This window comes from Chroicocephalus ridibundus, chromosome 1 (assembly GCF_963924245.1).
Source record: "Chroicocephalus ridibundus chromosome 1, bChrRid1.1, whole genome shotgun sequence".
NCBI classification, from domain to species: domain Eukaryota; kingdom Metazoa; phylum Chordata; class Aves; order Charadriiformes; family Laridae; genus Chroicocephalus; species Chroicocephalus ridibundus.
The window spans coordinates 196,268,992-196,413,170 of NC_086284.1; the positions used below are offsets into that span (position 1 = coordinate 196,268,992).

Here is a 144,179-nt window from a genome sequence, read left to right on the forward strand (position 1 = left end):
TGACCTGACGAGTGTTTGGGTAAAATTCTGCCCTTATCTTCAGATGCCCTCAGTTTCTCATTAGTTAAAAGCCCACTCATTAGGAAGAGCACATTCCTGGGACAAACACATTAGCTGTTGTAAATTGTTCCGCCAAAGTTTTCTGCTGTTCACTGATTTTATAGAGGTAAGTGCCATGTTATTTACTCAATTAATAATCAGTAAAGACAAAGTTTTCACTTCTGCTTATAGTCTACCAGTTAGGAAGGCTTTCGGTGTTATTTTCTGTAGCGTGTCAGTTCTGGACTATATTTTATTTCTTTTTTTTTTCTGTCAAATAGCCATTTGGTGCTTTACACCCAGCAATTTTAAATTAGAAAGTTGACCTTGAAACACTGTGAATAAAATTCACATTTGAAAAACAAAAGCAATGTTTTGATGTTAAAGGTATTTCGGTATTTGATTAATTAATTCAATACTTAAATGCACTGGGCTGTGCATGCAACACTACTCACCTAGAAAGCAGCTGATCATATGTTGGTCATGTATTTGATCCGATATGAAAAATAAAAGAATACTTCTTTCATTAGAAGGAAAACTTTCAGGGTAATCGTTTCAAGACAACTCACAGTAAGGCAGCCCATCACCTACAAACAGTGTGTTTTAAAATAATCTCAAGAGGAGCCCAAAAGGGGATGCAGTTAGTTGTTTGACAGTGAGTTCTCTTTATTAATGATTTGTGTTCATATATTGTGCTGGGCATTCGTAGAGCTAGAGATATTTATAATTCATTTATTTGAGACAATGTACGTTGCAGACAATCTGTGTATTGGCATGCAAATAAAGTCTGAAGTTAATTTCACCTCAAATGCTGTATGCATATTTTCCAAATTGTCCTGAGTTTCTGTTCGGCAAAGTGTAATATTTCCTTTTGTGTTATCCAAAGAATAGGAATTATTTACTGCAAGCAGAGATTTACAGTGGAAATACACAACTGTTTTAAGCATTTGCCAACATATTAGTTTTTTTAGCTGACTAAAGGACACATTTTTCCTCTCACAAGATTATAAATGCTTAATAACTCCATTAGTTCAACTGGAATATTTCCAGATTTACACCCCTCAATTAATTTCAATTGAATTTTCTTGAATTACACCATCTGAAAGCAGAATTTATCTTTGAGAGAGCTGAAGTTAATTTAGCTTACAGCATTTTCTCAGGAATAAGCCAAGGCCTGATTGTAGGAATTCTCCGTGTTATCAATTCAACTTAATTTTCTCTTTTATAAGTGCCTCTAATACCAATAAACCTTTCAGAAAATGAATGTGTGAATTAAGCAGATGGTGTGAAAGAAGCTAAACAATTTTAAATGCTTCACAACAATGTAAACTCCTGTATTATTTATTGTACAGTATTACTCATTCATACATTCTTATAAGCTATTAAAATTACGTGCTAGAAGGAAGGATGTATTCTGTTAGTGCCAATTAATGTTTGTGATCTTCATTTAAAAGTATCTTGTAATAAACTGAAAGGAAAATCTATAAAACAGTAAGAACTTCTTTTCAGAATACTGTTGGTAGGCACTTCTATTTTCCCCCATCAAGGGCCAGAGCCAGAAGAACAGTGTACTAAACGTTGCTGAGGACATTAGTCTTAATTATTTGGGGAATTAAGGCTTTAAGAGCTCTGACAATCAATATGGCTCCTTTAAGAAGGCAAAAAAATACAATTTATTTTTTCCCCTTTATTCTTTGTGTATGAAGAAGAAATAGATATTATAGTTGCATATAAATGTTTATGCCTTTAACATAAACTTTACAACTTTAAATAGGAAAAGTATTTTTTCTAAAATATGTTTGTCTCTGTTTTATAATGTAATAGAAACAGACAGAATGGAATTGAAAATAACAATACATCAAGCTTTTCCATAAAAAAATTAGATCAGTGCTTCATATATTAGATGCAATCTAAATTCACGTATTAGGTATGTAAAATGGTATAATACTTTATATTTTATATAGTTTCATCCACTCAAAAAATACTTCTTTTACTTTACAGCAATTGAAAAATTGTTTGTGGCACATATTTTTTTAATCTCCCTCTACCGCACAGACAGAATTAAACCATATTACTTTGTCTTTCCCTGGTATTCAAAGTGTCACCAATAATCTGAAGTGATTCAAAATGACAGGACAGTCTTTTAACTAAAACAGTACCGGGAACCGTGACCTGTATCTTAATTTTCTCCCTGTCACTGATTTGCTAGTAAATGACTGAAAAGTTCCAGTATCCCAACAGGGAATGTTTTTCCATCCAGCAGGAAGTTAAGAAATAATATTTGAAAAATATTTGAGGTCCCTGTGCTAAAGGCTGTGGGGCAGTGAGGTAGATGAGCCAGGAGGGATGGTGTCCTGGTTCCGGTGGGGATAGGGTTAATTTTCCCTGGTATTCCATGCCATGTGAGCCACGCCCACCCTGAGCTGCCGGGGGAGGGGGCAGGAAGTTGCTGCTTAAAAGCGGGCTGGGGCCTCCCGGGTCTGGCCGGTCGGCGAGCGGAGCGGCGGGGAGCGGTGGTTCCATAATCGCGTTTGTATATTCCCCTATCCGTGTTGTTATTGTTGTTGTTTGCCTGTTCCCTTTGCTGTTCTGTTAAACTGCCTTTGTCCCAACCCAAGAGTCTTGCCTTTTCTTACGATCCTTCCTGTATTAGGAAGGCACGTGCGAGCGGCACGTGGTTCTTTGTTGCCATCTGAGGCTAAACCACGACAGATGGAAATACCCGGCCGGGGAAGTCTCCACGCGCGTGTCCCTGCTTGTGTGTGAGCACGAAGCAAGGAGAAGCTCACCCCAGGGCCCAAGTCTTAATTTCATGGGCAAAAGAGCACTTTTGATGGCAAAGCCTAGCGGAATGGGTGCAGTTGGCTGCAGGCTACACTGAGGGTCTGGCGTTGGTACCAGGGAGCTGGGATAGCCCAACCTTTCTGCCCTTCGCTAACCTGCGCCATCATTTCTCACTTTTAAACACAGCTACAAGGTCTGTCATTCTGCAAATGAAAAGTCAAACTGGAAATGAAAAGTTGCGAGTCTCCTGGCTTTACTGAGGTTTATACCGGGGTGGAAGTAGTTTAAGGAGGGATTTGTACCTCTATGAAACCAGTCCTACGGGCAAGGCAGGCGTGAAATGGCATCGTCACTTCTAGCACCGAGTAGCCCTCTGTCTTGCTGGTACTAATGCGATGACTTGGCGTAGGAAACAAGGTGTGTAAAGATGCGAGAGTCTGGCCTCTAATGGCTACCTGACAAAGACGTACAGGTAGACCAGGATAGAGCAGGACACATGAAGTACTAAAATGTTTATTTTTAACAGAAGAGAAGAATTATGGCTTCCATGGGAAGAATATCTTTTCGATACTAATTCTTTTTTCTTTCATTCCCATGCTTCCTTGCAGTCTTTTCGCTCAATTTAAGGCATGACACGAGCTGCACATAGCAGAAACAATAAAGCTAAACAGGAAATGCCTAAGCAGATCTCTGGCCCAAATATGACTTACTGTAAAACTGTGATATGCACACAAGAATGTCCTCTGGCATTTTCCACTTGCTTTACAGTGAATAATCCACAGTTTACAAAAATGTCAGCCGTGGTAACATAGGCCTGAATCCCCATCTCTGATTTTCTTTTCACAGATTTTGCACAAAAATAAAGGCATGCTACTTCGTGCCTTGCAACTTGGTATCTCTGTTCAACTATTAGAAGTGAACTGTAATATGAATTGCAAAGGAAAAAGTCAATCGTATGTCCGTTTTTATACTTTATTGATCTGTAAGGAAGAATGCAAACAGTTTAGTGTTACTCTTCTGTTCCCCTTTTAACTTGGCATCTACTCTGAGAAGTATAGCTGGAGAATTAGGAAGACATGTGAGTCAAGAGACTGAAAACTGGTAGTTGTGAGGATACAGTGAATACTTAATCTCTATCATCTAATGCAGTTTTACATTTTAGGACCATAGAAATATTCAGGATAAATGGGCAGTCTGTGTCCCTCTTACCAATGCAAGCCATTTTTCACCAAAACCAGGAAAAGCAAGACTTTTTACATGACTTTGAAGCAGAAGAATAACAGCAGAGAGGGAGCAAGACAGAGAGAGGATGGACAAATTTGGTCTTTCCCTTGTTTGCTAAGAACGCAAAGAAATATATATACGTGTGTAGATAAACGCATGGTATCTTGTAACTGCATACTGTGTGCACATAAATCATACCTCATGGAGAATAATGGATCGATGCACAAGATTTTTCAAGTTATTTGCAAGGTACTTTTAAATGTGATTGCATGGTGGATAAATGTTTAAATACAGTTGAAACATCCATATTTCTCAGCCACAATGATAATTTCTACCCTAAATGTGGTCAGCCTATGTTCAAAAAAGGACGTTTCTTTCAGCTGCCAATTTTGCACATTCCTCGGGGGAATGCAAACAATCCAGTTACGTTAATTTCCTTTTTAAGTGCCATCATATTTAATTTCTTTTCCAAGCAAAATGCTTCCCAACTGATATGAGAACTACTAGTTAAAATGAATGTGTGTTTACAATGAAAGAATGTAGAGCACTACATTCAGCAGTTGCAAGACAGGAGTGTTGCATGCGAGAGGCTGAAGCAAGCTTGGTAAAGTGTTGTAAATCTAGTTGAGGCCACAAAGCATGACTCTCTTCTGTTGGAAAAATCGCCTTTCCTCTATGATTTAACTGTACCTCTTTGCTATTCTGGATTTTAAATTATGTCAGTCAGATCCTGGTTAATGAGGGAATCTGAAGTGGCTGTTACTGTAGGAACTCCAGATTACTATTTTTTTTCAAAGTGCGTTTCTGAATTCTGAAATAATTATGGAGTTCCATGAATGATGTGCAGCCTAACTCCTACTTCACAGGTAAAACTGCATGTCTATAACCACATGTTCTTACTTTCCTACTGCGCGTGACATTGCATATATTTCAACAAACGGAGAGTGAATTTTTCCCTTCCCTGTCTGAACTATAGGAGTGAGATAAGCCCAACTTAGTCAGAGGATACGGGCTTCCAGGTGTTACAATTGTGATGTGATTTAGTTTTTTAAGAACATCTTTATGAGATTTCAGAATGACTGAAATGTCAACCAAGCCATCATTTTTAATCCTACTTGAAATTAGGTCTAAATCTACATACTCTCTCTGCTTCACTGCCACTTCTGCTTAAAATCTCTTTCCCCTTATGTCATACTTTGCCATTATAGCTCTGAAGAAATTACACAGATTTCTTCAAAATGGGTACAAAAATGACATAGATATCCTGTAAATTTCTCAACTGACAGGTAAAGAATGATAATGAAATGAAGTCTCCAGAACATCAACTGTTAACCAAAGTATACAGTGAAATATTTTTAAGTTTTATTAAAAGCTTATTTGATTGAAGAACGATTCTTCTTATCTTGTCACCCATTGACATTAAACTGCATAGGTTGTCAAAACACCTAAAATGTCCCACTCTTGAAAGATAAATCTGGATAGTGAATGTGTCCATGCAAATGAGCTGTTTATCCAGAAGAGGTTATAAATCTTGGGCATCAAGAGCAATTAAACTCAGCAGAATATGAAAGCGGAATGGTATAGCTAAATGTATAGGTTATACTTCCTTGAAAGTCAGTGCAAAGTCAGCATAGGGATGAATATAAAAAGGAGAGGATGCATTTGCTGGCTATTATGAAGTTGCACTGGCTACTATATGACCAACATATGAATCATAACCTGAAGTGCCAGCTGTAACATCATGTGTTACGGTGCAAAGAACACCGGGAAAATCAATAAAAACCAGCAGAGAAGCAGAACTGGCCGTCTAGAGAACACCATTGGGCTGTATTGGAACACGTGGTGTGCAAATGGGTTTCTTTAGGGTGAGAGTCTATATTTTTACAAATTTTAAGCTGTTTATTTTGTAATCAAAGTGTGCAATTAAGTTGTCTAGTTCAGCTGTTATCAACTGGTTTGGAATGGAAATAGAGTGTAATTCTGACCAATAAACACAGTGGAAATAAAGATCAGACTAAGTTAACACCATTTGCTTGGGAAAAGCAAGTGGATTCTTTTGTTTCTTTTTGCAAAAAATGATGAAAGGAATATGTGGAAATGAACTCGCTTTTTCTATTCAAGAACTGGCAGATTTCACCACGCTTTTCAAAGGATATATTGAAATACAGCCATAGCCCTCTCCATCCTAAACTGTATAGCAGAAGCTGATGCACATAGAAAACTACGTGTTATTTTGTGCAGTGACGGCACGATCCAAAGTTTCCTGACTACAATAAATATAACTCATCAACTTCAATGGATTTGTGATCAGGCCTCGCTTCTTTCACTTATGAAGAATTCATTTTTGTTTTTAGAATATAGAGCAGAAACACTGAAAACAGATTCTGCTCTGAAAAAAACACTGTAGTGCCTCAGAAAGCTATGTGCATCTTTGGGAAGTTAAATTAACCATGATAATATGACACTGAATCAGAAAAACAGGAGAATTTGAACCAAGATTTATAATGAGCTTCAAGGAGGAATCGTTAGTGTCTATGCTCATTAAAAAAACTGGGATTAAAGCAGTCCAATTAGTGTCCATGCATGAGACTAAAAAGGCCATAGTCCAAAGGTATAGCAGAGGAAATTGTAATAAAAGATGGTTTGTTCTTGTTTAGAGGTTATTTTGTGCATTTGTGAAACAACAGATACTTTCTTTTCCCCTCCTTCAGAACTATAGGCTTACCTGTTTCTTTGAAAACTTGTTTCACTTGGCTTCAGATGGCCTTTTAAAGAAAAAGTAAGCATCTGTAGTTAAATTCCCATGTGCAAATAACATCAGAATTAATTGCAGATTGATGCAACTGGATTGGAACTTTTTCAAAGGACACTTCTTTGAATTATCTCCTCTTTAAAGAATTGTGTCTGTCGGAATGTCTTCTGTGCGTAATAGAAAGCAGCAGGAAAAGTGAGATGTTTGGCAGTGAGATGTTTACCCACCTGAAAGGTAGGCAAGATATCGAGGCACTTATCACCTCTTTTTCTAGGTTAACAGAAACAGCTGGGTGACTAATTCCATATGGCTTTAAATAAGGAATTTATCATAGCTTTGGGAAGTGCCCAGTATTCACTGAAGGACCCTGAATGACTGTCCTTGACCAGACCCCTAACTTCTAAACAGCTTGAACAGGATTAGACAGATGCCTGCCCTTTTTTGTGGGATGCAGCTTGCAGGCGCAGACATCTACATATCTACAGTTGAGCAAGGTGTCCAGGCTTCTTCACAACTTCAATGAAGATTTGGTAAATCCAGTTAAAAGACCCTCAAGAATTGTTCAGTGTGTCCTGAGATAAATATTTTCATTTTGTCACTCATAGTGTTTTTTACATGGTCCTGAGTGACCTCTAGGTGATCCAGCTTGAGCAGGGGTTTGGACCAGATGGCCTCCAGAGGTCCCTGCCAACCTCAACCATTCTGTGATTCTGTGATTTAAAGCTTTGCCAGGGACAGGGACAAGAATTGGCCAGGAACTAAAAATATAACATAGAATTATCCCTCACTATTATTTCCTGGCCTATCTCTGTTATGATTGATTGTCTGCAATGTTATAATGCCTAAGGCTGTCAGGTCTAGACAAGAACTGTACTGTATTAGTCATTAATACCTGACAAAATGATCTAATTATATGTACATAATAACACAAGGCTGAACAATATCAGCATTCGGATTGTGGGAACAGGCAGCTGGGATCTTTTCCCAGACCTTTTCTTACACAGAAATTCACTAAAGGTCTTTTCTTTCTCTCCTGGTGGTCCTCCCATTTCATCTGAGCTATCACTTTTTGAGAAAATCTTTGTTTATATTATGGGCCTGTTTTCAGGTAGCGCGAAGCAATCCAGTCCAAGTCATGAAAAAGCACCTACAAATGTGCTAAGTCAGTTTGCTGCATCAAAGGAGGAGAGGACAGTACTGTGATGCATTCAGCAGTTTGTATAAAACAGGAAGGAAAAAGGCATTTTTTGTGGCCTTTTCTTCGTTTGTTTGGGTTTTTTTCCACCCTATGACATTACTTAGATGATTATGCAGGACTCTGCAGGAAAACAGAGAAAAAGATATCAGTTGAATGCATAAGACTTCCTTCCAGCGGATCAGTGGAGGGAAAATAACCTGGCATCCTTTTCCAACAGGCGCGCTCGTACGTAGTGCAGAGTGGGTGCCCGGGGTGCCGGCAGCCCTGCGGCTCTGGCAGCTCCCAGAGTATTAGTAGTCCCCGAGCCGGTGTGACTGTCAGGGAAAACAGCATGCCCTGAAATGAAAAATTAATACCAGTAAGCGCCCACTTCTACAGACTAGGTCCCTTTTTCAAAGATACAGCATGCTTTTCCATATGGTTCAGATCCACTTAATGTAATTGATTTTCTTTAACATATTGATGTTTAATTTACTTTCACTATAATAAGTAGCTTAAACCATTAAGTTATGAATAGTATCACCCCTCCAGCCTGCAGACTGATTGTCACTCTTACATCTATTCATTTAGAAAATGAAAATTAAACTCAGGGGTAGATAACAATACACTTTTTTTTCAGATATGATGAAAATTGCAGCCTTCCTGAGTTCTCTTGATTAATCTGTGTGAGTTAGAAGTGTCCGCCTTTTGTTTAAATTATTTTTGCTATTGAGACCATTAGCGTATACATATAGTAAGGAAGGCCTAAGCCCCACTGTGGTGATGTTCTAGGCAGGTCAGACCGACTGTAGCAGAACAGGCTTGGAAGCTGAAATTTCAAATGAGCAGCACATTCTTTTTTATAGTATGTTTTAAGCTAATTTTTTGTAGACATTAGGGAGCAAGTAAGTGTTAAGGAGAGCTCTGAATCAACTGTGGGAGGTGTCTGGGTGAGAAGAAAAGCAAAAAAAAAAAAAAAGCTGAGCATCAGAACACACTTCCGGATGGTGAAGTCTATTAAAAAGTCTTTCAAAGCATTTGAAATTAGACTTAATTTTTACGAGATCACAGTTTTGCACTTTTCTTTTTTTTGCACTGGATATAAGCAAACTAAAAGACAGCTCTTTGTCATCCTCTCTGACTCCAGAGTGGCTACTGCCCTTGTAACACGTCTTCTCTCATTTTTGTTTTCAAGGACACATCATAACAATTTTCCAGAAAAAAAAATAAACCATGGATGTTTGGGTCAAATGGTTAGCAGTGACAGCGCTGCTTACTATGGTTGATGCTCAGCTGCCGAAGCCGGCACGGGCCCCTCTGGTTCTCCACAAGCCTTTCATGGTTGTTTGGAACGCGCCGACCGAGCAGTGCAGGCTGCGGTACAAGGTGGACCTGGATCTCAGTGTTTTTGACATTGCATCCAACACCAATGAGACTTTGAGCGGATCCAATGTGACAATCTTCTATCACACTCATTTGGGATACTATCCCTACTACTCAGATAACGGAGATCCTGTCAATGGAGGGGTGCCCCAGAACGAAAGTCTTATCAAACACCTTAATAAAGCAAAGTCTGACATTGACTATTGCATACCCATGAAGAAATTTCAGGGACTTGCAGTCATTGACTGGGAAAACTGGAGGCCCCAGTGGGATAGGAACTGGGGCAATAAAAGCATTTATAGAAACAAATCTCTTGAGATGGTTAGGAGACGGCATCCTCAGTGGTCAGAGGACAAAATTAGGAAAGTGGCTAAAGAGGAATTTGAAAATGCTGGCAAGAGTTTTATGAACAACACTATCCTTCTGGCTGAGCACATGAGACCAAACGGTTTGTGGGGTTACTATCTTTACCCAGACTGCTACAATTATGATTACAAAGAACACCCCCAAACATACACGGGGAAATGCCCAGCCATTGAGTCTTCCCGCAACGACCTCCTGCTTTGGCTGTGGAAGGAAAGCACTGCTCTTTACCCTTCTATATACCTGGATTACATACTGAAGTCAAGTCCAAATGCACTAAAATTTGTTCATTACCGGGTTAAGGAGGCAATACGTGTTGCCTCAATTGCTAGAAAAGACTACGTTTTGCCTGTGTTTGTTTACTCCAGACCATTTTATGCCTATACTTTTCATGTTTTAACAGAGGTAAGCAGACAGACTTCTTTAGAAATTTAGAGATTAGAAGCAGCTTCTTAGAAAAGATACTTTCTAGAAGTTTTTCCTTGTATAAAAGCACTTATGTATTTGTTTTTCATATTTAAGGCAGCCTCTCTAAAAGGAAGTACTGTAGTCACAGTACAGAACTCTACACCTTTCAAGAGTTAACACTGCGGTGTTTTGGTCTGCTTCTGTAGGATAACATTGTATATTTGTAATGAGGGTAATTTAGAAAGAAAGTACAAAGAAATAATTTCCTTAAGGAAGTAATTCATTCTGGTATTTTAATTCTTCAGGACAGCTTGTGAAATGAACTTGACAAATTTTCGTGAAGTTTAAAACTAATTAGTGTAGTGGAAAGATAAACTTTCATGAGAAAAGAGCCTCAGGGCTTTTTTGTTTCTTTATCTGAATGTAAATTTATTCAGTATAGAAATAAACCAGTCAAGTAAACTAGTCTGGCCTGCAGTTCCTAAGTCCTGCATGATGAGGATTGGCCACCTCGCTTTTCAGAAGTACAACACCTTCAAATATTTTCATGGTCCAACACTTAGTGCTAACATTGTGGAGTCCTTTTAATAAAGAAACCAAATTTTCGAGTAACGGAGTGTTCCTTCAACCAATGGTGAAGGGCAATAAACATATAGTGGCCACAACATTGATGGTAAAAATATACGCGTACAAATCCCAGATTTTCTGGATACGTAATGATGATTGTGGCTCTGACTTTGTTTATGCACATAATGGAGAGGCACGGATGCTTATTCATTTCTCTTGTAGTTGTCCCAAGTGCCGAAAGTTTTGCTTTGATCACTATCAGCTCCACGAGAGGGGAGGAAATCTGGGGCAGGGAGCTCATGGAAACAACCCCTCCGTGGCTAAGGGCATCTGGGGGTGCTCTCTCCCTTTGCTTTATGGAGGGCTGCAGGAGAGCTCCCTGCTGGTGCTGCCAGAGACAAATTCTTGACTCAAACCAGAACAGCAAAAGGGAGAGAAAGGGCAAGGGAAGAGGCAAGAAAAAGAGAAAGCAAACCACAGGCTGCACGTGGCTCCAGCCTGGAGCTGGAGCTGGGGAGATGTGGTGGAGCCCCGACAGCCTGGGAAGTGTTTCAGGCTGCCCCCAGGAAGCAAATGGTACACAGAAGCAATCATGAATTCGGTATGCCTCGTTTTTAGCAACCAGGGACTTTTTGGAGCTGTTTTCTGTGTGATATGGAAACTACAGGTCCCAGTTGGCTCAGAAATCATGGACAAGTAAGCAAGGCTGGGTCCCACTGAAGATGAGGAGCCACTGGGGTTGGTACAGGCAGGATTTCACCCAGAACACCTTCACTGAAGAATTCACGCTGTGAAATAAATGAGCATTCCTCAAATGCAGGCTGTAATAATACATTTTTATAATATAAATTAGTCCCTTTATCGATATAAAAATACCACAAATGTTCCCGAAAGCTATGAAAACTAACATGCTGTTACCATTTATGCACGAGTTCAAAATCTGTGGTGGTATAAAGTTACAGTTTTACCTTAAGCTATTTTCTCAGACGTACAGTGGTGAGTTGGAGTGATATTCTTCTTAAGTTATACTCTGTAACTCACTGGCCTATTTTTCAATTGCACATAGCCATTTACTTTTGGATGCTTTAAAGATCATTTTACAACTCTGCAGCCAGGGAAGATCCCTGCATAGCCAGAGAAACATCTTTGGGTTATGCTCTACTACATATTTTCTAACAAGGACAGTCCCCAGCTCTGCAGGCAGCCATGGGGACAGGGCATGACGTGTCTCCAGACTATACACATCATCTGTGCGAACAGCTTGGAGCTGCCAGGAACTTGCAGGGTTGCACTTAAGAAAACTTTAAATAAGAATGATGAGGAAAAGAATGTTCTTGTTTTCCTTCATAGCCCTGAAGCCACCAAGATATTTGAGATATGGGTTTGTGCGTTCAGATTTTAGACTAGACTGGAGCTTCTCATTTGACCCATGACATGTCCCTAAGTGATGCTCACAAACCTACAAAGCAAAGCATGAAACCTCTGAACTCCAGCAACGATGTGCATGAATGTCACAAGAAAAGGAGATAGTGTAGTACAATGACATCCAGGCTAAATGGCCATAGAAAAATTGGAATAGCAGGCTAATAGACAAGGACTGGTCTAGGAGAACTGCCGCCCTGCTCCATCAAGCTGTGCAAGAGCTGTGACATTCTGGTCCGACAGAAATAACTGCTGGCATATTCAAGCCTTGTGTGTAAGCCTTTCTGTACACAGTAGGAAAAATACAGTAAATATCACAGTGGAAGAAAATAGAAAGAATGCTCCTGAGTCAGAGTCACTGAGGGAGAGACACAGGTCTAGAAGACCTTCAGAAAGACGAAAGACCCAAATTCCAAATGGATGCTGTAGCTATATGTGCTCTACCCTTCACCCTGACTGCACCTGGAAGTCAGGTGAGTTGTGCATAAGGTATCTGAGAAATTCATCCTGCTTTTTTTCTTGGAAACAATTTACAAATTCTGAATTGGGATCCCAATCATTACGAAAGGTTTCTGTATTTGCTAGAAATGCGTATAAGCGGTTTGCCATCTGTAGGGTGTTTAGAAACTATCTGCTTTGACAATTCACTGCTAAGTGTGTGGGAGAGGGAAGTTACACAGGAGCATCTGTGCTTCCTGACTAGACGGCTAAGTCATTAATAAAGCAGGATGACAATTAACAAATCATGAAAAATGGATAACAATTTTCTTGTTCACGTACAGATAGTCAGTCTTCTCTGATGACCAGATGTACAGAGACCATTCCCTGCAACCATGCCAGGCTTGCGCTACCATTCCTGAATACGGAAAAATCATGTCTGTAACTAAGACTCTCAAAAATGTAAAGGAAAGATTACATATGTACTTTTTTTTCTTTCCTCAACATGTAACTAGAACTAGTTTCCTCTCAAGCTCCAAAACTGAAACAGCTTAGCTCGCCTCCTATTTTTTTAGTGTCTAATGCAGTGACCTGGCTAATCAAAATATGGAGAAGCACTGAAAGGAACTAGAGCCTCCTCCTCTCTGCCAAATCATCTGTCTGCTTGGAGACAGCCCGGTATAATGTCGTGGATCTTTGGTTGTGGCACACTGCCCCCAAAAGCTTGAACGAGGATGAGCATCAGCAGGGAAGCTGCTTTGTTGACTTGTTTATCACTTGAAGAAATACCAGAGGCCCAAGTGGCAGCTGACCCACAAAGCTGCCTCTCTCACGAATGGAGGAGGGTCTGATACAAGGAATAAAATAGGCACCTAGACAAATGCCAAGATGCTCATATTTAAAATTATATCTAAAATTTCTTAGTCTTGCATGCTTTCTTCCATATGAGGTACTTCTTACACTCCCGTGGCAGAGCTGTGCCAGTGAGCCCCCACTAATGCCAAGCTGTGCCGCGTGAGGAGCAGTGCTGGGTTCATTCCCAAAACCAGGACTGCCGTGTCTGAGGCTGCTGGTGGAGCTTGTGTTCCTCACTCAGGGCTTCAGGGAGGCACCTCCCTAACTCTGCTCCCAATTTGCCATTGTGAGAGGCACTTACCTTTTCTCGAAATACCCAAATGGGGGCTGAAGGTTTTATTTTTGAACCCTGTCTGTGGTCGGGGACGGTGGTGGTGGTGCCTCCCACTCTGTGTAACCGTACGGTGGTCAGAGCACCCAAATCTGGCGCAGGAGCTCTTGGCTCACTTCTCTTCCCAGCCTGTTCGGGATGAATCCAGCACCTTGTGTTAGATAGCAGGAAAGATGTGGGGAATCACCAGACCTAAAAGAACAAGTGTACGAGAGAGCACAAATAAGGGAGGGTAAAACCTCCTGTTCATAGGTTATTCAGGGAAGAGCCCTTCTGTGCTGATGGCTTTCGAGGTACTGAACATGAGTCAGTCATTCAGTAAACGACGTAACTATGCCTAGAAATGACAGTCAGAAACCTTACTTCTTTCCTTGCAGGCAAGTTACCGAATTATTAAGCTGCATTCATCATAAACTGTATTCAGGTTCCCACTTGTTTCTCTTGCTCTCCTTTGAACCTTCATTGAATTGATGCAAAGAAATGGCATCAAAAGGCAACAGAAAGAGAAATGGCACCCTCTAAACACTGTCTGTAGCCTCATGGTGAAGGTAACCCCCACTGGAGGGTTAGCTGGAGATGATGTGTCTTTTAAGCATGGGGGAAGAGACAAAAATTCAGCCCGTGTCTTTCCAATTCTCTTTCCCCCTTGGGGAGGACTCGGCACTTGACCTTTGTTTTAAAGAATACAAAAAGAGGAAACGCAAGGTGGAAGGAGTGTTTAAATGAAGTCCCATACTTTTTTTTTTGCAGTGAGCTGCTGTTTTTGCCAGCATCCAACACCTGTGAAAGTGCTGCAAGAGTCCTTTAAGCATCTCTAGGGAATACAACTTCCAATCAAATGCCAGATTTTGGCCTTAGCCTGAGAGAAGTGCTGAGTTTCTCAGTGTTGTCAAGGTAGTGGTATGAGGTGTGTGGGGAAGTGGAAGTGTAGGTGCCTCGGGAACTTCAGTTGTGACATTATCAGTGCCATTGGACTTCACACACCCGGAGGCATTAGGTGAACTTTAAGGGTCATGCTCTTAGTTTTGATTATTTTATATCCGTATGCATTAGACATGAAGTGCTGAAATCGCTTTGTGGAGCTGAATCTAAATGATTTCTAAAAGTAACAAAAGAGAGATGTAGAATATGAGGGAAAAAAGGCTGGATTTACAGACTTCTGGTCACCCTAACTCCTAAAGCATATTACTTACGAAATCTTTATTTTAGAGTTTTCTCAGGCCTTAGTTCATCCAGCAATGCTAAATATCTATTGATTATTTATTTTGGCTGTCTGAAAAGGTTTCGTTAATTTGTTAATGAGATCTAAACTGTGTTAGTGCTAAATCACTCAACCATCATGTGCTTAATGTAGAATCACAGTCCATCCTTTGTATATGGGAAATCTTCATAAAATGCTTTGCAGATGAGGAAAGCCTGGGAACACTCATTACCAAGAGGTCAGGCTGTATTTCACATTCTCTTAACATTTGATATTTTTTTCTCTTACGTACTTCTTTTTTTTACAGATAGATTAATTCCCATAAGGAAAAAAACCCCACCGTTTCCCACATGGAGGTAACACCTGCAGCCCACAGCACTACGCTTTTATAAATCTAGCACTGAACTGTACACTTTTAAGAATAATGACATTCTCTAAAAGACTACTTAGATGATCAGCAGCAACATGAACTCCAGGGGAGACCAGTTACACTTTCTATCACTCTGAACCCTACAGTAAGAGCCAGTAGGCAAGCTCTACTCTTTTAGACTTCTGCAAGTTTTCCTGCACTGTTTTGTCCCACCTTTAGTTCAGGTTCAAAGTCACTGCTCGCTCTCGCTTCTCTGAAGCTGCCTTCAAGTCTTCAGCAGGTTCTCCCTTTCCCAAGGCATTTTTTGTGCCTTCTTTTCTGTCTCTCAGGCCATAAATGTTTCAGGAATCGGGACTCCTTAAGTATGCATTTGCAAATCAACAGGCCTGCTTACACAGTGAAATAAATTATTTAGTAGTAATTAACAATAATCATATGGTTCTTCCACTTTGTCTTTTTGCATTCGAAGGTGCCACCACTATACTGTGATAATTTAGCTGGTATTTTGGATTGCTCTCTCCTAAAAAGAGGTGAAAAGATTGTATCAAAACCATCACTAACTTTTTGAAGGAATTTGCTGTTTCTTCATCAAATCAAGAAATATTATGTCATTATGAAAACTGATCAGGAATTACTGTCTAATCAATGATTGTAGAGAGAAATGGTTTTAGATGTAACAGATCATGCCTTGAAATTTGGGAGTGGAAGGTCTTTCCTCCATATTTTCCAAGATTTATTCGCATTTCTCCAGACGCAATATCCACGATATCAGGGAATGGCTTTAGACACTCGCAAGGTACGTCGCCGTGTTGTTGGCAAGGCACCAGTGACCCCTGCTCCACACACAGCCTATGCTCCGGTAGAACTGTGTTACGGCTGTCACTACAACTTGACTGCTTATTGGTGCAGCTCTAAAAGTGGACATGGTTAAACCGGTATGCAAATGTGTGGGGGTTTTTCCCCCATTTGTCACTACGTAGCACTGGGAGAGGATCATTTTTCAGAGATATGTTTCCTGGAACAATGGCATTCATGCTGGATGAGCTGGAATGGCAGCTGGAAGAGCAGCTCTGTAACTGTATTGGCATGGCTAAAGCAGCACAAGTCAGGCACCTGCCTGAAGCCTATCAACTGCAATTAGACACTGTAAGGGTGATTCAATGATGTGCCATCATACTTACCTTCACGTGCCAAAAATGGTACCTGTGTAGGTACGGTAATCATTCAAAGACTGGTAGATAAAATAGCTCATTCGATTCTTACTCCACCAGTTTGATTGGAGGACCCCTTGCGAATAAACTGTAATGATTTCATTATTTAGTAATCACACTCACGAATGCAAACCTTTGGAGAAACACAGAAGAGCTTTCTAAACTAAATAGTGATGTTATTGTGAAGAATTTACCACAGGACCGATGTTTTCCCTGGGGGAAAAAGAAAGGTGATGCCTATACCATAGTCCTTTTATATTTTTGCATCTTTGGTTCCTGATGTCTGGTTTTGGCCTTTTTCAGACAGATCTGGTCAATACCATCGGTGAAAGTGCAGCTTTGGGAGCAGCTGGAGTTGTTCTCTGGGGCAGCATGCAATACGCCAGCTCAAAGGTGGGTCATATCGGTTAATTAGTATTAAGGAATCACGTCAATACCTCTTCTCTGCCACCACACCCTCTGTAGCACCTATCTATCTTTATTGATGTCATCAGCCAGCGACTGAGGATGATGTCTCATTACTCCTTTCAGGTCTCATTAGTTCTATACTTTCTTTAGGCTGAGAAGTCCTATTGCTTCAGAGTGCATTGCTTTGGGAAGGTCATTTGTAGCATCACGGAATAATGAGTCCAGGTTAGAAGAAAGACACATTTTGAAGAAATAACATACAAATATGAGCACAGCCTGTTTTACAGTGTTCTACATTGTAGCTATGGGGATTTGTACAGATCCACAGAGCAGGAATGGAGTCGGGGGTGGGGGGGTGTATTTTCTCTGGTCACTAGTGTTGAAATGGAAAATAATGTTACCACATGAAAAGGCCTAGTCCTCCCAGGTTCTTCAGGCTTACACAAATAGTCTAATGTTGTATGTTGCTACCAGGCACCCAAATAGACAATATAGTAAAAGTTAATATTTTGCCAATCCTACCTATGGAAGTAAACTCACTTAAACCAATAGATTACTCCAGTAGGTAAATCCAGCAAGATTTATCTCAACAGGTTACTTTAGCCAAGAACAGTTTTGTACTAGCATCTCCTTAGATACAAGAAATTTGGAGGTAATTCTAGCTACCGATAAACATGTCATGGTCTTTTATTATCTACAGGAGAGCTGTGCAACTGTGAAAAGGTACATTGACGGACCCTTAGGACATTATGTCATTAATGTGACCTCAGCAGCCAAGCTGTGTAGCAAAGTCCTGTGTAAGAAGAATGGAAGATGTATCCGCAAAAACAGTGACTCTTCTGATTATCTCCATTTGTCACCTGCTAATTTTAAGATCCGAGCCCGTCACTCCGAGAGGGGCCCCAGGTTCCAGGTGACTGGTGAACCCAGCCTGGAGAGTATTGAAGCCATGAGGCAGAGATTCATGTGCCAGTGTTACCAGGGCTGGACAGGAATATTTTGTGAATTGCCTGACCAAAGGCTAATGGAGCGCTGGGTTCACATTGTCTTCAGTAGATCAAGAAAACAAAAGTTTTATGTCTTCCTCTTAGGAGCCATGCAGCTTCTTCTGTTTTATACTGCACACTAAAGTCTTCTGAGGCAGCACAAGGAAATAAGAAATGGTGCCACTATGACTTCTGCTCCTTAGCAAGTTTTTATTATGAAGGGAAAAGGCATTGTTGATTAAATAGTTTCATTCTGTTTTCTTCGTTTCCCACTCCTGGGATTGCTTCAGACATTAAACATTTTGAAAGCAGCCCTCTCTTTTTTACCAGCTCCTTTACTCTTAACTCATGTTTTACTCATACATTCAACAGATAAAGCTTCTCCTGCAACAGTGGAAGATTTCCTTGAGTAAAGTTGAATAAACCTGTACAAGGATTCATCCACGTAGCAGCTTAAAAAAGGACACAGAGCCTCTTTGTTTTGCGGCTGGATGATTTAACAGATGGTGATGAGGAGAGTTTTCATGTGGACCAGGGATCCCAAACTGTTCACTGCAGCTCTTGCTGAAGTCAAATGACACTTTCCGTGAGCAGCAGCACTGTGCTCAGACCCACACCCACTGCAGCTCACTGATCCCACCGCTTCTGTGGGACAATGTGAAGGGTATAGAGTTATACATCAGTGCACGCTTCAAAAAAATGCATATTCATATTTCAAGGCCTAATTTTATTCACGTTATTTCTAGACGTATCAGTATTTCCAGTGGTAGTTTGTGCCATCAGTTTCAAAGGTACTCTTTGACCTAAAATCTCAGAAATTGCCAGTCAATGGGTCAAATGTTCATTTTCCCATGGTACCAGCCAACCAGCACAGTGTATACATGTTTAGGTGAGTGAATCCTGAGCTCTGAGAGTGGTGCTGGCAGCTGGCACCCCCCAGTGCTCCTGTTTAGGCAGGTGATGGGAGAGTGCTTCTCTTCTTGCTCGGGGCTGTTCGGGTGCCCCCAGGCTGACCTGGATTGGGAAACCATCCAGGTCGAAAGTTCCCTTGTTGAAAAAAGATGCCTCTCCCTGATGATATTTTCTAAAGTCAGATTAATCCCTCTGTCTGACTCACATGGCGCTGCTCATGCAGCTGGGCCGGGGCTACGGAAGTGGGGAAAACCCATAGGGAAGTGGTTGCAAAGCCCGTAAGTTGAGTATTGCCACCCAAGACAATACATGGTGAGTAAGCAGCCTTGGTATGTAGTTGGCAGCATCGGTCCTGCCTCACCCAACCCATCCGTGTCAGGAGAGAGGCAGCACCTGGCAGCCTCTGCCCTCCTCCGTGCCTCCACGGGGGACAGGGGAGGCACATCGGTCCAAGGGTGGGGGGTACCACAGTGCCAGGGCACCTGCTGGGCTCCCCCAAAGCTGAGGGCTCCTTGCAGTGACCAGCCCAGACCTCGGTGCCTCACCAGATGCCAAGGGCAGGGCAGGTAAAGCTTGCCTGGAGTGGCCCAACTCAGCAACATGGGTATTTAACATGTTTTCTGAAGTCTTCTTTTGAGTCTTTAAGGTGAGAAAAGATGAGAAAGGCTCGCTGGCTGAACATAATCAGACCGGCATTTTTGTGTTCCATCAGCTTTTTCCAAATGCAGTCTTCTCTGCCAGGGTCAGTGGCTTTGTAAAAAGGGGAATGATATTGCTATTAAAAAAATGTGCTAACTGCCCTCAGAGAAAAAACCAACAGAGTGAAATCTCACACCAGTTTGGATTTGTAACACTGTGCACAAACACCCAAGTGTACATGTCTTCTGTTAAAACTCCTCGCTAAGATAAAAAAATGTTGCTTAAATTAAAAATTACCTCAGTTTTGCACTGAAAGCATTTGTTGCAGATAGTGAATTAAAATTGCACATCATGCATAATAAGAAGACGTATGAAAGTTTTTTGCCAAAGAAACTTTGATACGCTTAAGATGCTGTGGCAGCCACAACTGCTTTTTTGTTTACTTTTCGGGAAAAGTAATTTCCTGTCAATCCGGCCAGACTTGGAGAGTGGGAGTATTTGCAAACACAGGTTACTCTAAAAATAAGTTGGAAACGACAGTTCTGTACACTTCGAAGAACGATACTGGCTGGGAACAGTACAGCTTCTCAGAGACAAAAGTCCGATCCTTCAAAAAAACACAAGGAAAACAAATGACGTCACATACTGCTTAATGAGATTAAAGCCCCTGAATTGTTTTTATTCAGCAATGTCACCGCGTGCTTTCCACATAGCGTAGCACGCAGCAGCCAGGAGCGGTTAGAGGTCACACTAGACGAGAGGGGAGAGCTCTTTCAGTAGTTTCCCAAAGTAAGCGTGCGTTTCAGATTTAACTTTACTGCTTTTAATAGTTACAACATGCCAGGTCACCCCTTGTTTAATGTCACCAGAGTGATTCCAAGGCAGTATTTTTCCAATTGAATGAATGCATTGTTGAAGCTGCAGTAAGAAAACAAGGGGATGCGTGCGGGTGTTAATATACATACATATCTACACGTACCTGTGCACACGAAGGCGCGCGCGTGTGTGTATATTGCAGTACACGTGTCTGTACGTCTGACCCAGGGGCAGCGGAAGGCTTTCGAGGGGCGCGAGGCTCTGTTTTCTGCCTGGTGGGCAGGAGCTCGGAGGCAGCTGCGTAACCCTATAGCTTGGCACGTACGGCCGCTGCGGCCGCGCGGATTATGTCTGTTATGCAACCGCCTTTAGACAGGAAGCTAACAGCATCTAACAAGCTAAAAATAATCAGACTTCTGTAATTTCAAAGGACAATATTTAAAACTTCGCTCGTGCGGCTGCTCCTGTCTCAACAGTAAATGTGGGCTCTTCAGGCATTTTATTTATTTTTTGACTAGGATGATATTTTAACGCGCTGGCAGCTTGTTTTCTCAGAGGGAGTCAGAGCTCCTTTCTCATCTTTCCATTACAGCAACAACTCTCCTGGCTTTTATTTAAGGTGCTCTCCAATATCTGCAAGAAGCAAAGCAGCCCAGAGTATCAGTCCTGCTTTTTCTCCTCAGACAGCCAAGCAGCCTGACATTTGTGGGCAGCTTTTGGAAAAATGGTGTTTGTTTCCGTGCTAGTAATAACCTTCTCAGTCAATTAGACAGCAGATTATTAAGAGCATTTTTTATATTGCTCCTTCAGATGCTGTGTTTACAGGGCAGAACAAAAAGCATTTATATTTCACTTTACTGAAGTTGCTCCTTCCCTTGGCCGTGTGTCCGCTCACCCTGTATGTCCCATGGGAAGGAGGGAGGTATCCTATGGACAGCCTATGGCTCTGATGCCTCACTCCTCGCCTGCGATAAGGGCAGCAGGTCGTGTACACAGAGGGCAGCTGGGTTTTCTTAAGCTGACACTCACGTTCACTTCATGTTGTTACCCCTGCCGGCCATGTACGGCTGCTCGTGCCTCCCCTTATATGGAATGGAAGTGAGCTTCTATATGAGCATTTTAAAGCCCAGGGAATCCAGCTTTCCGTTTCTGCACAGGGTTCCCAATGGGGATGTTAAGACAGGCTTGTGCCAGGTATCCCCTCCCCTGCGCTGGGCTGCCTTGGCTCCAGGGGCGCGGGGAGAACCAACAAGTCCCCTACACGGGAGAGCACAGGCCCTGGTGGTGATGCTGACCTTCCTCCTGCCCCTCCTCACCCTCAGGGTGCTACAATGGGACCCAGGGATGGGGGAGCACTGCCCCCAGGGGAGACGCAACCAGCCTTGGAGGGGACAGGAGGCAGCCACTCCACTGGTCTATCAAAGGTACGTCTTCAAGCTTGGTGAAACTGAGTCATGAACAAAGATCCTGCAAAGTCCCTGAGTACCTGCAATGGTAGGTGATGCTGATTGCATGGGGTTAATTAACACAAGCATGAACTGAAGCCCTTCGGAAACTTTGTACTGCTCCACAGGCAAGTTCTCTTTTCTTAAGTCTCAGCATCAAACTTTATTTTGTGGAATTTGGGCAAATAACATTTTTGCTAAACCTAGAAGTAGGGAGGAAGAAGACAAGCTCTCCCTGGGCCTCTGTAGGAATTCAGGTACTGACGCACCTTGATTTAGGAGAGGCAGTGATGTGTAAGCACCGTTGTTGCATTCATATCTCAGCAGCGATACTCTGCTCTGGGTATATTTGGATTAAAATCCAATAATAAACAGACCTGATTGGAGTGAAGAAGCTAATCTGAGCGACAGAGTTACTTTATTTTTGACAGAAAGCACTTGATGTCTGATTTTCCACAATGCAATCTCCTATTTTAATTTGGTTGTGATTTCTCTGCTCCTAAAGGGTCACAACCCTCATCTCATGTAAGACGGTATATCTTTATTGATTTCCAGTAGCTGAAAAGCCGGCATGAAATATTAATGTTTGCTTTGTGCACCCTTGGATTTTTCCTTTTAGGCTGGCATTAGTCCATTAGTTCCCAGGACCCACCAGCTGCCGCAAGGACAGTCAGCAGCAGTTCCTGAAAAGATCCCCTCTGTGCTTCCAGGGAAGCAGCAGGCCATACAGCGGCTGACGAGAGCTACGTGGGGAGGCTGAGCTGGGACACGGCCACTGAGAGAGGCTCATTAGGTTTGTTCAAAATCTCCATCCATACACGAGGCTTACCGAGGTTTACATGACTCCTGGCTTTAAATAATTGCAATAATCCCTTACACTGACAACACTGAATTGTTGTATTTCCTCCAACAATAACATTTAGTTCTAAAGTAACGCTCAGCTGGTGGTGGTGGGAAATCAAATGCATTTTTTTGTTGTTGTGTTACAGCTATTCTGTAGGAGTAGGAAGAAAGGAATGTCACCCGAATCTGCTGGTGCTGGGTGCAAGCTGTGCTCGCCCCAGCGTGCGTGTGGGTGTTTGTTCTGCGCAGTGCGGGGGCACGATCTTATCCCAGGGCAAACACAGAGTGACTCTGCTGAACTCCCAGGAAAGTTAGTGGGAGGAGAGGCAACTCCTTCCTACTGCGCAGGGTTAACCTTTTGTTTAATTTCTGTGAGAAGGACACGCTCAGAACATCAACCGTCACGTATTTAGTTTTCAGTTAGGATTTACCATACAATTGAATCAGGAAAGTGGACAGAGAGGAAAGCTACTTCTTAAGAGGCTCAGTTCAATACCATTTACAGTGCAATGGGGAATAAGAGTAAATATACACTAAGCTGTTGACATTTGATCTTTTCTCTCAGTAACCTCAGAAATCTAGGAAAAAGCGGGTGGTAACGACATGGCATGAAGCCCATATCTGGTCCGTGCTGCATGGATGCACCATGTACGCAGGAGCTCCCTGGAGAGGGAAAGCCCAAGCAGATCTGGTGCCTTAAAATGGGCTCCCGGTTTTTTTCTAACGCAGCCTGAAGTCGGACAGATGGCTACGCTGTCTTGTGGTCCTCTGAGCACGTCTCCCAGATGCGTCTCTTTGCAGTGTGGGCATTTTGAACGGCAGATAAACGAGCAGCGTGGCAGGAAACATGGGAGTCAGTTTAAGTCAACTCCTGAACACAGCCTTCACGTTTTGAGGCTGACGTACCCGCAAAGGATGTGAATCGCCTTGCTTTGCACATAGTGTAATCCATATAATTTGTTTATTATGCCATCACACGAAGACAATATGACAACAATGCAGACCACACAGGCTATTTGGGGATTCAAGCCATTATGCTGATTCTATAGTATAAGCACTCAAAATATAGTTCCTAGTGCAAAGACTAGCCTCTTTGGAAAAGGGAGATACTGGAAAATATTTGGGCTTAAAACAGGAGGAAAATCATGGTATGGACCACTGAGAACCTTGCCAGGCTGCACATAGGCCAAAGAAGCTTTGTGATTATTTCAATGTATGCCCGAACATGACGCAGTCACTGGCATTCAGAGCATCAGGGAAGTACGAGCTAAGCATAAAGGCTGATTTTACAGATGTTTCAGTGAGCCGTTAACTCAATCCATCAAACTGTCTGCCTTTTTGCTAGGGCTAAGCATAAGTCTAATCTCCCAGGCTGGACAACTGTCAGGTGTAATTGTCTACAGATGAGAGGCAACTCTGAAGCACGGAGGAGAAGTAAATAGCATAAGGACACTTGAGCAATTTGCTTCATTTTCCACATTCAGGAGTTCAGAATGCAAGTGGTCTCGCGTACATAATGAAAAAGTCCACGATGGTGGCACAAGGAGCTGAGATGGTAGAGGCCAGATGACTGTCCTGATGAGCCCCATGCAGACGTGTAGCTCATCTGCTAAAATCTGCTCTCCTTCGTCCAGCAGTGCCAATCTTTCACCATAATACGTTAAATTTTACTAAAATATTGCTGTCGGTACCTTCCTCCCAACCTGCCATACGTGTGTTAAAATGCTGAATTTTAGCTTGTGATGCTTTATTCCACTTATTCCTTACAGGTGCTGCGGGAAATAGCTCTGCTGCAACAGATTAATACTTTAATTTGTAGCATTTTGAGGGTGCCCTAAATTTGAGGGTGCCCTGCCCTAAATTTGAAACACTATAAAATGCCCCTTGGCAGCTCATGCACTCCTAGCACCTTCATCAGGATCAGTGAAGCTCTGTATTAAAGGAGTTTGAATCTCAGCTATAATCAGCCATCAGTGTTACCGGGTCAGTCGGATAATTGTGAGGTGAGGTCCTGCTCCATTTTTATTATTCTTTATGCTGCATATTCCGTCCCTTGAATTCACTAACATGGCAGAGATACTCCGCTGAATCTTATCGAGGCAAATCACTAAAGGATGCCCTGGTCTAATAAGCCCCCACCCACATGAGGGAAGATGGAGGACCGCAGCGATGCATCCTCCCACACTGTCCTCCCTGAGGCTGCTGCAATCTCTGCAGCTCTCAGGGTCGCCCCCTCTGTCACCAGCCCCTGAGCGTGTTGCCTCCAAACCCAGATCCGGCACGGAGAGCAAGATTCGCTGCTGACAGCATGACTTCAACCGGGCAAACCTGGTTCCAGCCCATCAGACTTCTGAGTGCATCAGCTTTAGCTTTGCTGATAAAAAGTCAACAAAAGGATTATTCTGTAAAAATCCAGGGATTTTATTGGATCTCTGTGGGTGTGAAAATTCTCTTTTCAAAACCCATGCACGTCTTTGATAAGGGTATGTGGCGATCAACTTGCCCGTTGAGACAGTCTGGTTAAAGCCCATACAGGTTGTGCTACGTCAATATCATGTTGTTGTAATAATGTTAACTAGAAAGGAGAAAAGAGGATTGTCTTTATTGATCATTTGCCATTTTTATAATCCCTTACTATGAACAGTGCAACGTCACGGGAGAAAGATTTTTGTTACAAGATAAATGCCAAAGCTTGAAAGTACATTCCTCAGCTCTAGATTAATTGGGGAGAGGGATACAGGGTTGTATAATCTGATGAATGCTTAGTCTTTTTCTTATCATTTAGCCAGCTTTTTTTTTTCCAGCAGTATCCTACGATCTCATTCAAGTACTCTCTATATCTATTCAGTTCAGAACTCATTGATTTTGCTTAGTTTTAGAGCTGTTGGCTAATAAAGACATACAGTTTCTACTTTCTCTCTGTTGGGAATTGCTGCCCACTGTGGATTTTCACTGTCAGCTGGACACCAAGATGGGCAGCCTCCGTGTTGCTTCGGTTTATGGATTAAACTGTAATTAGCAGAAGGGGTGTAACTGGATACATTCATCCTGGGTTTTGTCAGCTATGACAGATACAAACGAAGGAAATACCTAGCAAAAAGAGGAAGGGAACTTTTCAACATGTTGTAATCTTGCACAACTAGAAGTAAATGTGAAAAGCCTGGATAAATGGAAAAATACTGATCAGAGCTTGGGCATAGGGCATCCCCTCTGCATGCTGCAAACGAGTGACTTCAGAGCCTGCCCTTAGCTGGAGCACATGTGTGCTTCTGTCATGGCTAAATGCATCAAATGGAATAAAATCGTGAGTGAACCTCAGTGATTCACCCTCACACCGAATATAAAATGGCAACTGTTTCCTCCTTAATAACAGAGTGAGTACAAATATCTTCCTGTGTTAAATCCCTGTTATGGTTTGAAGAACCCACAACAGTTTATTATAGTTTAGACAATTATTATATCACTCAATGACCCCTCTGTACCCGGGAAGAGGAATTGGGAAAAAATAAGGAAACCCAAGGGTGGAAATATAAACAGATTTAATAGAATAGTACTAAATAATTAACATTAATAATACTAAAGAACCAATATTGATCCCGATACCAATATAAAATACACGTGGATTATACTCAGCCTATTCTACCAGCAGGAAGCCGTGCACTCCCAGCAGGGGACAGCAAATGTGGGACACTGTGAGCGCTGTGGCTTTGGGAGGAAGGGAAGGGCTCAGGGGTCCGACACTGCGGCAAGGAGTTCTCAGGATCACAGCCATCAAGGAGGAAAAAAACTCCTCAGGAAACTTTCTGATTTATATTGAATGCGACGTTCATCGTATGAAATAATCCTGTTGGCCAGCTTGGGTCAAGTGCCAGGGTCTTGCCCTTCCTCATCCCCACACCTGGTGAGCTCAAAAACACCGAGACCTTGAAACCCACATATCACAGCTGGCTATAAAGTCAATATTTTCTCAAATTCAGACACTAGGGTCTTCTAAAAGTGCAGCTTTCCCTAGCATTAGCAGACACCTTACTGAAAAGTAAAATTACTGAAGGAGAAATTAATACTGTGTTGATCAAACCAGGACAGTCCCCCATGACAGGGAGATCTGTCTGGGGGCTACACTTCCGTGCAGCCTTCAATAACCTGTAGTGGTATTATTACTGTTATTGTTGTTATTATTATCATTATTATTGTTATTAGGAGCAGTAGCAGCAACAGCAGGAGCTTGAGGTTACTGTCTTTCCCATGTGTCATCTCTGAGGGCCTTAGGGCAGCAAATCATTACATCCAGCACGCAGTAAAGCATAGGGCTAATTACACTCCAGTCCTCCCCACTTCCCACCAGTGGGTAGACCCCAGGGAGAGCAGCCCCCTGCGAGCCACCTGGGTTGTGGCGCAGCCTGGCTGGGCAGCGCTGGCCCTGCCTGCCCCAGGGTTTGCGGGGCTCTGGGCGATGCCACGAGATGCCCCAGGGCATGGGTGGCCACCACGCAGGCTGCTGGTGCGTTGTGCCAAATGACACGGGTCCTGCCTGGGAAGCACTCCCTGGAGTACAACACCCGAGGGATGGGTCCAGCCCAGCTGGGGACACCTCCCGATCCCGTGACAGGCGTGGGAGGAGAGGGGCAGGATGGTGGTACAGCTCTCACAGGGGGAACTCAACATGCTGCAATTTAGAATCACAGGCTGCAATTTGAAAAAAAAAAAATAAAAAAAAAATTGTAGGGATTTGCTGCCCTCTGGCAGGATTTTCTTACAGCTCTGATTCTCTGTGAACTGCGAGAGCAGTGCTCAGCGACGGTGCTCCAGCACAGCAAGGCCTCTGTATTTCCCAGCTGGTTGTAGGCGAAGCAGAGGGAACTGCTGGGCACCACCGGCCTCCCTGCAGCCCTCCTGGAAAGCCCATGCTGATCCCAAGCAGGGGCTGGTAAAAGCTGTTGGGCTGGCAGGAGTCCCCTGTCCTTTCTCTCCATCGGTCTGGGGGAGATGGGGCAGCAAGCCTGGCTAAAGCTGGTCCTTTGGTTGGTTGTCTCCTCACAAGAGCAAGACCACCATCTTCCAGCTTTGGCTCTACGTCCTTCTAGCAAGAAACTTCAGTTTGGCCTCTGATGCTGACAAGCCCTGAGTGGCTTTGCTGAATTTGATTTATTGGTACGGTATACGCTTTCTCGGAGATACTCAGCAAATTGGGCTAATTTTCATTAACATCATTTTCCAAAAGGCCCATTAATGCTGATATGACACTTATGGATATATGGATAGTGGTTTTGAAAACCCGGGCCTCCTCTTCACTAAACACAAAGTGTTGTGTGTCTCATGGGGTGCGATTTCTCTGTTGAAACATTGAGTTCTGCAGTGTCTACACCTTACCGCATTGGTCCTGCAGACTGCCTGCCTGGTCCGCAGGAGGAACAGGCACATCTTGGACGCTTCAGAGCGCTCTGATGTCTCACGCTGTCAGATGGCTGTATTCTAAAAGCATCCATGGCTTACTAAAAGTACCTAGGCTGGCTATCTTGAATGTTGATATTTTTGCTGTGGGTACCTGAAATTAGGTTATGCCCGTCATAACCTAAAATAGCAAAGAAATGGGGGAGTGGGGAGGTCCAGAAAAGTACCCCAGGTACATGGCTATAACTGGTTGTTTTTCTGTTTTGAGATAAAGAAGGATAACATAGATGAGCTGTATCTATCAGTATATGTAACAGTCTGGCTGCCCTTATGAAACCCATGACACCCCTGCTCACCTCCAGCAGGTCACAAACCCAGGAGAGACAAGCAGGTAGGCACGGGCTGAGGAAGAAGAACAAGTAGGACTCAAATACAAATCCATGATCATCCCTGAGGGCTGATTGTACAGCCGTATGGGATTTCCACAGGGTTTTGAATGCAGTGGGGAGCCTGGGGCTGGAGGGTGGATAAGACTCTCTCTCTTACATATAAGTATCTAGGTTTTTGCAGTATATCTGGTTTCTTTTCTGCTTAATACACACATAATCAGCAGGGACCTTGTGACTAATGATTCTGCTCGTAGCACTGGCCACAGGCCTTAGCATCAAAGCCCACATTGCACAATGCAGTGCTGTGCAGAGCTATCGTAGCAGGTCTGGGAGGCGCTAGCTCCGTGTGATAGAGCAGCCAGGCCAATAAATAGCTCAGAGCAAGCATTCATGTATCTATCTGCTTTATAGATGTCAGGGGGTTGAACTTGTATCCCTTTACGGTACTGCATGATGGCAGTGAAATATGTACGCTTGTTTAGAGCTATTTGGAGTATCTCTGGCTGGCACTGTACTAGACAGGTCAGGGATGTTCACAAAGCTGTGAAGATGGTGATAAAAGCCAAGGTTTGATTTTATAGTTACCTTTGTCATTACTGAGAGAGCTTGAAGAATAAGGAAACCATTTCTTCATCAACCTTTCCAGCAGCAACAGCCACAGTCGCTAAGACATCCTGGGGCCCACTGAAGTGATGGCAACATCCACGGTGATTTTAGTAAGACCTGAATTGATGAGACAAGCAACTGGGGGTGCACTGACTTCCACAGACCTACGCTGATTTACTTCAGCTGGGAATCTGCCCCTTTATTTGAATTAGATTGCACCTACTTTTTTTCTTTAGTGTCAGCATGGTAGATACTTTAGAAGTGACTGGTACCAATTCATATAGCTATATATGGAATAAGTACTAATGCCTATTCTGTTGTATTCTACGGACAAACTGGGAGATCTGTCTAGTGTTGTTGCTCAAGTCATGAAAATACTGCCTGAAAATGGGGTACCGTTACACATCATTCACCTTTCAGCCCCTGGCATGGCTGTGCATAGCACTCATCTGGACTTCCCTTGCTATGAAACCAGCTGGTTTGGGAGAGGAAGACTTTCATAGCCGCCTGACAGACCTCTGCTCCCTGAGGTATGACGTTGTACTGAACCTGGAAATGTTCCGTATGATGGGAAGCCCGTTAGCTAAAGCAAGAGGGCAGAACATGACCATATTTTATTTTAATAGTATCGGCTATTTTCCTTGGTACACATCAGAGGAAGTCCCTGTTAATGGTGGCCTACCCCACAACTTCAGTTTGCAAACTCATCTGGAAAAAACGGTCCGTGACATTGACTGTCACATCCCGGCTAAGGACTTAACGAATTAGCTGTCATAGACTGGGAGCACTGAAGACCTTAGTGGGCCTGCAACCTGGATGCAAAAGATGTCTACAGAAGAACATCCAGGAAACTCATAACTGAAATGGAAGGGAATATTTCAGCAAATGATGTTGAACATTTAGCCAGATTTTCCTTTGAAGACAGTGCAAGAGCTTTTATGAAGGAAACAATTGCATTAGGAATGAAAAGCAGACCAAAGGTCCTGTGGGGATGCTATTTATACCCTAACTGTCACAATTACAGTTTCCGTGATCAGAACTACACTGGTTCCTGCCAAAAAAGTGAAGTTTTGAGGAACAATGAACTTTCCTGGCTCTGGGATAGCATTGCAGCCCTGTATCCTTCCATTGGCATTTAGAAATCCCTTGAAAATAGTCAAAACATTTTGCATTTTTCTTGGTTTAGGGTGAATGAACCCGTAAGGATTACCTCCATGACAACATAACGTTATGCTTTGCCTGTATTTGTGTATCCTTGACTAGGTTATAGAGATGAACCTTCATTATTTCTCTCTATGGTAAGCTGTTCCTGGAACAATGTGGGCTGCATTTATGCTTTAACCGTTCTTGCAGATGGTGCATCAGAATGGAAATCCTCCTCCTTGTGCCAGCTCTGCTGGTTCATGTTAATTGTCCACATGCTTTAAAGACCTCAATGTTCTGAAGAAAAAATGCAGCCTCAAATACCTATTTTTTTTTTGCTTTAATTCGTCACTATGCTATACTCAGACATGCATTTGAATGGATTAAAAGGGTTTCAGCAATTTGATGTAGTCCGTAGGAGGCAGTTAATGTATTAATCCTCCCAGATGTACTTTCTTCTGCGCAGGTATGCAATCGCTAACTAATCCCCAGATAGCTTCCCCTTTTATAGAAGGGAAACTGAGGCAGAGATGTTAACAACTTTCTCAGTGTTACATCAGAACGGGAAATTGAAACCAGAAGTCTTTCTGCATACCTACATCTCAAAAACATTAATTTAGTCCCATACCTACCTTGGAGCAGGCAAATGGTGCACCAGAACCAAGGAGCACTGCTCACGTCAGCTGAACACACACACAAGTATTTTCAAGGTAAGTGCCTTACCCTAGTCCCTCTTTATGTGATTCTGGACATCCTTCCAGAAACTGAAGACAGTAGATTTCCTGTGAAAATGCCTCATAACCCACCTGTCACAGCCCTGGCTTCCTTCTCCCCTACAGACAGTGGCTGCACTACGAGCAGGTCCCAATTTCTGTGTTTCAGAGTTTAGCAAGTGAGCTGTATGCACTTTTTGAAGGCTATGTTCAGTCTTTCAGCCCAGGTACAGAGTCTGAAGTTCTTTCTTGTCTGGGAAGGGGCATTAACTCTCTCTCCTATTAGGTCCTGCTGCTCACCTAGCACTGCCATCGACACCACACTTCCCAGTAAGACACTGTGCTTCTCTCCATCTTGAAGGCTAATGCGTATTCTTAGGCATTAAAGGAGGTGCAGACACCTGCTTTGGTGGTTTTATCCAGCTTGCCCTTCCTTAGCTTTGCAAGAAGAGGACAGATGGACATCAATAACTGCTGCAGGCTGGTGTGCATGCCCTTTGCCATTTTATGCCCAGTTTCTGCCTCTTTTCCCCTTCAGTCAACTAATTCCTGTGAAGTTTTTCTGCTTCGATTGTTGATGTGCTGTGGCCCTCAGTCCCCCTTAAATTGATGATGTTGTCTAGAGAGTCCCTTGCACATCAGTGGCCTTTCATCTCCAGTGCTTGTGGCATTGTAAGTCACTTGTTGTTGATCCTTAATCGCTGTTCAAATTAAGGATAAACATCTGAGCACCACATCCCAGCTCTTACATCCCTGCAGCCTGTGATATGAGGAGAAGGTACAGTGAAAGACATCTCTCTGAAACAAACTTAGAAAGAGCACGGAAATGGGAATTGAAGATTTGCCAAGTGTTGCATTTTCCCTCTCATTTAAGGTTGCACAGTGCCCACATTCTCCCTCCTATAGTGTGTGCCTATTTACAGTCACCTTTTCTAAGGTTTTTATAAGAATCTGAGCGAGCTCCTAGGGAAAGCAGCAAGAACAATGCACGCCTTTGGAATCACAGTTTTCAAATTGGAGAGGGAGTGGAAAACGGCTGATTGACATAGCAGAATAGCTCTCTCCTTCCCCTTATCAGCAAAAACAGAACTGAGGGAATGCTTTGGGGAATTCTCATGTTAAAAAAATCCCACTTTCATGAAAAGATTTCAGTTGCTTCTACTAATTGATGAGATACCAAATAATTATAATTAAATTTTGCATGAAAGTAGATTAAAATGCATTTTTTCCCAGTGTTTGTTCACTTGCTTGTTGCCAACATCTCAGCCAGTACCTAAATTTGCAACTTTTGTTTAATAATCTTTGTACTGTAGACAGCAAACCTTTAGCCACAATAAAATGTAGTTCACAGGGACTAGAATGAAAAGAAAATGTAGTCTGAGGGACAGACACATAACAAACAATTGGATTACTTTAGGAAGGCTGTGAAATGCTGAATTAGCCTGACAGTGATATCTTTACTCTTTTCACTGCAGCAAGATCTTATTAACACTAATGGAGAGAGCGCCCTGGGAGCTGCAGGCGTTGTTATTTAGTGAGATATGAATTTAACTTCTTCGGAGGTAAGCCGGTGCCTGATTTAAATGCAACGTGTAAGATCCTCATTTTATTCTATTAATAGACCCTGTCTGACTGCACCAGTTCTGAGTACTCGGCACCACAAAGCGGACTGCTTAACCAGCCTTTGCTGTCCCCCAGTCAGCATGACCGTGGAACATGGTAAATCCTTCCTGGCTCAACAAGGTCTTGTGAGGCTCACGGGCAACCAGTGGTAGGGAAGGAAGCCAATGGCTAACACCAGGCATTTTGCAATAGTTCCTCAACAGTTATCATCCTGCTCAGATTCCTTTCCAGCTGGATAAAACACTAGGAAATCATCTAGAGCCTGATTAGCACATCAGTCAGACCAGATTAGGTGTACCAGTGGTGCCCAGCAATTTGTCAGGTTATGGGAACTCTATTTGTGCCTGTGTGTGGGCAAGTGAAATGAAGCACGCTGATGGGATCTGATGGAGAGGCTTTGTATTACGTGGTATCAGACCTAGCCACATTAAAATCAAAGAGTGATTTCTGAGGCTGCGTCACATCCTGGAGCTTTCAGACAGCCACACATCAAACTTTGTCATGAGAAAAGACTTTGTCCTTAAAGCTGTGTGAAATGGGTGTTCTGGGCTGCTTTTCTCCTGGCAGATAGTATAGAAAACGCAGCCAGCATGAGAATGAATGGCTGAAAATAAGTGTTCAGTTGTCCTCAGCAAATTCAATTACTTCAGCCAATTTTTGTAAATATTCAGCTGTGGTTTCTGTCAGAGTCAATGTGAATAGGAGGGTGAAATTCCTTCCAACTTGGTCAAGTGACAAAGGCAAGCCCCTGGAGACCTTCATCAGCTCCAGACCCCCACAGTTGTGCCACGCAGCCGTGCTGTTGTCACCCATGTTTCTAGCATACATCATGGTTTCTTTGTAGATTTACAGATTCTAGAGCTTTCTGTGGAGTGCAAGTTGCTAAAGCCCTTTGCACCTCCATTAGGTTGTATTTTCTGTATAAAACTTCCTAATAATAATCTTTAAATTAGTCAAATTTAAGTTATCCTGAATAAATTCATTAATGCAGGCTGCTTACATGTTGCATATTTTTCAGAATGTAAAATGAAAAAACAGAAGGGTTAGTTTCACATCAGCTAAAATTTCTTTTTTTACCATCTACAGAGCAACCGTGCAGAAGTGCAAAAGCGCGTTGGTTCTGAATTAGGTCCCTATATTATCAGTGTCACAGCAGCATCTTTGTCAGGACAATGGATGATGCCCGTGAAGAACCTGGAGAGCCTCGACATATCTACATTCGAATCATAATTGCTGCAGGATAGATGTCTTGGAGGACCAAGGACTTATTGTGAGAGGAAAAGCATCAAATGAAGATCTGGAAATAATGGCAAAGACATTTGTCTGCCACTGTTAGCAGGGCTATGAAGGAACTGACTGTGGGGAAGTTAAAGCTGCTTCTGACCGTTCAGGGAGCTCTGCAGACTCTGTCTCACCCAGAAGATTTGCAGCGACCTGCCTGCTTCCTTTGCCTTTGATGTGTCTTCTCTAGCTGCTGTTTAGTCAAAGGGCCGGTTTCAGTCAGTTGAGAGGGGCGGTAGAGTGGATCCAACGAAAAGTCTCACATGCTCTGGAGCTGGGGACTGGAATGTCATGGTCTCAGATGTAATCCGCACCCTTCACCTGTGCCTTGAGGTTTAACAAGGCATGGAGACAATGGGGCACCTTGAAGACGGGTCATAGGAATATGTCTGGCCCTTGATCCCGTCTCCTGAGATTAGGCTGTTTAGGAGGCTAGAAGCCAGGTTTCTGCCAAGCTGACAGCCACAACCAGCACAGCAGAAGCCTGCTACTACTGGAAAAAAGTAGCGCAAGCTTCACTTTTTCCTTTTGTAAGCAGAGGAAGAGTCTACCTGTATCTACCTCTTACTTGATGGCATACTGGGAAGAACATCCTCCCAGAAAATGAAAGATGAGGGGAGCTTTCCAGTTTCTTTTCCATTTGAGTGAATTCAAGCCCATGTTTTCCTCTTTCATGTCCCACGTGGTGGTGATGTTCATACTTTGAGACCTCCACAAGGTAGAAAGGAATGAGAGAGTCAGGAGATTAGTGAGGAAAAGGACAAGCCACACTCTGTTGATTAGTATATTTACTAAGAAAGGAATGTATATATCCTAGTCCAACAACAAAGGGTCTTCCTGTGTTTTTTTTTAATGCCGTGACTATTTAAAATATAATTAATTAGTGGTGCTGGGAGCAGGAGCTCCATCTCAGCCAGGTCTACTTCCATCCTGAATCTATGACAATACTCCAATGGCTTTTAAATTTAAAGCTAATGAAAGCACCCCACGGTGCAATCAACAGGGATCAGGCACGTTTATCATCTTTGACAAGAAATTTATTTATGACACAACTGCCATTATAAGATCCGTCCTCTGGGGGGGATGGAAAGCTCCCAGGGCTCTACTTCCCGTCAGCAGGGAGAAGAATGTCTTCTAGAGGTGACCATGAGCAGAAAGCATACCTGGCGTGTCTCCAAAGTACTCTGTGAACCTCCAGCTTCTCAGCTTCCCAGCTTCTCAGAGGTTAGGTAGTCTTGAAAGAGAATTTACTTCAATGAAACAATTACAAACCATCTGGTTATTAACAATATACACTAAAAGATGCATATGCACGCATATAATACATATCTGAAATAATTGTGTCTTTATATTAGAATATCTGTAACTGGAAAAAGAACAGACAAATAGCTATAAAACAAATATGGGATATATGAGACCTATGCTGAGTTACCTGCTTTTTTCTATTTGACACAGGCAAACATTTGAAACACACCATCCAGCTCCCACTGGCCTCCATTACTCCTTTTGTCTCAGACCTGTAAGGATCCCATCAAGCTTAGACCTTTGTGATTTTGCACCTCTTAGCAGCTTTTCATTCTTCAAACATATGCTATTATCCTCATATCTAACCTCAGTGAGTTATTGCCATAATAACTACGTTAAACGAATGATTGTAAGGTGAACAAACAGTATGTTAATAGAGCTCTTAGCGAAGCTCTATTAATAGAGAAAAACTCTCATTAATTTTTTTGACAGAACTCCATTGTAGAAAGAAATATTTTAAATTCCATTTAAGTTACGGGAGACTGTGACTAAACCACAGCCAATCAATAAGAAACAAATTGAGTTTAGAATGATCCTTCTTTAAAAGAAAAAAAAAAGAGAAATTCAGGCTATTTCTTTCAAAAAAACAAATGCAGGAGATCCACTAAAAATTTCTAAAGCATATTTTTATAGTGAAGAAAATCAGAGATATTTTGGTTGATTTTTTTTTGATGGCTTTCTCAGAAAAATGCAGTTTGTTAAAATCCAAGTGCTGATTGTGGTGGATTTTTCAAGGGAAAGGTGTAAAAATGATTCATTTGACATTCTGCTTGTGCTGCAGGACTGAAGTACATGCTAATAGGAAAGAAAATGTCTCTTACTGTTTTCTGAGCAGCATTGAATTAGATGTTAGTTTTGAGTCTTCTTGCTATCTTCGTTAAGGTCACATCTTACTGCTCATAGTAACAAACAATGGGAAAGAGAACCAGCATTTTATAAAATCATATTTCATACTCTTCTGTGACTGTCTTAAATTAGCAACCGTTTGTAATAAGGTAATGCATCTTATACAAATGTTATGATGTTCCTTGGTATCCAAACATGCGTCCAGGTATGCAGGCCCAGATTCCCCCCACTCAGTAAACACATTGAAGTGGGACAATTAAATCAGAAGCTAACCCATTGGGAGGGAGGGCAGCTCCTGAGGACCACTTCAGGTGCGGTGTGGGGTTTAGCTGGTTTTGAGGCAAGTAGCCCTTGGGCAGATGTTGTTGGAGGTGGCACTTTTGGTTGGAGGGCCCTATATGCCACCTCAGTATCAATCCAGGTACGTAAGCCTTGATTTGGATCTAGGCCACATTTCTTCTTTAGGCAGAGGTGCAACGCCTATTTACCAAAGCACAAATCAACTCTGTCATATCGCTTCCTTCCGTTGAGAGACAGAGGGTTGGTGGGTTGTTGGGTTTTTTTGCAGTGACTCAAATAATTTTTTTCAAGTGCTCTCCTGCCATTCTGCTTTCAGAGAAATGCCTCAAAATCCAGGCAAAGAACAAAGCGCAGGCCAGTACAATGAAACTGGGCCGTCAGATATTTCAGGAGTATCTATCAAGTTTCAAACTCTCTCTCAAGAGCATTGGCAGGCCGGATGATTTTGTGAGGTTCAAGTAGCCAAGATCTGCAGTGTGACGGTGATGACCTGCAGGATGGTACCGTGAGGAGATGCTTCCCCAACCACATCAGGGTACCCCGCATGCAGAGCCTTCTCACGGGGAAAGCTGAACCAGGTGCTCCTTCCGACTCCTCTGCTAGCATCCCTCTCCTCTGGAGGCTGGACACTCAGGCTGAGGGAGATCTGGTATGAATTTGTATCAGCTGCGCCTCCCAGATCAAACCATCTCTCTCTTCTGTTCTCCTGTGAGGAGCATTTCTGATTTCCAGTTTCAGAACTCTTTGGATTTCTGTTTTCTTCTCTTTGTGTTTCCATTCGCGATCCTCAACTGATGTGTTGGCATTTGCGAATTTCTTTCCCAGGATTCAACTGTCATAGAGCACCCTGTAAAACTGCTGAAACTTCAGACTGTGGGTTCCTCTCGGTGTCCATATCCTTAAGATTTAAGCATGCCAAAACTGAGCACTGTGGTGACTAAATTATTTTATGGATTTCAGCAGGTGTTAGACACCTAAACAGGCTTGAAAATCTGCAGCTGGGCTCTCAGCAGCTGCATGGTTAAAACTGTCGCACGTGGTATGTAGAATGTAATGCAGCATGTCATAATAAAACTGATGGTGGGAAAAATTATTCTAGCTGTAGGCTTTTTCCCTGCAGAGGATTAAAGTTCAATTTATGTTGTTATACCTACTAAATGGCAGTGATAAAATTAGCTAATCTCTGTACATCTACAAGAATGGATACTTTTAAATATAACGAACATACTTGCTCTTGTTATAGTACAAATTGTGATTCTTCCTTTTGTGTTTTGTGAGGCTAAACATTTCTTAGTAATTTCATGTGAAAATAATAATATATGAAACTAAAAATCAGAGGACAGATGATAAGCACAGAAATATTTTAGTCAGTGCTTTTGATGGTTTGACCCAAAGTCATACGGAGCCAACGGCAAGCTTCCCTTGGTTTCAACAGGCCTCGCATCCAGCTGGGGTTCCTCCCAGGGAATTACACCACAAGGGTCTCGAGACCTTGATAGGTGCCTCTTCCATGCTAGAACATTCCTAAAATAGATCAGAAAAAACAAGTTTTGGAGAAGCTTGTGCAGGCACCTAAAACCAAAAAATATCAAAAAGCATCTAAAAGAGCTTATTATCTAAGCTGTTAACGTTTTTGATAAGCTACTAAGCATTTAGATAACCAATAAATATTCTATGTGATTTGGTATTTAACAATATTTATTAGTATAAGGAACAGGAATAGCCTTAAATGTTCCTTCACCTAACCAAAAGATTAACAGTCAGCTAAAAATCTGCAGGTATCTCACAAATAATTGAAACCGTGTACAATTTTCAGTACGTCTAGTCTTTTAGCAGAGGCAATCAAGGTTATTGAAATGGGTTGCGGTTGTGAATGAGAACAGGATATAAGGAAAACTGCTGTAACATTATTACCTGCTGATGACCCTCCCAGGCTCTTCTATGAGTCTTTTACAAATGGGGAATCTGATACTAATCCTGAATTTCAGGTTATTTGGAACTTCCATTTGTAGTAATTCTCTGGTATTGACATGTTGTACCACGTTTCCCACTGGCTTTATGTTGACAAAGATAGCTTCTCTTTCTGCTTCTATTTACTGTCATTCTGGCAAAGGACAAAGATGCTTGAAGCTGGCACCTGGTTGCAGGCATACCGTGAAGCGGACGTAAAATTCATGGCCTTGTTCCTTCATCTAGATCCAATCAGGCAAACCCCATCTGGATGCGTAGCCAGTTAGGAGGTACGGATCCAAGTGACAGCAAGGTTAAGTTAGTGTTTTAAATTAAATCAGAAATTCTGATCTGGTGTAGGCAGCCCTTGTCCCAGTCATCCTAATTTATTCAGTACTAAACTCTTTTCCTCCCATTAGCCTGGAGGCAGCTGAAGGGTAATGCTGCACCTTCTTGCCCATTTCTGCTGCTTGATCTTACAGACAGGAATTTTTCTTTATCACTCAATGAGTTCCAGATGTCTGGATGTTGATCTTAATCCCAGGCTGCGGCTTTGCTGCAAATCAGTTTGACCGTCAAGTGCAAAATAGATTTGCCTTGGCATAATTCAGGTGCCTGACTCCCTGAAATGATGGTTAAACTCAGCAATAATGCTGTTAAATACAGCATTTTAAACACTGTACATTCATTTTTAATCGTATTCTGTATTGAAATTGATGGGAATAGGCCTCCTAAGTACACTTAACGAGTCAGATTAATAGTTAGGAGTTTGTTTTTATGATTCGCATTTTCATGTAGAGGGGACTAAAGAGTAACTACCTATCTGAGCCCTAGTACTCTCAGTTATAACAGATTATTTTATGTTTATATTGAATAATTTAATCACCACTGTCATTGTATTAAGAATAGTGGATCAAATTATGGATCTCTTGTATCTTTTTGCATCTACTTCCACCTTGTCCTCCACTGGTGGAAGTCTGAGCTACGTCATTTTCTGAAAATTACAAAATTACATTTAAATCTTAATTTATCTTGAACCCTAACCCGCTGAATTAGCACCTGAATTTTGTACTGGGCTCCCACTTTAATGCAGGATTTTCTGAAAAGGCCTGCCTTAAAAAAAAAGAAAAAGAAAAAGAAAAAGAAAAAGAAAAAGAAAGAATTCAGAGGTATTGTGGCTTTCCTCTGCTACGTGAACTTAGCCAACAGGGTTGCTTACTCAGATCACTTTTCAGACTGATATATCCTAGGAACTCCCTACAGAAATTGAAGTCTCAGCTACACGTGACTTTCTCAGTATTTAGAAGCAAAATATTAACTGTTGTTACAGACTTCTGTTCTTCTGATTCTTTGGGAATTTGTGTATGTGTTTTGCCTACAAACATGTTTTGAGAGAGCGGGAAAGGAGAAATACAGTATGAATGAGAACAGCTGATAATCACCCATTAACACACGTGGCAGGAGATCCGAACTGAAATTCTTTCCTTGTTTTGACAGAAGTGTCACACCACCATCCTACCCAAAAAAAGATGTTTCAGATCCTTATTCAAACAAGATTTGTAGTTCAGCCCATGCCTCTATAAAGTAAAGGTAAGCCTTCTGAACAGAAAGTCAACACTCTGCTACTCCAAGGATAGTAAAACCATATATCTTAATGATGGCAATGAATTTATTTTCTGCTAGGATTCTGGGTAAACAGTAATTCTTGAAAGCTGGAGCTTATTAGCCCTTCCTTTCTGTAAGGATTCTCTCTCTGCAGACAAGCAGGATTATGTTGAAATCTGCCTGGGCTGGCTGCAGTTACACCTTAGATGTGACTGTAGAAAACCTGGCTCTTTCTTTAACCCTCACTGGATGTGGTTGGCGAAGGCTTGAGCGCTGATTCTCTGAGATTTGTTTAGAGCTGGAGCAGCTCTACAGTTTCCTGCTGGACGGGGAGTTTGCTCTTCAGCAAAGAAAAGCCTAGCCTTTCTCCAAATCTTTGGGTACAGGTTGTTGAAATGATCACAGTACTGAAGACAAAGGCTTTCCCAGCCATCGCTGCATCTGTCGTAGCCATCGACGTTAAACAAATGGGATACTGGCTTGTTTCTCCCAGAGAGTGGGAGGAGGGATGGCAGCGGAGCATTTAGGGAAAGGTCCTTAGTTTAAAAGCCTGGGTTTCTGAAATAAAGACTACTACACGCTTCTGCTACCAAGAAAATCACCCTTTATTAGAAAGCAACACAGACTCAACTAGCATTCAGATAAGGCAACATGAATACAAAAGACTTACTTGTAACTCCTGGGAAGGAAGAAGTGGGTGTTTGTATAAGCAGTAAAATAGTTTTCTCCACTTTCTGAGTATACTGTTTTTATTTTAATAACACACATTTTCTCACACTTTTTTATATTCTACACTGTGATTTATAGTACTTGAAATATAAAAAAGGATCTGATTCTATTAAAGTCAGAGAAGGCCTTGGTTATTTTTTAAATGAATACAGGATAAAAGAAAATGTGTAATTTACAGCCTGGTCCTGCCTTTATCTAAATGATTATTAGAGGTTCTGGCTGGTACAATGAAATATCACCAGTCTATATCATTATCTTATCTTGATTGCAGAACGTTGTGGAGCAGATGGAGAAAACTTAGTATGGCTGAACCTCTGTCCAGAAATAAGATGTGTACACCGAAGAGCAGCAGCCCCAAACCAGTTCTGCTTCATTAGGCAACTGAAGGAAACCTAGAAAAAATTGCAGTCAGAACTACCACATTTACAAAAGTTCCTTAGAATATATAGATGTTAGAGGCAGGCAGATATTAGGCTTCCCAGAAGTTATGAAACAAGTCCAGGCAATGTTTGTTTATCTCCCAAGACAAAGTCTTTGTCTGTTACCAGAGAAAAGGCAGATTCTGGACCTTTCCTGGCCTTCCTTCACCACCCTAACTCTCCCAAGGCCGATCAGTTCCCGGGGCTTCAGTTTTATTAGAACATTTGTCTGGGACAGCAACGTGCTGAATGTTTTGAGAAGCAGAACCGAAAAGAGAAAGGAAACAAAAGTGCAACAACTGTGCTATGCACAGAGGCGATACCCACACCTGCTGGGGAACTGGGCTTCGCGAGGGATGCAGTCCGCTCCCACCGAGAGCTAGCAAAGTCCTTCCAGTCACTGTGACAACAGTGGCAAACTTCCATCCAAGAGCAGTGCAAGACTCTCAAAATCTAATTTTGATTCATTATGATAACTAACACACATCTATAAAGGCTCAAAATGTAAAATTTGGTTCCATGTTTTGACTTTTATTCCTAAAACTTATGTTGACCAGGTCCACGGCTTTTTATTTGAGTCATTTTTATTTTTTTTAAACCTTCAGAATGTTTGCTCTAGCAGTTGTATTGATTATATCTGGTCCATAAGGAACACTTAGTGTCAAAGGGCATTACAGAAAATGTGCGATCTTTCTGAATTTGAGACAGCTGCTTGATGTATAACATCGCAGTTTAAAGCTCCTGCTGAATTTTTAAACCATTTGGAAAATAAATCAGAGACTTCAGTGGGACTTCTCTGATTTACACCAGCTGGGAATTTGACCCTGAGTGTTTTAGAACGGGCTAATTGCCAATCAATAGGAAAAACTTTCAGTCGGTATGTGAAAAATAGCATTCAACTGCCAGTTCAGTCCCTGGCTTTTCTGGTGGAATTTTTGCAAGGAAAATTGTCTCAATGTTTTTAGTGGTGGCCCAGGTAGCAGTGACAGGTTCTGCTCAAAGCAGCCGCTATGGCCTCACATGCTTTTGGGGCAAGGGAGGGAAGGAGGTGAAAGGGGGAGAAATGGGAATACAGCCACAAGGAACTTGTGTGCCGGGATCATTCCTCTCAGCAGGTGGGTAGGGAAAGGCAAAGGATTGATTATCAACACAGAGCCAAAGGAAGGAGCCCGGGTGACTGTGACAAACTGATATCCCACACACATCATCCTGGGAGCTGCTGTGAGTCGAAACAGGTCTAACAGTGTGCCTAAAAGTAGCACCAGCTGCCTGGTGCTAACCAGATTCCTAAACAAGTGCGGGAAGAAGGGCAGTGCCAGTGAAGGACGATCTGTGTAGGGTGTTGAGGCATTGGTACTCAGTGTGCGGACCAAGTATACAGCAAATAAACAGCAAAAGTCAAATACCCAACCTCAACAAGTGCTCAGCACAAGTCTGGCCACCATCTGCCCCCACTGGGGGCCCACAGTGTCCCCCAAGTACGGGCTCCTACTGGAGGAGCTGACAACCATCGTTTGGGTAACAGCCTCAAAAGCATTTATAGAATTTGCTGTAAATGGTTATAGCTTTTGCCCAGGGGCTGGAGCCGATCTCAGCACCAAGCCGTAGAATTCAGCTTTTTTCTTGCTTCTGCTGTCTATAGTCATAACAATTTATCTTGCTGACTTGATAGATTAGGCCTATGATTGCATGGTATTTTGGATAAAGCAGAATGTTCAAGGCCAAACAGAAGACCTCAAATAATCTTAGGCCTGGTTTTCCACTTTTCCCCAACGTCCGTGTATCTGAGGCTGCTGATGAGCTGCTCTCATCAGACACCCCAAAACTGATATAGTAACCCAGTAATATCATTCTTTTCATCTGTTCTTCCTAGTATTTTTTTTTAGTCATGTGGAGGATGGGTGGAAAAGGCTGTTTGAAAGATGGCATCTCCCCATCTTGGATTCCTACGTCTCGGCAGCTTGGCTTGTGCAGCAGGTCTCCTGTTCTTGGCTGGGTCTGGAGCAGCAGGCACACAAATGGCCCAGGTGGAATTATCTATTTTTAAACTGTTTTCTGCATCAGCAGAAACTGGAAACTGATCTGTCACTCCAAAAGAGCATCAAATCTCTCTCACACCCACTCCCACACTGCGCTCACATCCCATTTCCCTGAAGTTAAAGCTTTACTCAGAGAAATCAGCTCCAGGTGGATGAGTTTCCTAGAATGTGCATCATTAGTTACTGCTGGCATAACATGGTGAAGATGGAGAGTGTTACACAAGCAAGTAATAATGCTACTAATATGTGCTATTATTAAGGCTATTAAAATACTAACTGGCATTGCAGAAAATTTGATGTCATTAAATACGTATTAGGGCTTTATAATGAACTATCATTGTGACTGGTCCTGTGCAATCTTGGCAGAGAGAGTTTTAGAGTAACGTGTTCACTTCACAGCTTTGTAGTGCTGGGACTGTAGTCTGTGGTGGGATCTGAAGCCAGGGCAGCACGGGCAGTGGCGACCATCACTGTGGAGCCAGGTCTCGGGTGCAGCCCTGCAAGCAGGCTGGGCGCTCCGGGGCTGCCTGTGCCCCGGTCCGTGACACTGCCACACTCCGTGTGCTGGTGAGCCCCTGGGCAGGGAGAGGAATGGCCATGACACGCACCCAAGCTGTGTCCAGATGGAGTGTCTGGCCAGTGCAAAGCTTTGGAGGAAAGGGGAAGGTGAGGGTGAGATGCAACGTCCGGGGCCCCATCTGCTCTGCAGTGGGGTGAAGAGCTGACATAGTTCTTCTCAAGTCAGTGCAGTTATGGCAGCGTACGTCTGTTGAACTCCAGATTCTATCTGTTCTCAGCAAAGGCAGCTAAACGTGAGGAATGGTACCAGAAATGGCCTATGGACTATCTCTGCTAGGCACCTTCATTCATTAAAAAAAAAAAAGAAATTAAAAAAAAATCACAGACAGATATGCATAAAAAGAACTAAAACCATGAATTGCAATCAGCAGGGGTTTTCCAAGAGTTTGCCAAGTGAAGCTCTGAGAAGCTTATCTCTCTCAACTGGTTTAGCTAAACTACATCATATCCTTTCTTGAATGTTTTTTAACTGGTAAAAGTAGCTTTAATTCACCCTGCCCCCCTTTAATCCTGAAGTGACTTGAAGCAACTTGAGCCCTTTACTTTTAAATAAAAGTGCCACGTGAGGGTTTTAATATCATCAGTCCCCCTCACTTCAAATGCACACCTTTAACTAGTCCACAGCATCATTCCCAGCTTTCCCCATCCGCCTGCTCCCAGTTCCAGCTGCTGAATAGAAAAGTCCTACATTACTGACTCCTGAGCCTGTGGAGGCAAGCCTCAAAAGACAGTCCTCAGGCTCAAGATCTAGAAAGCAAGGAGGAGCTCAACTAAAAAGCACCTCCAAAATCTCTGGAAAGTGAGGAGCTCTGGTGACCTGCCTCCCTGTCACAGGCTGTGCACAGGCCAGCGCTGCTCTCGTACAGCCCGGTCTGCAGCGGTGGGAACAAAACCTCCCCGGGCACACAGCTTCGGGGGGATGGCACCCCTGGGAGAAGAGCTGTGAACCTCCCTTGTGGTGCCTGGTTAATGTTTATTTCGTTCACAGCATTAAAACCTGAGAAGTGTTCTGTCTACTTGCTGAAAATGTTCTTGCATATACAGAATTTTACATAAAGGAACTACAGTCTATGAAAAGATATTTCTTTATTTTGCCACCAAACCAATGAAATAGAAATCTCCTTTAGCTGTAGCAGACTAATTTTGTTTACATGGTTTTCCTACTTCCTAAATATAATGCAGTACCTGAATTTTACATTAAAATCTTTACATTTTTATGTTCTGTCCTGTGTCGGGATAGGTTAATGAGTAATACCCAGAATTTTATCATGTTATCTGAGGAGTGACTTGATCTCTCTGACCAGATCAATCAAATTCTTTTCATCAAGCTTCAAGGCAAGTGTTAATGGGGAAAAATGTAAAATTTACGTTTTAGAAATTTTCTGTCCTTTCAAATAAAATTTGCTGTTTCCCCAAGAGGTTCTTCGAAGAAAACTTGCTCATTAAAATATTAATTGGAAACGGAAAGAAAAGGATCATGAACAGTCACATGTCTATTGAAACCTGCCTAGAGGAATGTGATTACCTAGTTTCTCAAATAGACTTTGTAGCGCTGATCAATTCATTGCATTGAAAAACATGGCACGGTAACCTTTCTAATCTTCTCTTTGCTGAGCGGAAGATTTGATGGTGGAGAAATGAACAAATATAGTGAGAGTTATGACTTTTTCATATCATCTCCTGGGAAAGCATCACTTCCAGCGATTGAAAATAGAAGTGATATGACCATTCCTTATTCCAAACTTCACTATTGAGTACACATTTTTACACAATGCAATCCAAATCTTTTTCTAGGATGATTCACGAGATAGGAAACAACAAAGATGCTTTTCAACTGGGTTTGCCACGGTAACTCTACGTCCCATTGCTGGCTTCCAGGGCTCTGCTTTCCGAATGGTTCCGAGTCCCTTGCGGTGCCATGGTGCCGTGAGCTGCTGAAGCAGCACAGCAACGGGGTCAACAAACCAAACTCCTCTGTGGGATTAGCCTGGACACACAAGGAGAGGGAATCAGAAATGCAGCCCATTTATGTTGGCAGAGGTGGGCACCCGTTTGCTTCGCTCCCGCTCCTGAGGAGCAGGATTCGTACAGCTCCTTGGCAGCTCTGCCCTGCTTCTGCTGGACGGAGTTTCAGAGTAATCAGAAAAGAACATTTCTGGGTCTGCGGCAGCACACTGGCATATGGGCTGGGCTTTCATCAATGTGCTAGGGCTGCCCAAGCATCCCCATAGCCTGCCTTACCTAGCATTGCTTGCCAGGGAGTTATGTCTTGCTTGACTAAGGAGGCCTGGTGCCTAGTTCAAGAGGAGTTCAGTAAAAAGTACAAACACACTCACCTCAAGTCTCCATCTGTCTGCCACACTTCTGACTCGTGCCGACATTTCAGGAGCTTGCAGCTGTTCCAGAGGTCAGTTTTCATTCTTTTTACATCTCTAATCAAGGACTTGAGGTTTTCACAAAGCACCGAGTGCTTCCGTCTGCATACCAAGAGCCTTCACCCCTCTTGATTTCGGACGCTGGGAGGAGGTTGGGATCGCTTTGTTTACCGTGCCAAAGAGTACATGCTGTAACAAGTGAACGTGGGCATAAGTGGTGAGCCACAAACTTCACTCCGTGCCACTTAGGGAAGGACTGGAAGAACTGGATTTCTGCCAGCCCGTATAAAGGTAAGGTAGCCTGGGAACAGGCAGTTCTGGTAGCTGTCTCCTGCAGAGCCTTGTAAGCAGCAGATCTCATCAGAACCAGGTAAAAAAACTCTGCATGAATTTGCTTATTTTGGTTTAAGCCTGCTACTGTTTGTGCTGGGTCATTCCTAAGCTAAGGGTGGGATTCAGGTATATCCCACCTGGCCTCCAGCCACTCTCCCAGAGGGACATGGGACTCCTGTACATCCTGTGTCATACCTGCTAACCCCATGCAGATACCTTGGAAAGAACAGGGCAGTCATAATGTACTGCATATAGACAAGTGAATCATCACCAAGTGGTTTTACGACTGTTTGCACTGGGGTTTTGGGGGTTTTAGTCTGCATAAATTTGTGTTTAGAAAATAAATGTCTGTGTCCTAATGCACGGGGACACTCACAAAGGTGTTTTGTTTTGCTATGCTTACTAATAGATGTGCACTGGTAGCAACCACAGCTAAGATGCTTACATCTAGCATGCAGGTATTACCAAACTCCTAAAAAAACTCTGCTCAGGTATTTCCTGGCGCTTTAGACTGCTACCTCCCTTCAGCACATCAGGCTTTCCTAGTAATGTCTCATCACCACCTGACCCCTCTTGCTGCCCGGCTACTTGGAGGCCTATTTCACGCTTGCGACTTGGTGGGATTCTCTGGAAGTCTCATCTGTCTGACTGCCAGAGGGTGATCTGCTAAGTGTCCTTAGAGCATATCTGCTGGACATCTGAGGGAAAGCCAGCTAGTACTGATAAATCCCAACTCTACCTCATTTTATTCAACAGGCTAGTATTGTAGGAAACGTACTTGAAAGACCTCTTTGCCGATCTTCTTTGGGAGCAGAGACTTAAACCTAGGCCTGCTGCACTTCTAACTAAGCTTGGTGAATCCTCTAGATAGTGATGCAAAAAAAAGAAGTACTTTTGCTGAAGCATTGCAGTGGTGGGAAAAATAGCGAGCTTTTGTTCTTTGTACACATAACATGATTATTTGCTCAGAACAGAAAGCCAAAGGTGCGTGTGTCAGGGTTGTGAGGGTGCTCTAGGAGGAATGGGAAGCCAAGGGTAACATCAGCATGAGCCATGCCCTCAGCAAAAGTTGCAGTTCCATGGGGGCTGGACATGGCAGAGCCAGTTGCTGGTAATAGGGCCCACTGACAGCCCCAGATGTGGCAAGTGATGAGCCAGGTCCAAGGGCTGTCCAGAGAGACCAGTCAGGAACAGCAGGAGATGAGGCTGGAGATGAGACAACAACATGGACCCAAGGGATACACCCAGGAGACAGGGCCAGAGACAGGCACCCCTGCAGTGTCTCTGGGACAAGGATCGAGACCACCAGGCTGAGCTGAAATGGGGCTTCTGGGCCACGGGTTGGGTTGGAGAAGGTCCCAGGGGAGGCTGTGCAGGGCCAGAAAGGCCATCAGTGCCTTCAGGGCTGTGACAGAGAAGTGTTCGAACCCCTTTTGCTGAACAATCACCAAGACATGGAAGATAAGGGCTCCAGGCGTGAGATGAGCCATATCCATGAGAAGCTTTGGATACTTGGACGTAGATACCTCTCCTAACATCTTGGTGCAGCAGCAAGAAGGCTCAAGTTCCCTAAACTCCCAGCAATGTTCCCTGTCTGGGTGTTTATTTTGAGCAAGGCAGGGCAAGAGAGGCTTTTTTGAAGCCTACAAATAACACGTATAAAAGCAGATCCTTCCCTGTAAGGTGAGGGCTCTGCGGGCTGTGGATGAAGTGCTGGATTAAGACCTCTTGGAACTTTGCTGGCTTCTGTCCTTAACATGTGTTGTGGCCATACAAAGGTCTATGATTGTTTTGCACCATCAAAAACTTTCTTAATTCATCATATTAATGAAATCTGCTGTGGAAATACTAGCACCGATTACTCCTAATATGATTTCTCTTTCTGACCGGAATTTACATATTTATTAAAGCATTGTCTGCCTCATTTAACCTTAGGATTGGATAGAGAGAGGTCAGGAATGTAGAGAAATAGAAATAAAATGAAAATGAAAACAGATTTGAGGGAACCTCCTTTACTAACAAGCTAAATTAAGCAAAAGAGTAGCTCCATCACACAGATTCTCTGTTGACAAGCTTGGAAACGCCTCCAAATCACTTAGCATCTAAAAGCCATGAAATTCCATTTGTTTATGCACAGTCCCCTCACTTTCAGCTCATTTTAGTGCAAAGATACTAATATTGTAAATAGCCAGAAAAAAAAAGAAAAAAAAATCAAGGGCTTTATGCACAGACATAGCGAGCAACTTAAAATATATATTGCTTCCTTTGGGAAAAAAACAGCTGAACTACGTGAGGAGTATCTACTAAAAGATGTTCTGGAGGATACTGAGCATCCTTTCACAAATATATTGCTCAATCTGTCAAATTTATTTACACATACACAGACAGGCCTGCTATAAACATTACCACATTGGTTACTGCTCTTAACAGCGTTAGTGTTGATAACAAGACTGTGCGTTTGACTTTTATCGTGTACATTAATTCCCACTAGTCTGGCATTGCATGCATTAAAATATCTATTTAACAGACCGTAAGTAGGGGATACAACACCAAAAATAAGTCTCGGAATTGACACATCCTCAAGATGTTGTCTTCCTACTAAACGAATGACAACAGTAATGGTGGCGAGATTTCAAAAAGCCGTGCTCTCAGAGGTCTCTCAGAGAGACACAGTTAGGGAAGGAACGCGGTGCTGGCAGGTAGACAAACTCCCTCGGCACAAAATGGTAGAGCCTGTTAATCTTTGCCAGCTCATTGTGTTTGTACACGCTAATGGCAATAAAGAAAGTGCTGTCACTTGGAAGTATTTATATCAAGGTCCTACAATCATCTTTTATGCAGCTAAGCAATGTACGAAATAGAATAGTTTTTTTGGCTGTTATAACAGCACCTGGTTTTGATGTAAGAAAACAGCTTTCAGCCCGAGCAGGGCCCGCACTGTCCCTGCTTTTCAACACATCGGGGTGGCACAAGTTATGATAAATCTGTTTTTACCATTAGTTCAACTTGTAAGCAGCGTAAAGCAGCCCAGAAGACAAATCAACAAAACAAGATTTTAGAAATGGGAATGCAAGGCTGGTGTTCTGGTTTTTTTTGATTTTTTTTTTTTTTAATTAAATCATAAATAAAATGCCGCCTGTCAAAATATACCTCCTTCTATTCCTATTCCTAGGGAGACGAGTAGAAAAACAAGCGCAGCAGGTAGGGTAGAAATGCAGGCAATGGGTTAGGAATTCAATTGCTTTTCCCCCAGATTAATGCCCTGAAGGGAAAGGCTCTGGCCAAGGCACGACCCCAGCTCACAGCACCCACCAGCTGCGGGGGAGCCACCGGAGGAGGAGCTGATCCTGCTCCCGCTAAGGTGAGGTGCTGGTGCCCTGGGACAGGCGTGACCCCCAGAGCCAGGGCAGCACCAGGGCTCCTGAAAGAATCCCCCAGGTAACAGATGAGGCTTGGGGGGGAAAAGAAAAGATTTGGAACAGCCGTGAGAGATCTTAATTTTCACGATCATACTCCAGCAGTTATGTCCTCTTATTTCCAAGGGATTCAGATAATGCAACCCAGATGCTTCGCTGGCTATCACTTTAAAGACTCCAAAGTTTTTTTCTCAGTCAGGAAATGAAACAATCCTTTTATAGCTGTTTCATTTCAACAAATGATTTTGCCTTCACTTTTTAACTTATAAATACATACAAAATCAAAATGAAAATGAAAAGTAATTTAAAATGGCAAATTTTTTTTCCAGTGTATTTTTATGTTGTTGCAACTTTCTCTCCCCTTTTTGCTGAAATTTTATGTTGGAGAAGACGTAAACAATTTAATACAACTCAGAAATATGTTTTAATTAAAGTAGTGCCCCTTTCAAAGCAAAACAGCTTTTCTAGCAGCTCTACCTCCTGCACTTTAAATACTAAAATCAAACTACTCTTTAAAACATTTGCTCGATGCAGTCTGCAGAATGCTGCATATCGTTTGGTCATTTCCACCCGTGCAGAGGGTCTTTAACATCTCAAAGCTGGAGATGTTTAGAATGCAAATAAACGTGAAATGGGGATATTTTTTCTAACATTTACACTGCCGACTCTATTATCTGTGCTTAAGACTGTATTTTACCAACCAGCTCCAACCCATTTAAATAGAATTCAGGCTTTGAAATCCTTTAAATGCTTAAGTGGTTCTGCAGGCCTAAACCTTACTCCCTCTTGTTTCATTTATATTGAGATCGGTAATTCAGGGATTACAGGACCAAAAATAGGAATGAGAAATACCACCCAAATTCGAGTGAGAACTGGGGCCAGAGAAGCGGGTTCAGTAACAGTCACCTGCACTTTTCAGTGATCCTTGCCCAAAGCCTAAAGAAAACTAAGTTTGAACTCTTAGGAAAAAAAAAAACAAACGAGAGTTTCCTTTCAGCCCGTCACAGCCCATGCTCCTTGCATTAATTTCATTTTTTTAAACTGGAAATAGAAATAGCAAAAAATGCCACAAGATATCCTACTCTGATGATCCTACCAAAATCAAGAACAGAGGAATTACAGGAAATTGCATTATAAAACCTCACCTATGAAAGCTGCCTAGTTCAGGAAACAGAAGAGTTTCAGTTACAGCTGAACAGCTTTTTGCAAGCTGAACAAGGCTTCTGAATATTCAGGTCTCTGAATTTCCTCTTACTTATGAAAACATTGTTTTTAATATTTATACTTATGTGTATAGACAGCAGGTTTTATACTTTAACCAGCAATTTAGGCAACATAGGAAGTCTAGCACGTAAAAAGGTCACAAAACCAGACACTGAGTTGACTGGCTTTGGGCAGAATTGAAGGTTCTTCCCTTTGGGGCTTGAATGCTGTTAGCTTTCCACACTGCAAACAGCAAATACCTCAAAAACCTTCTCCTTTAAGGGTCACAAACCAGCTGTTCCTTCCTACCACATATAAGCTCCAACACCCAACAAAACATCCCTATCCCCTGCTACTCTTGCATTCGCTACTGCTTCACCAAATCTATTCTTCTTCTCCCTCAATTTTCTGCTTTCCTTCTGCAAGAATTCTCTCTATCCCCTATCAAGAGGTTATATCCAGCCGAGTTCAGTGACAGACATTCACCCACCGGCAAACATAGCTGCTTCTGAAATTCTGCTTGGCTGAAATACATCCCTGTGAGGTGAGCAGGATAATAAGGTTTTCTTTCTCGTAGCGAAACCTTTGTGTGAGTCTATTCCCCATCGTCCTGCAGGACTGAGCTAGTTAAGAATACCAACAACAGCCACAATAGCTAATGGGCTTGCAATCTGATTTGCATAATGAAAAATCTGTATTAATGTTAACTAATTAACTTGGAAAAATGACATTTGGAAAAAAATATATATATTCTTCCCTTTGGAAAATATTAAAATACGTGGAAAGTTCATGTGATCACTTTATTGTCAAAAAGGCTGAGTATCAGGCTAAAGGTGTGGGGCGGAAATTAATATTGTATTATGAAATATGGTGATCCAAAAGAAAAATGTAGGTCAAACATTAGGAAACTTTGAAAATGAATCCAGCAATACTGTGAATTCTTTGTGCAGAAATCTTCAAACTGTTAACGTCCGTACAGACGTGGCAGAGACACGGTTATCAACTCCGCAGGGAATGCAGCTTGCCCAGGACTGCAGGCTGCTAGGGCCAGATTTATAACGATGGAGACAGCACAAGAGTGAGGACTGGGGACGGGACAACTGGATGAAGACCTTGCACCGGACATGTGCCAGCCACTCAGTACCTCTGTTTGAGGGATTTTACACACCAATGCCCCTTCGCTTCCTTCCGTAAATGTAAATCCCACACTCTTCACCAGTGGAGTCATAGTTGCTATTACTCTTGCAATCGTCCGTAAGGACAAAGATGGGATAAAGAGAAAATTAGAGGAGGAGTGGAAGCGGAAAGGAGGTGTTCAAGAAGGTTTGGAGTGGTTCCCTTCAAAATATCTTATACTTTCGACCCTGAAGGGGCAGGAAAGAGCAGGGATTTTGTCTGATGGTCACGGGTCCTGGGTAGCCTCCTCATTGTGGTAAAGAACCTTCAAAGAGCATCCTGTCCCCCCACCCGGGGGCAGCCGGCCAACGTGGACTATGAAAGACGCTTGAATGTTTGTGGCTTTGGGCGTTTTGCTGCTTGAGACATCTCATCTTTTACTGACCTAAATTCACGATTTTGCAGTCGCTTCAGGGCATTCACAGAAGGCTGCCTTCATTTTGAAGACGAAGATGTTTTAAATGTCAAACACCCCTGTTATTATTTGCATGCCAATTTACATCCTATCAGTCATTTACATTCTAGCAATCAAAACGATAAGGTCAGAATTCAGCAAAAGGTCAAAAGTCAGCATTTGCTGCCTGAAAAGAATGTGCCGCTGAAAAATATTCGACCAGCTCCAAGCTGAGGTCAGGTAGAAGGACTGACAGGTATCACACGTCCTTTCCTCAGGCATGAGCCGTGAAGCTTTCAAAACTACAGTGAAGTTGTTCCACACTGCCTTCCTGTGGCTCCTGGAAACACTGTCACCCCGAGTCTCGCCAGAAAAAAATGCATCACTGCGAGAGCAGTTGTTCCCGTGAACCATTTACAAAGGAATCCTCTCCCTCACCCCATGGCAATTTCACAGCCCTATTCCACTAAATTCTTTACATTCTGAATTTTCAGAGCCTGGACCTGCTCATAGTACAGTCAATGACAAAAAGTAAGTTATTTTGATGGCACAGGATCAGATCCTTAAGCAAGGCATTTTATTAGTTTTTTTTCAGACCTGGTAATTAATACAGTAAATAAATATATTGACCTCCTTAGTCAATATACATTTATTCTCTTTCCTTTGTTCCTTTCTATTAGCAACCTACAATTTTTTACCATTTAGTGAAAAAACATTTTTACCTTTTTTACCCTCCCAATCCTATTTCTGAATTGCTCCTTAATTCTCCTGCATAAAGCCAAGTTCCATTCCTTTCTCCTCTTTATTAAGAAAATTTGTGGTATAAGAGGGTGCTGGTTCTTTTCAACCTATACTTCCATTCTGCAGTATTTTAGTTTTACCTTGCGTGAACAAACTCAGAGTTATTCACAAATAAATGCAAGAAAAGATCTATCTCTGCTTGATTTTCCCTCAGAGACAAGAAGAGCCACTGAATAAGTAAATTGCATTCGCCGGGAACCAGAGTACATTTTCTTAGTAGCAGTTCTTAGGGAATTAGTTGTATTAAATCGCTGAAGTTTCACAGGCCAGTGGGCATAGGGCAAACTTCGCGGTAGCAATCAGAGGAGGAAAAATCTTTCTCCCTCAAGGAAAGATAGATAGTTGGAGAAAAATAATAAAAAGCACGTGCTCACTGGAAGAGCTGTATCCAGGAAAAGAAATGCTGACAGAGAATAACAAATACCAGTGGCTGACAAACTGGTGGCTTCCTCTAACTGCAAAAAAAAAAATACCAATCAAATTTTGTATAATGGTGGGAAATCATGAAGCAGTACCCCTGCGTTTGCAATATTGCACAGTGATCTGAGCAGGGCCCTACCTCAAAAATAGGTTAAGCATTATAAGCAATTTAGGGAAAGAGAACATGAACAGGAACTGAAGACACCACCATACACATTAAAAAAAAAAAGATAAGAATGGCTGATTACACAGTGGTAAAAGAGGACAAAATCATAGGCTATAATGAAAATCGCTATAGATACAAGGAAAAGGGGGATCTCTCTTGTGTGATGTCAAAGGTTATAAATAAAAACAGTGGACTAAACCTAGGAAAGGAGAGAAAGTCTGGTGAATATTATGGCAAAATGAAAGTTGTAAGATTATTTTGTCCTATGGGAAGTATTTGAAAAGAAAATGCGAACTGTTAAAGAACAGACCAGGTGACCTATTAAGCTTTATCTCACTCGTAAGACTCTGACAGCTACATTCAGAGAATGAAATGCCATTAACTTCAATCATTGGTACTTTCAGGAAAACAAGTTAATCTGGCACCTTGTTCTGTATAAGAAAAATAGAAAACATTTTATTTGGTATGCAAATTGTCCATGTCTGAATTATTTTGGATGAGAACTAGAAGAACCGAAGCATTTTAGGCCATCACAACTCGTTCTGCCGTTTTCTAATCCCTGCGGTGCAATGCAGAGACATTCACTTGTGCTGTAGCGCCACGATTGGCAAAAAGATGCCAGGTTGTTTCCTTCGGTCCATCTGAATTCTCTCATCCTCCCTTTGCAGAACTGCTGAGGGGAATGATGCTCATTGTCAAACACACTTCCATGTGCTGGGACGAAGTTAATTAGACAGGATTTAGGCTGGTTTAGACCTGCTGAGGATCCAGCGCGTGACAACGCTTGCTATGTTGGGAAACGAATGACGAGCATTACCCTGCTAACACATGATGTAACCATTAACTCAAGGGCAGTCACAGAGAAAGCTATAAAGGAGGCAAAATCAGTAGAGCATAGACACTATTTGCTAAGTGCCAGCTGTTAATCCAGGGTAGCGAGTTAATTTTTAAACGGAAGAATTTGCCATAAGTGAGTTGTGCATGTTCCCACAGCTCCCAGACGGATTGCACCTTGCTGGGATATGGAACCCAGTCCGGGAGCAACGGCGAGGATGATAATGGTAATATCCCAGTCTGAGAGCAATGGCAAGGATGGTGCAAACAATTTTTCGTCCTAAGCTTGTCTGCTGTCATTACCTATTTTGCTACATTTTCTGACTCCTGCTTCCAGATGGCAATTTATAGCTTAGCTGAATAAAAAAAAAAAAGAAGGGTAATTTTTCTCCCTGTTTCGCAGATATATTCTTTTGTGGTGATACACAACATATATCACAGCAAGTGTATATTGTGTTTTCAAGTGCTGCTGACACGGGACGGGCAGTACACGAGGGTGATTTTTCCCAGGCGCATTTTTACCTATGGCGCAGAGAACTGCCAGAAGAAATGCCAGCTCCTTTCTTCCTCCTCCTCCTTTATGACTGCCTGATATAACACATTCATGTGCCATGGCCACGATCGTGGGGAAGGGCAGCCACCCCGTATAGATCAGGATGGCATCTGCTGCTGGGTTTCTACTGGGCAATTCCTTTGCTTTGGTTTGGTTTAGAATCTGTTTTTGAAAGTAAATTCATTTAAGAGGCCAGTTCCTTTGCTTGCAAAGTATTTCAGCCCCATCTTTGGGTGATCAAACTATTTCACAAACCAATTTTGAGCTGTTTCCTTTGGTTTATGTTACGGGGAGATGAACGAGTGCTTGGCGATGGCACTAATGAAGCCCTCAGGATTCGTTAGCATTCCTGATTTTCTAAAACTGGATTTCTAGCCAGTAACTAATTAAACCAAAGGGTTCGTACATGTGCACGCTTGTAGTGGTGTCTGCATTTGTTTTCTTCGAGTCACTCACTATTGAACCTGGCCCAGTTGCTGCTCAGGCCCTGTTGATGGCCACGCTGATGTCCTATATTTGTTCTTTATAAAAATAACTTGTACAGTATATTTATATACTGCACCAATTTGATAATAATTGTTTATATAGTGTGCATCTTTAGAGCTAACTTGGTACAGGCAATGCTTTGATTAAACTGTCTAATGCTGTGTGGTCTTTGGAAAAATTATCATTATCCATGTTTTCATTTAAATTTTTGTCTTTTTCCTCATTTTAAGTAGGTAACTATTAGAATTTATGTAATTTTATTAAAAATTAGGCTAAAGATCAGGTATTCAGTTATGCAGTATCTTGGAGAAAATCTAGATGAGCCTCTAAACCAGACAGTTGCTGCCCCAGTGGGTGCCATCATGCCTTCAGCCTGTGCGCTGACTCTCAAATTGAGTAATTTTGTACGATGATGTTCACATTGTCCTTTATCCCATCCTGAGCAGCGCAATATAGTGCAGAAAGTGCTTCCATCTCCTAGGGAGAGAAATTGCTTCTCATTTTCTGTGTGAATAACTGACTATTTAGGTCTTGAATTCATCTACATACCTTACCTTTCATGCACTAATTAGAGGCCTGCTCTCGTTAGGTACCATCTGCAGGCGATGGAGAGAGACAGGCACTTCTGCAGGGCGATTCCTCACCCCTCCCCCACCGTTCAGGATTTGAGATGAACTTGAGAGGCTCCTGCAGATCAAGTCTTTGAGGACTGCATTCCTACAGCAGGCACCTCAGCAAAACGCCGGAAGTTACCTGGGTAAACTGCACTGTAGCATTCAATTCTTACCATTTTAACCCTTTAGGTGTTAGGTCTGTGTGCAGCTATATATCCATGATTTACTCAGTCATTACAGCGAGAAGGTATCTCCTGGCAAGGATAACTCTACTAGATCGATGTTCTACATAGATGGTATGAGTCATGCTCTAGGGGCTTCTGTCTTTTTCTGTCAATGATAAAGAGCACCTGGAATAACTAACTTGGAGCAGCGAACTAACTTTTAGGTGGCTGAGAGAAATCCCATCCTAAGTGATACAGGAAAGTATCAATTTGGCACCTCCATAGTCATCTTTCAGCTTATCCAATAGGATAAAATAGGCAGCGGGATGCAAGCTTCCCTGTAATGTTCAGTGAGTGTCATTCAAGGTTATTAGGCTCTGATTTGCCTGAAGAGTGGCAAAATAGCTCAGTCTTCATTACTCAATTACTTTCAGCTGTACTGCAAATTTTATGACAGGGAGCTGGCCATTCACAATGCCAATTTAACGTCCTGCAGCAGGTAGCTAAGATACCGACTAGATAGCCTGGAACTGAACTTTCAACTTAGTTGCGATGCCATGACAGAGGAAAAAAAAATAGCTGCAGATACTTTGAATCCATTAAGAGAAGGGATGAAGAAAGGACCAGTGGTATGTAACTGTGGGGTAAAGACTATCGGTTTCAGGAAGATTTTAATGTTCTCAAGTCTTGACCGTGTATTTTTGGTAACAACGCCTGCTGCAATGAATTCTTAGTGGTTTTTATATCTTATGTTTATAGCGTCTAAAGTCCTTTAAGAGCCCTAATAATTCTGTAACCATGTTGCATGCAAGAGTAAACAACTGGCTGCTACGCTGAAAAATTACTTACAAGGCTACGTAAACCAGCCTTGGACAAGTTCTTAGTATTGGCCTGTGTGGTCTTGGATGAGTTCTGCAGTGCAGAAGTAAGATCAAGTGTGTTTAAAAGTTTTAGTGTGTTTAAAAACTATTACCATGTTTTTCTGATAATCTTTAAAGAAATGCCTTTCATTCCTTCAGTCCTACTATGCCGTGTTTCCTAGACTTCTATTGGTTTCCATGTTCTGCTGCAGAAGGTATTCTACTCAGTTGATTTCTTCTACCTCAGTATAAATTTTTGCACCTGCCTCTACTGAGTTGAACCCAGCTTTTTCCTGGTCATTCCTTCCATATGACAATTTATTTTTTTTATTTTTTTTTTGCATCCTAGGCTAGACCTGTAGGCCACCTGTGTTATAGGCCATGCGAAGCAAAAAATAAACACTTGTCTGAAAACACAGGTAGGCCTCTAAGAGGATTTTGAAGAGGCCGTGCATGCTGAGCTGGCACATAGTTTTAGTGCACATCAACACACACGCATATGAATATATAGTGCTATTGCTATACGCCTCCAGCAAACAAGAGCTATCAACTGGGCAACTGAGTATTCCCATTTAGGGAGTTTTTGATATCTTTTTTTATACCAGTGTACTTTTCCTGATAATTTTTCTGTATTTTCTTGGCAACAAATTACTTCAGCATAATCTTTCTGCTCCTATCTATCCAGTACGGAAATATTTACAAGCAAGAAGAAGCTGTTTGTTTTAGGCCAAAGGAAAGCTATAAATTAGTAATCACGTAATTAAAATGAGTGGCGTGTTTTGGATTCACAATAATTACTCTGGCCCAAAGAAGCTGACATAGACTGAGTCTACAGAAATTGAACCAGTAGCTCCGGACAAGTTCTGATAAAACAGCTCTGTCTCTGCTATGGATAGGTGCTACATGCTTTAGCACCAACCACGTAAATGCTTCCTCCCGTGCAAAGCTGCAGCAGGTATTTAAGGCAGGATCAGAGCAAGGTATATATTAAATACATCTAAATCTACCTCTGAGATATCCAGCATCAGGTTATACATAATGATGTGTTATAAAGCTGTTTGAAGTAGCACAGAAGAGACGTTTTACTAATTATGGTTATCAAAAATGATCGTGTATCCTGTGATAATTGGAAGGGATTGACTTTGCAAATCGATTTTGAAAATTCATTATTATTTCTGTAATCTTTCCTTGAAAAATTAGTATGATAAAAGCCCAGTTCAAGGAATAGGAGATTCTAACTATTGTCTAATCCATTATTAAGTTCCTCTTTTATCTGGAAGCACGTGAATTCAGAAGTACTATGACAGGAGAGGGGATGCTACTTAACATTTTTGCATTGCTGATCCAATACAGTGAAATTCCTACATTTGTAGGATTTCCCCAGCTTGCAAGATCTTTCCCCTGTTTCAGTAAACTGATCGTTTCCTTTATGTTCACAGAAACATCTGCCCTGGATGATTTACTCCAAAGTTGTTCAACAGAGAAGCAAGAAAATAGCAAAAAACCCCTACCGTCTAAAACAATCCTACACACAGTTTTTAATCTCTGTCTCGCTTTCACGTTCTGTTTCTCTCATAGTGATCTAATTATAGGTGGTTCTGTTAGCAAGTTCAAATACCTGCAGTTGGGGCCTGAAAGACAGAATTGGAAATAAATTCACTCTGTTTTATACAGGTATTCCAGAAGTTCATATATCATTTTTATATAGACAGTTTCCGTGTAGAGTCAAGCATAGAAGAAACCGTAATGGTTCCCAAATGACTAGTTGAAGAGCATAAAAAATACCCTCCAGAAATTCTATTTCTATATTGCAAAGAATTAAACTGTTGAAAATCAAACATAGTCTAGACGCAAAATTCTCCTGGAAATTGCCATTTCCCAAAGCTATTCCTCCAGGGCCTAAAAATATTGCGTAATGCCATGTTGACGTGTAGTGTAATTTTTAAAACACGCAACAACATTTTAAGACTATGTAAGATAAATACCCCACGAACACCGACACGGCTGCCCAGAATCACCATTTCACTTGCCGTGGGTCTTTCTGAATTTGTTTTGGCACTGGTCTTTATGACTCCAAGCAGTTCTTTTTATGTCTTTAATATGTAGATTGCTAGCCTGGGAAGACACTTACCTTTTCTCTACTGCTTTGCAATCCAAATGAACTGCTACCTCGGCAGCTTTCAGAAGTCATTTAAATTCGTTTCACAAGCAGGTGAATGAGTTTGGAGGCAGTTTCTAATGCAGATTGTCTTTAAGGCCACATTCCAGCTGTGTTAGGTGTGGAAAGTCACTGGTATGGGAGCTAGCTGGGAAGCAACCTCCTATCCCAGCCCTTGTGAAAAGCCTTGATTTTTTTTTTGTTTTTAATTCAAATTCAGGTAGTCATCTTCACATAGAACGTTTATGACCTACTTTAATTAGCACTTTTCTCAGCAGGCTCAGTAAAGTGGACTCTATTTTTTTGAGGGTAACACACAGGTAGATCTGCTTCTTCAGCGTTCTAATAAAGTGAGATTCCCATTTATTTAATTAATTCATTGTTTCAAAGTTATTTTACAAGTGCATAAAGACTTTGTCAAACTGGATTTACGATTATTTGTTTTATTGTTCTTAATGAGGAAATTACAAGGAAAATTCCCTGTGTTTGATTCCTCTGTCACCCTGGGAGAAACAAATCGGGTAAAGTTTGTGCAAGATGGACAGACCATTTTTAGATATATCTAGTTAGAAATACTTATTAATCTATTTCTGACTTCTGCAGAATTGATACATAAGCCAGCAACAGGTAAAGAAATAAAGAAAAAAATAATTAAAAGGGAGTCCTCTGGAGCTCTTGAACTTCTTGTAAAACAGGGCAAAGATTGATCATCACCTTTTAGTACCTGTACCTCAGAACTTCCTTTCAGCGCATGAATAGTTATGGCAAAGCTGTAATGAGTTTTTACTCTCTTTGACTTAACAAGCAGAGTTGGGGGGTGGGGTGGGGAAAAGCAGACTCAGCAGGGAAGTTTTCAATGTTCAGAAAAAAAGAGCTAATTTAACTGCAAGAAGGTCTCAGAAGAAAATCCTTGAGATCAAAGCCCAAACCCAGCTCAATACATGCAAAGGTGAAGAGAACAAAAACTTATCCTTCAAACACACCATAAAGTACTGCTGGATGGGAACCGTTTGATTAAACTTTTTTTTTTTTTGATAGAAAATGCTAATTTATTTAAAAAAAAAAAAAAGAAAAAGCAGACGAACCAAACAGAAACTAGTAGGGAATATACTCTTCCCAAATAAATTCATGGCAGTCCGCACTGACTACTCAAATACTAGTTTCTCATAGCTGGAAAAGTGTAGTTACAGAATCATGGAATTGCCTAGGTTGGAAGGGACCTTTCAGATCATCGAGTCGAACCATCAATTGCAGCAGAAGAGGCGGTGATGTGCCAGGCTGCGTTCAGAGAACAGGGAGCTGGAGGAGAATTTGGCTGCGGAATGCTGCCTACATGTGTATTGCCAGTCTCTGCTGCACATGGAGAGATCTTCCAGCTGAGGGAAAGAGGGGAGGGCAGCAGGGGACTGTAACACCTTCAGTCACTCCAGCCAGAGCTGCCAGAGCTTATTTCCAGGAACTCTCCTTCCTCCTCTCCTGCCCTCATCTACCTCCTTTTACACAACCTGTCGCAAAGCAATAGCCAGGAAACAAAGCCTCCTCCCTCACGAGCTTTGCCTGTGGCTTTGCTTGGGGCAGTGATGTCTCCGTGTTTGGGGTGGAGGTCAATACCATTTACCAAAGATGGTTTATTCCTCGTCAGTATCATATGTGATATTTTCTACCGCATGTTATTCTCTGTGACTATGGCATGCTTAAGAAAATCATTAGTATTTTAGAAAAATGTGGGTGGAGAACATTAACATGGATTTTGCATGTCTTCCATGTGAATGGCTTCCAGGTGAATTATATTTCCGTAACAGAAAAGAAAGGTTCCGGCCCATAAGACACAGTCGGGCACAAAAAAGTAAAGTCTGGCAGCTGAGAGCAAGAAGTAAGATTTGCTGGGATCCAGTGGTCCTGGTATCCGAAGTGGCAAGAATTTAGGAGTACAGGGAAGACTGGTAAGTGCTCTTTGTAGTCTCCAGTCTTTGCAAAGGAAAGGACGCGGAGGGGTCTAGTTCCTCTTCTGTGCTGTTGTGGCGAGGTTGTGTGCTCCACTGTCTTCTCCCCATGTGTGCTTTGAACTTGTCCGTGTGGAAAGGATCCTCTTCTAGACATCCACCTCAGTGCACGTGAATAGGCCAGTGGGCTTATTCTTGCTAAAGGCACGATCCCAAATGTCCACTGTATCAATGAACGTTGGCTCATCGGTATAAATTCACATAAATGCACCAGAGCTACCTGCGCTGTATGGATTTTCATCCATGAGAATTTGGGACTAGATAAGCTTCAGAAGCATCCTGTGCTATTGCCACTGGTTTAAGCTGGAGCTTAGTATCCCAAACCTTTTTGCACTTGAACTGGGCGAGGGAAGGGCGTCTCCTTCTTTACTCCTTTATTAAAGCTGTTGCTTTCAATATGTACACATGGCACACAGGAATATATCTTTCTTGACATAAAACCATTTCACTCAGATTGCTTTTAGTGTTCACATTTGAAGATATAACTTGAAAGTGCCTTGGCATAGATTGACATAAAAGACAATGAGACATGAAAGGCAATCAGGTAAAAAAGAAAATTCTTATTTACTAATTTTTACAGTGCCTATTGTCATGGCAGCTCGGCAAGGGATTAGAAAGGCTTAAATGTAAACTGGATATGTCATTCTCAAACTAAAATGAGTTAGTTCAAAATTGGAGGGGAAAAAATGAAATGAAAAGGCAAAAGAGCCTTCTATGTTGCCTTTAAAAGCTTAGATCTGAGTCCTGGAAGGCGCTGAGTGCAAGCCACATCGTGGGGGGCCTCCCAGGGGAGAGCCGTGCTGCCCATCATAGGATTTCTTTAGCCTGCACAGAGGAGCACAAGTCAGAGGCAGCCTTGCATACGCAAATGTGCCAGAACAGGAAAAATCGCAACTGCAGGAGTGTGGTGCTGTGTCCAAACTAGAAGCTCTGCAGACACAGCAACAGCAAAGCTGCTCTGCAAAACCGAGCGCGGGACTGAGACCTGCCGCTTCCATCCACGTGGGCTTTTAGGCTTAGAAGGTGCAGTGCAGAACCGTCTCACAGAGAGACCAGCTCAGGCCCCAAAAGTAGTCCAGGCAAACTAAAAACCTTCACTGCCGAATAAATAGGCTGCAGCTTTTCATGCTTTACCACTTTGAGGACCCAGGCTGGTGTCTCTGCACCACATTGTACCGTGCAGGTGAACTGCTTTATTTGGAAATGAGAGGAAACTCTTCTTTGGGCTCCATTTCATGGTACAGACATACCCACAGGGCAGTCAAATGGCACAGAGGAGAAGGGGAGTTTTCAGAATGACTTGACATCCTGTAACACAAAGAGGGCTCTGGCGCTCAGACCCCCTGTCTTGCCAGCATTCAGGAGATGCTTCCACCTGGAAAGTTTATGCACACGTAGGAAGGAAAATATTCTCTCAGGTTGTAGGACAAGCATGCTCCCAAGCTCCCTGCTTTTGTTATATGCTTAACCTACATCCTGGGGCAAGGCATGGGGGTGCTCCAATTTCCATGTCTCTTCCCCAGTGCCCTGGTTTCTGCAGTAGGAAAACCTGGTGACAAAGGCCAGAACGAGCCCATGTGAGTTCAGGTCAGATCCCTGACGCAGATGCTCAGAGAGTAAGATTTGAGGATGCCCACAGCATGTGCTTGTTGATAGATCTCATGCGGACCGCAGTCCTAGAGAAAGTAGGACTTGCAGCTTCACTAGCACCTAAAGTGGCTCCTTCAAGCAGAAGAGAACGCAGGTGATAGTTGCCTATGATGGCCCACCTCAGTGGGTAGCTGAACCCTCTACCAGCTGGGGGGTTTGGTGAAGTTAAGCCACAGTTCTCCAAAAAGCAGTTTGAATTCTTTAGGCTGGAGCTGACAAAGTGCTGTGGAAAATATCTAGAAAATCTTGACTAAAGAGAAAGAAGTGGCAAATTGTGACAAAGGCTTGTGACAAAGCCATGTCTATGTGTGGAAAGCGAATCCCAGGTGCGCACAGGGCATGCCAAACATATGTGGTGCTAACCAAAACTACTGGTGCAACCTGAGCTCCCATAGTTTGCCTGCGAGGGACACAACGCTGCCTGGGTGAGGGCAACGCACACCACCATCAAGAATCCGGGGAGTGAGTTAGGGGAGTCAGCTCCATATGGCGAAGGGCTGAAGGATGAGGGATCCCGAGGGATGTACGCTGGAGGACAGGCTCTGTCCCACAAACATTGTGGGTGAGCGTACTATAGAGTAGATCCTTCTGCCTGGGGGGTGTGGAGGTTAAGATGGGCACTTTGGAGAAATGAAGATTGGAGGTCGGGAGTCCCGAACTGTGCGGGAATAGAGAAAGAGAAGGGGACCTCGTGAACAGTGGGCTTAGGAGAAGGGGATATGGAGTGTGCAGGGTAGGATCTGGCATGTGTGACTGAGGTTCAGATGACAGCTGCTGAGAAACAGGGTACGGGTGCCTTAATGCCTCGCTGTGCTGTGAGATGAAGTGCCGGGGAGGTGGGATTCATCTCGGTGGAATCAGAGTGGCTGGAGAGCAGGGGAGGTGTGGAGAGAAGGGAAGGGAGGCATCACATCCTCCGCTCAGCCCCCTGTCTCCCTTCGCCCTGATCACCCTTGGCCTTGCAACCACTTCTGCCAAAATGACAATGTTGAGTTTTGCCACTGCTTAATAATGGGATCAATTCCTCCATCCTTCATTCTTGGGGCAGCAAGAGTTAATTTTTTGCCTACACTGCTGAGAAGCTTTGGGCCACCTCTGCCTTTGCACAGTACACACCATATTTTTTTTTTTATTTGTAGCATTCAGTGATATAAACTGGGTGGTATTTGCATATCTTTAACAGCTTCTCTTCCCATCTGGCTTCAGACCTCTCCTCTCTTATTAGCTGCCAGCTGTGGCTTTTCTATTTTTCCATCTTCTCCTGCTGCCCCAAAGCCAGCAGGAACACCTTCCAATTTGTGGTGTTATATCAAAGTGAAATCAGGAGCCACCCAAGAGCCCTGGAGGAGCACAGGCACATTTAGCACCAGGTTATTGGGTTGAATCCATCTCATTCAGTAGCAACTGGAAATTGTTGGTGTCTGCTGATGGGCTGGCAGCTGTGGGGCGTGACAGTGGTGGCTCTCCTCCAGTTGCTAATGGACAGATGTCCACATTGTAAAAACACAAACAAAATTAACACTTTTGCTGGCAGCCTCAGCAGGGGACACATTCAGTGGACAGCGAGGCTGTTCTTAATACAGGGCAATGCCCACGGAGAAGCCCGAGTACTGGCATGAGTAATTTGCAGACCACCCCTCTGCTGGATTTGTTCTGGGGTTGGAAACCTTCTGTTCCAGTGACTGCAAGTCTTGTTTTGAAAGAAATAGAGTCATAGAATAGAATCATAGAATCATTTACGTTGGAAAAGACCCTTGGGATCATCGAGTCCAACCATCAACTCCACTCTACAAAGTTCTCCCCTACACCATATCCCTTAACACCACATCTAAACGAGTCTTAAACACATTCAGGGACGGTGACTCCACCACCTCCCTGGGCAGCCTATTCCAGTGTCTGACCACTCTTTCTGTGAAGAATTTTTTCATAATGTCCAGCCTAAACCTACCCTGCTGCACCTTGAACCCATTCCCTCTTGTTCTGTCACTAATTACCTGTGAGAAGAGACCAGCACCAACCTCTCTACAATGTCCTTTCAAGTAGTTGTAGAGAGTGATGCGGTCTCCCCTCAGCCTCCTCTTCCTCAAACTAAACAGTCCCAGCTCCTTCAATCGCTCCTCATAAGATTTATTCTGCAGGCCCTTCACCAGCTCCGTTGCCCTCCTCTGCACTCGCTCCAGCACCTCGTTATCTCTCTCGTATTGAGGTGCCCAAAACTGGACACAATACTCAAGGTGTGGCCTCACCAGTGCTGAGTACAGGGGGACAATCATCTCCCTACTTCTGCTGGTCACACTATTTCTAATACAAGCCAGGATGCCATTGGCTTTCTTGGCCACCTGGGCACACTGCTGGCTCATGTTCAGCCGCTTGTCAATTAGAACCCCCAGGTCCTTTTCTGCCAAAATAGTTTGATGATAGAAGCCAGAGGGGATGTCACTAGGTGTCTGAGACAAACTAGTAGGTTAATGATGTGTAAAGAATGATTTGGTCATAGTTCTCTACACCTCTTCTTTTTCTTTTGTTTTCCATACCTCTGCAGACCCATTTCCATATCTCCTCAGGCTCCTTGACTTTATTTTATTCCACACATCACTTCCACTGAGCACAACAATGCTTCCTTCAAATGTTGAGAATTATTTCACTTATTTAATACTGCAGCCAGCCGGGGCTGGCTTATTCTGGGAGGAAATTCCTATTTGACTAGGGAAGTGGATGATAGACCACAAAATGAATGGTAAAGATGCCGGATGGGATTCTGGCCATAAGACTCCTGTGGGGTGGATTCTGTACCATAAAGATGCAACGTTACAGGAGAGAAAACCGCTGCTATAGGTCAAGTGGAAAAGCCTTGTAGTCTGTAGCTTGGGCTGAAACAGTTATTGCTGGTCTCTCAACAGTAATTTGACCTACATCGTCTCATTATTGTGTATCTTATTTTCTTTCTTCTTCTGACACATAAAGCTGGCTCCATATTTTCCATGGAGGAGGATAGTATTTTCTTTTACAAAAATAGCAGGTGCAGGAATTCAACCCAAACAAAAACAAATTTCAGCATTAACATTTACAATTCCTAAGCTTTATTTACACTTTTTCTAGACTTTTACCAATCAATATTGGTGTAAAATTCATATGTAAAATAAAAGTACAGTAGCGTATCACTGAGGAATGATAATGTGAAAATACATATTTTGAAAAATTCTGTTCCATCTTTCTTCGTCATGGCAAACTGCTGTCTCATAATTTTAGTATAGTTTTATAAACTATTATTTTTAAATGATTTTTTTTCTAAATTTTTATTCTGCTGACTTTAAAAAATAAGGTAACAGAGTATTTTGACTATTTTGTCATTTTTGGGATTTATCACTATAGACATTTAAGAAGGATATGCCATGGAGTACCAAAAGCTTAGTAAAAATATTACGCAAAGAAAACGATGTATGACATCTAAAATGACAAAAAATGTTTCAATATTGAAATGGAAGTCTTGAGACTGAAATCACTTCCAAAGACAAAATTGATTTTATGCCGAGGGAGAAAAGAAACAGTTTTAAATTGCCATACTGCCCGTATAACAGAGGGTCCACAGCTCAAAACGGCTCTTGCCCCTGGCACTGCCCGCCGTCCCATTGCTGTGGGACGCCCTCAACCCAAAGTGCTGTGGGATCGTAATCAGAGCTAGGAGCTTAATGACAGGTAGTGGAAGGTTGTTTAATTACCTTTATTTCTCGAATGAATCCAGAGGAAGGCAACAAAGCTGGGGAAAGGGCCGGAAGGCATGTCCTATGAGGAAGGGCTAAGGACTTTGGGTTTGCCTAGTTTGGAGAAAAGAAGGCTGAGGGGTGAGCTCATTGCTCTCTACAGCTCCCAGAGGAGGGCAAGTGGAGATGGAGGTGCTGAGCTCTTCTCGCTGGTATCCAGTGACAAGATGCGTGGGAATGGTTCAAAGCTGCGCCAGGGAAGGTTTAGACTGGACATTAGGAAGCACCAAGAAGGTGCTCAAACACTGGAAGAGGCTTCTTAGAGAGGTGGTCGATGCCCCAAGCCTGTCAGTGTTTAAGGGGCATTTGGACAACGCCCTTACCATCATGCTTTGACTTTTGCTCAGCCCTGAACTGGTCAGGCAGTTGGACTAGATGAGCCTTGTAGGTCCCTTCCAACTGAAAATAGTCTATTATTCCATTCCATTCCAATGTAGGTGTTAACAAACCCTACATCAGCATCTGCTAGGGATGCTCCAGTGATCTTGCCTGAATCTCTATGCGAGCAACCAGAGGGCCAAACGCGGTGCTCAGTTCTGTGACCTCCAAGCTTAGCAACCTCAGTATCCACTCCAGTGGAGGATCTCCTCCTGTGACATGGTTTCACACCCCACATGGATGCACCGCCTGGGGGTACTCTACGCTTCGGCAACACAGAATGCAGTTTTGCTCCTCCCTACCCCATTTCTCCAGAGCCATGAAAAAAACTTTTAACCCCATTGGTCAAACCACTGCTGCATCAAAAAGCAAAATTAAGTCAAACTATAAAATATTTCTTACTTTAGAAAAAAAAGAGATCTCTTTCAAAGCATTGGTTTGGCATTTGTTCAGCAGACTGTAAAACATGGTGTAAGATCTCTGACAGGTAATGTGTTGTCATACTACTTACTGCAATCAGCTGTGGCAGGAGACACCTTCAACCGAGTACCCTGTAATTATGCTAAGGTTTTCACCAAATGACAAACCCCAATTGGCTGGGCCAGAGCCCTGCCTTTCCAGACAAGGATAATTATTTTGTCCACTCACCCGTTCATTCACTCCAGCAAGCCCCGACCTGTGGAATCATGTAGGTGAGTATTTACTTCTTATTTTTACGTTGCTTAAATTTTTACTGTTTTGAAATTTAAATCTCAGCGAGGGAAGGTAAATTTCAGCAGGACTTTCCAGAGAGATTGTCAGGAATCACGAGGTGTAACCACCGCTGTTACGAACCATGTGTGATACCATCACCTATTTCTCTCTCAGCATGTTTTAACTTTTTTTTTTTCATTCCAAGTGATTCATTGAACTATTACACACACAAAAGATTACTTATAAACTGTAACTATACAGCTGTAATAGGTATTGAGTAAAATCTATGTCTCCGTATCAACAAAATTGCTAAAACGATTTTCCATTAAATAACACTTGTTTCAAGCTTTCTAGGTTAAGTTGTTAGTCTAGGCAATTTTTCTCTAGGGGTGGGAATAGGGAAGAGTAGTCTAATATGGATTTTCGTATCTTTAGGAGTCTCCTGGAATAAACTTATGGTTGGGGAAGTTTAGTAAGAAGTTATTTGTCCCTAGTGAATGCTTCTAGTCAGGAGTGAAAGAAAAGACACCTGAACTTTCAACTCAGGTAAATTATACGTTGCAGTGTAATAGTTATTTTTATATGAAGCTATAGACGGGCAAGGCAATCCACAAAATACCTGAGACAAGAGGTTTGAGTCAGAGTTGCTTAAAAACAATTGAGCACATGCTGGGCAGTCTCTGCCCAAGGTGTGGGTTGGTGTGGGTCTCTACTGAAGCCTCCAAGGAGGAGAAGCCTCGGAGAAGGTGAGGACACGGGCGACGAGAGCCAGGCCTGAACGGCACATGCCGTTCGAGTCCCAGCTCCCATGGCGAGTGGTCCAAACTCACTCTCTCAGCATGCAAGACATAAGGCCTTTAACCCTTAAAAACAGTAGGCTTCACTGTCTCTCAACTTCGCTGTTCAGCCCAAATTTGTGAGGGTTCGCACATTATTTCAGTTAGCAGAGGTGGCGCGGTAGGGTATCCCAGCTGTTTGTTCGTAAGAACCGCACCAGAGGCAGGTCCAAACAGAAACTGCTGTTTGCTCAGAGCTGCAAAGCCTCTGCTTTCCAGCTCCCTCACTGCAAATCCTTCTCCTTAGGCTTTCTCCAAGGGTTATGCTAATCTGCTTGCTCAGGCAGGTCCAACCGCTCCTTTCTTCTTTTCAGTTGAAACTGTTAATTCTTTGCATAACCGTTTCCCAAAACAGGGCTCGATAATGCTAATGCCTCCTTTATAAATCACCAGTGTTCTGCATAGCTTTGTACTCACCTTTGTTTTGAGACTGACATCTGCTTACCCATCTCTCTCTCTCGCTTATCTCCAGGGATGGGTGGCAATTACACCGGCTCCTCGCTATTAGGAGGTTTATCAAAATAACAAAAGACTATGAGGATTGTGAAGAAACAGCAGGTGAAAAGGGACACTGTAGGAAAGAGAAATTATTCTTGAGGGAACGTTCATTTCTTTACTGCAGTTTCATATTTTCCTCCGATTGTATTTATTTATATACAGTCATGTGGGAGAAAGGAATATGGAATGAATTACAGTCCCGGGAGTGGAAGTTTTAAAAGAGAGAGCATTCAGGTATAGCAAAAAAGAACTTGAAACCACATGCTGTGAAGACAGATGTTAATATATAAGCTGGTACTGAGGTTAATAATACATATTTATTTCCAAGGATTTAGTCATTTATCTATTTCCCCTGCCTCCGCCTCCTGTTGCTCTAGCTATGAAGCTCTGCTACTGAAAATCCAGGAACAGTTTAATTTGTGCAGGTTGGGTTTACTCCAGGGATACATCTGCTCCCCTACTTTTAAAAGGGAACATCACGATCATCTTTCTCAAAAGATCCTCTTTTTTCAAAAAAAGAGAGCATAATTTTGCGACTGAAACAGTTTCACATTTGGAATTGGCTGCTGTGTTAATTTTAAAACTGCATTATTTCCAAGGACTAAGCAAAAACCAAGTTCTGTCTCTTCTGCAGACGTCCTCCGGAACACTCTCACTTCTTCCAAAGGCACAGCTATTTTTCTATAGTGTAGATAATTTTTTCACATTAATCCCTACAACAGGGTAATGACTGGGGAGGGGGCGCAAAAATGTATTTTTAACACAGATGTGAAATGGCATCTGCTTTAACCAGAAATGTATTGCAGTTATTTACGTGGTGCGTGAAGGCTTAGAAGGAAAGAATATCGCGTATTTTTATGTTCAGTTCAGATTTCTGGTTTTCAAAACAATACTCCTATGGGGAACGATGAACATACATCCTCTGTATTATAGGCTCCTTTTGGTACCCGTTACACACTTGTAGGTATAACAATATTTTGCTTGGAAGAGCTCACTGAGAAGATCTAGTAAATCGCTGAGGAAGCCTGGTTTTGTACTGTAAGTCCAAATGTGCAGTCATCTGCACGGCAGCTCTTCGTGAAAACTGCTGTCCAAAAGAGTTTACAATGGTAGTGGAATACAAGATACTGTTGCAAAAAAACCAAACCACGTAGGGCATCTTAGGTGGAATTTCGAAGCATGATCTTGATGAAGCCATTCAAAGATTATTTAATTTCCTCAGTCGATGTTCCATAGAATAGGGGAATCAATGAAAATTTTGCCTATGACTTTGTCAGGCAGTCAGAAGAAAGAACATGTGGAAGGCTAAACCAGAGAAAATAGGGGTTGGGTTTTTAATTGTTTTATTTCAAGTCTTCTAATTAGAATTATTCAAGAGGGTTCGGTGTGATGCAGTGAAAAATATTTAACTAAGAACAAGCAAAGAAAACCACTAATTGCTTTTAAAAATTGGGTTGTGACTTGCCCAATATTCTATGCCAGGGTAGTAGTAGTGTAGTACAGGAATGTGATCCAAACATGCTCCCAGGTTCATCTGTGCTTTAATTAGCTGTATACTAATCGATATTAGTGGTAGATGTATGACTATATTTTTCATATGATATTGACTAGTAATGCATATTTTTAATGATTTCAAATCTTGCTAGAGAGAGTGGGTTTGGATTTGTTTTGCCATAAAGCACTAGAGATTCAGCAGACAGTGACCATTCTGCAGAATAACCTTAGTGAGACGGAATACTCTGCAAAGTGACACATGATGGACTCTTTATCTTGTCCCTGATTCCTCTGCAATGGAAACTGTCATTACAGAATGTGAGTTCTGCCAAGCCTAATTATACACAATACAGCAAAGAAAATTTTCCAAATACTCTTGGAAATGTGTTCAGACAGTTTATTTGGCTAACGTGCTAAAAAACAAATTAGAACGACAATAAACAGGCTGTCAGGATATTAAGAATTTTTATAAAATTGAGAATTAGAACTTGGAAGAGAAAAAAATTAAAATGGAGAGAATAGAGTTTTTCCTAACATTTGAAATTAGTCATGGAACACTGCGGTAATCATCATAAAACTATAAAAAATAATTGGGACATATTAGTAAAAACATATAGTGGACTCAAATTTAAATAACTGAATAGTAGCTTGACTAAATCTTGTGCATACACATTTTTAAGGAGGGCTGTCTACAAGCAGGATGCTCAGCTCCTGACCTTGAATCATTGGCTTATTTTGATTTCTTCCACAGGCAACAGTTCGGAATGCCAGCACAGACATTTGTTTGGAGGTTTTCTCAGGCTTCAGATCCTCATGCACTCATTGCCCTGTACTCAGAACTCAAGAATGGGAGTAAGCGATGATGAAAGAGGTGGTTTGGCAGTTCTTGATGATAAGGACAGCCACAGCACCGGGGTGTAGTTTGACAAGCACTTCTTGAATCAGACACGCTGGCTAAACTAGCCAGTTTTGCTGGTTCATGTACTTAGTCATAAAAAAACCCTCCCTCTCTTTTCTTTTGGCTGAGGTATTTTTAACCTGAACAATCCATTAGGTGGCCTCATAAGCAGCTGCCCTTGCCCAGTTGAGAAGATTTTACTGAAGTGAGGGTGGAGTTCTAAAAACCACTGTCAAAGTAAGTGCTTACCAAATTCTGGCTTTATAGACAAGCGCAGCCTAAAGCATTCATAACAAGGCCACATCCTACTACGCAAAGACCATGCTTCTCACTTAATGTTCAATTAGGTTAAACTTGCTGTGAACTACGCAGCGCAGATGGTTCATAATTCCAGAGGTGGAGCTTCTTTCTGAGCAGCTTCCTATTCCTCACAAGTGTTAATGTTACCCTCACAACACCTGCGTGTGTTTGTGTTAATTGAGTATCATTGCCTTCTCTTTTAGAAACGCCAAAATGACCCGAGTAGGGAATGCAATGTAACTACAAGGTTATCCTTCCCTTTCTTCTGTGGCTGTTTCATGACTCTGACACCTGTTTATAATGAACAGCCAGCCTCTAGCCCAGGACATGCACCTCTAAAAAAAGCAGGAGGGTTTAAATCCCCTCTAAATTTGAGTTCCAGCAGCAATATGGTTCCCTTCATCCAGAAGGCGGCCCCCTCCAGAACAGAATGGAAGAGAATGGTGCCATTTCTTGCAACAGCACCACCTGGGGCAGCCAAGGACAGGGCAGGAGGGATGAGAGACACATGAAATATTTCCACTGATACATGGAAAATACAAATATTGACCTCAGACAGCTCTTTGTTAGCAGTGCGGGCTGCTTTGATCCTATTCAGAGAAACTAAGTCTATGGACTGTATCAGTATTGCTGGTACTTCTTTTTTTTTTTTTTAAAAAAAAAGAAGCTTTGAATTCTGCTTCAGGTTCCAGGTTTAAATATGATAATGCTTAATTAAACATATCCTATGTCTGCTGCTCTGCTCCTTAGAAGTCTATTCTATTTCTCCTTAGGACTTAATCAGTGCCGATCTCTTCACAGAAACTGGAATTGAATCTTTAGATATCTTTCACAACTTCGTATTTTCACAGCCTTCAGATAAAGGAAGATACAACACAACAACAACTTACAAAGTCACACTGTAGTACCATATTTTGTCTGTAATGTTGAGTTACTTTTACATGAACGTAGCTAGTGTTCATATGAAAATGAAAGAATAGGGACTAAATCTTCAATATTCCAGCGCCATCTGCACATTTCACCCCGTATTTTATACCACAGGGATTTAGAGACTTTAATGTAAAGAAAAGAGCAGTTCCACATGCAAAACTTCATACCCATATTTTCCTCAGCACAGGGAAAAGACCAACCAATTTTCACATCAGCATTTTTTATGTAATTTCACATCGGTTATTATTTTCTGTCGTTAATTAGCAGGCAGTGACACACACACGTTGTTTGCAATGCAAGAAGCAATTAATAAACATTTGAAAACTACACTATCTATAATCTGATAGTTATACTGATGATCTCAGGCTCAGAAGTGTCCTTACATGATGTTGTTCAACCAGATCCCACAGTAACACTCATGTTCTCCTTCAGAAGTCAGGAACAGCACCCCTGCTTTCTCAGTGGTCAAACTAGAACACAAAAAGTGTGAGATTTTATGGACTTTGCTTGAAATTTGAGAAGTGCGGTTAAGATTATTAACAAAAGAATGTCAGATACTGCTTGTGCTTATTGGCTTAAGTTTATTTTTAATGTTAGCAGATCTGACTTGACTAAGCGAAGTCTAATTATTTCAAGGTTAAACATGGACTCTAATGTCCAATTTTCATAAAAAGCCTAAAGCTGAATTCTTCTAACATTTAGTGGCACTTGCTGAATATATGTCAAACAGTTTAATTAATGATTTTTGATGAGAAACGTCATCTGGTTGTGATGCATAATATTTGTGTGAAGTTCAAGCACATATATCATACTCCTCTCCCTTTTAGTTTCTGTCTTTGGCCAAATGGGGAATCTTTTTTCAGGGTCATGTGTCATGGCCCAGATCTGTGACTGCGTAGCTACCGAAATACAGGAGCATACTTGCATTTTCAATTGTGTGTGTTTCTGCAGTCCAGTTTATGCAGTGAAAAATGATGAAATAATTAAACCAAGAAAATTCATATGATTTCCTCTAATACATAACCTTTACAAATGCCAAATTCGGGAAAATGTAAAGCATAAGCTATTTCCCTAGACTAAGGGCATTTAGATCCATCAGTATGTACTTCTAGTCAGGTGGCCCCAGGGCAATTAGTGTTAATATATTGTAAAGATATTGACTTTTTGACAAAGACAAGGGCAGCTTTATGACTCAGCTCACTTAGACTGACATTCAAGGAGACTGAAAAGAGTAGCATTTATCAGAGCTGTCATTGTTAGGCTGGGCCAAAGGCAATCCTTTTAACTGGAAGCTATCAGGTAAAAGAATCTATTAACTTATACCCAGCAGAGTACATTACAGCAAGATTCGGAGGAGAACCATTTCCCAACAATCAGTTAAACCAAACTTTCCAAGATTAGCCAATAATAAATGAGTTCTAGCTAAACCAGTAAATATAGTATTCTAAACAATGCTTTTCTCTTTTCTTCTACATCAAATCAGCCTGTTACTAAAACCCACTTATAAAAGAAGCTTAAAAAGAATAAAATTTGCATCATGTAGTTTTCTGACTTGGAGACAAGAAATCTTTCATAACCAGAGCAAGAGGCATAAGAAAATCTGAACTACACCTACAGCTCCTTTCTTAGGTGATCCCATTTTGTTATGACAAAACCAATTACATAAAGGATCACAGTCCTGGCAAATATGAGCATACATCAGCTCTTTATGTGTGATAATTTTATTTCATTTTAATCAAGCTGTATTTACATAAGTGAAAAATATTTTCTCTCACAATTTCTGTATGGAATTATTTTATTTTGTCCTGGAAGTCTCAGTCTGTACCATCTCAAGAAATGTCACTTTGGATAACGTAGGAGCCAGCAAGGTGAGATGTTCTGTTGGACCTCATAAACAGGGAAGGTGAAGGCTGGGAGCAGTCTTGGCTGCAGCAACTATGAGATGGTGGAGTTCAGGATTCTGAAAAGAGGGAACAAGTCAAATGGCAGGATCACAACCACTCCCTTAAGGAAAATGCACTTTGAAGTCTGCGGGGATCAGCTTGGGAGAATCTCATGGGAGACAGCTCTGGAGAGAAGAGGGGTCCAGGAGCTGGTTGATTTTCAAGAGTGCCTTTTTCCAAGCTCAAAACCAGTTCATCTCCACATGCAGAAAATCAAGCAAAGGCAGGAGGAGCTCCTGACAAAACTGAGAGGTAAAAAGAAAGCACATATAAGGTGGAAGCAGGGACAAGTGAGCAGGGAGGCATACAGAGACACTGTCTGAGAGTGTAAGGATGGGGTTAAAAAAGCCAAAGCCCACCTGGAGTTTAGTGTGGTAAGAGATGTGAAGGGCAACATGAAGGGCTTCTACAGGTTTATCAGCAGCAGAAGACCAAGGAAACCATGGGCACAGTGCTGAATGGGGCAGGAGATGTAGTGGTAAAGGACATGGAAAAGGCAGAGTTACTCAATGGCTTTTCCACCTCAGTCTTTACTGGAAAGACTGATCTTCTGGGATCCCAGGCTCCTTAAATCCAAGGGAAAGACTGGAGGAAGAAAGACTTACCTCCGCTGCAGAAGGATCAGGTTAGGGAACATTTAAACAAACTGGACACACACAAGTCCATGGGGCACGATTGTATGTGCCTATGAGGAGCTGTATGTGCTGAAGAAGCTGGCTGATGTTGTTGTAAAGCCACTCCTGATAATCTTTGAAAGGACATGGTGATTGGGGAAGGGTTCTGAGGAGTGTAAGAAAGCAAATGTTACTCTGATCTTGAAAAAGGAGGATCCTAGAAACTATAAGCTGGTCAGCCCAGCCTCACCTCAATCCCTGGGGGGTTGACAGAGCGGATAATTCTGGAAAACATTTCCAAGCATTAAGGACAAGAACGTGATTTGAAGTAGTCGGCATGAATTAACAAAGAGGAAATCATGCCTGCCCAACCTGACAGCCTTCTACAAAGATACAACTGGCTTAGTGGACATACATGGATACAACTGGCTTAGTCTCCTCTTGGAGGAGAGCAGGGGATTTTGTTGATCTTGATTTTGGCAAGGCTTTCAACACTGTCTCCTGTAACATTCTCACTGATTAAGTACAAGCTACATAAATGGATAGTGAAACCAAAAACTGGCTGAACTGCCAGGCTCAAAGGGTTGTCATCAGTGCCAGGAAGTCCAGCTGTAAAGGAGTGAGGGGGGGAAAGCTAAACCAAATAAAAAAGTGCAGAACTACATTTGACCAGAGCTCAGCTATTTGCAAACCACGAGAGAACTCTTCGCAGGTGTGCACATAACACTGCGGACACTCAAGTGTGGCACAAAAGCACTTTGTATCAATATGTTGAGGGAATGAGGATGACAGGGCCAAAATCCTAGCTGAAAAGAGGTGCGTTCCTGGTACAAAATGGAGAATGTACTTTAAGTTCCTTGACTTACGGTCAGAAACTGGGCTCCAGGGGCTCAGGGGCAGTGCAACTGAGGAGACAGAGGTGCTGTCATGGCTGGTGGGAGGAAGCTGTTGCAGTTCCAGCTCTACTGTATGTTGCACCTCACCACCTATGGTACATTTTGCTTGCCTTCCTCACCTGTTTCATACACCTGCAGATGAGTTCTGAAGGGATGTGTGATACTGCTCGGATGTACTTTCTGTTCCTTCTACATGCACTTCCTACTCCCGGACTATAAGCTTCTGTTTTGAAAAAAAAAATTCCTCCTCTGCTGCCAAACCCTCTTCCAAGAATCCTTGCCATGGGTGCTTGTTTGCCAGTCTTTCAGCTATGCGTGCTTGTGTCTTTGAGTAACCAGCTTCATTCACATGTGCTGGCACCTCTAAGCCAAGAGAAGTGAATTGGCTGTTGTTCCCTCCTCAGCTAGGTTGGGGACCCGGCACAAGGAATGGCTAGCAGCTCTGTGCTTCTCCACTGACAGGATGACCAAGAGCTGGCAGCATGCCCAGGAAGAAAAAGAATAAAAAGAATAAAAGGGAAAATATCCCTATTGCCTGTTGGCATCCGAAGTAATGGATGAGGAAGAAGCAAAGTGGGGTCTGATAAACAGTCTTGCTAATCTGGGATGCTAAGTGTCTGGGTTCTGGCACTTTCTGAGGAGCCCTGTAATACAAAACCCCTCCTCTGTGAAACAACTCCTACAGATCTCCTCCTTCAGTACAACTTTTATGTCTGTCCTTGATTTCCTCCTCAGAAAAGGCAAGCTAATTCTTGAATGAAGAATCCCAGAATCATCTCTAGGCAGTGTTAATGTCTGTGACCAGAGGCAGGATGTGGTCCATTTGCTGACATAGATTCTTTCATTGTTTTGGTCCCCCAAAGGTCTAGATTTCACCATTCTGGCAGAAGCTATGCTGCTATGCTATCAGTCACGCTGCTTTCTTTTTTTTTTCCTTTTTTTTCCCCCCGTGATAGCTCCTTTCACACATACTTTTTTCCCCCAATCAGAGCAAATCTGGAGTTTTCTATAGGTTCAGATGCGATCAAACTCAGTGAACACGCAGGGAATCTCAATCAATCTCTGCTGTGAACCTGGCTTGAGGCTGGATTTAAGAAGGTTCAAGTCTCCATCAACCTCTCATTATACTGTCGAGCCTTTCTGGGTATGCAACAATTTGATGGATGAAGGCATTCTGCCACTTTATTGAAACAAATTAAAGAAAAATCATGCATCCAGAGGGACGATGAAAAAAATGCAAATGGGTAATAACTGCAACCTGTTGTCCGTATGCACTGTTGGGGAAAGAGAGATCTACAATTCTGTGTCCATACTGCTTATGAATTTTACACTAAGTAGACATAGAAAAGCCAGCGGGAGAGAGACAACTGAAGATGTAGGCACCAGAGATTTGTGGTTTCCAATCCTAGCTGAATTCAGTAAATACAAACCAAAATCTTGTTTGCTTTTTTTAATCTGTCCTCAGAGACCTTACATTTCCAGCCACCCTGTGGCTCACTTCATGGTGACTCCTATATTTTTGTGCACGCTTTTATATACTCCTTAGATACTCTATGGCCTCATCATGAGGTCTGTATGGAAAGTGACAGATACAGGTTTAAACCATTTCAAAATCAGGAGGAAATTGGATTCAGGTGAGTTACTGCACAGAGGAATGCTTTAGCTACTGGGCTGCTGTGTAAAAGTTGCTGACCGCACCATGACTACCACCACTACCATTATGTTCTTGAATAAAAGTGTGACTGATCCCTGTTGGCTGTATGGACAACCTCAGCTTTCCTACTGAATTACACTCCTGGGCAATTAAGTGACTTAGGGTCATTTAATTTGTAGATCTCAAATGGCCTCCAACAACACATAGACGGCAATATACCACAACAATACACATCTTTTGAGCCTGTTTAAAAGAGCTTTGGACAGAAGACAGAATGCCTATAGTATTTCAGATACCTTACTAGGTTAAATGAGTGTACGTGGATTGTCTTCTTGCGTGAACTGGAACATTCCAGGTTCCATTTTTCTGTTATTTTGTATCTTCCCTTAAGTGCTCTGTAAAATTAGTGAATTAAGACCTAGAACTTTATTTTGAGATAGGTGAGAAATGTTACATATAGATTACTGTTGATTAAGAGAAGACATTGTGAGACTGCTCACGGTAACAGACATCAGTCACTGGCACAATCAGGACTACTACCAAGCAAGATCATTCTGATCCATGACTCACTGGATACCATTCTACTGTGAGTTTTATGTCTACTTTTTATAGATATACAACTTTATATAGAGAGAGTTTATTTCCTCTACGATTATACATTGTGCTTTTCCTTCAAAAGGGAATTTTATTCAAAGATTACAATGTATTCAAAATCACAAATGGTATTTCTTTCATGGTTACAAATTAAATATTTATCATCTCTTACTTTACCTACATTTGTTTCTTTTTCTGCATTAGGTCTCAGAAGTTGTTGAAAGGTCTCCTGCAGTCTGAAACATCAGAAAGCCTCATATAAAGGACACCCCTATTTTACACCTAAGGAATATTGCTAAATAGGTGTTAATCTGAAGAAATATACTGTATGGTACAGCTTTGGACAGACTAACAACCTTCTGAAAACCCACAAAATATTTAATTTTTGGCTGATCAGAAGCACCTAATGTCACTTCACATGCTACAATGGAAACTCTGAGACAAATACAAAGTTTTGGCATCTGTGTTACCTGTACGTATCCTATAGCATCCGGTATGGTGTTCGCCACTCTTCTAGTTTCTTGCTGCTCATCTCTGAAGACAAGAGCTCGTCCACTTGTTTCTAATTCACCTTTCCTTTCTATCTGGAATGCTCCTACAGAACTTTGTACTGAAAGGACTGGAGTGGAGCTGGACATGGAATTTTTTTCTTTCGTTGGAAGCACACTGAAGACATCCATTGGGCAAAACATCACTCTCTTCTATCCAGACAGACTTGGCTACTATCCTTACAAAAATGAAGTCACAGGAGAGGCGTTCAATGGAGGACTCCCCCAACTCTCACTGCTGGAGAATCATTTGAAAAAAGCCAAAGAAGACATCCAGTTCTATATTCCTTCAGATGAACAGTTTGGATTGGCTGTCATTGACTGGGAAAACTGGAGACCTGTGTGGATAAGGAACTGGGGATCAAAAGACATTTATAGACAGGAATCCATTGAACTGGTTCAGCAGAGAGACCTCAGTCTATCAGAAGCCGAAGCCAGGAATATAGCTAAAATGGAATTTGAAGCTGCAGCAAAATCAATTATGTTGGAATCTTTAAAGCTGGGCATAGAATTGAAGCCAAATCGTTTGTGGGGATACTACCTTTATCCAGACTGTTATAACTATGACTACAAACAAAACCCACATAATTATACAGGAACCTGTTTAGATATTGAAATAGAAAGAAATAATGAGCTTAAATGGTTGTGGGAGGAAAGCACAGCACTTTATCCATCTGTCTATCTAGAGACAGCCTTAAGATCTTCCAGAAATGCCCAACTCTTTGTTCGCAACAGAGTTCAAGAAGCCATTAGAATTTCACATGTCTCTAATTCTACTCATCCTCTTCCAGTTTTTGTATATACACGTCCAGTATTCACAGACGTATATGAGGAATATCTCTCCCAGGTAAGTGGAGCTAGACCTTAAATATTTCAAATTTAAGTGGAAAGAAATTACCAGGTGACACTTATTTAGCAAATATGCTAACTCGTATGAGAAAAAAAGTGTGTAGATTTTGTATGAAAAATTAAATTAATCCATCGAAGGAATACAATCAAACGGAACGCTGAGATCTATTTTCAAACCTTCCTCATGATATTTGTCAAATAGCCTTTTATTCTCTGAGTAGTTCTCACATGTAGAAAAAATATTACAAAGCTAGAAAACACATCTAGTACATTAAGTCAGAGGAGAGAAATTTGAGTAACCTCTTCCAAAGTGAATTAGTAAAACTGGGTTAGCTTAATGTCTGCTTTTTAGGTTATAAGAAAATACAAGAGAAGGGAGCCTTTCTTTTCCTGAAAAAAGGTTTAAAAGCTTGTGAAAAAATTCTGTCCTCGGCTGTACTCAAATGGCTTTCTAAATGGTATTTCAGCATCTCATGAGTTAGTCAAGGTTAGGCTCTGATTAACGTCTAATCATCTTATTGCTGTTCTGGCTACACTCTTCCCTTCACATTTTTACATACACCATCCCTATGAGAGATACCACCAATCTGGGGAATCTCTTCCTGGTCATCCACGCCATGAGGAAGGGGAAATTAGAGGTTGTGGTCTTGTGGTCCTGGTGACTGCATTGTGTCTGGTGTTGATATACTCTCGCATCCTGGATAGAGCATCAGCAGGCATTGTCCCCCAACTCTGAGGATACCTTCAGGGAGGAAGGGGTGTTGCCAGGGTCCCTGCTGGGCTCCTAGTTAACCATTTAAATCCTGTAATCCTAACATTCTTCCTTTTCATGTGTTGTGCCCCACTACTAAGTTGTTTTTTCCTTGCTCTCTTTCTACTCATAGTCCTCTCCCATCCCAGATGGGCTGAGCTAATAGCTGACCCTAAAAGGAGAACTGGACAGAAAAAAATTTCCCAAATCGATCTCTGTAAAAGGCCAGAGCCATTCTCTGGAGAAAAGAGATTCCTGTTGGTTAAAGGTCTTTCTCTTGCTACTTTTCTGCCTTAGCACTTTCTGGTAACTGAAATTAAGTTTTAAAAAAACCCAAACAACTGTGCTTTCTTTCCAGTGCCTGCTTCAGGCAGCATTACTGAAACCAGTTCTACCAACTCTCAGCAGCCAGGAGGCAGCACAGCAAAATAAAGTGGCTGGAAGAGCGTATGTCATACGCCTAACCACTGGCTCAGTTTTACCGCCTTGTTTTTCTAACCAGATGACATATATAAATTGGATATAGTTGGCAACATTTTCTGGCATCACCTGTGCAACCCAGTCCCAGAATAAAATAGCGTAATTGAGAGCAGAATGTCTGCATCGTGTGTAACTGCTTGCTGTCTTCAAAGTAGTTATTTTGGATATGTACTTTATGATATGCATTATACCTTTTGCCCTTACATTATAGCTTACTTACATTAGTATCATCCTTTCCACATTTCCTCTCAGGATGACCTTGTAAACACCATTGGAGAATCTGCTGCACTGGGTGCTTCTGGAATTGTGATCTGGGGTGATATGAATTTAACACAAAATAAGGTATGCTAGATTAATTATTATATTACATTTTTAAAGAGTAATAAAGTGAAAAGGATATAAAGCATTATGATTACTTACATCATATCTTCTACTTTTAAAATGATGACTCCATATTGCCAGCAGTCTTCTCTAGTTAAAAACCAAGCACATTTAAGGCTTAAAAATATTGTTGTTGACTACACAGAATAAGAGTTCAATCTTTTAAAACATCAGTGTTGGCTCTGAGTAACCAGACAAGCTACCACAATAACTCTAGGCAAGTTAGCACTTGTTTAGTTAATTTAAGGAAAGAATTCTTCTATCTTCATTGCATTCTGGTCATGAGGTACAGAAAAAATTACTTCTGCTTGCCCAGAACAATTTTTTAAAGACGCTTTTGCTTTTTTTTTTTTCCCCCTGCCAAGTGGTGCACTTAGCAATAATATTTAAAGCACCAGGAGGAGTCAGTCTGTGAAATTTCAGCTCTGGCCTGTTCTGTGTGTTGTAAAGTAGTACTTTGATTAATTTCATTGTAAGAAAGATCTGAGTCAGAGGGGGGAAAAAAAATCCAATTTGTTTTAGGAAGGCCAAATGCAAAGTTTGAGAAACATTCTTATAAGGATGTTCACATAAATCTTTTGAACTACCTATCTCATTCATACCCAGCAAGCTAGATACAGTAAACTACTGTATGGGAAGACTTCTGAAGTCTTCTAAGAGCAAAGAAGTGAAACTCTTCAGCACTACTGGGCCTCCTGTCACAGAAAGCACGGCACAATAAACCTCCGCAGCTCTGGAAGGGTCAAATTCCCCAAATCATCCCACTTTGACTCTTTTTTGTATGTGCCCGCCTTTGAGAAAGCGTATCAGTTGCACTTGAAGATTTTTTTGCCCCAATAACAGAACATAGAGGAGCAATATTTTTATTGCTTGAGTTTTGAGATTTGTATGAGCAAATAGAATTTTCCACAGCCAGCAAACAGAATTTTCCACAGCCCAGTCACATTATGTATTTGTGAACTAATCACACCTTTTTTTCACAGCTGTCAGAGTCAGCAATGAAATATTACTGTGAGGCTCAGTTCTGCAATAATTGCATCAACCAAAATTTTCAGGCAGGGTTTTTATATATATACATAGAGGAAAAACAAAAACCCAACGTATACCTCAGATTCAGTGAAGTGATCTCCATGGGTGCAGGGACTAGCTGTATCTATGTGTGGTATTAGGCCAATGCCCCAAGGAGACATAGTGTCAGAAACAAAGGAAGAGTTCGCAAAGTCTCTGGTTATTAAACTGTGCTAAGCGTACACACAATATATGCCAACTCCATGATCAATTAAAGTGATCAATTCTCTTAGCATACTTTCCACTTGACCATTCTCCCAAAATGCTTTCCATTCCAAAATGCCGTGAAAGGTTCCTACTCCTACAGCCTAGCTATTCACTTCAGGGGAAAACTGAAGAGACTTACAGAGACGATTTGATAGAAAAAAATATTTGTTCAGGCTGAAGAAGTGAGATTTTTTTCAAGATTCTTTCAAACCTTTCAAGACACATAAAAAAGAACTTCAATCCTCCATGTAACTTCTTTAAATGCATCTGATTCAAAATGCTACATGAAACATACAGATAAAATGAAAGCTTAAAGTCGTCTGCTTTCTGATATAAGTGCTTTTCATTAACATCTCCAGCAACCACCCAACATAAATTTGCTGTGATCCTTGAGCTACATAGCAACTTCTCAGATAAATGTGGTTCCAACAACCAGTTATAACTATTATCAAAACCCCGGGAGAAACATTCACAGACATCCACTATGGTACTGTTATAGAACGACAGCATTTCAATGGTTTCCATACTAAACATCACAGATATGATGCTCTTTTCACAGAACACCTGTAGGACTCTGGACAACTACCTTAGGAGGACTTTGACCCCATACCTCATCAACGTCACGATGGCAGCCAGAATCTGTAGCCAAGTGTTATGCCAAGATGCTGGTGCTTGCGCACGGAAAAAATGGAATTCCAGTGACTATCTTCACTTGAACCCTGAGAATATTGTCATTCAAATGACAAAGGATGGAAAATACATGCTGCAAGGGCAACCAGCATTTCAGGATCTGCAAACGTTCATAGAAAAATTTGATTGCCACTGTTATGCAGGGCGCAGTTGTGAACCTACAGCTGATATAAATGACATCCATTACGTCCATGCTTGCATTTCAGAAGATATTTGCATTCACGTTTCCTCAAATTCACTTTCTAATATAGAAGCCTCTGAAGAAAAGATCCTGTCCAACAGAACTGTATTTTCATTTACCTCTCAGAGTAAGGTGACATTATCTACACATCCCGAAATAGAAGATTTTCAATCTACCTTTGGAAATAATATATTCAATATAACATCTGCAGAATATAACTCTGTCACAGCTGCCACTGGATATAATTTAGAGGCAAATGACACTCGTACTTTCAGTAGTTCTTCATCCTATAAGACAAAGATGTTTAATTTGTTTTGTTTCATTCTAATTTTGAGAACCTTAATGTAAATGACCCACAAAAGTGAGAATATTCTTTTCTAAAGGTTTTATTTACACGGAAAAATCATTCCTGAAAGGTATAAAACAGCTGCAAATCTGAGGTCTTATCTGTATGAGGTAACCTTTTCTATTCCACAGGTGACACTTCAGCTTCAATGTATTTCTTCAGTTTAGTTCTATAAACTACTATTTGTGCCAAAGATATACTGGCATGTATACACTGATTTTACCGTATGGAAGGATAATCCAGAATAAGGAATATTTTTTTACAGTTTACATTTTTAACAGTTATATTAAAAAAAATATTGCTGATAACGTTGTTTTGTATACTTCCAGTTAAGCCAGTTAAATACATCTCAAACTGGATTTCCTTGAGTCTCAGCAGTCAACAGGTTTGATGTTCTACGTAGGAATTAATTTCATTCTATATGAAAATTAGCTCTTAAAAATATTTGGCTTAACTTTAGATCTGTGGGGCTTTGCAGCACAAAATTTATCTGATTACTGTAAAGTTTCTTCACTTTTCACAATATCTACAGGGACACTGTTTTTTCTTTTAATTAAATTTATTGATAACTCTTCAAACGGTTCTAACTTTAGTGTCCATCTTGACTTTGAATATTACAGCTTTGTTACTCAAAATTTGAGCCGCAGGGGTTTATCCTTCTTTCTTTCTTTCTTCTCCTCTTCTTCTCCCAAGCCCTCCCTCTTATTTCGCATGTCCCCTCCCTCACTTTCAGTTGTTTTGTTTGGCCAATACTCACAACTCATCTGATCTGCTCCTGCACTCCCTATGGCACTGGCCGCCCATCCTAGTTTTTCTGTCCAGCCAGCCCTAGCAACTGGATAAGACTGTCCCTGCCATGTGGACAAAAGCCTGCAAGCGTGGAACTTCGTCTATGCCTGACTATTTCCTCAACATTCTCTTTGGTGGAAACCAGTTTGTTCCGTAGGAAGATGCAGCAGTGGAGGTTGAAAGATGCAGCGACGCTGGGAACCTGGGGGCTCCCTTTCTTCACTCCCAGTGCCTGTGATCCCCAATCTCAGGACCACCTTTTTGATTCAGTCTGCTGACGGAACTAAGACTATTTGCTTAATATTATTTCATTGCCAAAAGCAATGTTAAAGTAGCAGAGATACCTCGGAAGAAAATCATTCCCGGTTTCATATCAAGAGTCCAGTTATGATTTATGTATAGTCAGTTCAAGCATTTAGAAGCAATTAACTGTAGTTCATTTGATAAAATATCCTTTCCAGATGATTATGTCAGATGCTTACTAGACAGCTGGACTTCTGGTGGGTGAAGAGTGGCTGCTGGCATGGATAGATTAAGAAAGACTCCCTAAAGCTAGGCATGATCTGCATAAATCACCACCTCCTACAGATACAACCTGCCTCACTAACGGAAATTCCTGGGATTTCAATACAGTAGCCCTTTCTTTACAAGAAGTTAATGCCTAAATTTAGCAGAAAACACATATTATGTCCTCTGCCTTTGAACTTACAGGTTGTCAGTCATAAGACTTGCAGAAAAATAGGTTTAGATTTAACCTCTCTAAAGCCTAAAAGGCTTTAGATTTAACATGCAGAAATAATGTTTTATGGCTTTTGGACAACAAGTTATCAAGAGGAAGTGACAATTTTCTCATCACAGTTATGGTGTTGAGTCCACAAGTCAAAACTATTTCCGCCATCGATGTTCCAAGTAGAATAATGATAAAAAATACATATGTAGTGGACTGTCCAGCACAAAAGAAGCCAGCTGGTTTTGATTACCTCTATAAAAACATAGTTTCTTCACTGCAAGCTTTTGATTGTGGGTAAACAAAAGCCATGGTATGTCTTCTGAATAATTCCTGTAACTCAGGTCCTTCCCTTTCACACTAGACTTGTGACAACTATCAGAGCGTTTCTAAAAACCGGAAACGTCACTGGTAATGTCTTAATATATTTTGTATGACTTATATGAAGTTTTATTTTTTTCACCAGAACGCTTTAACATGGTTGAAGTTTTATGTTGACACACAGAGTTCTAGTTCAAATGCTGCACTGCTTTGTTAAATCACAAATTGGCAAAGTTTCCTGAGGTTAGGCTTGTTTGTATCTAGTGCTCCGAAAGACACCAGATGTGTGATACGAGAGCTTGCAGGTTCACAAAATTTACAAGTCTTGCCATAAATATTTTTGACTATGAGCCAGGCAATAGCAAGCAGACGCATTTGTGATGACAAAAGTGTGAAATCACCAGAAAAGGAGGAATGAAAAGTTAAAAACACGGAAGAGTTGCGACAGAGCACCCAGGACCTCCCAGTGGATGCAGAGGAAGTGAACTGCAGAAGTGAAAGAGTGAAGTAACAGGGAATGCGGACAGACCAGTCTCTTACCATTTAACAGTTTTTATCTACCTGGTATTTAATACAGACAATCTATCCGCAAGGCCCACTATAAAGATAAAGGTACGCAGTAACTGATACGTTACATTAGACCTATCCACCTGATCCCACATCTTCTTTTCTTGAGAGCAGCCAGGAGCAGAAAAGTAAAAGGAAGATGAAAGGAAAGTAGACTATTGCAATAAACTGTCCACAGAAACGTGTCTTCCAAAGTCCCTGCCTTAAAGTTTCTTGCTTCTCTGTATTAAAATAACAACATGGGGAGAGATTTTGAGACAGACCAATAAGACCACTTTGTAGACAGCCTAGGATGTGACTAGCATCCCAAGGAGTCCAACAAAATTTGCTTTAATCCCTGCACTGCACTGGGACACCCTGTTCAGCAAAGAATCGTGTGGAAGATTTCAGACGTGTGCAACATGCACTAGCCAGCTCCCAGACACAGATTAGATTTGTACCTGTACCTATCCATCACTTTTCAATACAAACAACAAACAGCAAAGACAGTTACATAATTTTAAAACATATTCAGTTACGGAGCATCGATGATCTTTTTAAGAAGACAACTAAATTCCAGCCTTCAAGCATACACACTTAAAACTTACTTGAAAGGTTTTCACAGTGTGCTTGTGCAGGCCCCTTTGCGCTGGCAGATACTCATTCTGCCAAAGCAAAACAGCCTGCAAGATTGGGGTCTGAGATTTTAAGACAAGGTCATGAGTTTCATTTCAAAGAATAACACTGATAATGTTTACTGCCTGGCTTTAAAAAAATTACTGCTTTACTAAGCAGTAATTTCATCTTTTCTGAAAGAAAATTTCTTTTTTGTTGTTCTTTCTTGGCAGGTTTTTGCCTGTCCTATTGAAAACCATTGTATAGGTGGCTGGGAACAGATTCAAAAAGCTTATTGGTCTAACTTCATCCCTTAACACTTTTAAATGTTTCCTGATGTGTGGCAATCCCAGACCCCTCTGTCTATTTTTTCTAGAAAGACCCCACTGAAATTTAACCCAGCATCATGGCATTTTTCTTAATGATGATAGTCAGGTAAACATACAGTATTTGAGATCAATTCTAAGTTTTTGTGTACACCAGTAAAGGATCTGGGTCTTTAGAGAACAGTTCTTTTGTTCTAAGTGTTCTGAACCTTTCGCAGCTACTTTTCTCTTTACTGTCAGTAGTACTCAGGACTACAAAATCTTCCTGCATTTGTTGTCCCCTTGTTACATATGAGAAAGTAAAGGGCAAGGAGGTCAAGGGCACCTATCAATATTAGCATCCTTAAGGGAATAACTGTGGATTTCATTATGTTCACTAATGTGTTACCACCATCATGGTGTATTGATTATAGTTCTCCTTGGCCAGTAGTAATTAGATGACATTTTTCAGTGTATGCTTATATATCCCTTAGTTTATAACTGATAAGGTATTTATTGATTAGTAATCAGACACAAACAGACAGTACGAAAATTAATGGGAGTCACTACTTCATATATTGAGCCAACATTGTTTCTGTGCATGCAATTCCAGAGCGTGATGTTCAGCCACATATATATGCAGACATCAGACAATATGCAGTCACCCTTCTCTGCCTTTGTTTTCATCTCAGAAAATATATTTATTGAACCGAACTTCAAGAAACTGCAGAAGAAATATACCATATGTTGGCAGGCTCCTTGTGGAGCACACTGCTCCCTCAGGCTACCAGCAGGTTGAGACAAGATGATAGCTTGCCAGTGGCAAGTAATGATTTCCTGAGGCAGGGACCTAACAACTACCCTTTTAAAGGAAGGCTAAGGGCTCCCTGCAACCCCATAACGATAATATTCTTAATGTCACAACAAAGCATGAAGCACCTTACTGCTGGGACTAATAATACAGACACTTAGGCTCTAAGTCCTATGTGTTTTTTCAGTTTTCATGCTGCATATACCAAACTTAGGTATCCAAAATGCAAAGTTCTTGAGTTAAAAACCTTAATGTGCCCCACTCCGTCAGCATAACAATCCTTACAGAAATCCCTTTTCACTCCTTCCTTCACTGGAGCATGAGAGAAATTATTAAGATACATACGCTGAAGAGTCACTGACGCTCCAGCCAGCAGAGGGCATGGATGATGCACATAGACACTGGCGGGTACAATTACGATGCTTTCACTGAAAAATTCAATAGTCTTTCTATTCTCTTTAGCAAAGCAGCTGCTTGACTCTGGCCTACAAACAGAAAAGATGGCTAGTCTCTCACTAATGCAGTGCCTCATTAGCAGAAAAGATGTACGGCTTATTCTACAGGTTTTTTTTCCCAAACATCTGGTATATCAGGACAAACCTGAAAATACAGGAGTGAGACATCACCTCTTCTCATGCTCTTCTCCCTGGAGATTTCATTCAGCTGAAGGATTCTTCTCATTAAGATCTTCAGCTGTCACTAAAATCCATTTTTAAACGATAGATAATGTGATCTGAACTCTTTGGTAGTACTCCGAACTGGAGATGTGGATCCCAAACATCTCATCTCTACTCAAATATGGAAATATCTGGATACCCAGTGTTGATGCAGGTCAAGTTTTGCTGACTATGTATTTATACCATCACCACCATCGCCATCCGAAACATAAGATCCATTGTTATAATCTTTTATAGCACGAATAAGTCTCTGCAATGGAGTAAGCTGCTTTACTATCACTTCAGAGACAGAGCACTTGGAAGACTCAATACCCTAGGTGCTACTTGGCCCCGTAACACTGCAAATTTGGTCCTGAAGTGTGTAAATCTCAATAGACAAGGCAGAAAAGTGAAATATTTTATCAGTGGTTAAACGTTTCCCAGAAAGTTTAAGTGGATTGTCTACAGTCACACAGGATAATGAATTGTAGCCGTCTGTGCCCCAGCTCAGGCTTTTAGCTACAAGAATAAATGCCCTCCGAGCTTGAAAAAGATACAACAGATCTTTGAACTTGGACAAACCCTCTAAGACTTTTTCATATATTATGTTTTGACCCCTTAGACACTGTAAAAGACTTCAGCCAGTGTACAACTGAATTAACGCTTTAGAATTTACCTGCCCATCCTCTGTTGGCCTTTTATAAGGATATGACCGAAATGTATTTTTTCAGAATATCTTACCGTATCTGCAATATATTGTTTCTTTAAGCTTCCATCACTGAGCTCTAAGCACTATTGCAGAATTTAAAAATTCCTGCAAAAATTCTTACAAAAATAGACTGCTCTAGAGCACCAATTTCAGTGACAACTTCAGAGACTGGCAGATGGATCCAGGCTAAGTGTTAGCTCTTTATTTATGGGGAAAACAAACCCTTCTCTAATACTGTGTGGCAAGACTGTACGCTAAATGTCGCTTACCCAGCACGGGCACATGATTCCTGGTGAAGCGGCATGTCCCGTCATTGCCCACTGCACAAAACCACCACCGCAGTGTCTCTTGTTGAGGCAAAGAAGAATGCCAAGGGATACTCTACGAAAACTGTCTGAGAAGAACCCAAATAAAACCAGGGTAAGCCCTCGATCTGAAAGCCTGTCCCTACATGATGAACAAGAAGAGTTAATTCAAGAAGAGTTTCATGGGAAGAGTGGAGGTCTTGGGGCGTGAGAACCGCCACCACTAGAGGTGAAGGACCTACAAATTCGATGCTGTCAGGGAGATCAAGTCCACCATCTGCCGGTGCTGCAAATGTGGCCCTCGGCCATCCCTTGTTGGGACAGCCAGCCCACGGTGGCCGACCGACGCCGGGCTGCCCCGTACTGCCACACTCCTGCCAGGGACCAGCTGTCCACCTCACACGATCCCCGCGGTGCCCGGAGCCTCCCCGCTGCTCCCTGGCCTTGCGGTCCCTCCATGCGACCGCCTCAGGCCCCGAGGCCCCGCCGGACGCCCCTCCGCCCGCAGCCCTCGCCCCGGGCCCGGCCCCGCCCGCCATTTCGTGCGGGAGCCACCTCCCCGCTGCGGACGCGGCTCCGTCACCTCACACGACGGACGCCTCCCCGCCCGCCCCCGGCCAGCGCCCGGCCCTGACTCACGCTCGCCCGCCCGGTCCCCCCGCCGCTCCGAACCACCCCAAACCCCTCCCCTGTCTGCAGCAAGTGGCAGCGGGAGAAGGGCGGCGGCGGCGCCATCACGTGAGGGCCCCGCCTGGCGCTCGGCTGCGCGCCCAGCATCGCCGCCGCCGACCCCCGGCCCCATCCCGCGCCTGGCCCTCGCCTCGCTTGGCCTGGCCTCGCCCCGCGCTCCCATGCCCAGCAGCGAGGCGGTGCCGCTGGGGCTGGGCGCCTGCCGCAGGTCGGGGGCGCTGGCCGGGATGCTGGGGCTGGTGGCGCGGCTGCTGGAGTGGCTGCGCTCGCTGTTCTGGAAGGAGGAGATGGAGCTCACCCTGGTGGGGCTGCAGTACTCGGGCAAGACCACGCTGCTCACCGTGCTGGCGGTACGGTGCTGCGGGATGGCAGGGCCGGGGGCAGGGCGGGGGGGTGCTCGGGGCGGCGGCCGGCGGGAGGCGTGGGGGGGGTCGCGGTGAGGCGTCGGCCCGGAGGTGTGGCGTGGCCGGAGGGGGCCGCCCGCCCCGAGCCGGCCGCTCCGCTCCCCTTCCCTTCCCTTCCCCCGGCAACAAGTGCGGGCTTTGCCCCCGGGGCCTGCGGGGAAACCGGCTCCTGTCCTGAGGGGAGGGAGGGAGGGCGGGGGGCGGCGGGCGTGAGGCAGCGCCCGCATCTTTTGCGACCTGGGGAGTGTCACAGCAAGCGCCGATGGGTGTGAAACTGATTTAAAAGGGAGACGGAAAATGTCTCCTGTGTCTTACTGCAAAGTGCGCCCGTCTCAAAGCAGATGGCTGGGCACGGGGCTCTTGCCCGTGGTTCAGAGTGGGCTTTTCACGGCCAGCATGTCCCAGAATTAGCTGGGAATATATTGTGCGTCCTCCAAGGCCACAACTCCCCTGTCGCTGAATTCTCCCCCCACCATCGGTTGCATCAATACTAATGCCTCCCACAATTCCGTGATGGTTCTTTCCCAGCGTTTGAGTCTGATTTTGCCTTCTCTTCCCACCCTGGTGATGGCCTCGCAGCCTTGTCCCTCTCCAACGCTGACACCTGCTGTGACGTTTTCCATTTTGTCACCATCCCAAATACATTCCTCATGTTTGTTTGCTGTGTCCTCCGCCCTTCTGCATTTGGGTCCATCCCGAAGATTTACTTTCCATTGGAAGACAGAAACAAATATATAGGTTAAATATGGTTACTACTAATCACGAAGCTTAGTGCATACCCTTTTCTGCCAGGTGATCGCTGTTGTGAGGTGCATTGCAGCTTCACCTGCCACCAGATAAAGGTTTCCAGATATTCTTCAGTCCTTATCCTGTAAAGTTACTAGAACACGAATCAAAACCAGACTGGGAGGTGTATGGCCTAAAGTCAAAGAGATTAAGGCAACAATGACATGAGTATATGGTATTTGCAATTTGCTTTCATATACAATTACGGATTAAGGGAAAAGTAGGAAATGTGAATTAGTGTGAGTGAAGAAGTGGAGAGAGAGACAGAGAACAAGGAATGGGGTAGGGAAAGAGTGCAATGAATGTATGTTTTTGGGGGACATCAGCAATCAATAAACAGAAGAGATCTGGAGCTGGTATTTTAGTTAGTTTGTTAGGCACTCAGGCGGTCTTGGTAACACGGGCCTCAGCACTCCTCATGGCCACTGGAAGTGTTCATTTCCCAAGGGTGAGCTTTGCTGAGGAAGGGGGAAAAGACGTGACAAATTGTATTGCTTCTTGGATTGATTTCATAAGTGGAGCAAAGAAGAACACCACAATTCAGAGAGCTCAGTAACAGTAGTGTGTACTATTAGACTTTGTGCGTGTAACTGTTTGTATGCTTATACTACAGCACCTGTGGAATGGCATCATGTGTGTTTGTCTCTCTTGTGCTAATATCTTGGATACCAGAGCACTGCTGTTACTGCAGGTCTGATTTTACCAGCAAACATATTGCTTAAGAATATTCTACAAGGCATCCATGTTTTCTGACTTGGGGAGTGTCACACATTGCAGGTTTTGTAGCTTTTTGATCTTTGAACCTGGAGATGACACACCATGATAATCACTGAAGAAGAGTGGCTGAAGAATTTGGGAGTAAGGCAATGGATAATAGCTTACTCTTGAAAACAGTTGATGCAGGGATGGCAAATAGATAGGGAATTCTATGTGTGTTTGTGTGTATGTGGCTAGAGTGCGACAAGATGAAAATAACCGTCACAAAATAGTGGCCATTTAAAACGCAAACTGCAATGGATCATAAAACCAAAAGATAGGAAATTACTATTTTTCCACTTTGCAATAGTATTCAGAGATCCTATCATGCTAACACTGAATAAACACCGTTTGAGACAGTCTCTTCCCAGAAGAGCATGAGCCATATTTAGTCCTCCGTTACCGGTGGAAACCTTGGATAATGTCACTGCCTGCTACTGTGGATGTGCACTGATGTAATGGAGTAGAGTCTGGGCCATGGTCGTTAGTGTAAGGGGTTACGGCAGTACTCATTTTCAGTTCAATATTTAGCAACGTTTAAAGAGGACATTTCAAACTTAGCATCAGTTGTTTTCATCTGTGTCAGGGTATAATGCCTTTTTCACTGAGAAACAACAATAAACTTGTTGGCACATCTTGAATATTCACCAAAATAGGTAATTTGTCATGTAAAACTTCCTTAGCAAGCAAAACGGAACAGGTTTTTTGCTTTATGGTGCTTACAGCACTTGAAACAAAACACAGTAATCAGAGTTTTTGGACTAATATGCTGGTGAAAGATTCAACATAGTACTTTCTTTTCTTCATTGTGTGGGAAAATAAAGAATTGTAAACAGAATACTTTCTTTGTATCTGTTTCCATTCAACCAGAATGGCAAATTTTTAGCGGAAAAGACTAAAGACCAGCAAAGGGGACACTAATTCTTTGCATTTTATCCCCAATACCAGAGCAGTTATGATGGGATTTTTTGATATTCATCTTCCAGTTTAGTGTATTATATATGGTGTATAATTTACTGACAAAAGCTGAATCCTGATTTACTGTGAGTTTGTTTAAACAATAGCCTCCTGAGTTGGCTGGCCTGTTTTCCAGGCATTCCTCTGCTTGAGTAATGATGCTACATTCTCAGGATGTATGTGTTCATATGTCTGTCCTCCACAAATAAATGTACTATATATTTTAATAAATTAGGCCGGTACCTGCTATAGGAGATGGTTACTGATTGGCTTTGTCTTACTCCATCCAATTAAAAACTTCTGTCACTGCTGGGTACGTGCATCTGTATGAGACTGCAGGTGCATTTGTCTTCACTGTTTTTTTCCTACTGCTTGTTGACAAGCAAGGAAAGATGAGGGAAAAAAGATACTTTCAGAAACAAAAGATGGGGAGGATGTATAGTACAGAATTTAGCAAGAAGGTTCGCATAGGTAAAGTTGAAAAAGTAATTGATGGAAATTGTTTCTTGCCTGAATCTGATTCTGATCTAATTCCAAACCCCAAAATCTTGCAAGAGGATCAAGTAACTGTCAAAGGTCATACAGCTTTTAAAGTCCCAGATTAAAAATAATTAATCTTAGTTTGTGGACACGAACTGGAGTCACAGTGTATTTGCACCCTTCCATGAACAGCCAAGAGAAAAGTTGTGGAAAGCATACAGGGACCAGCAATAGCACTAGGAATAGCTGGTGGCGATGTGTGCACGGCAAGGCACGTAGCTGCTCTGGTGCACCCAGAAGGTCTGATCATCCAGTCGTCAGATGGGAGGGACCTGGTGGAGCATGTCTGCTTCCCTCCTTGTCCACATACCCATATTTTCTTCAATAAAAACCACCCTAGGGCACATGGGATGATGAGATTTGTGAAGGGAATATGGGCAGATAGATATGGAAGGCCAGTGGCAAATCCAGAAGGTCCTGCTCTCCTTTGTGGATGACTGATAACCCAGGACTGCCGAGTATGTTGCAGAGAGCACCTGGACCTCCACATAGACATGACTGTTAAGTAACCATCTGCATATCTTAATGCACCATGTCTAGGAGACACAGTATCTTATTAATGATAAATTTTGAAAAAGAAGAATGAATAATTAAATACTTAGATCTGAGTTTCACCTTTCTCCTCAAAAGCTGTCTTCTGTAGTGGGTAGATATCTGTGAGGTTCTTGTTGGCATAATGACAAGCATCTGTCTTGTAAAAATATTTCTCTGAACTGGGAGAGGAGGCAGTGCTTTGATTTTATGTTTTGGGTTTATGGTGTGCTGAGTTAGTACCTTGTATTTTTCTGTCTTAATGGCGTTCTCTTGGCTTCCACAGTGGGACTTCTCTGCTGTCACCTACTCAGAAGGAAAGGGTCTGCACGCAGTACTGTCTACATGAGAGTACTCCTTCACCGTTTATTATATTTCAAGTTAAACCACTGGTAATGGTAGTGAGAAACTACAGGGAAAAATCCTGGTATAGTCAGTTTTATTGTATTTTGTCATACTGGGGGTTGGACTAGATGACCTTTAAAGGTCAAACCATTCTATGATTCTGTATTTTGACCGTGCTGCTTTCTGGTTTGCTGAAGGATCAGATGAAAAATTATCTGAAGTCTCGTGGTTTCTGGGGTGATCTTTGTTGCTGAGGAGAATAAAAGATCGTTTAAAGGGGCTGAAATGAACAGTCTTCCTTGGCGTGACAATGCATTAATTGAAGTGCTAGCCAGTGCTCTTCTAGAAAATTAACGTGATATTTTACAGTGTTGTAAAATAAGAATTTTCGATTGCAAATGAGAAACGTATCTGCTGTGTATCAACTATTTTATAATAAATATAATTTTTTTTTCTATTTCAGTCAGGGCAGTTCACAGAAGATATGATTCCTACAGTAGGCTTCAATATGAGAAAAATAACAAAAGGAAACGTTACCATAAAGGTAAGTGTGCATGTTTGAATTAATAGTGAGTAACTAATAGACAAAGTGATTTCAACTTGGAATGTGAAAGCTTAAGAAATGTCTTTTAAGATGGTAGGATCATTTATCTCTTTTTCTAGCTCAGAAATAACTCTTTAAAAAATATAGACGTATATTTCTCTGTTACATTAGTCTATTTGATTTCATTATATCCGTGCCAGGCAGAAGCTTTGTTGCACTCTTTTGGGTTAGAAAGGTCATAAAATTCTGAGATATTAAGGGAGCTGAGTTGACTCCTGGAGGTGCCTCTCTCCTCTCTTTCCCTCTCACAGCTGTAAGTGAAATCTGAAGCAACTTTACTCCTAACTTAAGCATTTTGGGAAAGAGTGTGGTTTAGCTCACATAATATTAGCTATATGGAAACAGAACATCGAATGTTAGTCAGTTGTCAGGGAACCACCTCTTCAGTGGTGGTTCAACCATCGCAACCAAAAGATGCCATTTTGGTTGTGATTCATGACATAGGCATCAAAATAGAGATAAGCCACTCTAGTAGTATTAAGGTGCTCTTTCTCGTTTGATTATGAAGACAGCCTGATTGATTAGTCTAGATCAAATTCATGTCTTCTATCTAAAATTAGGTGAAGGAAATACAGGTTTTTATCTTTACCTTCACTTTTCCCTCCTCTTCCTTTATTTTCTCTCCTTTCTCCCTCGGTTCTAAAGATATTATTTTTCCTCTGGTTTGTTGTGACTCCTAAACCTGGGGAGGATTTTCTGAAATGACTTGTAACATGAATATAAGTAGTTGTTAACTGTCTTCCCATTCTCTCTAAACAGTGAGCAGGTAAAGGGTGGTAAAAGGGATAATTGACTTCGGTTGGTTGGGAGATGTTAAAGCTAAACTAAAAAACCCTAAACCTAAAATGACCATAGTGGTGTGAACACTGTGACTGCCTGTCTGTTTCTGGTTGTAGTGTCTTGCTACACTTTTTGAAAATTTCCCATGGCCATAGTGCCTTCAGGTGTACATTTCACTTGTGTATCTACTTCTCTGTTACGAGCTTGCAGAATAATCAATAAGTTCATCTACTGCTTGTATGTTACAGTGCCTAATAAGCCAGTCTTTTGAAAGCTATTGAAATGGAAAGTTGGATGCCACACAGCTATTTCCTCTCATCACCCCAACCCTCCTTCCCATATAACCTCTTGAAAGTCATGTCAGGTTTGGCTGAAATAAAAACTCTTAACATTACCCATATTTTGGTCTGATATTAATTTTCCAGGAAATTTTGGCAGAGTACCAAAAATAAATGATAGTGAGTATCTTAAAACTAGGTCCACAATAAAGGGTTGAAGAGTTTCTCACAGGAAAATGAAGTAAAATGTAAAATGGAGTAAAAGCGAAGTGGAGAAGAATCATTATTGCCTTGGTAACCTCAAGTTTGTGACTTTGTGCATGATCATTATGGTGAGTACGTGATTAGAGCCTACTTTGGGAGAGAATCTGACCTTATTCTTATCACAGAGCAGGTGAGCAAGAAGACAAAGCATTTTTAATTCATGCATTTCCTGAAAGGTAAATGATTGATAGAAGCCTGAACTACTTTTTTTTTTTCCCCAGTGTAGATGGCGTGTGTGTATGTGTGTGTGTTTGTGGGCTTACAAAAACCAAACTGTCACATGATGAGCACTGCAATACTCAATGCAACGTGTCCAAACTCTTCTTTGAAGTAAAAAGTCAAGACCAGCATTACTTTACATAGTGGCCAGCTCTCTGAAAACACAGAGGAATTTATATGGCAATATGAGTAAGCCTGCATCAGTTGGACTGCATCTGCAGAAAACATAGGTGACCAGAATCAGAAGCCTTATTTTGGAGACCCAGGAGTCATAAAGACTAAAAGGTAACTGAACTGGTCTTTCAGGAGACAGAAGTAGCGCACAAAGTGCACCTTCTGCTGAGTAACAGTTACACAGCTTTTCTTTGTAAATGGAGGCTATTTCACGACACTTTCTGTTAGTTCTTATGAATGCTATGTTTGGTGAAGAACGAGAGAATTTCATCGATGATGAGGTTTCACTTCTGGTCTTGGCTCTTCTTCACCTTTATTCTCAGTATGTAGAAGATGATCCAAGCTCTGCTTCAGCTCTGCTAATTCATTTCTCTGTGGCCAGCTCTGCTTGTGGTAGTACGTACGCTACGTGTAAGGTAAGGTTGGTAAGGGGAAATTTCAATTTATGGGAACATCTGCTTTGATTGCAGTATTCATGCTGCGCAACAAGAAGGTATACTGATCAACAGAGAGCTGTTTCTTCTCTTTTCTTGCTATGGAGTTTCCTTCCAAGTCTCCTCGTGCCTGTTATCCTCTCCACATCAAACACGTTCCCCTCTTCCGCTGACTGGTTTTGTGCCGCATGCATTTGTGTAAACACAAAACAGGCCAAACCCCAAACACCTCATTCCTCAAAATACCTGCTCCTGTCTCTTAAAGAGGAAGCAACAAATGTCCTTGCTTAGTCCAGGAGTGAGTTTGTCAGCAACTGAGAAAAAAAAAAAGAAATTCTAGTCTTGGGTCCCTCTGCTGAATGTGTCTCAACAACCATCTACATGTTGTTAAGTGAAGAGCTGAACTCTCCTATAGAAACAACAGGCTTCAGCCTAACAGTAGCTGGGTACATTCCTGTTTATCTTCTCCCAAGAGAGTACCGTTTTAATCAAAATCCGAACTTCTGAATATTTTTTCCTTTGGAGTCCAAGTTCTGCTTTCCAAACAGAATCTTTCTTGTAAAGGGAAATAAAACCAGCTCCTCCTAAAAAAAAACCCACGAAAAAACCCCAAAAGAAACCATGGCAAAGCAGTAGTCAGATCAGCCAACTGATACAGATATAAGCAACCTCTAAAAAAACCCACCGACCAACCAAACCAAACCCACCTCCATGCTAGTTTCTCCCCAGTCCAGTTACCTAAGTAGTGTGCTTGCCAAGCTGCTGCGTGAGTGCTGGTGCCACCACTGTGGGAAAGCAGGATACAGACAACAGGGGAAATGATGTATTTTTTGGGGACAGCCTGGATGGATTGACTTAGGTAGTTGCAAAACACCACATTTAGGGCACAGAATCCGGGCAGGAAGAAAGCAGTCTCTCCATTTGGTGAGAAAAACAGTTTTCCGTCATCCTTCCACTCTGGTAGCTGCAAACTTTTAAGCACAGCTAACACTGCCTGTTGCTAGAGGGCTGTCAGAATTATGCGTTCGGTATGCACATACAACCTGCTTATGTGTTCAGATGGATCAGTGACAATGTTTTTTAAAAAAATGTTTAATGCTATATTGTTTGTATATGCAAACTTTGTATTGTGTTAAGTTTTCTAGTCCTTACAATTAATTCATGATTCATATTAGTTATGAAAGAGAATTTATGGAGAAGTCAACAGGCATTGATATCAGAAGAACAGTCTGATTGATGTGCTAATTGTGTACATTTTCTTCCCCAAGATTCTGTTTGTTATACACAAATTAACATGTACACTAGCTATGACAGCAAATCAAATAGTGTACTTAAAACAAGAACATCAGAGGCACTGCCGCACTGCCTTACAAGTGCAAATGCATCCTAGGGCCATCCCATGCTTTCTTGACCTGTTACACATCAATGGCAGATGTGTAGAACGGGACTAGTGAGAAAATTGTGATTAGCATTGAACAGCAAATGCAGACTGACAAGCAAAAGCTGTTTCAGTTTAAGTAGTCAAACTATCTTAAGTTTTCACTTATTCAAAGAGGTATTTTTCTTTTATTGTACTTTCAGGCATGCAGGTGTTTTGTGTCCTCCTGCCTGAGTCTTCCGTTCTCTTTCAGAAGAGTACATTTGTACTGAAGCAGTACCTTCCACTTGAGCTTTAGCAATGCTTCCTAATTCATCCAGGAGAGGATTCTATTTTAATTATTTCTTAATGTCAGTTTTGTACATTTTTCATCACATCTGCCTTGGTTTACAGCTAATCAAAGAAATCCATAGGTGCCACAGTCATGAAAGTTGCCACATTGAACCATAGTTTGTAAATAATCCATACGAATAGAAATTTCCTTTCAGTTCCCTTGTTTTCTGTCTTTTGCATAGAAACAATAAGGCTGTGATTTAGAGTTTGTACAGAGAAAGCGTAAGGATAGTTGGAGTGCTATACTGATGCCACTACAGAATTGTCAGACATGGAAGAAAATGAGAAAGCTGTTTATGGTTCATTCAAGGAGACAAACAGAAATCATTTACAAGTAGACAGAGTCTTCAAAATAAAGTATTTTTTGAGCCAGGATAGTTCAAGTAGGTGACTGAAGTGACTAATAAGTTGGTACTGGAGTTGTCTGCACAAATGATATTGGAAGATCAGGTTCATGCAGGGAGGAGGTGTATGAGTTTCTGTGGAACCATGCCTTCTTCTACACTTTGATCTCAAAAGTTGTGTTATATATAGTTGTTATAATAGAGATGTTAGGAATAAGGGGATAATGCTAGCATTATTAATATGCTTATTACTTTAGAAAACAATACTTGGTTTGAAAGGCAGTCTGCACAGGAATATAATTTATTTTAACCAGTTCTCATGGTCTCTCTGCTGCAGTGAGAGCTACAAAGCGTACAGTGAAAGTAAGAGGTGTAGGGGAATATGGTTCATGTATAGATGCTTATTTCCTTAAAAGCCTGTCAAGAGGAAGTACGTCACTATTCTTGTATCTAGGTAAGCTGTTAAAATCTTACAGCCTAATTGCTAGATAAAGTTTCCAAAACTATTTTACAGTGAGACGAAGGATGTAATTTGTTGGTAAGTTGATGACTGAAGAATGGTGAGAGGGTGCCTCTTGCTAGAATCCTGCAATGAGCTTTTTGCAGCCTAGTCAACAAGAATTCGGAGTGAAATTATCCCAACAAATCAGGTTACCTTTCTCATAGAAATACTATGATACCCAACTGTCAGCCATTATTAAAATTCCATGAAAAAGTGTTATTTTACTAAACCTGTGAAGTCCTTTTCAAACATGGCAGGAATGATCTCCAGGGTAAGCGGATAGATCTTGCGTCTGACCTTTTTTAAAGGTGTCAGGGGATATTGCAAAACAGAATGAATTAAGCTTACTGTAAGAGTGAGGCTGAGAAACCATCTGGGCCAAAAAGTCATCAAGTGAAAAAAAAGCATTTCAGAAGTGTAAGACTGATCGCCTTAGGCAAAGTGAGTCACAACACCAAGAAGTAGGTGATATTAATCCTTTATCTGGTTTTTGCTGTATTCTGGGGTAGGCCACTAAGAAGGAAGTACTGTGCTAGTGCAGCATCACTGCGTGGTTTCTTTACTACAGTCCTATCTCTAGTTTCCATGCAATTCTAGAAGGCAACAAGAACTAAGGAGCCCATGGTCTTTACTTTCTTCTGATTTTGGCAGTTATTTCCAGAAGCCAGCAGATTTATTCTCGTTTTTAGTCTCTAATCCTAGTGTGGTCACTGGCATGCCTCTGTGTGTGTGTTTATCTGAACCACACTGAAAGAAAAACAGTGATTGATGCAATCTGAAAAATTTTGTAGGAAGATGCTGATTTCATGTGCTGTTTAATCAAAGTTGAGAATGATCAGAAATGTAAAGCTTTCAGCTATAACCATGAATTGTCAAATTTTGGCTTGTCAGTGTATTTAATAAAACCTGTCGCCTGTTATTTCTGAAAAAAGAAAAAGCAAAGAAGAAAGTTTTTACCAGGCAGTATTTGAAATCTAAGCAGGAAGCTTTATGGATTTTGAGGTTGTGGTTGAGATATTTAATTACAGGATGATTTTCAACATCAAAACACCTAATATATTACAACTTAAGTATCTGTTAAAACTATTTTGATGAAGTTCATAACAAAGCTGATGGCTATCACTTCTTTTCTGACAAAAAATCTATGGCTGAATTAATTTGAGGTTTTAATTCCAAGGAAGTTTTGTTATTTGCTGAGTGATTTGGTTTTGATGGTATTTCTCTATTTTTGGATCCGCTCAGTATTGGTAGTCTTTTTGCTTTGGTGAGATTTACTGTTCATTAAGCTAGACAATAGCTAAAAAATTTCTGTTAACAAACCGAATTTTGAGAGCCTCAGAAGACAAGCATCGCGAACTATTTTAAGTGATTGTGGAGCTCCAGCTGTTCAACCTTTGCTTCTCACAGTGATGTTCTTAGAATAATCTCGGGTATAAAAAAGAAATAGAGCAACACAAGACATGGATACGCACAGACAATGCAGCAGCTTCATTTTCCTTGCTTGTGCACTTCCTTTTCTTAAAAGAGCATTGCCAGTTTCTGCACCCCCCTGGATACTGCAGTCTGGAGGGAGCAGCGAGCAGCTGGAGCTGGGGAGGTGGGACTGCGGCACCCCAGCTGTCGCCACTAGAGGCCAGCGTCCTTCCACGGGAGCTGCAGCCCGGGCCCGTGCAGGCCAGTCTGCTGCAGGGAGGGCAAAGCCAAGCTTCTTGCTACTTGCTGTTTGCTCTGATGTGGCAGAGAGGAGGAGTGTCCCAGCTTTGTGCGTGCCTCTTCCAGCTTCCTTAGTTGCAGGACTCCCCCCTCCTCTGGATAGTAGAGTTTCCAAGTCTCCAAACATCGTTGGAGAATAGAAACACAGTCCTCCGGCTCTGTAATGCTTCATCCTGCTATTCAGCAGCAATTAAAAACCACCCTACCTGTCATGTCATCATCTCACGTGTCATGCAGTAGTACAAGCCTCTGTGTGTACTGCCTATATAGCTACAGCAGTGTTTCAGCAAGTAGTGGCTATTCCACATGGCTTGGGTCACTCTGAAAAGGCTGTGATGTATCTGGGCTGATTTCAAGTCAAAAGTGGTTATTTCTATGAAGAATTTTTGTGAGATGTCCCAGTGATTTATGATAGTTGTGTGTAAGTAAAAGCTGTACTGCTGGACTCAAAAGGGCTGTGATCCACAGCAGAAAGTCCAGTTGCTAGTGATGTACCCCAGGGATTGTTTAGCATCTTCATTAGTGACTTGGATGATGGGACAGGGTACACCCTCAACAAGTCTGCTGGTAGTACAAAACTAGGAGGAATGTCTGATGCAGCAGAGGGTTGTGCTGCCATCCAGAGGGACGTCGACAGGCTGGAGAGATGGGTTGACAGGACCCTTCTGAAGTTAAAGAAAGGAAAGTACAAAGTCCTGCACCTGAGAAGGACCCCAGTCAGCACTACAAGCTGACTGGCTGGAAGGCAGCTTTGCAGAAAGGGACCTGGTAGTCCTGGTGGACACCAAGTTGACCACTGTTGAGCAGTGTACCTTTGCAGCAGAAATCAACAGTATCCTGGGCTGCATTAGGAAGAGCTTTGACAGCAGGTCCAGGGAGGTGATCCCTCCTTTTTACTTAGCACTGGTAAGGCCATACCTGGAGTACTGTGTCCAGTTCTGGGCTCCCCAGTACAATGGGGATGTGAAGTTACTGGAGAGAGTCCAACGAAGGGCCGTGAAGATGATTAAGGGGCTGGAGCATCCCTCATATGAGGAGATGCTGAGATAGCTGAGGCTGTTTAGCCTAGAGAAGAGGAGGCTCAGGGAGATCTCATCAGTGTAACCAGACTTTTCTCAGAGGTGCCCAGAGACAGGACAAGCAGTAATGGGCATAAACTGAAATATGGGAAATTCCATTTGAACCATCAGAAAAAGTGTTTTTACTGTGAGGGTAATTGAATATGGGAACAGGTTGACCAGGCAGGTTCTGGAGTCTCCGTCCTTGGAGCCGTCTGCTCTAGGTGACCCTTCTTTGACCAGGGCAAGTTGGACATACAATCTCCAAAGGCCCCTGCTACCCTCAGTCGTTCTGTGATTCTGTGAAAAGGAGTTAAATGAGGGTTAGAGAGTGTCTCAGAGAATAAGTATGGAGCATACTCAGAATTACTCAGTGATCAACTAAGAAGGAAAAGTATGAAAGCACTCTCTCATCTGATAGTTTGGGCAGAGAAGCCTTGGAAACTGTGTCTGTGCTGGGAGTTGTGTGCTGCAGAGTGTGAGACAGGATGGTGCATTAGGTAGGAACCTCTACGGTGGTCGGGACAAACACATGGGGCCAGAAGTCAGTGTCCTGAGTCAGAACAGGGAGTGTTGAATGTAGCACCAGTCATTCAGAGTAACTGTTAGGACTCCTAAAAATGAGGACCAAGAGTTGATCTCAAGGAATCATCTAAACCAAACTTGTGCTCTGAGGTGAATCAGATATTTACCCAAATAGGTAATTGTTTCTTAAAATTGGTTCTTCCATGAAGAAGGTTCTACAATATCATTTGTTTTGCACAATGTTCTTCCACTCTAAGTGTTAGAAAGCTTTTTTCCTAATATCTGACATGAGTTGCTGTCATGGCAAATTGAGCTGCTTTTTTCTTCTCTATATCTGGCAGCCATTTCCTGGGAAACATTATGGGTTTGCTCCCTCCTCCCCTCTTTATAGGTTATATTTTCAAAATCTCTTTGCACCCTTTCTTTTCTCATCTGGACTTTTTCAAATTAGTCTGTGTCTGTTCTATAGACTGATGCTCAAACCCAGTGTAGGAGCCTCTCTGACACTGAGGACAGGGCAGTACATACTTCCAAAATTGTACATAAGATGCTTCTGCTAGTACATGGCTGATTTAAGATCTGCAACACTGTGGAGACACATATTTAGTTTGTGAACTGCTCAGGCATTTTGTCCTGCACCTCTACGTGGTTATTATCCATTTTGTGCTACTGCATTTAGTTCTCGTGATCTAAACATAGCATTCTGAACTTGCGTGTGTTAAATTCCAACTGCCTTATTTCAGACCATTCCTCTAGTTGGTCCAGATACTTTAAGATTCTGATCTTTTCTTTTTATCCACTCCCAGCTTGAAGTTATCTGCAGTTTATATAAGCATGTGTTCTATTCCAACATCCTGTTGGGACACATGGGAACCATAAATGCTGCCCCTGGTTAGCTCTGTCCGCCGTGGCTTTGCCTCATTGGTAAATGCTGGGAATCTGTCAGGATTGCTCAGACTTGAGATGTAGAGGGCAAGGGGGACACACGAGGAAAGTGCCAGAGAGCCGCTCTGTGGGGTTATATCTGTCATGGGAGAACGTCCTTTTCTTGTCTAATTTACCAATATTAGATTACCTTTTCCCAGCACACACACTGTTGCACATCCTCCTGGCTTTTCTCTGCTATTGAACAAATACTAATTATTGCTTTCATGGTTATATGTTCTTCAAGGACAAGCAAAATTAATAATCGCTACAGTAGTTATTGATCGGCAGTTTTGAGCTATCATTGTCCTTGCCTCTGGTCTCCTTGCCCTTGGTCTTCCAAATGCAAGTTTTGCCTACAATTTATAACTTCTCTGTGCCCGCTTTCACCATAATCTCTTGGATTTTGATGTCCAGAGACTGATTCATGATCATGTGAAAAGAGGGTTACAAAGGATTGCACATGGTCACGCAGAACCAGGGTTTTCTACTTTGGGAAGGACACAATATTGAGGCTAGGGTGGGTTGGCTCCTTCTTGATTGAGGGGATTACAGTTTTATCTCTAAAGCTGGGTTCCCTGCTACTCTCCTGCCTTAGAACACAATGTGGAGCTAAGCAGCACAAGGTTAAGAAAATGGTTTCTGAGGACAGACTTTGCTTTTATGTCCTGTTTAAAATCCACCTGTTCATCTTTCCAACATGGTACCCTGTGTCTCTGACAAAATGGCAAATATAACCCAGTCATTGAGATATAATCCCTTCCATCAAAATGCTTCTGGACTTGTTTTCAGGAGTTGAAGATGTTCAGCCATTTTGTGTTGCAAGGCTTAAGTCCATTTCTCATTCTTCAGTGAAAGTGCTATGATTAAATTAGGTAATTATAAACCGTGAAGTGTCCATATAGTGGTTTTTTCTGTCTGACATGACTAAAATAAAATACCTAGTTGCAAAAAATGTTCAAAAGTTGGACTTTATTGCCAGTGAGGAGTGACAACAGGGTTCTTTAAGGAACCAAGACTGACTTCAGAGACATAGTGTTATGGGAAATATTGCCTGCAGAAAATGTAGCCACGTGGCGTGTTTTTTTCAGCTTTAAGAGCAACTGTAAAGGCATTTCCAAAATATAGTGTAGTAGATAGGTAGTAAGTATTCTAAGGTAGTAAGGTATTCTAACTTCCATAATAGGTTACATGGCTGGTACTACAAGTAGGGCTGTAGATTTTGTATCCACACAGCAATTTATTAAAAATTGTAAGGTTATTTGATTCAGCTCTTTTTATTCTTCCTGTTTATTAGATGGGGAAGCTGAACATTACTGACTGAAGATTCCAGTCTAGAATAGGTGACTATTTAGGGTTTGTCTCCCCTGAGCTCAGCCAGGTGAAAAGGAGGAAGCCAGACTGAGCCAGCTGTCTAAACTTGATAGAGACCAGTGAGTGCTTTGCAGGAATGGTTCACCTGGTGGGCAAGGTGGGTAAGCCAGATGGAATCGTTTCCTGCTGTGGGTGCCCTCTGAGCTCTTCAGTAGCCACAGAGAGAGTTTAGTTGCTTAGACTAGATACCTATGTTTTAGGTAGCTGAAGTGGAGGGAGATGAATCCCATGCTTTCCAGGTACTCCCTGTCATTGCACATTGAGTTGGCTATGAATGCTATGGCTGCTTGCTGTCTGTGCATGACCTTGTTAGTCACGTCCAGTATATGTGGACTTGTCTGTGTACAGTGTAGTGGTGGATGTTGCTGATGCTACCTTACTCTCCCCAAGTATTCTTATTTGTTTAGAATTTCCTCACCTGTTTATTCAGGTTAGGTTTTATGGCTGATATTTTCTGAATCCTGAGCAGAAAGATACATTTCTGAGTTCAAGTATTTGGAGTGTTCGATGCAGTTTGCAAATTAAGATGCCTGTATGTAAACAGCTATATGTCTCCAATGAGGGTTAAGCTCCTTTAATAACAGAGGAGCTCTAGACAGCACTGTCAAGCCTAGAACGTAATTCTGTCATCCTAAAGAAGATGTTACATCTGGTCGGTTGAATAGCTGTCTAGGCTTCACTGATTACCATGAGATCATAGGTACTGAAGCCACGTCTTGACATCAAGATACAAACATGTCATTGTACATATCTCTGTCCCTACCCAGCATGTCTGAAAAAAAGCCATGTAAAACTGACATCTAGAAAATATTTCAACTTTGTCATTAACTGTCAAGACTTCCCACAATATAAGCTAATTAAAAGAAACCCAACTGGAGTGTTAATGAACCTTCTTGTAACTGAAAGCTTTTGGAAACCTTTGAACCTATTCCCCAGATGCATTTTTTCTCAACTGTCATGATACCACTCTGTGCAAAAGAAAAGAATTTGCTCCTTAAACGTAGCAGTCTTAAAGAGTCCTAGATCCGTGTGAAGAAATTGAACAAGAGACATGTCCAGAGAGATTCCTGTTGTAGAAGAATTTGATTTAACAGGTAAGTATAAGCACATATATATGGTAAATGATGATTCCAAAGTGTGGAGTTTAATCTAGTTTACAAATTAAAACATTGCATTATTTTATGAGAGCGTAGACCTGCAAGCAGGATAAGAATTACTACTCTATAGGAGTAGACAGGAAGAAATAAAATTGTGATTTATAAAATACAGTAGAAATAAGATATATGCTTTTGAGATTGAGCCTAAACAACTCCTTGAGATTTTAATCTCCTGTGTGGCAATGGTACTGGGTATCAAAGAAACTTTTTCTCTGCTTTGGTCATTCTATAGGCATTTTCTGATTCTTAAAATCATCTGGTCTTCTAGGGATAAAATTATCTCTTAAATACTATGAAATTTTTATTCCTGAGGGACCAACAAAAAGCCACGGGAGCAGTTTGACGCCCAGTCTCTTTTTTAAAGCACCCAGACAAAATAAACTTCTTTTTATAGTTATCTGTGTATTCTGCTGTTAGGGTATAGTCTCCTGCCTTTCCCAGTTCACACCCAGAATATACTTTTTACCTCTGTGTTAAATACTGGGATACAAAAATAGGTGATGTACAAAACATGCAAGACTCATGCAAGAAAACTTCTTTAATGCTAAGACCTCTCCCCTTTCCTTCCTGAGTGCCTCTTGTATTCTCACAGTTCTGTCTGTTCAGTCATGTACAGTGGAAATGGTTCGGGGCAGAGATTTGTGTTTTGAATAAAGTAGTTAACTCTGTCATTGTCTATTCAATATAATAAAGAGTATTAGAAAGTTACTACTAGCACCATTTAAATTTCATAGGCAAACAGGTGAGGATTTTTTTTATTCATTTATTTCATGCATTAATTTTCTTTCCCTATATCAGATAATTATAACTTAATATCTTGATGTAAACTGGGTTCCCAAGCACTATTAAAAACACTTAAGTCTGTCTTCTGTCCTTCATGTTGTACTTTAATGAATAGCTGAAAGCCTTATTAGAGAAACTGACTGGAAATGACTTATCTTTCCATTGTTTCAAGGTGACTCTCCTAATGAGAACAATACTTGTTCTGCAGTGCAATTTAATATAGTATAGATATAGTATATCATCAAACTAGGACAAAACCAGTATTTCTTTATCTTGTATTATTTATTTGGTGATTAGTCTAGGCTACATCATCTTGTAGATTTTTCTGACGACCAGGAATAATCTCTGTCAGTCTGCAAAAGTCTAATCTTACTACTGGCCTTCCCTGTCCTCTTTCACCTTCTTTCTTCTCTGATCTACCAAGAAAATAATTTTGTTTCTTTTTCCAGATGCACAGATGTGCACCAGATGGTTACTGATAGTTTGAAGGTCCTGATGAGTTATTGAAATAATTAGTGTTGGTGTGAGGTTTGTCATCTAACTATAATACTGAAGTGTGTACTCATCTCTTTCAAGCTTTTAAAATAAAAGTTTATTTTATTAAGACTTCTGAAAAAGTGCTTCAGATGTCAGTGCAGATAATAATTGATATTCAGTTCATGGTCAGAAGATCACTCAACTGTCTTTAATGTGTAAAATTCTTGATCTTGTAAAGGGGTTCAAAGGCAATCTACATATAGGTGATATACTAATTTTATGCCAGAAGGAAGAGTAAGATATCAATCAGGGAATTATTTTAATGGTGAAATGGGAAATATTTCTTTAAAATACGAACTTAAGGTGTTGAAAATGATAGATAAATTGATATATAAATATTATGTATGGGTTGTGGAATTAAAAATGTAGTCTGCATTAGTTGAAGAAGGCCTTATTATCTCAAGAGTCTATTAAGTCTCACTCTTTTGTGCAAGTCTTTCTTGCCACAGCAGTTTTAACACGTTTGGATTTATATAATATAAATATGAAAACGACTCTTAAGAAAATTTGCTTCTAAATTTAGTTTGTGCTGTAATGGATATGCCTCCTACATCTGGTATATTGTATCTATTGTTTTGATAGCTAAATCTGATTAAATAAGAAATAATTACTTCTTGTCTTGGACATAGGAACAAATCCATTCCTTTTATTTTTCAGTGTTCATCATTATTTTAATAGATGTGTCACTTGCACCTGTCTTTGGATGTAGCTGCAACAGCTACATCATCACACAGCCCTTGCCTGCATGATTTAGATCCTTTCCAACATCCTAGATCTTGGAAACAGCTTTGAAACAAGATTATTGTCATCCACCAAAAATACTGAATTCTTGCAAAGAAAGCAGAATAAATAACTCCTGTACGGAAAAGTAATGTGCTAGCCCTTAATGACAAGGAATTCGGTGTGATTCCTGGACACTAGTAGCATGCAGAAGTATTTGCAGGATTGGAGCTTTATAAAATCCCAAGCAGAATTTGAGCTTCCTTTCCTTAAGATTCACTGATTAATCACTTCAGGCCTACCCTACACTACTGTTTCCTTTCTGTTTCTGATGGGTTAATCCATGTGTCATTTAAAGCACATTTGATGAACAAGTGGGAGAACTGTTGGAGGTATTGGAGCTCCCTAGAGTATATCATCCTTTACGTGGGCTCAATCTGCTCTCTGACCAGCGCTTTATTTACTTAATATCTGTCTTTATCCTGGTGAAGGCCGATGCGTTCTTAACTGAGGTCTCCCTACCTCCGTAAGAAATGCAACTTCATAACTGTTTACATACAACGATGCTATTCTTTCTGTGCCTTTGCAGAATTCACTTTGGTATCTGAGTAAGACTTTTCTTGCAGTGAGTGGGAAAGGATAGAGTTCTCCAAATGGACATTTGGAGCTGTTAAGGTCACAGGACTGACTTGCCCTGTGAATGTGCCCGTCCCCTTTCATTGATTGGAAGGGGCTGAGAAGACCAGTCTCTTGAGGAAGGTCAGTTAAAAATCTACCTGCATTTAGGCATCGTCAATACAACCAGCATGTAAGAGTGTTATTGTTCTGTTATGTTAATACTTTGTAGTTCAAAAACATTTTGGGGTTGGGGTGTTCTTACCTTTTTCAGGTATGGGACATTGGAGGGCAGCCAAGGTTTCGGAGCATGTGGGAGCGTTATTGCAGAGGAGTCAATGCAGTTGTGTAAGTTTTTTTGTGTATTCCCATAGAAAATGTATTTTAAAATATATATTATTAATATAGAGATGCTTTTTTTCCTGTCTGCCTGCATCACATAAGAAGACCCAACATGATAACACTAGTGTGTTTTACACATCCAGCAAACCAGGTATATAATTAATTGCATGTTCCATGCCATTTTTTCCCCACAGCCCATATTTAATCTGTGTCTTCATGTATTAATAAATGCAGGGCTTATACAGCTCAGGACTGTTTTAATGCTGTTGTCAATGCGAACACTTTTGTCGCATTTCAGATGTTTTAATGCAACTTTCTGCAAGTAATGGACAATACCATAAATAACTATATTCCCATTGCAGTTACATGGTGGATGCAGCAGACTTAGAAAAAGTAGAAGCTTCAAAGAATGAGCTACACAGTTTGATAGATAAGCCACAATTGCATGGAATTCCAGTAAGTATTTTGATTATTATTCTTACCTGCATGTGGACAGTGTAGCCTAAATCCTCATGAATTCCTTATGGTTCCTCTGGGCTCTTGAAAATATGAGCTTAAATGTGATGCAGCCTTGATACATTGAGTGCTCTTAGAAAAATTATTGTGACATTTTTTCAGAGGACTCAGCATCTTATCAGTGCTGCAGTGTGTTGGTGCCTTTTCTAGTCTAAAGGTCAGAACAGATTTGGAAAAAATTCATTTTCACGTGTGACATTATCAGACAGTAATTACTTCTAGTCAGTCCCCTTGTTGGCTGAGTTTGAACCAGTGACCCAGATATGTTTCTGGCAGTATCTTAAGGCATGCGGAATTTGTCTTTCTGAAGGTTGGCAGGCATTAACATCAAATAGCGTCCTCTGCTTCCAGAGATTGTGGATGAGCTTGACTTTTTCTGTGTCATGGCTTCTTATTTTTCTTGACTTTTTAGTTTTTCAAACTAAACTGTATGGAAAAAATGCAAATATGCATCTGTTCTCCAGTAGGAAGTGTCAAAGAATAGTATATTCTGCTGAAATTTTAGTGAGGAATTATGAAGGTGGAGACTAATGTTATTTAATTAAATGTAATCTGCCAATTTAGAGCTAGTAGGAATCAATCTGGTGAGCACTGATCTTTGATGCTGACACCACCAAGTGAGAGTTCATACCTTTGATCATAAGAAAGAAAACAATGGTACCTACAAATCAGGAAGAAGTTACTCACAACTTGATGGCTCTTGCTTGGCCCCTTTTTTGTAAGCAAGTACTTGGACACTTGGCCAGTGCAAGTGATCAAGGTAATCTAAGGATGAGTAGACAGACAACCAACATGGAATTGTTTTGAGAATCAAATTCTCACACATCCGTTCTTGAAGGAGAATTTTTCAAGTGACTCTCTATCTTTTTTATAAGGTTTGCTATTATTGTTGCATTTTTTGTTAAGTACATATTGAACAAAACCTACAGAAATCTATAGTCACACTAATCATGGCGAGTGACATTGTCTGTCCTTTGTACTGTCTTCACATTCTGTTTTACTTCGCGCTTTTCCTTCCTGAAATTATAGTTCTCTCATATCTTCAGAAGTATTTAATTAAGTTCCTTTCCTTTTATATGTTATAATATCACATTCCAATTGCCCAGCCTGACCAGCAGAGTAATTTCCAAGCTGCAGTAATGTATTTTTTACTTATTTTTATTTCATAGGTAGTAACTAGTATTGAACTTCTTTCAATTTATTGTACTCAGGCTTTGGCATTATAGATCTTAAGGTAGCTTTATTAATCTGAGGCTGCAAGTAATGAGTTTTAATGTGTTGCAGATTCATGGGAAATAATGGGACATTCTTGATTCAGAATTGTAACACATCTGGAAAACAATAATGCAATCATAATTAGAAAAACCTTCCATTGCTTACTTTATCTTAGAATGTACTCAACACATTCATCTGACCTTAATTCATACTCGAAGCCTTAACTATTGCACAGGAACTCTGAAGTTCCAGCATCTATTCAGTAAATTTTCTGCATTTCACAAAGTTAACTCCTAATGACTGCCCTTCTGATTTCTACCATGGATGCTCAAAGGGGAGGGAGAGGAATCAGTCATTTGGCTGGTGCTTGGGTGATATATGGTTTGGTAGCCTGGCTGTTTAGTGAATGTTAAGAAGCAGGGGAGCAAAACCATAGAGAGAATCATGTCTGGGTCTTGAAGACCCATCTTTTCTTCTGGGGCCCTACTTTTGATTAACATTAGTCTGGTCCTGTGGATTAAGTGTCTGTTGGTGGCTTGGGTGCACCTGGTGCATGTTTTCCTCCAGGTTTAGCTGCGTGGAGAAGGAATCCACTTAGTGCAGTCTAACACCATCCCGTAATACCATCTGGAATGGAGAGATTCACTTCCAGAGGAGACTTCTGATACTGATACACCCAGAAATAATGGGATCCAGTTTTAAGGGGTGCATCCAGCACCTGACCCTGGCTAGGAGCAGGATTTCCATGATGCTTCCACTGTCATTGGTCATTTTGAATATGTATGCTATTGTGTTCTAAATACTTGTCTACAAGTTCCAAAATAATGCCAACAAATGGTTAAAGACAAAAATAAATTTTTATTGCTCCTGGATTTAACATGAATATGAATGATTTCTTTCAGGTGTTAGTCCTTGGAAATAAAAGAGACCTCCCAGGTGCACTGGATGAAAAGCAGTTAATTGAGAAATTGTAAGTAGCTGGTCTGTGTAAAAAGCTGAAACACTGTAAAATTCATAGAATCGTCTTGGTTGGAAGGATCCTTTAAGATCATCGAGTCTAGCCATCAACCTAACAATGCCAAAATCACCCCTAATCCATGTTCCGAAGCACCACATCTGTATGCCTTTTAAATACCTCCAGGGGTGGTGACTCCACCACTTCCATGGGCAGCCTTTTCCAGTACTTGGTAACCATTTTGATGTGTAAGAGAAAGTAAAGTCATTGGTAGTCTATGGCAATAACCAGCTATAACAGCTTCAATTTTACGTTCTCAGGTACTCCACTTTGAGCTCTGATGGCAGTTGAAATAGCAATCTAGGCTTATAACTGACTACAGTAGATTTGAACCTCTCGTGATTATTATTTTGATTGTATAAAGTTGTTTCAGATAATCCTGTTTTCCCATCACTGAAGATACAACTGCTATAGATAGTAATAGGCTCACTTAGACTTTTCAGAGTACATTGTAGTGGCAGTTTAATGCTCGAATGGTATTAGAACAGAACGATTCCAACCTACTGTCTGTAAATTTAAGCAATTCAGATATTTTTGGCATGTATCCAAAGTATATACTTATGGATTACTGAAACTAATTTAAGGGTAATTGTAAAGGAAATACACAGTTTTGTAAAAATTACCAGTATAGCAATAATTTTGCAGAATAGGATTCTGTGTCTCAAATCACATAATTTTAATCAGTAGGAAGTGCAAGCAAAGTGAAGTGAAGTGAAGCTTCAGTATAGAAGGATGGTCCAAAGACTAAGCAACTAAACGGGGACTTAGGAAACAGAGAGTCACAGAATGGCTGAGGTTGAAAGGGACCTCTGAAGGTTATCTTGTCCACCCACCTACTCAAGCAGAGCCACCTAGAGCTGAATTCCCTGGACCATATCTAGATGGCTTTTGAGTATCTCCAAGGGCGGAGACTCCGCAGCCTCTCTGGGCAACCTGTGCCAGTGCTGAGTCACCCTCAGAGGTAAAAAGTGTTTCTTTATGTTCAGAGGGGGCCTCCCATGTTTCAGTTTGTGACCATTGCCTCTTGTCAAGTCACTGGGCCCCATCTTCTTTACAGCCTTCCTTCAGATATTTGTACAAATTAATAAGGTCCCCCCTGACCCTTTTCTTCTCTATGCCAAACAGTCCCAGCTCTCTCAGCCTTTCCTTATATGTGAGATGCTCCAGTGCCTTTATCATTTTAGTGTCCTTCCACTGGATTTTCTCCGGTAGCTCCACATCCCTCTTGTGCTGGGGAGCCCAGAATCGGACACAGCACTCCAGGTATGGCCTCACCAGGGCTGAGTGTAGAGGGGAGGATCACCTCCCTCAACTGGCTGGCAACACTCCTCCTAATGCAGACCAGGATCCTGTTAGCCTTTTTTGGCACATTGCTAGATCATGTTCAAGTTGGTGTCCATGAGGACCCCGAGGTCCTTTTCTGCAAAACTGCTTTCCCAGACAGTTGGCCCCCGGCATGTGTTGGTGTTCCCCGCCAAGGGCAGGACTGTGAACTTCCCTGTGTTGAACTATGTGAGGTTCCTGTCAGCCCATTTCTTCAGCCTGTGGAGTTCCCTCTGAATGGCAGCACAACCCTCTGGTGTATCAGCCACTCCTCCTGGTTTTGTGTCATCATCAAACTCTGCCCCATCGTCCAGATCATTGATGAAGATGTTCAACAGGATTGGACCCAGTATTGATCCCTGGGGTGCACCGCTAGTTACTGGCTTCCTGCTAGCCTTTATGCCACTGATTGCCACCCTCTGGGCCCAACCATTCAACCACTTTTCAGTCCATATCACTGTCTGCTCATCCAGTCCATACTTCCTCAGCTTGTCTGTGAGGATATGGGAGACGGTATCAAAAACCTTACTGAAGTCAAGGTACACAATATCCACTGCTCTCTCGTCATCTACCAAGCTGTAGATTTCATTATAGAAGGTTATCGAGTTGGCAAGGCATGATTTCCCCATTGTGAATCCATGCTGACTACTCCTGATCACCTTCTTGTCCGTCACGTGCATGGAAAATATTTCCAGGATTAGTTGCTCCATCACCTTCCCAGGGATTAAGGTGAGGCTGACAGTCATGTAGTTCGCTGGGTCCTCCTTCCTGATCTTTCTGAAGATAAGAGGAGGGGCATTTGTTTTCCTCCATTCTTCAGGCACCTCCCCAGTTGCTGTGATCATTCAGAGGTTATCAAGAGTGATCTCATGATGACATCAGCCAGCTCCCTCATCACCTGTAGGTGCATCCCATCAGGGCCCATGGAATTCTGTATTTCTCGTTCGCTTATGTATTCCCTGATCTGATCCTCTTCTATCAGGGGTGCGACTTCCTTGCTCCAGACTTTCCCCTTGGTCTCTGGGCCTGGGATTACTGAAGGCAAACGTTGATAGTAAAGACAGTGGCAAAGCCAGCATTCGGTACTTCTGCCTTTTCCATGTCCTGTGTAACCAGGTCCCTGTCTCATTGAGTAGTGGGACCACGTTTTCCCTTATCTTCCATTTGTCACTTAAGTACTTATAGCAGCCCTTCTTGTTGCCTTTGACGTTGCTCATGAGATCAAATTTCAGTTGGGCTTTGTCTGTCCTAACTATCTCTGCACGCCTGGACAGTGTTTCTGTATTCCCCCCCAGGTTACCTGTCCCTGCTTCCACCTTCTGTGTGCTTCCTTTTTGTGATTGGGTTCTGCCAGAAGCTCGTTGTTCATCGACTTATGCCTCCTCACTTTTTTTCCGGACCCGTTAGGATGCCTGCTCTTGAGCTTGGAAATGATCCTTGAATATTAACCAGTGTTCCTGTTACAAGGCCTTATCCCATGGGACTCTTCCAAGCAGATCCAAGTCTGCTCTCCTGAAGCCCAGGGAGGTCACTATTTAGTTCTCTTCTTTATTACAGTCTCTTGTGTGATCTCAAGAGTCTTTCCTTCTCCATGCCTCCACTCCTCATCTGCTTCACGAATGTAATCTGTTTCCTGCATGTCTGTGTCACTTGTGTGAGGATAAATAAATGAAAAAATAACAAAGTGCTCAGAAACTCTAAGGGGATAGGGAAATTCCCAGAAAGAAACAGAAGTTAATTAAGAACCAGTTTCTTCCTAAATGTATAGACATCCTTTCAGTGGGAATCATATCTGATATATTTAAGTATGATATAATGAACATTCTGAAGATTAATGTTGTGATCATTTGAGTAGTGTCAGTTGATTATAAGAGTTACTAGAGATAAAAACTCTGAATTCTACGTGAAAAGAGTAAAGAGTGAAGGCCAAGATGTGGTAATGTTACTTGGTTACCACTACTAAATGTTATTTTCAGCTTATGGATTTATGTGTTTTTATTTTTCACTATTACACTGACTTAATGAGAAATTTGAATTTTTGTGAAATTACTTTATATCCTTTTAATCTTTACAGTTTAAGAAATGTAGATTTTTTTGTGTGCAGTAGCATATTTTAAAAATCTGATATCTGAGGATAGAATTGAACCCACTGAGTCGAAAGCAGAAAACATGTAATTTAATGGAATTTCCTGTTGTCAGTCTCTTTGAACTTATAACACTACTATTTTATAATTGTTTTTCTGCAGAAACCTTTCAGCTATTCAAGACAGAGAAATCTGTTGCTATTCTATTTCCTGTAAAGAGAAGGATAACATCGGTAAGCTTCTTTTTCTTACAGCATCATCAGTGTATGCTTTCTGCTTTAGATCAGCTGTTAAAAATGTTAATGAGATTTGAATATCTAACTCCAATATATAACTGAAAATCTCAATTTACTTTGAAAGATTGTGTTGCAAATATTGCATGCAATTGTATTTGTTTTACTATAGAATTATGTGTAATTTAAAAGTCACTTCAGTTCCATGAGAAGTTAAGTTGACAGGGACCTTGGAAAAACATATTTAAAACCCAAAGTAATCGAAGACTTCACAAAAAATGTGTTACTTTTGAAACAATAGTAACTGGATATGAAGGCCTTCCAATTATTATGTGATACTTAATAAATTTTGGTAAGTGTTTTGTTCCATACATGATTTTACTTGTAAGCAGGCCTTATGGTGGTGTTCCTCAAACTGGGGGACTAGTGCTTCTGTCTTGCTGGGGATGCGCGGAGCATATCCTGAAGTCAGTGAAGTTGTCTCCCGTCTCGCCTTTGCTTCTTGTCCTTTTGTTCCAATGGCCAGTCCGGCCCAAACCATGACAGACCTTTTCTCTCTTTCTGCTCACTTTCCTCCGCTTTCCTGACGCTTTCTGTTGTCATATTGTCCCCTTCCCTTCCCTCCACAGGGCAGGAGAAAGGGGTGAAGCACAGGCTGAGCCAGCAGCAGCAGTTGCCTGGGGCACACTGCCTCTGTGCCACCCTTCTGCCCTGTACGCTGCTAAGAGAAGTGGTGCTGGATGGGAGGGATACAGCCTGGGTAGATATTTATAGCTGCTTCTTGAGGAAGCCAGACTCGTTAGAAGAACTGGGTAGCTCTGTAGGGCTCAGCTGAATAAGAGACAGTGGGAGTGGGAATAGGAGGAAAGCCAGTTTCTCCCAGCAGCAGCAGGGTAAATTTCCATCCTAGGCAGAGAGGACCAGGTAGTGGAGGTGGTGAGGAGACTGTACCATGACACCTGGGCTTCAGGAGGCTGGAGGAGATGTCATCTGTGTGCAGGGACATGTTAGGCAGCGAGGGCTTCTCTTGGAAATGGTGTACAGCATTTGGGTACGTTGGTTTGAAGGAGGACAAACCTTGTTTTGCTGCAGCTTGGGGTGCAACAGCTATCTCTGAGTGAGGGAAATACACAGGATGTGCTGTTACGCTGGGGAAGATTAGACTTTGGGATATAGGGACTGAGGACACAACATAGTCAGGAATATCTGCATAGGTGAAGGGCAGTGAAGGTGACTGAGATTTAAGAAATGCAGTGCTTGATCCTCATCAAACTAGCAAGGCTGCAGTGTAGGATCTCAAAAGTGGTATCGTGACTAGAAACTGGTAAAACCAGCTTAATTTCTGAAAGGATCTTGGAGAAAATAGGTTTTGATCCTGATTCATTTGTATGGGTGGCCTGGAGGGGAAAAGCATGCAAAAAAAGCATGCTAAAATTTGCAAAGGGGGGTTGGAACTAGATGATCTTTAAGGTCCCTTCTGACCCGAACCATTCTATGATTCTATGGTTCTATAATAATAAGAATGATCGCTAATGCAGAACCATGTAGATCACTTAACTTGTGGAAGTCCTGGCAGTAGTGATGAAAAAGACTCAAATATTAACTAAGAATCAGTCAAGTATCTTCCAGTATAACATTTTGCCAAGAAGGTGTAACCTGGTTCCTGACTACTTGCCCAAAGAAATAACAAATGGGAGCAGACTGCGTCTGTCACGTGTGTTTGGAACTGCGCGGGCATTACTGGAGCACTGTGTGCTGTGTTTTCAGGAAGACCTTGAGAAACTGCAAAGAGGTTAGGCAAGAACCTAGGGAGATCAAAGGACTGGAGAACGTCATTTATAATGAAAAACTGTAATGAAAACATATTTAGCTTATTAAAGTGATGAAATTACTAGGCTGTTAAGGAGAAGACTGGGAGCTGTCTTCTTCCTGTGCGTTTTTGATTGATGGCAATGCAGTTGAATGAGATGATAGTCATTTTTCAGTGCAGACTGCAGCCTAGCTAACGGGTCTCATCAGGAGGTGTAGGTGTAGAGCTGCCCGTTTCTGTGTCCTGAGAGACTGAGGAAGATTAGTGTATAGTTATTAGCTTTGTTTTAGATGCCGTGGGATGCTTTTGTCTGCAGTCTCAGTGCCTAAGCTGGTCTGCCAGGATATTCATGGAAGGCTGTCTTGCACTTAGGACAGATGTGGCAACAAATTCAAATTTGAGGGCTAGAGCTGTTGCTGCCCCCTGACAACCTTCCTACCTTCCTGACAGATGTTACTGCCTTGAGGCAAAACCATCTAATCTGCTCATGAATCAGTTTGTGAACTGCTGCAGTTTTCAGCCCAATGCATTAGATTGTATTAGGAGGGGTACCAATTTCAGCTATCAAATTCTAGTCTAGTGTTGCGTGTCTTTCAGAGACCTTGGACTCCTGCTACCTACCTAAATGGCTTCTTAATGCTTTGTCAGATGTTTGCCCTTCTATTTCCTTCTGGTCGTGTATTTCTGCCTTTGTTCTCACAAGGTATTTCATTCCAGTCTGGATTTTACAGTTCATTTTATGGTCATCTTAAATCTTTGCTTTTCCAACAGTTCATCTGTGGCTTAGAGAACTTGATGTCAGTCGTCATATTTCAAGAATACAAAATGCACACAGTTTAAAAACAAACAAAAAACAACAGAAAAGAACCTACCCAGAGTTTCAAGTACCAAATTTTTAATTAGGTGTAAATTAAAAGCTTGTGGTTTCTGCATTTTGTTTGTTTAGGGGTTTTTTTAGTCGTATTAACCTGCTGATGTTCTGTTGTCCTTTTACACTTTGTGAACAGGCTGTTGAGTTTTTCATTTTGTTTTATCTGTCCTGGCAGACATTACATTACAATGGCTTATTCAGCACTCCAAATCAAGACACTGTTGAAGAAAACTTTTGCTGAAGATAACTCTTTCCCAATCACTTTGACTCCTATCAGCTATACACAACTGAAAAGATAAAGAATGCAGCTGCGTACTACCAGGACTCACTTGGGTTGTATTTGTTAACAAAAGTAAAACTGAGTTATAGCTTGTCTCTCTATTTTGGTTCTTTTTTTTTAAAAAATCCAGATACTTGTCTGCCTAGGTGAATTTCCTAAACGCCTTAATACAAAACTGAAAGAAACCAATACTTTTTTGGGCTGAAATGTTTTGAGTTTATGCATGTGAATTGTGAAACACTTAGTAATTTTTTTCTAATTTGAAACTGAATAAACTGCACAGTGGAAACAGATATGACTGGTTTTTTGGAACATATCATATAATTATTCATACAGAATGCTTTCCCTCCAAACACCTGTAGTTAAGTGTCAATAATCAATTAAAACGATAATTAAAAACATCTTATTTTAACAAAGTGCTGTTAATCGGAACACTTTCAAATACTCCACGTGGTGAGAAGTTATTTCCGAAATTGTGTATCTGTAGTTATCTAGTTTTTCCAGTGACAAAATAGAGAGAGAGAGAGCAGGTGAGACCCATGTGCATCTTTTCTGACATTATTACCCACAAAATTCATGGATTTCCTAAGCTTTTTTATTGTAAATGAAGTAGTTTTCACAGTGCTTCTGGACTACTCCTTCCATTCCTGAACCTTGCAGAATTTTTGAGCCTAATATAGCTGGCTCTGAAGTAGGATTAGTTCTTTTGAAACAGATTAAAGGAGCAATTCACTTTTTTAAATTTTGATGCATTGCTAACATCTTACAGATATCTGCTTCCAAGTGCTTCACTTAGAAGCACTCTGATGGGAATTCTTCTGTGAGTTTGGAAATTCTATTAACTACGGAAAGTTCATGTCAGAAAGTACTTGATAGACTTAAAACTTACACAAGATAGATTAGATGCTCAGTGGTCAAGTGTTTCAAGGACACTTGCAGACCTAGGAGGGAGAAGTTCTGGGATGCCAGTCTAAAGATGTGCTAAATCAACTGATTGCTATAGTATTAAAAAGGTTTTAAGTTGTTTATGCAGTTCTTGCACCTAAGTATATGAACTATAAAAATAGCAATGCTTTTTGTCAATTCTGTTTGAGGATGCTTTTATGCTAGTGGCTTTGATAAGTGCTAAAACATGCTGCACAGACTTGGTAAAATCTTTCTTGAGTGTTACAGGAATGTTACTAAAAGCATGACAGTCAGGTTATAGCACTCGTTCATAAATGTTTGCAGTATTACCTGCAGAACTCTGGCCAGAGGGGCTAATTTTTCTAAAGTTTCATGACAAGAATGTGACTATTTGTTAAGTGCTGAGTGCTCAGTAGGTAAGTAACGATCTTTCAGTAAATACGTTCCTGAAACAGGATGTTGGAAATAACCTTCCAGAATCTGACACGTAATCCATCTAGTGACGTTTGGCTGAAAAACCAGCATTAGATGGCGAAGATGATGAATTTTGAAGACTGTTGTTCATGTTCTTTTGAAGTAGTAGAGATGTTGCAGAATGCACTGGACTTGCAGTCATTATGCATGAAACACAAGAGAAAAGCCACTTCTGTACCAGTGGTCTTGATAGCCTTCCTGTAGTTGTGCTTTGTGGTGGTAGGGCCTCATCTTCCGACCTACTGTCGCAGCATGCAAGGTCATGCTTCTGGCATAGGAGCTCCGTATCAAGTCTTACTGCATCACTCCTTAATCTGGACCTGTCTTGCCCCTTTGCTGCAGGCTTTTTTTGGGGTGGAAGCAACCTGTTTGTAGGCTGATTGGAACCAGCCAGTTTTCCAAGACAGCACTGGTGAGAAAAGCAATGCCGGCTCCTATCCTTCCCTTGCTTTGTTCAACGTAGTATTTCCTTGGGAGATGACCAAAGAAGTGAACTTCCTATATGTGCTATACACATCACCAAGTACCAGTGCGAACTAAAGACAGTCTGTGGAGGGAGGAGGTTAGGTTCCAGGTTGGCTGAGTGAATCTGTGAATAAGAGATGAGAATGAGCAATTTTGTTATTAAAATTATCCCATTATCCAGCATATGCTCTTTTTTTTCTTCTCATTTCTCCTCCTGTGTGACCTTGTATCTGAACCTGAGGCAAATCAGCACAGGCACTGGCCTCACTGTTCGCATTTGAGGCAGCCTGCGTGTTCTTCAACAATTCGCCTTCAAGTAATTTTTCAAAATGGGCTTAGCTCAAGATGAGTGTTTACTGTCACACTCAATAGCTTTGTGGGAAAGATTAATTGTAGCTGACTGACAACTCTGACATCCTGTTTCTCAGATGACATATGGCCAGAAAGCGTTACTGAGGTCTAGACCACGGGAGGCAGTATTGCAGCAAAGTTGTTTGGAGAGGTCACAAACTTTCTCTGCAGAGGAGCTTCTGTGCAGGGAGTGTCCCCTTGCTCAGACAGCAATACGTAATGCAGTGCCCTGCATGGGTCCACGGTAGGTGTGTTTCAGAAGCAGGGAGGGCATGGAGATACGGGGAGTGACCGCACTGTGATTACTTTCCACTTCTCAGCGCTCCTGAGAAGGTGACTGCAAGAGGGAGCAGCAGAGGCTGCTGTCATGCTCTGGATTTGGTTGGGAGGTGGTAGGTGCCATGCTGTGCCCGGAGGTCCTGGTCTTTCCCCTGGTCCGTGCCAAACTGGCATGCGTGACGGTGGCAATCTGGCCTACATGCGCAGCATCTCCAGGCTATGGGAAAAGAGCAGTGTTGGGGGCTGTGGGCAGTTGGGGAATCAGGACTAACCCTGAGTTTAGGCACAGCTAGTAACCCCAGACCCCACAACGTCAAGAGCCTAAAATAGCACAAGTGCAACAGTGATACAGAAACGTTTCCCTTCCCTTTTTTCCTTCTCCAAGCGTAGGAACAGCTTAACTGTCACCCAGGGCTATACAGAAACACCAGGTGCCAACCATCTGTTTTACTTCCAGCACATATTATTTATTAATTTTTTTCCTGCTAGCGATGTAATTTTCCCCATATTTCTTCTCCATTTGCATTATGTGTTGTAGAACGCAATCACGAACATAAAATTTTAGTTAAATGAGATAAAAAAAGCCAAACCAAATCAAAGTTGAGTTTTTTGTCAAATGCACTATAAAACTTTCTACATTTATTGCAGAGAGCAGTGACACATACATAATTTGTTCCTGAATAAGCTGTTTTGTAGAATGCTGGTACTTGAGTCACCTGAGCAGCATACTAAATTGAATGCCTCTGTCCTGTGCTTTAGGACAGGGTGTACGTACCGGCTGTCACGAGACTTTTGAGCAGGCTCATGGAACATATACAAGAATTATGTATAGTGGTCCCAAAATTTTAAAGCTTGTGAAACAGAACGGGCTGTACCCTTGGCTGCCATCTCCAGCAAGGCTCTTCTGCCTCTTGCTATGAGCCAGTGTGGTGTGTAGCATGCAGGCTGTGACCCTGCAGGGTCCTGCGTAGCAAACCCTGCCTAGCTCAGGCCATAATATCATGGCTTAAAAGGACGTAAGGGAAGTGGGATACGGGTGAAGGGCTGGCTTCTGGCTCTTAGTTTTCTGCACCTTGGTTTCCAGGCCAGTCCATGCCTTGGGGTCACTATGTGGCAGTCTGTACAGTATGGCTGTGCAGCACTTCTTCCCATGGCTTTGTCTTGCCCAAATGCCTTCAAAGAGCAGGACACATTTCTACTTTTCCCTTCACAGATCCTGGAGTACACTGACAGGAGCCGTGGTATCTCTCCGTTATATTTTTGTGCTTAGGATCTAAGACACCAACACCATTTCTTATGGGGAGTGCCTGCAAACCTGGTCTAGAGCCCGAGGTCATCAGCATGGAGTGATGCAGGACGGGATATTGAAAGCAAAGAAGTGTGAGGAGGGGTGTCCTTACATCCTCCTTACTTATGGGGAAGGATGGTTTTAAGATCTGTGGGGCAATAAATGAGAACAACATTATGTGTCATCAAATGTGGGATGATCAAATTTTATTCCAGGCAAGAAATGGTGTTGTATTATGGTCTGAATCAAATGATTTGTGTCATCATGCAGTCAGCTAGAGGCAACGACCAGCCATCACTGGTAAACAAAGAGAAAACAGTATTCTAGCTCCTCAGAAACTATGGTCATCTAAAAGCCACCAGGGTATGGGACAGGTTGGAACAGTTTTCTTCCTCTGCTGCAGAAGACACTGAAATGGGACACACTGCTCCCTCAGCACAGACACAAGGTCTCCGTGAGACATGGAGCCTGTCATGGACTCCGTGACAGACTGCAGTCTGTCAAGTCTGGACAGGCTGGATGCTGTCCTGTTTTCAGCTTTAAGCAGAAGCCTTTACGGATTACTTGTGAGCTACTGGCAATGGTGTTACCCTCAAAACCACTGAGCTCTGCCTTTCTCGGTTGGCCCCCTGCCAAGACAGCCATCTTCTCTTGCCACTCAGGAAAATGACCTCATACTTGTCCCTCCTGGGTTTAACCCTTGTTGAGGAGCTGTTTGTATCACTAGCAGGATCTAGCACATTTCACATGGCTTGGCTTGTGTGAGAGACAGATTCGGTCCTAGTCAATTCCAAGGTAGGTCTGGGAAGGTCTTGAACTCATTTTTACGTGTTTTTTGCACAAAATGAATAGACTGTTCTGTTGTTCCCATTCTGTCTGCACTTAACTCTTTCCTGACAAAATGGGCCTAGTTCACAGTCTCCTCAGTCACCTTGAAAGAAAACATCATGTGCCACTTCTTGAGGCCACTCTGTCTTCATTGTGGCATCACATATGGGATCCCAAGAAGAAGAGGGGCTAACGAGGAACGTTGAAGAGGAAATGCAGTCCACGTGTGAGAAAGGGTATGTGAGAAAAAATGAGCTTGTGCTATACCGTCAGAGACAGTTCCTTCACCAGCCCCAGTTCTGCCAAGACTGTTGATGTGCATCATGGCGTGGCCTGCAGCATTTTTGCTCTCTCCCAGAACGTGAGCATTATGCTGGAAAGGTCGTTACATGAGCATCTTGCAGATACATCTGCCATGGAAGAATGTGAAGACTGGGCAGGCAACAGATCCCAGTTTAGTAGCACTCTTCTGTCACAGCAATCTCAAAATGGATAAACAGGAGCAACACAGCTGACCCATGGCATGAACTGATGATTATCATTGCTCTTAGCTTGACTACAGAGCACTTTCTGTCTCCTTTGCCTTGGTCAGCATGGTCAATTGAGTGAGAAGATACATTCCAAGAGCTATCCATGCAATATGAGCATTTGCAAGCTGAGTACCCAAATGTTTCTTGGAAAGTGGACTTCCCTTGGAGGAAGACTCATAAATCTGCCTGGGGATGTGGATAAGACAGTTGGGAGGTAGGTGCGAGGCAGCAGGCAGAATGTTTGAGTTGAAGAGGTGCCTTATGCTGGCTCCCATCCCCTATGTTCCTCTCAAAGGGGGGTAAAGCCATCCCCTCATGGCCCAAATGGTTCTGCTCTTTGTTTCTGATGTGGTCTGAAGTAGTCAGCACTTGCACTGGAAATGGAGCTGTTAGGGTTGTTCATGGTCATGGTCTCTGCCACCAATGCCCAGCGTGTCAGCAACTTTGGCCTGAAGAACAGTGGGAGCAGGGTGAGAAGAGCAGACTGAGAGCCGGGGCAGAGCCCAGCCGCGGGCAATGGCAGCGCCAGTGTGCTCCATACAGTGTCTGCTTTTCCTGGTCTGTGCTGCCATGGCCAGCACATGCTGTGACGGCGTGAAAGCTCCGCACTCCTGAGTTGAAGAAAGAGGGAGGTGATTTCTCTTGTCATCTCTGAATACCTAATCCTTGCTGCCAGTGACAACTCATCCCTGGGGCTCCCAGGTAGGCATTTAGAAAATGCTTTTGTTTTTTGACTGAGTGGACCAGATGATTGCACGTAGTGCGCATAGTTTTGCAAAATGGTCCCCAAGGAGGCTAGCTCATCTGCCTTCCAGTTTCAAAAATTGAAGCAGTGTGATACATCTATGTAGGCAGTATACATTTTCAGGAATAAGATATTTACAGATAAGTGCACTTAAAGCAAGTGGGTTTGTTAAGCAGTATTGCCCGACTCTTTGCTCGTTGTTATCTATAGATTGCACAGAAAGTATTCTCACTGAAGTGGAAAACAAGTCAATATGTTTCCCTAATCCGTCTTTCAATGTAAAAGCAGGCACATGCACTGCTGGTATTTAAAATTATTTACCAATTAAAGGACAAGGAATGCCAGTTTGCAGTATGTCACTTGATTTGGAGGCTGCACGGTACAGCCATATTGGACCGAGAACCTTGGTACGGAGATTCAAGAATAAAAGAGCTTCCATGTTTTGAATCAGACTGTCCCCCCTAATGCTGATAGCATTACAAGTAAATCCCTAAGCACGGTTCTTCCCCTTCCGTGCTATGGAGAAGCTGTCCTCCAGTCTGAAGAAGAGGCTGGAACAGATCCCAAGGCAATCAAAACCATTTATGCAGCATCTTGTACCTTCCTTCAGCTTATTCCTGAGTCATCTTATTCCCCAAGTTTACAACAGTAGGACTTGAATGGAGTGTTTTAAAACACTCAAATAGCTGTATTTTAGTTTTGGCAGGTGTGGTGAAGCTTAGTGGGGAGGTACTGTTTCTTTCCCATTCTATTCACATACGGACATAGAAATCTAGGGATGAATAGATTTCACAGAGAGTGAAGACCTGCTTCTGTACCCAGAAATATAACTTTGTGGCTAATGAAGAGGTGATCTGATGCCTCTACAGTTCAGCAGATAGCATAGAAAGATACATGTTAGTGCACGAAGTGACAGAATGTATATCAGTGATAGGCAAAAATGATTTCTTGACATCTACTGGACAATAGGTAAGTGTATTCTTTGAAAAATAGCTAAAATAAGACCTTTAGGAAAACAGTCATTCATTTTCAGTCTCTACAGAGGAGTAAACTGGGTTTTGAAGACTTACACTTTACCTTTATTTTTAAACCTTTAACCAGAATTCGCACACCAGGTCTTGATCTGTGCACAACCCCAAATGCACATGCAGCTACTCGTATTGGATGTGCAAGTGTACCTCCTTGTACTTTATATGTAGTTGTAAATGCAGGTGGCTAGTTGGCTACCTGGCTATTTGGAGAAGGTCAAAATTAATTAGATTTTTAGAAGGACAGGTCATCAGTCACAAGGAAGAAAGAGCCCAACATGTCCTTTCTTCTGTAGAGATTAATGGGGATTAACTGTAAGTATTTTTGCTGTACTCATGCTCAATGGCGGTCTGTAAGTGTCCCACAAAGAACCTATCAAGATGGTACAGGTGAAAATCAATATTTATTATACACTGTGCCACAAAGTTCAGCTTCCAGATCAGATTAATTAAGAGCCTGTGATACCGCTCCACATCTGACAGCCTTCAGTATGTGCCATCTTGGATCGAAGTCCCATCCCTCGTCACTCCAAAGCTCAGCTCCCAAAACACCGCTCTGCCCATTTCCTTGGTGCTTGGGATGCGGCAGAAGGAAGATGCCTTGAGCATCCTGGGGCTGAGCGTTAATCTGAAGACTGCCACATTACGACTCCTTTCATGTTTCCACAGCCTCAGCTTCCATACCGAGTGAAGGAAAACAGTGTTATCATGCACCTGTTTATCAGCCAGTTTATTCCCTTGTGCTTACAGAAAACGCCACCAGTTTGCTGAAGGACCTCCTGAGGAGTGGAGAAATGGCTTGGTCAAAAAGCAAGTTTTACTTGCCTTACAAAACTGCATCATCTTTGAGAAAGGAGAATTACTGACACTGTAAAGCAAGTCTGCCGTGAAATTAAATGGAAATATGTTTTTATTATAAACTACTCCGGAGGCCTGTCTTCTATTTTCAGGTCCTGAGAGTTTGATTTTGTTGGTTTTGCTTGTAAGGAAGTCAGAGGCCTTAGTGAGGCTTTTAACCTTTTTATTACCTCAGGTCCTACCTTTTTGACTCTACACAGTCTTCCCTGCACTCTGAGATTTTCTCAGTGATGGCCCAACCTGTATTGAACTTCTGAAACTTTATGAATTGTGAGTTTCAGCCTTAAGGTTTAGCAGCTGCCTTTTTTGTAAATGTGCTAAATGAAAAAGAAATGGATATAACATAAAATCGCTGTGTTTGGAGATACTTTTTAGTTAACATGGTGATACTTAAATATGTGCCTAACACTCCGAAGTACTTTGTGTTTTGCCTGCAACCATCAGAAAATGCACAGGACCTGTTCTAGATATCATCCGTATAGCTGCTAATATGCTGGGTCTATTTGTTGGGTAATCTAGGAAGTAAAGCTATTTTATCTGCAAAAAATTAAGGTCAGCATATCCATTCAGGCTTGGAGGTAGACAAGGTCTGAGTATTTTTGTGCATTGGAAGAGCAAAACCACCTAACATGTTCTTCACCTTCTTTAACTTCTCAAATTTTCTTCATTCTCATTTCTCCTGTAACTAGAAAGTCCTAAAGCCGTTTCTCATGCATTTGACAAAACACTATTACATGCTTCATTTGCATCAATTACACAAAAATCAGAAGTGAATGGCCTGTAAGTGGAGGTAGAATGATACCCCTTAATGCTTCAGGAAAGCAATATTTAATAAAGGCTACTCAGAAAGATCTGTAGTGCTAGAACCAACCATTCTTTCTGAAAACCTTTTGTTTTGGAAATACAGGAATGGCGAAGGAGCGTGGAATACATTTATGACTTACTTACACTTTCAAAATACCGCTAAAGAGATGAGCAATTAATCTTATACACAGTTGCAATTTTGTTGCTTAGAGTATTTGGTTGAAGTCAAATTACAGTAAGGTCATTAAAGCCCTTTTTGCCTTTATGTTTGTATGACCATCGTGAAATATTCTACAAGTGGGTCTCTGTGAAAAAGGCAATTTAAAGGAATTGGGGAACAAGGAAGGCTTTATTGAAGGGAGGGATTATCATTCAAAAGGACTTTGTTTTTCTAAGAATTTTCCTACTGGTGTGTTTTAATTGGTTTTCACTGAGAATAAAGTCAAAGCCATCACACTGCCTTACATGTAGCAAAACAAAGTTCAAAGTTGTAGTTCAATCTGTGTTGAACTAAGCATAGAAGAGGGAAACACTAACAAAATAACGCTGCAGTATTTGAACTATTGGAAAACTGAGTCCTAATTAAATCTAGCATAACTGTCAAAATAACCGTGCAGTGCATTTGAGAAATGAGACTCAGAAGTCACACGGAAGAAGTCTGAGCATCAGGCTTTCTCAATTTACTGAAGCTGTAAACTAATAAATCAATGTCTTTAAAACAAGAGATGAAAGATGAACAAACAGCAAGAGATGTTTTCACACTGTACAGCACAAAATGTATTGGTATTTGTAATGGACCGTTTTAATTACATTTAATTGTTGTACTTTAAGTCTTTAACAGAGGGGTTTTAATGGGCACAGTAAAATCTTTGCCATTAGTTTTTAATGCAATAAAATGCAATGCCTGATGCTGAGCTGTTATAAATCAGTGAAACGCCACTGAAGTCACTGGAGTCACAGATAACACTGTTTGAGGCTCACGTCCCCTGTTTTGCATCAAGTGCAGCCAATCTGCTCTATTAGACAGTGTAAACAGCGAAACATGCTGTGCAAAACCTGAAGTGCGGGAGCGGCACCTTTCGGGGAGGAGAGTTGGAGGTCATCATCGCTGGCTGAGGTCTGCTGGTCCAGGGGCTAATGAAAACTGACAGATTAGTCCTCAGGAAAAAAAATAATCTCCTCGCAAAAATAACAACCATGCAAATTAATATGATACACGAAGGGGGTGAAGATTTATGTGACTGTTTCCCTCATCCCTTTCGTCTGGCTTCCTTTTTTTGTGCTGTTCCCTAACGATGCTCATTTGTCTGCTTCACTTACCGCTGCCTGCCCGTCCTCCCGTGCTGCTCCTGTGTGCCGGGCTCACACGGGGCTGCACCTTCCTGGCCTCTCATTAAAGATCCCAACTGATTGTTTTTTGATGGGAATCGAGCTGCTGCAGCTGAGGAAGCTGCTTTGCCCATCTCCTCTCTGCCGGAGTTGATCTCCTCGCAGCAGCGGTGGTAGGACGGGCAGCAGCCCCGCGCCACGGCCGCAAAGGATCAATAGCCTCGGTACCGCATTCAACAGAAATGGGTGACAATTTCAGTTAATGTACCGGGCCGCCAGGTGACTTGAGCCTCAGCTAACCTATTCCTGACAGGCTTAAACCCGGCAGAAACGGTGAGGCAGAGCCGGGCTGATGAGGCTTCAGCCCAAGTCTGCGGACATCGGTGGGAAGATTCCTACTGCTTTTAATGAAGGCAGGACATTGGCTTTAGATTATCTGTGAGACTCAATTCTGCTGTGACATTTACAAAGAATAAGGAAATCCACTTGAGCAAAACATGCCATATTTCTGTTTCACCACGTCGCACACAAGTCTCTGCTGAGAAACTGAGCGATTACCTTTCTCTACTTCCATCTTCCTTCTTACAGTCTTTCCCTATCATCCCCTCTCTGCTGCATCTGAAACGAGGGTCATGCTTCTTAGAAGAGAGTCTCTGGCTTTCCATTCATGTTCGCCTTTTCAAATGTTGTGAGATGATAAGCGTATCACGGACAATGTGTTTTCTCCACTGAACTGGAGAGTAATTCTGGATCTTTTTCCTTCCTTCTGGAAATGGTACTATCAGTGACTTCCCCAGGATGATAGGCAATTGGCAGGAGGCAGCCTACTTGATGAAGTGAGATGGACAGTGGATTTCCCTGAAGATAATGATACTGAGTGGGGTCTAACTGAGAAAAGATGGAAGCAGAAGGGAGGGAAAGGGAGGAGAACCAGGCCATTGTCCCCTTGTTCCTCAAAGACAGCGTTCAGGGAAGAGCTAACCCAAAAGGTTGTTCCAAAGTGGTTGGTTGCTGTCCTGTACTCTCTCAGTCTAATGCAGCAGAACATACGTAAACAATACATATGCAGGTAAACACACACACACACGTACACACAGACACACACATATATATATAGTATGATCATTGATGCACTTTTTCTTTAAATATGAGATATACCCTGAAGTTTAAGCTTTTCACGCACAGTGTGAAGGGCTATTGTGGTGAAAAACATCAGAATTAGATAACTTGCTAAATTCCTTACTCAAATATGGGATAACTACTACAAATATGTGCTCATTTCGTTTCTGCATATTTGTGGCTTTGTACTTTGCAAATGATGTTTTCTGCTTTGCGTTCAGCAAATAAGCACTTCTATTTGCTTTCACCTTAGCCTGCCGTGAGATAAAGCTATTTTTAAGGTCACTTTCAAATGTCAAGTCCTCCCTTTCCTGCATGCGTTACCACCTTTTGAAGCAGGAGACTGGGAAACATAACAACTGCCTGACTCCCCAGAGCATTGCTCCAGGGTGGGCAGTGTTTAAGAGCCATGGACATGTTTTCATATTAGCTGCACAGGTTGGTTTGAAAATCACTGGTGTGGGAGTCCAAGAGGTAGATGTCTCTTCCAGTGACCAGCAGAGTGCAAGAAGCTGGCTGACCTATTATAGCAGGGTGTGAGGCATACAACATGTGAGAGCTTTCAAGGTGTTCACGCAATCACACCACTGGAAGTTTGAAGTTGCTTGTGAAAACTGCTGTTGAATAAACTTGGAGAGTTTGTCCGTGTTCACAAAAGATTTGGGAGTGTGAAAAATGTTTTATGCAAATGTTGCTACGGTCTACAGTAAAGACCTCCAAACTCTTCCATAGACTTGTGTCCGCTGTCTTTGCAAAGACTTCTGTTAAATACCAAGTAGGCGGAAAAAAACCCACCTACCAGTTCACAGATAAAAGATTGCGTTCATTAATCTCACCAAATCCACAGTTTTCTTCCTAGAAACAGAAGCATTAACAATCTACATGTGTGGAATAACATTTCCCTGTGTCCTTGGCAGGTCTACCTCAAGTAAAAAGACTTCAGAATGTGCAGATTGCAAAACCAAAACGTGCATAAGTTACACATGCTTTTTACAATCAAAGAATCGTTTGGTTTTGGAAGCTTCAGCAGCACAGCGTAAGCTGGAATTTATACCTTAGGGGTTGTTATCAGACAGTCCCATGAGTCCACTTCATTCGGTCTCTTTTTCAACAAGTGATGATCCTTTTAACATGCATATAACATGAAGTTGATATAGCCAAGAAGAACTCTTTTCTGTCTGTTGGAGAAACTTCTTTTCATTGGCACCTAGAGACACTTGTGTCCTGCTGTGTTTATTAAACTGCTGGCCTAGATATTGCTGACATAGATAGCTTTGGGGTACCAAGGGGCTATGTACCAAAGATATTTTTTACTGCTCATTTGCTCTAGCCGGGGTTACATGTAGAAACAGCAGATCAAAGAAAACTACATACATATTATTTTGCAGTCACAGAGAAATGAATTTTGCTTTGTAAGTCAATTGACTGCTAGTTTTATTGCTTGTTTTTCTTTTCTACTTTCTATTAGAAGCTGAATATTTGAAAAATGTAGCTCAAAACTTAATCTGAAGAAATTCTCCTGATAAATTCACTATACCAAAACCAGTAAGCAATGCAATGTGTGCCTCCTTTCAGCAGGAGGAAGATAAACAAAGGTGTTTCAATATACATATAGGCGCCAAAACAAACTTCATCCTGCTCTTGATAACGCAGTCAGCATCGAGGCTGGATACCACAGCTATGTGTTTGCAAGCGAGGAGGGTTGAGCGGCAGAAGGATAAATTGGTTATCTGGAGTCATTCACTTGTTCTGTTTGCCACACGCTGATGTACCTTCATCATTCTCCCCTGAGACTAATAGTGAGAGTGGTAAGGCTTGGGGCTACTCTTTTTTTGGTTTTGTTTTTTTTTCTTTCTGTAGGCTTTCCTGGACTCTGCTTGGCAGTCTCTTAGAGTGTATGCTATGTCCATTATTGGACAGACCAGTAAGTTTGCTGAAATACTTCCTCTTGGGTGAAAAGAACAGGAACCAGCACTCCCTGGTCCTATGTTTAAAATCTGGGAGAAACAGAGAAAAAGTTGAACTCTTTGTACTCTACGGAAAGTCTATTACTCTCTTAACTAACTGAATTGGAGAAAAGCAGTGAAAACAGGGCCTTTGTTGGTTCTTCACAATTCTTTGAAAATATTAGATTTTTTTAAAATATGCAATCTTAGAATGGTGGCTCTTAGCAAATGCAAGTCGTCCCTTCATGCAACGCTAACTAGGATCATGCAATACTCAAAGAAAGGCAAAGAGAATAGTTTTCAATGGAACTGACTTTGTTCGCAGTGTGACAGCGACACACAAGTTTGGTGGAGGATGTAATTGATTGTGAGACTGACTTTTATAGAGCAGGTACCAGGCAGATCCTGCTGGAGCTTCAGGCATAATGGGATGAAAGAGCCCACAGATTTGGGATGGATCAATACTGTCTCTGCTCATGCCATTTCAGACAAAGCAGTTAATAATTTATTTAGAATACCTCTGGCACATTTTGGACAAACACAAATAAAAAGTGTTGGGTGCTTCTTTATTGCCATTTTGCAGACTATAATCACTGATGTATTCAAGCTAACAACGGTCCCTCAGCTTGTTGTGTCATGATAAAATTAACATCCTTTAGTCGGGAACACGTTGGACAAAGATTCATTTTTCTGTTAAATTCCATTTTTTTTTTTAAATTTCATCTTCCTACCCCAGCATCTCATCTATTTTGTTTAGCTTTGGGTTGTGTTTTTTTTTTTGACTACCCGTAGAGAGCTGTAAATTCTCTGAATAGCTGTCAGGACTGCATTCAGGATTTTGGAGGCCATGGGCACAATACTTCTGGAGCGATCTCCATCATCCCAGACAGGTACTCTATATGTGCAGAGGACAGTTATATGACATGCACAGTAAAATCCAGTCAGAGTCTTTGAGCATATGGCATAGCAACAACTGTCTGCCTCCATGCACAGATGGAGCGAACGGGGTGATTTATCTGTCTGTGTGCAGTAGCCGCTTCTGAGACGCACTACAGTCAGTATGGACATGCAATTCCATGTAAGATGCTAGCTGGGATGAACAGCCGTTCCAGTACTGATTGATGTGTCCTGGTGACCATTCTGAGCAGGCATTCAGCCTTATACCAAGAGATTACGTTAGCCCTGTGTTAGCTGCATATATGATGTCTAGTGTAATAGGGACCCTGAGCCAGGTTCACAGGTGTTAACATGGTAGAGGGAAACAGTCTTACATTCAGTCTTGAAAGTTACCTGGTCATGAGAGCCTGGCCTCAGCGTTTCTTTCTACAAGTCTTCTCCTGGGGATCATTGTTTTATTAAGAGATTGAAGAAGCGAGAGAACTCAACTGTTTTAGGAGTATTTCTTTTGTTGCTTTAGTCAAGCTTTTCCAGCTTCCTCTACTTGGCGATATCTCTTACAGGCCAAGAGCTTTTGCATCAACTTATGTTTTTATCAGAATAGAAGTAAAAACTAGGTTATTAGGAATAATAATAATGGCAATTGTGTCACTATCATATTTCAGAAGACCAGTACATATTTCAAATCTGTGTTCCCAGTGTTTCAAGAATCCAGCGAAGGATATTAAACCTCTAAGGGGTAAGTAAGAACAATAGGGATATAGGTGAATAATTGTTGCAGATTTAAATTCTAATACTTTTTTCCAATTACTTACAATCCTCCCCGTTGCTCAGATACTCAAGAAGATGCAATAAAATCCAGCATTATGCTGTGATCAAATAACCCTTGAAAATATTCTTTGTAATCCACAGCCTGAAAGCTTAGGTTCTTTGAACCTTTTCTTATTTAACTAAAATTACTATGGATATTCGTATCAACTTTGTAACTATTCAGTAATTTCCTTAAGCTCAGCAAAGCCTTGTAAGGTTAAGTTCCACAAACTAATGGTGTGTCGTGGGAGGGCCCTTAAAAACCTGCACGTCTCTCTCCTGTCATAGGCTGCTTTATCTCAAAAGCTACTGCATGGGTCAAAAGACCTGGACTGCTGAGTAGGAGTGCAGGTTTTTCTCTGATGGGAGAAATGAACAACTTTAGTTTTACTATAAAGCTCCAGGCATTATAGGCAGCCAGGTAATAGCCTGACTCTGCTTAAATCGCTGGCAAAATGCCTGCTGACTTCAATAGGGCCAGGATTTCATCCACAGCATCTTTAATAATCTGTGTCAAAATGAGATCAATTCTTTGCTGTGGGTGGGAAGACGTGAAATTGTTCTAAAATGGAAAATGGACAAGTTGCCAATAACTAAGAGACATCAGAGAATTTGAGAAACTTCCATCTGGGAAACATCTTCAGTTAGTCTTTCATACATATTAAAAATATGTTTCCTGTTTTCTACAGCTAATTAACTGGGAAAAAAAAGATATTCTCCTGGTGGGTATATCTAGTGATCAGCCTATGAGATAAAATCAGCTACTCTATCAGTGCCAGAAATATTGCTGAAATTTTTAATTGAAGCATCGTCATGCCCTCTTTTTCATTCATCTGTACATCAGGCTGTGTGCACTGAAGCAAAACCTAAACCGCTATTTAGAATTCATTTGTATTATCTAATATTACAGCAAGATATTTTATAGAATAATTAAGGTTAGCAGGTAGGACTTGAGTCTTCCTAGGTTTCCAATAACTTGAGCTCAGATCCAGAAAATGCAGTATATACCACTGTTATTTTTGTCCCAGATGAACTGGCAGTGAAGTACCGACAGACAGAATATGATATTTTAAAGTCCTGTGAGTGAGGAACTAACTTTTCTGTCTTCTCTGAGAAGTCAGTGACACGCGGTTACAAATCTCATTTCAAAATGGTATGCGCCAAAGCTCACAGTTTTGCCATTCATTATGCAAACTAATATCATCAAAGAACTACAAGGATAAATGAAGTTCTCCAGTCTTACTATATTAATCAAGTAGTTATTAAGTTATTAATATAATTTTATATCAATAAAGAAATCAGGCAGGCTCTCTGGTAAGTTTTTTACCATTCTGTAGACTTTTAAATATATCTATTAACCCTGAAGTTAAAATATACTGACTTTGCTGTAAAAAGCAACCAGATTCCTTTTCAACTGGTGTTCAAGATTTGCCCAGGAAGTTTTACTTTGCATCTTTACTTTTTAAGCAATAGCTGGTTATCCGTCTGTGCTCCTCTGCAATACTCACAGCTGAGTTTTTTTCTCTGTTTAATGGCAGTGATCATAAGTAACTGTTTCCTTTATCAAAGTGGCTTTCTTTTCAATTCCCTTTTCAGTGGAGATTCTAAAAAAAAAAGTCAAACACTCTGTTGCACGAGGAAATATTTCCAGAGAAGCATTATAGCTACAGGTTGAACAGAGAGCATCCTCTGCTAAACTTCTGTGGCAATGCAGTGTGTGAAAAAGAAAACAAATCCAATATAGACTCTGGAAGAGATGAATTATGCTGTGCTGCGTGGTAAAGGGAAGAAAACAACACTACAGAGGTCTGGAAAAAAGAAGCGTGTTGGTTTCCTTTATGTATGTGCCCTTTTATCAAGGTAATCCCTTCAGCAGGAAAACCACAATCTTTGGAAGAGGAAAACCAGCATCTACATCCATTAGTTTTATAACAGTTGCTAATATAGTAAAATTTAAAGTCATGCAAGAGAGGGCCTTTATCTTGTCTATTGTTGCTTGCAAAGCCAAGGTTTCTGTAGTGAGATCGTTAAGCCCTTACTGGTCTTGCCATATCGCAGCAGAGACACACAAAGGTACAAATATACAACCAATGAAGTAATGTTATGTGTCAAGGAACATCGTGTTATCCAATGATCAGGCAGAAACATTGGATCTATTGCATGACCTGAATAGACTTGCAGGTCAGAGTCATACCTACCTGTAAGAGTGCTTATGCATCTGACGTGTAGGCCAAAACCACAAATAACCCAAAAAGTGCAAGGCTTCACATAATTTGCCGCCTTCTAATAAGAGTATAATCCTCTAGGTAAAAATCAGACTCTCTCAAGCTACGATTCTTCCAGGTCAAGTCTTATGTTCCCCAGCAATACAGTGGTCCAGACTGAGCAGGGAGGAGTGTTCCAACCATCAATGCCTCATCTGCCGATGTGTGGGTACCCTCCCCAAACAAGGGAGCTGTGGCAGAGACTCCTCCAGGCTGTGGGCAGCCCAGATTCAGGGCTCTTGGCAAGGGTCCCAGACAATAGGCTGCCATGCAGGAATGGAAGCAGTCGCACTGCTGCATTCACGAAGATGATCAGAGGGCTGGAGCACCTCTCCTATGAGGACAGGCTGAGAGAGTCAGGGTTGTTCAGCCTGGAGATGAGAACGCTCCAGGGAGACCTTATAGTGGCCTTCAGTATCTGAAAGGGGCCTACAAGAAAGCCAGAGAGTGACCTTTGACAAGGGCATGTAGTGATAGGATGAGAGGTAATGGCTTCAAACTGGAAGAGGGTAGATTTAGATTAGATATCAGGAAGATATTTTTTACTATGAGGGTGGTGAGACACTGGCACAGGTTGCCCAGAGAAGCTGTGGATGCCCCATCCCTGGAAGTGTTCAAGGCCAGGCTGGATGGGGCTCTGAGCAGCCTGGTCTAGTGGGAGGTGTCCCTGCCCATGGCAGGGGGGTGGGAACAGGATGATCTTTAATATCCCTTCTAACCTAAACAATTTTATGATTCTACAATTTCCTATGGTAAGAGAAGGGCTGAGGGCCTCTACTTAGTGTTTGCTATTGATCGGCTCTAGCTGGCAGCCTGCTTGGCAGTATGGGGACAAGTGGCACTTTGAGTCTTTATGTACACTGAGAAGTTGAGAGATGCTAACTCCTAATTTAGGCTCTCTAAATTGCTCTCTGGAGGTGTTCAGAGCTGTCTTGTTGTCTCTGTTGTACATTTAAAGCAGTTGGGCACGTTTTCCTTACAGCTCGCATTACATTTAAAAGGACAGTTGCCTGATTTTAAGGTTAACTTAGTTTGGACACAAGCTTGGTATGGGATACAGTCCAATTAAGGTTCACTGTGCCTATGTTCTCCACCTGTGAAATGGAAATGACAACACTCTGCTTGGAAGTTGTGTAGTTTTGTATACATTAAGAAACCGGTGTTCCTCTGATTATGTTGATGTCTCCGGTTGAGAGAGGGAACCCCTTCACACCCCCAGCTCATCTGGGCTGTATTTTTCTGCTAATCTTAATGCCCAAAGCAGTTTTGTCCAACTACATCTTTTCTGTGCCCTTAATGAAACATAACAGGAATATGATTGCAAATCTATGGCTACTGGTGAAACGTAAAATCCGTGGAAAGGAACCGGTCTATTCAGGCTGTATTCGCTGCAATCTTTTCCGTGAGAAACATCACATATGCCACTTAGCAATTGTTAATAGGAACCAGAAGCCTAATTGGCAGCTCACCAGATGAACGAAGGATATAAAAAGATACCAGTTCCCCAAGGATAAGCCTAGATATCTAGGAATAAGAATACACATTCCGTGGCTCAGTTTTTATAAATAGGGAGTTTGTAGCTGAATTCAGCAGTTTCATGTGGTCAGTAGCTCTGCAATGCAGGGCCCAAGCAATAACGTATTTCAAAGTTACACCACACACTCTTGCATTTTACTCTAGCACTAAGTTGTGCTGTGCCACACTGCAAGGATGGACACAACATAACCACACATAACCCCACTCAGGTAATAATGCTCAGGGTTCCTGGTTTTGCTTTCTTTCTGCATCTTTTTGTTTGAGAATATGCTCTGAGACTGAGACAAATCAGCTGGAAGTATTTAAGACTCAAGATAATGTTACAGGTAATTAGCACTCCAGATGGATAATAAAAGACTAATTAAGGGCTAAGGGTCAACCATTGTAATTGTTAAGAAATGCTCTTCATTAAAATACATCACAGTCTCTGGGATTATGTTTTATCTCTCTTCTGACACTGATGACAGAACGGGATCTCCCATCCCTTCCCTGTGTGTTTGGCTTTGGCTTTAATTAGTCTGTGTATGCTTTCAAAAACATACAGCAAACTTTTTAAGGTCTGGATGTATGGTGTATTCAACTTTACAAAAAACTAATCTTTTTTGTTGTTTTGTTTGGTTACGGAAGACATTCCAAGAAGCTGGACAGTTGAGTAAAGTCCAAAAGGGTTTAGGAGAGGGTGGCTATTTTTAAGAAGAGGTGAAAGCACTGATGATAAGTAAACTCATTGTCTTAGGAAGAAAGGAACTGCTGAAAGTCATTCAGACTTCAGGAAGGGCCTTGCTTGGTCTTAATGAATGGAGGAATGCAATGCTGAGTCTAGACAACTTCCCTTCAGATTTAGTATAACATGAAACAGTTGGTGTGCCTAGTAAAAAGCTCTCTCCTGGAAAATGTATGCCTACTGCCTGTGTCAATTTGTGCTAATTAAATACACCTACAAAAAGCTGCAGTTGTTCTTATTACCAAAGTGATCTTCAAAACCCTTTTGTCACTAGTCGTTGCTTAGTATCTTACATAAAAAACTGCCAGATCCCTCCTGGATCCAGGTTTATGCTTTTCTTCCCTTCTCCCATAACCACGCAGATGTGGCGAGTGCTATTATTGCAGGAGAGCAGAGCTCAGAGCTCTCAGTCTGCAAGCCCTGCTGCGATAACGTGCGCTGTAGATCACACCAGGTACCAGAGTGAGCACCTACAGCCTGCTAATATGTAAACTGACTTTGCCTCAGATATGTAAACTGAGGGGAAATCTCAATGGAGTATTTGTGCTTAAGAGAGAATGACCTGCAGTGGTTGGCATTACTTTTTGGAGACGATTTAAAGCAATCAGTCAAAAAAATATTATTGCATGAAAGAATGTACAAAAACCCCAATAATACTGCAAAGAGGTTGCTTTTGTCATGGCTTAAAACACCCCCATCGTACATGGCAGGTGGCTGTGTGTGCAGAGTGTGGCAGTCAGTGATGGTACTGGCACACAGCCCGTCCTTCTTATGTGCCATCCCTTCGTTTGCTCAAATTTATTATTCAAAATTATCCTATTTTTAAACAGGTGCCCATGATGTTAAAATGCAAGCAGGCCCACAACAGATGTCGACGTTATTTTGTTGTTGGCATATATCTGCATCTTCTTTTATTTGCCATGAAGACATTTCTAGCAAATGATGAAGGGAAGATAGTCTTCCTACCTCAGTGGATGGATGTTGATAGATGGACAGTCTCTTGGAGTAGTTTTTAACATGGGGTATCAGGAATTTGTCGCTGGAATCCAGTCAGCTTGGCTCTAAAATCAGAGATTCGTTCCTTCATTGTAACTCAGAGAAATAAGGGACCACGCAGAATATCTTCAGTTAGCAGAGGTAGCTCCTCTCATCTTCACAGGGGAACGGGCTCAGGCTTCCTCTCTCTGCTTTAGCTGACAGAGCACCATCTCTTCCAGATGCTGTTTGCTGACAGATTGTATTTGCAACAAGATGTGTCATCTCAGTATTCTATTTATGAATACATTTAATTAAAATCCATTCATGCAGATGTAAAAGCATTTACCATTTAAGGAGGCTATGACAAGGACATAGAGAGGACTTCTATTCCTGTAACTTCTTTGCCCTTTACTTTGGGCTTTTCAGTCCCTATTTGAATTTTCCAGGATATTCTTAGATTACCTGTTTGACTAAAGTGGCTTTCAAATATAGATGCTACAAATGGAAATGCTCACGGAGAAACCATTCAATAATCAAAGTCTTTCATTTCCCATCCCTCAGCTATCTGCTGTTTTTGAAATGCAGCCTCACGAGTCTGACAAGGGCTCCATGCTTAATTGCCAAGATTGAAATTGATGCACCTGCTGCAAAAACTAAACCACCACTTCACTGAAGATTTAAAGATATTTAAAGAACCACAGCATGTCACAAAAAACTCTCAAGGGTCTCATCCAAATTATATCTAATCATACAAGACAAAGCAATACTCTAATAGTGTTAAGCTGCGAAACTAAGCACTCCAGAGTGGCTAGTGTCAAGGATACCTACATGCTCCCAGTTGTTCAGGGATCTCGTGGTTCTGTCTTTGCTTACTGGAACATAAACTATTTTTAGAGGACCTTTATGTACGCTGCATTGGGAATGGCCTGTGATGCCTGGATCTGTTAATCTTTCTCATGCCAGTCAGAGATCTCCTCCTGGTATTAACGGTGCAGAAGGCCAGAAGGGTGGAAAGGGATGTTTGCACAATATCTGTAGGCAGCTGCAGATTATCCTCCCATGCTACCAAAGCTGTTTGAATGTCTTGCCCTGCCTGCATCCAGATAGGACCAAACATAAACACAAGTTATTAGGTTTGAGTAGAGGAGCGTTGGTAGTTTTTGTAAGTGCTTGGTTAGGAACAGAGAGCATGACACAGAGGAGCTGATAAATAGCACCAGAGCAGCTAGGGGAGTTTCTTGAGTTTCAGGGATAATATTGCTCATTTGAAAGAGAAAGGTAAGCTTCCCCATTTGAATGAGCTCCAATCATGGGGGTACCAGGTGAGCAGAGCAGTTTAGAACATTTTTGCTAGATAATATGTCTCCAAAGTATGTTTAATTTAAGCCAAAATGTTTCATGGAAGTGTAGAAGTGCATTTAAAGAGTTCATCAGACACTCTGTGCTTGGTGATTTGGGCATTAGGGGAAGACATGGGAGAGTTCTTTTAATTTCTTAGCCTCCCTGGTTGGAAGTGATTGGGGCAGTAAAAGAAAAATTGCTTTGAATCAATATTATGGCTATATATGCCCGGCATGTTCCATCTCAAGGGGTAGATCCCTCAGTGAGTTTGCAGACAACACCAAGTTGGGTGGGAATGTCGATCTACTTGAGGGTAGGAAAGCTCTACAGAGGGATCTGGACAGGCTGGATCGATGGGCTGAGGCCAATGGTATGAGGTTCAACAAGGCCAAGTGCCGGGTCCTGCACTTGGGTCAAAACAACCCCATGCAGCGCTACAGGCTTGGGGAAGAGCGGCTGGAGAGCTGCCCGGCAGAAAAGGACCTGGGGGTGTTGGTCAACAGCCAGCTGAATACGAGCCAACAGTGTGCTCAGGTGGCCAAGAAGGCCAGCAGCATCCTGGCTTGTATCAGAAATGGTGTGGCCAGCAGGACTAGGGAAGTGATCATCCCCCTGTACTCGGCACCGGTGAGGCCCTGCCTCAAGTACTGCATTCAGTTTTGGGCCCCTCGCTACAAGAAAGTTATCAAGGTGCTGGAGCGAGTCCAGAAAAGGGCAACAAAGCTGGTGAAAGTCTAGAGCACAAGTCATATGAGGAGTGGATGAGAGATCTGGAGTTGTTTAGTCTGGAGAAAAGGAGGCTGAGGGGAGACCTTATCACACTCTACAGCTATGTGAAAGGAGGTTGTACCCAGAGGTGGGGCTCGGTCTCTTCTCCCAAGTAACAGGTGATAGGACAAGAGGAAACGGCCTCAAGTTGTGCCAGGGGAGGTTTAGATTGGATATTAGGAAAAATTTCTTCACCAAAAGGGTTATCAAACATTGTAACAGGCTGCCCAGGGAAATGGTGGAATCGCCATCCCTGGAGGTATTTAAAAGACGTGTAGATGTCATGCTTAGGGACATGGTTTAGTGGTGATTTTGGCATTGTTAGGCTCGTGGTTTGACTCAATGATCTTAAAGGACCCTTCCAACCTAGACAATTCTACAATTCTACGATTCTATAAATACAATTTCCTTTTTAGCAAAATATTTGAAATATTTTCTTTTAGTCTCATATTAAATAAAAACCCCTTTCACATTTTGGAAGCTAAAAAATGGATTATCATCCCCCTCTGCTGAGACCTCTGCTGAGGGCACTCTGTTTAACACCAGATGTGAGGTTAATCAGCCTCTGGCTGAGACCAGTGTGTGTTATAGGGTGAGTTCTGGGAGTCTGTACACTCCAGACATGAAGATGGGCCACTTGGTGCCCTGTAATGGACAGCAGATTTGTGATGTATAGGAAGGCTTCCCAAATGTGCACCAAATTTTCAGCAAATTAGGAAGAAGTCTAGAACCCCAAAACATTTAAAGGACTCAGAATTAATCGACTGGTTTACCATGCCAACTAACTTCACAGTCTGGTGTAGGGTGGCTTCAGTGGATGGCTCTGAAGAGAACATTTTTTTAATGTATAATACTGTTTAAGATAGAGTTCTGAACTGGTAGTAAACAGAGATTTTTTAAAAAAACCCAACCCACCTTATATCAGTCTGACTCACTGGAAAATGTCCAAATGTGCAGAGTAAGTCATTATTTTATAAAAAATAAGCATACCTGTCTCTGAATGCTACACAGTGAGTGGGCATAGGCAGACACAGCAGAAAAAGCCGTAGTTCCTTAAACTGAAAGGAAGAGATGGCATCTGGCTCTTCTGCCGCCACAGTTGCAAAAACACAGGAAAAAAAGTCGTCCTTGGAACCAAGATGAAAAACATTTGGGATTCTGGTAGCAAAAGAGATAATGGCATTAAAGAAATGTAAAACTGTCCAGAATAATAGCAATTTGCTACCGTTGCTGTTGAGTAAACACAACAGATTCTTCTGCCCGTGACAGTTCTGCCATTAGCACAAGAGAATCATTCATACCACAGCATCAAAGAAAACAAACAGAGATCTGTACTTAATTTGCAGCGAAACCCTGCGACAGCAGCCTCAAGATGAGGACAAAGGACCTTGACAATACCCTCCACAAGCTGCACCTATAATATGAGTGAAAAGAATGTGTGTGTGATCAGAAAATCAATGAAACAGCATGCAGATCTGCAAGAAACAAACCAAGACACTGTCAACCAGAAGCAGAGGAGGTAGAGAGTATGTGTGTGCTGGGTGGGCTCACCGCACGTTCAGGGTAAAGGAGGTAAAGCACTCCTAGGACCGAAGAAAAGTTGCAAGAGGCAGGGTACGCTACAGAGGATGGAGGCAGAATAGTCTGAAGAATTATCAGAGAAAATCAGACTGAAGGGGACTTGGAGGGGTCACTAAATCCACCCACTAGTCCAAGGCACAATCAAGCTTTCCTCCCGTCGTCTTCCAGAACAAGCAAAGAAGTCCTCATTGTAGCGGGTGCAAGGATGCTGATACCCACATGAAATCCCAGCTCCTTCACTGAACCAAGTACGATCATTTTGCTTTACTGTGGAGGCTAGTTGGTATTTTCAAATGTCAGACAGCTCCTGCAGTCCCTCTCTTTATTAAGACCTTTCACTTTGTGAATTATCACTTCGACTCCAGCCCCGAGGTCAGACAAAATAACTACTCATCAGACAGCTGTCCATTTCTAACGCGAGCGAGCCCAAGTGCCCAGCCCCACCGTGACTGACACAAGCCCATTCCCTCTCTCAGAGGAGCTTGCAAGCGCTCAGAGGACCAAACGGTTCACCTCTGGTGAGCTCTCCACCGAGCCACGAAGCAGGCGGAAAGGGCAGAGCAGGGAAAACAGCCCGTGTCACGTCTTTTCCTGGTCAAATGAGACTTTACTCACCAAAGCTGACAAGCTGGCGCTTTTGACAACCGCTTGAACTTATCTGTGAAAATGTAAGATATCAGTGACACTACTGATGTGGGTACTGCTGGGGCTGTCTTTTCTCATGGACTAGCTAGTCGCTAATGAGCAGTGGATATTTTGCATCTTGTCTGGGATTAATTGCTGCATCTACAGTTACTCTGGCATGTAAGGGCTGTCTAATGGAAATGGCTACAAAGTGCTGAGGGAAGCTGGGCTTTGAGATGGAAGATGATGAAAACTCAATCATTGACTCACCCACCTTTCAAAAAAATGTCATTTTACTACTGGAAGTGAATAATGGTAATGATTTTTACCTGAGTAGTGCTGGGTGAAGATTCATTTTATTAAAAAAAAGTCTGTTTCTAATCACTTTGTTGCCAACTAGGAGTACATAATAAAAGGCAA

At 41.9% G+C, this 144,179-nt stretch overlaps 3 protein-coding genes, 2 long non-coding RNA genes and 1 pseudogene across 9 annotated transcripts; 4 read left to right on the forward strand and 2 right to left on the reverse strand.

Moving 5' to 3' along the window:
* The first annotated feature begins 9,209 nt into the window (after positions 1 to 9,209).
* LOC134510992 (hyaluronidase-1-like) lies at positions 9,210 to 18,062 on the forward strand. Its single transcript, XM_063324257.1, has 3 exons — positions 9,210 to 10,127; positions 16,829 to 16,918; positions 17,634 to 18,062. Exons 1-3 carry the CDS (start codon positions 9,210 to 9,212, stop codon positions 18,060 to 18,062), a joined length of 1,437 nt encoding a protein of 478 aa, XP_063180327.1.
* A 5,737-nt stretch (positions 18,063 to 23,799) lies between these two features.
* On the forward strand, positions 23,800 to 33,910 carry LOC134511853 (hyaluronidase-4-like; annotated as a pseudogene).
* Positions 33,911 to 46,090: 12,180 nt separating this feature from the next.
* LOC134510244 (hyaluronidase PH-20-like) lies at positions 46,091 to 86,259 on the forward strand. Of its 4 annotated transcripts, none has more exons than XM_063323302.1 (4): positions 46,091 to 46,158; positions 78,792 to 79,982; positions 81,468 to 81,557; positions 83,431 to 86,259. In XM_063323302.1, the coding sequence occupies exons 2-4, from the start codon at positions 79,014 to 79,016 to the stop codon at positions 84,088 to 84,090; spliced, it is 1,719 nt and encodes a 572-aa protein (XP_063179372.1). In that variant the 5' UTR covers positions 46,091 to 46,158; positions 78,792 to 79,013; the 3' UTR covers positions 84,091 to 86,259. The 4 variants fall into 4 exon arrangements, with proteins under 4 accessions (XP_063179372.1, XP_063179371.1, XP_063179370.1 ...); XM_063323301.1 differs by lacking the exon at positions 46,091 to 46,158 and adding an exon at positions 46,195 to 46,237; XM_063323300.1 differs by lacking the exon at positions 46,091 to 46,158 and adding an exon at positions 67,888 to 67,929.
* On the reverse strand, positions 71,130 to 77,307 carry LOC134510247 (uncharacterized). The gene is made up of 2 exons (XR_010069542.1): positions 75,189 to 77,307; positions 71,130 to 75,074 (listed from the first exon to the last, which is right to left on the reverse strand). It is a non-coding gene; the product is annotated as an uncharacterized LOC134510247 (long non-coding RNA).
* Positions 79,336 to 83,424, reverse strand: LOC134510248 (uncharacterized). The gene is made up of 3 exons (XR_010069543.1): positions 81,636 to 83,424; positions 81,436 to 81,526; positions 79,336 to 79,473 (listed from the first exon to the last, which is right to left on the reverse strand). It is a non-coding gene; the product is annotated as an uncharacterized LOC134510248 (long non-coding RNA).
* A 4,213-nt stretch (positions 86,260 to 90,472) lies between the features above and the next one.
* Positions 90,473 to 119,579, forward strand: LOC134510245 (ADP-ribosylation factor-like protein 8B). Of its 2 annotated transcripts, XM_063323303.1 has the most exons (7): positions 90,481 to 90,912; positions 95,345 to 95,425; positions 109,872 to 109,945; positions 110,302 to 110,395; positions 112,573 to 112,640; positions 116,255 to 116,325; positions 119,182 to 119,579. In XM_063323303.1, exons 1-7 carry the CDS (start codon positions 90,724 to 90,726, stop codon positions 119,229 to 119,231), a joined length of 627 nt encoding a protein of 208 aa, XP_063179373.1. In that variant the 5' UTR covers positions 90,481 to 90,723; the 3' UTR covers positions 119,232 to 119,579. The 2 variants fall into 2 exon arrangements, with proteins under 2 accessions (XP_063179374.1, XP_063179373.1); XM_063323304.1 differs by lacking the exon at positions 116,255 to 116,325 and having other exon boundaries at positions 90,473 to 90,912.
* The last annotated feature ends 24,600 nt before the right edge of the window (positions 119,580 to 144,179 follow it).

Coding starts and splice junctions, on each gene's coding strand:
- LOC134510992 (XM_063324257.1), top strand. CDS start 9,210: ATGGATGTTTGGGTCAAATGGTTAGCAGTGACAGCGCTGCTTACTATG. Junction 10,128..16,828: donor CTTTTCATGTTTTAACAGAG/GTAAGCAGACAG, acceptor GGCCTTTTTCAG/ACAGATCTGGTCAATACCAT. Junction 16,919..17,633: donor TGCAATACGCCAGCTCAAAG/GTGGGTCATATC, acceptor TATTATCTACAG/GAGAGCTGTGCAACTGTGAA.
- LOC134510244 (XM_063323302.1), top strand. CDS start 79,014: ATGGAAACTCTGAGACAAATACAAAGTTTTGGCATCTGTGTTACCTGT. Junction 79,983..81,467: donor ATGAGGAATATCTCTCCCAG/GTAAGTGGAGCT, acceptor ATTTCCTCTCAG/GATGACCTTGTAAACACCAT. Junction 81,558..83,430: donor TGAATTTAACACAAAATAAG/GTATGCTAGATT, acceptor CTCTTTTCACAG/AACACCTGTAGGACTCTGGA.
- LOC134510245 (XM_063323304.1), top strand. CDS start 90,724: ATGCCCAGCAGCGAGGCGGTGCCGCTGGGGCTGGGCGCCTGCCGCAGG. Junction 95,426..109,871: donor AAGGAAACGTTACCATAAAG/GTAAGTGTGCAT, acceptor TACCTTTTTCAG/GTATGGGACATTGGAGGGCA. Junction 112,641..119,181: donor AAGCAGTTAATTGAGAAATT/GTAAGTAGCTGG, acceptor CTGTCCTGGCAG/ACATTACATTACAATGGCTT.